The 144,179-nt window shown below is 38.1% G+C and overlaps 8 protein-coding genes and 1 long non-coding RNA gene across 16 annotated transcripts; 2 read left to right on the plus strand and 7 right to left on the minus strand.

Annotated features, from left to right (window-relative positions):
* Positions 1 to 25,772: 25,772 nt before the first annotated feature.
* On the minus strand, positions 25,773 to 28,978 carry LOC145091450 (Polynucleotidyl transferase, ribonuclease H-like superfamily protein). 3 transcript variants are annotated; one of them, XM_079029174.1, is made up of 9 exons: positions 28,852 to 28,978; positions 28,686 to 28,770; positions 28,015 to 28,163; positions 27,806 to 27,863; positions 27,571 to 27,639; positions 27,396 to 27,491; positions 27,171 to 27,260; positions 26,461 to 27,022; positions 25,773 to 26,369 (listed from the first exon to the last, which is right to left on the minus strand). In XM_079029174.1, the coding sequence occupies exons 2-8, from the start codon at positions 28,686 to 28,688 to the stop codon at positions 26,972 to 26,974; spliced, it is 516 nt and encodes a 171-aa protein (XP_078885300.1). In that variant the 5' UTR covers positions 28,689 to 28,770; positions 28,852 to 28,978; the 3' UTR covers positions 25,773 to 26,369; positions 26,461 to 26,971. The 3 variants fall into 3 exon arrangements, with proteins under 3 accessions (XP_078885300.1, XP_078885301.1, XP_078885299.1); XM_079029175.1 differs by having other exon boundaries at positions 28,423 to 28,783; positions 28,852 to 28,957; XM_079029173.1 differs by having other exon boundaries at positions 28,686 to 28,783; positions 28,852 to 28,954.
* LOC145095016 (uncharacterized) lies at positions 25,873 to 26,476 on the minus strand. The gene is made up of 2 exons (XM_079032959.1): positions 26,461 to 26,476; positions 25,873 to 26,369 (listed from the first exon to the last, which is right to left on the minus strand). The coding sequence occupies exons 1-2, from the start codon at positions 26,474 to 26,476 to the stop codon at positions 25,873 to 25,875; spliced, it is 513 nt and encodes a 170-aa protein (XP_078889085.1).
* Positions 28,979 to 29,639: 661 nt separating the features above from the next.
* On the minus strand, positions 29,640 to 39,403 carry LOC145091451 (transcription factor jumonji (jmjC) domain-containing protein). Its single transcript, XM_079029177.1, has 33 exons — positions 39,177 to 39,403; positions 37,706 to 39,059; positions 37,548 to 37,605; positions 37,313 to 37,435; positions 37,123 to 37,180; positions 36,902 to 37,038; positions 36,655 to 36,813; positions 36,462 to 36,548; positions 36,190 to 36,372; positions 35,948 to 36,100; positions 35,658 to 35,849; positions 35,514 to 35,585; positions 35,307 to 35,402; positions 35,146 to 35,232; positions 34,937 to 35,053; positions 34,628 to 34,835; positions 34,453 to 34,517; positions 34,290 to 34,348; positions 34,067 to 34,198; positions 33,836 to 33,995; positions 33,408 to 33,737; positions 33,097 to 33,279; positions 32,872 to 32,933; positions 32,296 to 32,374; positions 31,954 to 32,103; positions 31,674 to 31,807; positions 31,445 to 31,559; positions 31,306 to 31,379; positions 31,065 to 31,209; positions 30,787 to 30,948; positions 30,483 to 30,674; positions 30,124 to 30,347; positions 29,640 to 30,040 (listed from the first exon to the last, which is right to left on the minus strand). Exons 2-33 carry the CDS (start codon positions 39,031 to 39,033, stop codon positions 29,827 to 29,829), a joined length of 5,538 nt encoding a protein of 1,845 aa, XP_078885303.1. The 5' UTR covers positions 39,034 to 39,059; positions 39,177 to 39,403; the 3' UTR covers positions 29,640 to 29,826.
* A 38,595-nt stretch (positions 39,404 to 77,998) lies between these two features.
* Positions 77,999 to 79,063, minus strand: LOC145095017 (uncharacterized). Its single transcript, XM_079032961.1, has one exon. The coding sequence runs from the start codon at positions 79,061 to 79,063 to the stop codon at positions 77,999 to 78,001; it is 1,065 nt and encodes a 354-aa protein (XP_078889087.1).
* Positions 79,064 to 85,397: 6,334 nt separating this feature from the next.
* On the plus strand, positions 85,398 to 89,391 carry LOC145091453 (serine/threonine-protein kinase BSK7-like). 5 transcript variants are annotated; one of them, XM_079029179.1, is made up of 13 exons: positions 85,400 to 85,708; positions 85,784 to 85,865; positions 85,962 to 86,102; positions 86,209 to 86,348; positions 86,423 to 86,643; positions 86,770 to 86,905; positions 86,986 to 87,119; positions 87,216 to 87,321; positions 87,572 to 87,657; positions 87,784 to 87,972; positions 88,065 to 88,223; positions 88,296 to 88,409; positions 88,736 to 89,391. In XM_079029179.1, exons 4-13 carry the CDS (start codon positions 86,261 to 86,263, stop codon positions 88,976 to 88,978), a joined length of 1,476 nt encoding a protein of 491 aa, XP_078885305.1. In that variant the 5' UTR covers positions 85,400 to 85,708; positions 85,784 to 85,865; positions 85,962 to 86,102; positions 86,209 to 86,260; the 3' UTR covers positions 88,979 to 89,391. The 5 variants fall into 5 exon arrangements, with proteins under 5 accessions (XP_078885308.1, XP_078885305.1, XP_078885304.1 ...); XM_079029182.1 differs by lacking the exon at positions 85,962 to 86,102 and having other exon boundaries at positions 85,398 to 85,708; positions 85,784 to 85,909; positions 88,068 to 88,223; XM_079029178.1 differs by lacking the exon at positions 85,962 to 86,102 and having other exon boundaries at positions 85,784 to 85,909.
* A 162-nt stretch (positions 89,392 to 89,553) lies between these two features.
* Positions 89,554 to 91,338, minus strand: LOC145091454 (tubulin beta-7 chain). Its single transcript, XM_079029183.1, has 3 exons — positions 90,849 to 91,338; positions 90,496 to 90,765; positions 89,554 to 90,384 (listed from the first exon to the last, which is right to left on the minus strand). The coding sequence occupies exons 1-3, from the start codon at positions 91,240 to 91,242 to the stop codon at positions 89,711 to 89,713; spliced, it is 1,338 nt and encodes a 445-aa protein (XP_078885309.1). The 5' UTR covers positions 91,243 to 91,338; the 3' UTR covers positions 89,554 to 89,710.
* A 1,930-nt stretch (positions 91,339 to 93,268) lies between these two features.
* On the minus strand, positions 93,269 to 95,257 carry LOC145091452 (uncharacterized). The gene is made up of 2 exons (XR_013702183.1): positions 94,482 to 95,257; positions 93,269 to 93,724 (listed from the first exon to the last, which is right to left on the minus strand). It is a non-coding gene; the product is annotated as an uncharacterized LOC145091452 (long non-coding RNA).
* Positions 95,258 to 109,122: 13,865 nt separating this feature from the next.
* Positions 109,123 to 111,737, plus strand: LOC145091455 (Cytokine-induced anti-apoptosis inhibitor 1, Fe-S biogenesi). Of its 2 annotated transcripts, XM_079029186.1 has the most exons (9): positions 109,123 to 109,245; positions 109,324 to 109,356; positions 109,757 to 109,904; positions 110,255 to 110,418; positions 110,509 to 110,595; positions 110,727 to 110,886; positions 110,976 to 111,112; positions 111,290 to 111,364; positions 111,497 to 111,737. In XM_079029186.1, the coding sequence occupies exons 1-9, from the start codon at positions 109,138 to 109,140 to the stop codon at positions 111,533 to 111,535; spliced, it is 951 nt and encodes a 316-aa protein (XP_078885312.1). In that variant the 5' UTR covers positions 109,123 to 109,137; the 3' UTR covers positions 111,536 to 111,737. The 2 variants fall into 2 exon arrangements, with proteins under 2 accessions (XP_078885312.1, XP_078885310.1); XM_079029184.1 differs by having other exon boundaries at positions 109,123 to 109,356.
* Positions 111,738 to 113,285: 1,548 nt separating this feature from the next.
* On the minus strand, positions 113,286 to 115,160 carry LOC145091456 (5-amino-6-(5-phospho-D-ribitylamino)uracil phosphatase, chloroplastic-like). Its single transcript, XM_079029187.1, has one exon. The coding sequence runs from the start codon at positions 114,562 to 114,564 to the stop codon at positions 113,503 to 113,505; it is 1,062 nt and encodes a 353-aa protein (XP_078885313.1). The 5' UTR covers positions 114,565 to 115,160; the 3' UTR covers positions 113,286 to 113,502.
* Between the last annotated feature and the right edge of the window lie 29,019 nt (positions 115,161 to 144,179).

A 144,179-nucleotide genomic window follows, 5' to 3' on the forward strand; every position in this document is an offset into this window, starting at 1 on the left:
GCTCAGCGTACTCAAGCATGCACAAATCTTGTAACACCCATAAAATTTACGCCAAATTTAAACATTTAATACTAACAAAAGAGTCATATAGTAATTGTTTTTACAAAACATTTCCAATTCATTTATCATCAGAGTGTCCCAAAAATAGATCACGAGGATGAGGAGCGGTACGGTCACGCCTTCGCCTTCCCTCGCTCTCCTGAAGTATCTGAAACAATAAACTGAAAACTGTAAGGGCTTAGTGAGCTACCCCCAAAATACCAATACCACACTGGCAGAAACCATAGCCATAACAATCAATCAAACAACACACATACTAGGCCATTAGCCGGACTGGTCCGCCCTACTGGGCCTACAGTCTATCTGAATCTATCCCGAGCCTTCGGCATGACTGGTCCGCCGTGTGGGCCTACAGTCTCCCCGGAACGCTCAGAGGGTGTGTTGGCCTTCAGCACAAAGCAGGACCGCCTCAACCCAACCAACAAGCAACTAACCATGTACGCATACTATCATATACTGGTTATACACATAGCAATCATATCTATCTCATTGACCATCAATCATAGAGTTTCACTCGTAACTGCAGTATCGACCTAACAGGTCATTAACATACCAATCCTCACGGGTCATAAAAACATAACATATTATCTATCCTGATTCCGATCTAATAGATCATAATCATATGTAGCATACCATAACAACCGATCTAACCGATCTCTAGTATGACAACCATCCTAAACAGGATAAATTCTAACAAAGCAATAACATAACACCCTCCTAAACCAGGATGAACTCTAACATGGCAATAACAAGCGACCATCCTAAATCAGGATGCAAATCATAAAGGGCCGGCCTTGGTGCCGTAGACCCTAACGATATAGTGAGGATAACTCACCTCGCATATGTCGATTGGAAAGCAAACTCCAACTATCGGATCACTTGACACCGGCTCCACCACCTATAACCATAGCACAATATACTCATGAGTTATTACCCTTATGAGACACCCCATAACCTCTTAGTAATTCCTGATCAAGGTCAAAGTCCTCAGTCAAGGTCAACAGTCCATGTTGCACTCTTAGCTCCCTTCCTCCAAAATCCTCTCTTCCAAGCTTCAAACCCACACCAAGGCACACACACACACGAATTCGGGTTTATAAGGGCTCTCAAAGACTGTAAGGAAGCCCAAAGGAGGCTAAGGCTCTTTAAATAGGGGTGCAAACCTCGTGATTTAGGGTTTCATCTGCCAGCTCCTACTCGCCGAGTCCTAATAGTGGACTCGCCGAGTAGGTCACTAAACACGCGTTCTCACCCCGCTGCTACTCGACGAGTAGGTCGGCCAACTCGTCGAGTAGAGCTTTATCTAGAAATTCTTAATAAATAAATACCTGAGGATCGGGGCGTTACAATTCTCCCCCACTTGAACTAGACTTCGTCCTCGAAGTCCGCTGAAGAAAACAATGTCGGGTAATGCTCGCGCATTTCTGTTTCCGGCTCCCACGTCCACTCGAATCCCCTCTGATGCTCCCACTACACCTTTACTAAAGGTATTTCCTTATTCCGCAGAATCTTCTTCTTCTTTTCCAAGATAGCTACAGGCCTCTCCACATAGTTCAGGAGCTAATCGACCTGAATGTCATCTAACGATACCACTGCCTCCTGGTCCATGATGCACTTTCGCAATTGCGAAACATGAAATGTGTTGTGGATCCGGCTAAGTTCCTCTGAAAGCTCTAGCCTATAAGCCACCTTGCCAACCCTGGCAACAATCCTGAACGGCCCAATGAATCGGAACCTAATTTTCCCCTCTTCCTGAAACGGATCACACCCTTCCAGGGTGAGACCTTTAGGAGAACCATGTCACCCACCTGAAATTCCAACTCAGATCGGCGTCGGTCGGCATAACTCTTCTGTTGACTCTGAGCGGCCTGTAGCCGTTGTCTAATCTGTTGTATCATCTCGGTAGTTTGCAGAACTACCTCTGTCCGACCCATCACCCTGTGCCCAACCTCGCCCCAACAGACTGGAGTCCTACACTTCCGCCCATACAACAGCTCGAAAGGCGGAGCACCAATACTGGAATGATAGTTGTTGTTGTAGGCGAACTCTACAAGCGGTAGATGGGAATCCCAACTCCCACCGAAATCAATGACGCACGCCCTCAACATATCTTTGAGGGTCTGAATGGTCCGCTCACTCTGCCCATCAGTCTGCGGATGGAACGCTGTACTGAAATGCAGTCTCATACCAAGTTCCTCGTGGAACTTCTGCCAAAAACGGGAAGTAAATCGGACATCCCAATCAGAAACTATGGAAACTGGAACCCCATCGCGAGAGACAATCTCGTGGACGTATAGGTCGGCCAATTTCTCTGCCGACGAGCTCTCCCAAATAGCTAGGAAATGGGCACTCTTGGTCAATCGATCCACGATGACCCATATAGTGTCAAATCCCTTTGCCGTCTTCGGCAACTTTGTGACGAAATCCATCGTAATCCATTCCCATTTCCACATGGGAATCTCCAAGGGCTACAACTTACCATGAGGCCTCTGGTGCTCGGCCTTGACCATTCTGCAGGTCAAGCACCTCTCAACATACCAAGCGACATCTTGCTTCATACCAGGCCACCAATAACTCAAACTCAAATCTCGGTACATCTTGGTAGCGCCCAGGTGAATAGAAAAACGAGACTTATGAGCCTCCTCCATCACTGTCTGCCTAACTCCTCCGGTCATCCGAACCCAAACCCGACCATATCGGGTCAGTAGCCCGCGTTTATCCCGAACAAACCAGGCGCTTTCGCCCTTAATCCTTTCCAATTTCCCGTTCTCCGATTTCAAACCCTCGATCTGAGCATCTCTGACCAAACCCACCAGCGGGGAATCCACCGCTATCCTCATACATCTGGCTAGGGTAGATGACCCAGCTGACTTGCGGCTCAGGGCGTCCGCAACCAGATTCGCTTTACCAGGATGGTAAAGGATCTCACAATCATAGTCCTTGACTACATCCAGCCACCTGCGCTGCCTCATATTCAAGTTCGGCTGATCCATAATGTGCCTCAAACTCTTGTGATCCGTGTATATGGTACAACGGACCCTGTACAGATAGTGCCTCCAAATCTTGAGAGCGAAGACCACCGCTCCCAACTTAAGATCATGTGTGGGGTATCTCGTCTCATGCGGCTTCAACTGCCGCGATGCATAAGCTATCACCCGCCGCATCTGCATGAGGACTGCCCCTAAGCCTGCGATGGACACATCACAATATACCACGAAAACCTCCACTCCCTCGAGGAGTGTCAACACTGGCACCTCGCATAACTGCTGCCGGAGGGTCTCAAACGCCCTCTGCTGCACCGGGCCCCACCGAAAGTTCACTCCCTTTCTCATTAGACGAGTGAGGGGTACAGTGTAGCACCTGGTTCCTGGTATGTATGATTTATCTGAGTATTTTACCTTTTTAGCCTTGGACTCGGCGAGTCGTAGGCTAGACTCGCCGAGTAGGGACGTGTGACCACCCATGTTGTTCCGTTACATTTCCCCGTTACCGTTAACGGAATATTCCAGTTTATAAAGTTCCGTTAATTAGAGGTCGTCAAATTTAATAAACATTCCATTTGTTTACATTTAATATGTCGTTAAGCCGTGATAAAAAGAAATAAAAACACATAACACCCATTTCCATTTATTTGGAAAATGTTAAGTTTTATTGTTACGACCACTAAATCGGGTGCGATCAAAAGCCCCGTTTAACGGCAGTATTGGGTAGAATTCCATTGAGCTCCAACTCCCACCCATATATAAAGGGGAGTAAACTCCATTTGGAGCTTTTCCACCCTCTCTCTCTAGACTCGTTTTCGCCCCGAATCCGCAACCAAACGCTTCCAAATTGTAAGTCCGCTTACCCTAGCTTATTCTAAACATATTGATTCTTGTTTATAGCCCAAAAATTGAACTTAGAAGCTGATGAAAAGGAGTTCACGGACTAAGATCCTCCTTAGGCCGTAAACACCCTATTTAAGGCCAAAATAACCCAAACTTGTCCCTAATGGCTTGGAAATAAATAGAGGAATTAGCCTAGGAGTGTTTGCACATTTAAAACAATCATTTTGGTGCATAAAAGAGAGTTTACGTCCCAAACACTTGCTTAGGCCGTAAACACCTCTAAACTATGTCAAAATGCCTCCAAAACACTCCCAAAACACCCTTAGGCTTCATACATAATTTAGGGACTTAGTATGTGGGGTTTTGATCACTTAAACACATCAAAATGAAGGGGAAAAAGGAGTTTACGGCCTAGGTTTATACCAAGGCCGTAAACACCCCAAAACATGCCCAAAGTGTGGTTTTTGCCCCCAAATGACCTTAGACTATTTCTATAAAATGCTAGTAAGGATTTAAGGGCTTAAACCCAAAGATTGGTGGGTGTATGAGAGTTGACGGCCAAGCCATAGAGCTTACGGCCATAAACTCTCAAGGGTTGGTCATTTGGACCATAAACTCTAAAGGAGACCCCTTTTGGAACCCCAAACACCCCTAGAGCCTTGAATAAATTACTAGAAGTGAGTTAAGGGCTTAAAACTTCATTAAATCCATGATATGAGAGTTTACGGCCGTAAACTCCCTTGGGAGTTGTCCCTAGGCCGTAAACTCCAATATGATGCCCTTAGAAGCCTTAAACCCACTCATGCCTTTTTGGAAAAGTACTTAGAACATGAACAAGCTAGAAGCCTTAAACACCCTAGAACCCTTCACCATGATTTTACGGCCGTAAACTCATGGTGAGTAGTCCCTGGGCCGTAAACATGGTGTTAGGGGTTTACTATTGGAGAGTAAACTCCATTCCCTAGCCATGCACACCTTTAGACGCTACCCGGGACACCCAAACACTTAACCAAAGTGTTTTCCGCTCCTTTGAGCATGTATATTTGTTTAATTAGTATTAAATATACTAATTGTATGTGAACATATGTTATCATATGTTAAATAGGTCATTGTGTGTGTTCGAGTCCTTACGTGACACCGAACGCCCAAACGGCACCTTCGTCGGACCTACTTACACCAGGTGAATTCATACCCCTAAATGAACCTTTCAATGTTTTTACATGTTTTATAGGGGGGGGAATACAAGTTAAACATTCCAGTTATCATATCAATCACATGTGATTGATAACCCGCATGCACAAGATTTTACCACACTTTACACTATTTTACCGAGTAGGATACTATGATGACTTTCAATAAGGTTTTCAAACTGTTTCAAAATCTTACTTATACTGTTTTATTTAAAATCATTTCAACCTGGTTTATAAAGGTTCCAAAGATTTCTAAAGGTTTTCCCACTTATTTTACCAAAGAATACAAATGCGATTTTCCTGAGTATAACGGTTTTTCCAAGGTTTTCATGTATACTTTTACTTGTTAGTTACTGCTTCTTCACTTATACTTATTTTTAAACTCCTACTCGATAACGCTTTCACTTCGTGATGCGTTTATACTTGTTATTGTCTCTATTTCGCTTATACTTGTAGTTGCTTATAGTTGATAGACGCTCTTACTTCACTTGTCGTCGTTTCCACTTCGTGATACACTTACACTTGGTACACTTATACTTCACGATTCGATTATCCCACTCTGTACGCTTATACTTTACGACTCAGATGTTCCACTGTACGCTTAAACTTTACGACTCGGATGTTCCACTGTACGCTTATACTTCACGACTCGGATATTTCACTGTACGCTTATACTTCACAAGTCGGTTATTCCACACTGCACACTTATACTTCACTGTATGATTTCACTTGATACACACTCAAGCGTAGTTAGATGTATGTTTGTGCTTGTATAGATGCATATAAATAATGATTGAAGGACTTAGGAAGGCTTGTCCGCCCTATTTCCTTTTCTTCGTTGAGATGTGGTCTGGTGGGATCGGATGTCCATCCGAAGGTCGTTTGATTCATTAGTTATATATTATGTACACAAGCATAGACATACGGGTTTTCTTCAGTCAATTCAATTAAGAGTCTCTACCTCTAGGTCAGCACTTACATTAGAAACCCACTAGTTAGAAGTCTCTACCCACTATTTGGGATGCATCTTCAGGACACGGCCTTCTTCATCGTCTAGTTGGTAACCAGAGTCTCCTATAGGGAGAGCGGACATTGTGTGTATAGATCTATACGGGATTGACAACCCCGCACCCAGACTGCTAGCTACAGTCCCGGCCTACCAAGCCAACGGGTGACAAATGTCACATTTTAGACGCTTGTAGGGCGTCTGGTACTCTAGTCAGTATGGTTACGAGTATCCCGGGTTACCTTATAATTCATTGGCTTTAAGGTAACGGTATTTCGCCAGCAATTTACACTGTATGCTGGTAATTCAATTTCAGAGTCACACTGTTTTGACCTTACAAGACGTATCTTTCATTTGATACTGTCTGGGGTCTGTCTCCTCTGTTTTGACCTTACAAGACGTATCTCTCATTTGATGTTGTATGGGGTCTGTATCCACTATATTCACAGTATCCACTGTATTCACTGTTTTAGACCTTGCTAGACATATCTTTCATTTGATATTGTTTGTGGTCTGTATTCACTGTGTTCACTGTTTTAGACCTGACTAGACGTATCTTTCATTTGATATTGTCTGCGGTCTGTATTCACTGTTTTAGACCTTAGCAGCTGTACCTTTCATTTGGTACCTTCTGGGGTCTGAGTCTCTATTTGTTAGACTGAACCAGGCATGTCGTTTGTTCGATACTCTCCTGGAGTCTATGATTCCTTGCCTTAGACAGCAGTCCTCACTGCTGAGGCATATGTTATTTCCCTGACGTCTCTTGCTTTCTCTAATAATCAAATTCAGTATTTTGATAATGATAGCAATTAAGGGAAAACCACTTTTTACCACATAACACTGACCAGTCTTGGTAGAAGGCTGCTTTGATTAAAGAAAATATAGGATTTTCTGGAAAGAACTCTAATACACTGTAAACACTTAAACTATTACTTTATAAAGTTATTTGAATGAAATGTCACTAAATACTTATGAACTCACCAACATTTGTAAAAATGCTGATACTCGCTTTTCAAATAACTTGTATTCTCAGGTTAGCATTAGACAGGTACATCTCGGAGCTGTTGATGAAGATAGCTTAGTATTATGTTGTATCTATTCTATTACTTGTATTACGTTGGTGTTTTGTAATGTAACCATGTAAAATTATTACTATTAATGCAATGTTTTGTTGTACTTTGATTACTATAATGCATGTGTTGTGATACTTGACATGACGTCATCCACCCCAGAACGTTTCCGCCGTTTCGGTTTTGGGGTGTGACAGGACGGGATTTTGAGCACGTTTAAGTTGGAGACTCGGCGAGTCCATCAGTCTAGAAGAAACCCTAATTTCAGGGGTTTGCACCCTATTTAAACCCCCTTTATGCGCCCCAAGTTAGCCTCCATCACCCTCAGAGCATCATATACCAAACCCTAACCCTCTCCTTGTGATTTGAAGGGATCTTGTGCTTGTTCCTTGGACTTTGAAGAAGAGAAGGAAGGAAAGACCAAAAGAGAAGGTGAAGAGCAAGAATCTAGGACTTAATCCAGATTTCATTGAGGTACAATTCGGATCTATTCTGTTTTCTATGCTCAAATCACCATTAGAACACCATTAAGCCATCTTTGACCCATTTCCAAGCTTGTCAGTGGTATAAGGATCATAATGGGCTGAATAGCTGCGAGATCTGGCTATGTTCGAGTCCCAGGAGCCTAGATCTAATACCTTTATGGGGTCATATTGCATGAAAGCCCTAGATCTACCCCTTTTTGTGTGTTTTGAGCCTTAGAATCCCCATGGATGATTATATACACGTAAAGTTGGAAACTTTATGTGTTAACCAAGTCCTAGGACCCCGGATCTATGAATGGAATGCACTGGATTCAAGCAGAATCGAGTGTAGAGAGATTGCATGGATGCGACTCGGCGAGTTGTTCTTCGAACTCGGTGAGTCGAGTCGTGAGTCCCCGATTTTTCCCCTTTTCGAGTAAGCGAGTAGAGCAGTGAGCCATAGGTGGACTCAGTGAGTCGGAAGCCAGAATCATCAATGGAGGGACTCGGCGAGTCAATGCCCTGACTCGGCGGGTCTAAGGCAATCTTCATAAAACTCGGCGAGTTGTTCATCAACTCGGCGAGTCGAGGACAGATCGTGTTCATCAGATGAAGATTCACTCGACGAGTTGTTCATACAACTCGACGAGTTGGATGAAGGACCATTGTGTATTCAATTATGAAGAGAACTCGTCGAGTCAATGCCTAACTTGACGAGTAGAGATGGGAGTAAGGTCAATTGGCTGGATATGAACTCGACTAGTTGGCAAGCCAACTCAGTGAGTCGGGTCAACTGGAAGTTGACTTTGACATGACTTTGGTTTGGAATCGGTCAGGGGTAAAATAGTCATTTTACCCTGGGATTAGTATCAATGTCTGATTAAGTGTTCTATGGGAATACAGCCGGGGGATCACCGGAGCAGCTGTCAGACATTTACGGATCAACTTTTCAGCAGTCAGCCTTTTGAGGTGAGTTACCTTTTAATAAGGGTGGGTCTAAGGCCACAATGCCGGCCCACCAAGTAGGCGTATTTTAGAAGATGATTGTCTTCATGATAATTATCTTGGTATGTATACGTGGTTGGTTATGAGATATTTCTGTATGATATGTTATGTGTATGATAGGGATAGTTTTTCCCTAACAATAGTCTTTAGGACCAAAGAGTACGTCAGTACTCGGATATGCCTAATTGTATGCTTATACCTTGTTGTTGTATGCTAGTAGTAATAAGGGGGTGGAGTAGACCCCAGTTACCGGTTGAAAGATACCGATGATGATTACCGGTTGTAAGATACCGATGATGATTACCGGTTGAAAGATATCGAAGATGATTACCGGTTGAAAGATACCGATGGCATTGAATGGTATGCGGTATGATGGGGGAACTCACTAAGCTTCATGATTACAGTTTTAATTGTGGTTTCAGGTACCTCTTCGTCAAAGGGGAAAGAGTCGGCGGCATAGCGGCGCATCACACACATGATTTCCGCACTGGATTTTCTGGGATCGTACTCTGATTTTCCTGTTTCCAATGATATCGTTTTGAGACATGACCTTATGTTTTATAATTAATGTAACTTTGACAATGTTTTAGTAACACGCTTTATTTCATGCTAAATTCTAAAAATGAAATTTTTGGCCTCGAAATTTGGGATGTTACATACAGCAGCCTTGGAGAAATCACGAATGAATCTCCGATAATACCCTGCTAAGCCCAGAAGACTCCTGATGTCTGAGGGACATCTCGGAGTCTCCCACTGCATAACCGCCTCCACCTTGGCCGGATCGACCAAAATCCCATCCTGGTTAACGAGATGTCCAAGGAACTGAACCTCCCGCAACCAGAACTCACACTTCTAGAACTTGGCATAAAGTTTTTCTCATCGCAGCACCTCCAACAGCTCCCTGAGATACTCCTTATGCTGGTCTCGGGTCTTGGAATACAACAAGATATCATCTATAAGCACAATGACCGAGCGATCGAGCATCGGTCTGCAGACTCGGTTCATCAGATCCATGAACACTGTTGGCGCGTTGGTGAGTCCAAACGGCATCACCACAAACTCGTAATGACCATAACGAGTCCGGAACGGGGTCCTCTCCACATCTTTCTCCCTCACCCTGACCTGATGGTAACCTGATCTCAAATCAATCTTGGAAAACCAAGATGCACCCTGCAGCTGGTCGAAAAGATCATCTATCCTAGGGAGCGGATAACGGTTCTTTACCGTTAACTTATTCAACTCCCTATAGTCGATGCACATCATGTGCGAACCATCCTTCTTCCTGACGAAGAGGGTCGGTGCTCCCCAGGGTGAGCTACTCGGACGAATAAACTGCTTACCCAGCAGTTCCTGCAACTGAGATAACAGCTCCTGCATCTCTGGCGGTGCCAAATGGTACGGAGCCTTGGCGATAGGGGCTGCACCTGGCACTAGATAAATCCTAAACTCAACCTGCCTCACCGGAGGCACTCCGGGTAACTCCTCCGGAAATACATCAGCAAACTCTCTAACCACAGGGACCTCAGAAACTGAGAGCTACTCTCTAACCCGCGTATCTACCACATACGCCAAATAACCGGCACACTCGTGCTGAATATACTGTCGAGCCATGGCCGCCGAACAGAACCCTGATCCCGACCTGGTGCCCTCACCATATACCACTAGTTCTCCCCTACTTGGGGTTCGAACCACCACCCGCTGTCCCTCACAGTCGATCATGGCGCCAAAATAGCTAAGCCAATCCATTCCCACAATCACGCATACATCCCCCATGGGAATAGGGATCAAATCTATCGGAAAAGACACTCCGAAAATCTCCAACTTGCATCCTCAGTAGACCGAAGAAGCAGAAAGCCTGTGCTCGTTGGCGATCGAAACTCGCAACGGGCACTCAAAATCATCTAACAGCACATTGAACCCTCTAGGGAAGGTCTGAGATACAAATGAACGACTCGCCCCCGAGTCAAATAAAACCAAGGCAGGAAAAGAATTTACTAAAAACGTACCTGATCAAAGTACAACCAATAAGCATAGCACAAACACAATAACTGAGATAAAGAATAGAAACATACCAGCAACCACATCCAGTGCTGCCTTGGCCTCCTCGGCCGTGAGCTGGAAGGCGCGACCCTGAGCCTTCGGAGGCTCCATCTTGACTGGCCTCCCATCTCCAATCCTCACAGTAGCTGGCGCGGAACCCTACGTCGGTTTGGCGGCGAGTTGCGGATAGTTGGTCTTCACATGACCAACCTGATGACAATGGAAACAAATCCTCATATCTGCTGGAGGGGCGGACTGACGACAGTCCCTGGAATAGTGCCCCTCCTTGCCACACCTGTGGCACCCACCTCCAGCTCGACAAACCCTTGAATGAGCCTTGCCACACTTTCCACAAGTGCGGATCTGATGACCCCCGGACCGTGTATCAGCGGTTTTAGACCGCTTAGGTGCCGGCTGAGACTGTGTCGGTGCCTGACACTGCTCCTTCAGCTGCAGCTCTATCTCCAACTCACGCCGCCGCGCAGCTTTCTGTAGGTCCAGGAGGGTATCACATCACTGAGTAGACACAAACTGGAGAATATCCGTCTTGAGCATACTCAGATAACGATTCATCTGAGACTGCTCTGAAGCAAACTCCGGGCAAAACATAGCCCTCTCCGTGAGCATACGGGTAATCTCCATCACAGACTCCCCATCCTGTCTCAAGGTCAAAAACTTCTGAGCAAGCCGCTCCCATTCCACGCGCGGAACATAGCGGGTGCAAAACATATCCCAGAACTGCTCCCAGGTAATAGCAGCCCTCTGATCATCAGTATACAACCCAGTCGTCAGCCTCCACCAATCCTTCGCCCCAAGCCTCAGCAGGTTCAGGGTACACCTGACCTTCTGTTCAGCAGGGCATGAACACGTGAAGAAACATCCCTCCACGTTAGATAACCACCTCATAGCCCGAATAGCATCCTATGTACCATCGAATGTCGGGGGCTTCGTATTGTCGAAGTCCCGATACTGGAAAGCCCTTCTGGGTCTTCCTCCTCCAACCCCTGCAGCAGTTATAGTCGAAGTGGCTGCAGTGGCAGTAGTCTCTGCTAGAGCAGCATACCACTCATCAAAGTACTCGACCATCGCAGTCTTAATCGACCCAAACATCTCTGGCAGCTGCGCTCGGAACGCAGCAGCAATCTCATCGTCCATGATCTCCTGAATCTGGGCATCCAACTCCTCAGTCCCGATCTGAACCACGGGCTCAGGTGCTACCAGCACCTCCAATCCTCCATCTCTTGACCCTGATCCTGATCTGGATCCTGATCCGGGCCCCGAAGCAACACGTCTCATCACCACCATACTGCAAACACACTCAATGTCTCAGACAAATCATATAATGACGGAAAACCAATTACCCTCAATCCCTAGGGGTTGTGACTTCCTTGATACGCATATGGGTCCTGTGCTTTTAGTAGTATGGGCCCCTACTACCTTCCACACTTACCCATATTTGTCTCAAGTATCACCACAACGCCCTAAACTGTATTTAACATAATATGCGCTCAACCCTCACAAACAGGGGACATCGCCTAACTAGTAGCTGATCCTGTAGTTCCGCACCACTCACATATCCATGAAACTTCCATCATCCCCTGCAGCACTAGTGTACACTAGCTGCATATAGTGTTGGACCCGATAGACTTTCGAATATCCGATCCTACACTAAGTTCGAATCGGACATTCTTAGACTATAAGATCTCGACTATCCACAGCCGTGGTGCATACACTAAACATCTGCAGTTATGATGTCAATCCCATATACAAGAAACCCTAGGCTAATATGTATCATATAATCAGGCCAATCTATCATGCGATTCCAGAAAAATACCTAGCCTAGCACTAGCATTCGGTTCTAATCATATCAGAATATTAAATAACTGTATGGTATTTTGGGGCTTACTTACAGGCTCCGGATGATCGTACCCTCTACATCCTCCATCCTTTATTTTGAAAACCATGTTTAAAACTTATTTTCCAAAAATCTCCCTGGTTTGAGACTGGATTCACACAAGTGTTCATTCAATTCGCTCAAACCAAGGCTCTGATACCAACTTGTAACATCCATAAAATTTACGCCAAATTTAAAATTTTAATACTAACAAAAGAGTCATATAGTAATTTTTTACAAAACATTTCCAATTCATTTATCATCAGAGTGTCCCAAAAATAGATCACGAGGATGAGGAGCGGTACGGTCACACCTTCGCCTTCCCTCGCTCTCTTGAAGTATCTGAAACAATAAACTGAAAACTGTAAGCCTGAGGGATTAGTGAGCTACCCCCAAAATACCAATACCACACTGGCAGAAACCATAGCCATAACGATCAATCAAACAACACACATATTGGGCCATTAGCCGGACTGGTCCGCCCTACTAGGCTTACAGTCTATCTGAATCTATCCCGAGCCTTCGGCATGACTGGTCCGCCGTGTGGGCCTACAGTCTCCCTGGAACGCTCAGAGGGTGTGTTGGCCTTCAGCACAAAGCAGGACCGCCTCAACCCAACCAACAAGCAACTAACCATGTACGCATACTATCATATACTGGTTATATACATATCAATCATATCTATCTCATTGACCATCAATCATAGAGTTTCACTCGTAACTACAGTATCGACCTAACAGGTCACTAACATACCAATCCTCATGGATCATAAAAACATAACATACTATCTATCCTGATTCCGATCTAATAGATCATAATCATATATAGCATACCATAACAACCGATCTAACCGATCTCTAGTATGACAACCATCCTAAACAGGATAAATTCTAACAAAGCAATAACATAACACCCTCCTAAACCAGGATGAACTCTAACATGGCAATAACAAGCGACCATCCTAAATCAGGATGCAAATCATAAAGGGCCGGCCTTGGTGCCGTAGACCCTAATGATATAATGAGGATAACTCACCTCGCAGATGTCGATTGGAAAGCAAACTCCAACTATCGGATCACTTGACACCGGCTCCACCACCTATAACCATAGCACAATATACTCATAAGTTATTACCCTTATGAGACACCCCATAACCTCTTAGTAATTCCTGATCAAGGTCAAAGTCCTCAGTCAAGGTCAACAGTCCATGTTGACCTCTACTCGCCGAGTCCATGGAGCACATTCCAACTCGCCGAGTCATAGGAGTGACTCGTCGAGTTCCTTCGAATCTCGATCAATCCTTAAGGGCCACCCATCGAGTTTCCTCCTTGCAACTCGACGGGTACACATGCAAGCCTATCCAAAGGAAAAGCCATCCGACTCGCCAAGTTGTTCTTCAACTCGTTGAGTTTTATGGTGATCTTCATCGGACTCGCCGAGTTCAATGACCATCTTCATGTGACTCGCCGAGTCACTCTTGCGACTCGCCGAGTCCATCCAATCCTCTTTCCATACATACCACGTAAATTAGCAAACTTTACGTACATGCATGGTTATAAAGGCTCTAAATGTCTATTTTAATTTCTTAATGGAGCTTCTAGTCCAAGAGGGACTTCAACCACACCCAATACAGCAACTTTATGACTCTAGCACCCAAGGAGGGTCCAGATCTGAAGTTACAACTTCAGATCTAGCCTATAGCTCAACATCCCAACTTGAAAATCCATAAAAAGCCCTAGAACTCAACAAGAGGAAAGAAAAGGAAGTAAGAATGGCACTTTGATACCTTCAAAAGATGCTAGCTGAGGTAAAACCCGATTCCCCCTCCTTTCTTGCTTCAATTCCTTTGCACTCTTAGCTCCCTTCCTCCAAAATCCTCTCTTCCAAGCTTCAAACCCACACCAAGGCACACACACACACGAATTAGGGTTTATAAGGGCTCTCAAAGACTGTAAGGAAGCCCAAAGGAGGTTGAGGCTCCTTTAAATAGGGGTGCAAACCCCGGGATTTAGGGTTTCATCTGCCAGCTCCTACTCGCCGAGTCCCAATAGTAGACTCGCCGAGTAGGTCACTAAACACGTGTTCTCACCCCGCTGCTACTCGACGAGTAGGTCGGCCAACTCATCGAGTAGATCTTTATCCAGAAATTCTTAATAAATAAATACTTGAGGATCGGGGCGTTACAAATCTGATCGGGGACCTCAGCCCAGTACGCGGGGCGTACTAGAATTACGCTGGGTGTACTCTCAGTTTTGCTTAAATTAATTTCTGGCAGTTTTGCTTAAATTAATTTCTGGATCTTAACCCGTTAAGACCTTAACTCATCTCTTGGATATGGACTTCCTAACATCTCCTACTCCATAAAGCTAACGACTTTAAGCCTTTGCATGGCTGAAGAAGTCATAAGCACACAAAACACTTATTCTCTTTACCCATTAAGCTCTTATCTCATGCATACTTGGTTCCAACACCCAAGATCCTATTTTTGTGACATTACACCACTAATAAGCTCAAAAAGGGAGGGTCTTAGTCTCTGGAGTTCAGGATCTCATCAAGTCTCCACCTATTCGGGTCAAAACCCTAAAATACCCCATTAACATACTTAAAACAAAAGAGAGGTAAAGTTTGAAGCTTTATACCTCAAAAAGAAGCTCCCATCTCAGATATGCTCACATCTAGAAGCTTGGACTCCAGCTCCTTCTTCTTCAAGGCTTCCACTTCTCCTCAAGAGCACACAAAACTCTCAAAAGCTCTTAAATACACATACAAGCTCCAAGAATGAAGGACTAGGGTTTTGGTGGGTTTTCTCTTTGAGAAAGGTGGCCAGGAATGAGGCCATCTCATTCTTTATATAGGGTCCTGCTTAAGGAACATGCGCATTTGTACGCTAAGTGTATGCATACGTACGCCCAACATACTTCGCTGCCACACTTCTCCACTTTAGTGACTCATCTTGCCAGATCTTCAAACTTCCATAGCTTCTTTGATATAACTCTGATTCTAAAGATCCTCATACCTATAGGAAGGTGATGAGATGCCTTATGATTCCAGCAACTCGCCACAACCCGAGACTTCCTCATGCCCGGCATGTGGCCCACGAACCCTAATCATGGACATTCCGAATCAGGACGTTACAGACTTAAATAGGGATGTTTAGTTCAGTTAAGATTGGATTTTGGGTAGTCTCTTATTAAGAGTACGTGTGGGGTGAGATTGATGATCGGTGGCGTATGTCCTACGTACAAAAGTACATTTTATGTACGAAATCCTTTTCAAAGCTCTGTGTCTTGGGTGTTGCTTGTGCCAAGGTACTATTATGTTCTCGGGTATGAGTCTTTCGCATACCAGAGTACTATAATGTGCCAAAAGTACTATCATGTACAAAGTCTTTTTGACAATTTCGTGTGTCGGTTACAGGAGTACTCTAGTAGTATTTCCCATACTTTTATGTTGAGAGAGCTTTAGAGTCAGCGTTTCTTTTATGAAGTGATCGACCGAGCTTCATATGTCAGTGTTTTCTTTCACGAAGTAATTAAGGGGTCTTTATAGACTGCCAAATAAAGTGTGTCGGTAATAGACCACTGTTAGGTATGTCTGGTGTTATATTGCTGGATAGGGTGCGTCTGGGGGTGAAATACCTCATGTATTCAGGCCACTGCTAGGCAAAGTTCATTTCTGGGATAGGTAGATTCTGGGGGTATAATACCTCATGATAGTCGGACCACTCCTAGGCATTGTTATCTAGATAACTACCCCTGACTTAATTGTCTTGTGGTTATTTCTTTTACGAACGAAGGTTCATAGTGAAACTTATTCCATTCCCCTCAATTGATGTCTTTATTGATCCTCGATTGCTACCAGGGAATTTCCGAAGCAGCTTCGTCAGTTTGTGGTTCATATCGATTCCTTAGGCTAGATCTCATAGGATCATTGTATAGGGTCAGTATGTGGGGATCGACGGGATGGGATATATTGTTTTAGAAATGTAATTTATATGTGTTTATAATATTAGTGGTTTTGCAGGATCGAGATATACTTTATTATCATGTTTTTCGAACTAAGAGATTTCATACTCTATGTTCCTTAGGTGATTGGGTTCACCAGGGATATTCGAACTAAGTGTTCATTAGATATTTGAACTTAGTGTTCATCAGGGATATTTGAACTAAGTGTTTGTGAACTAGGTGTTCATTGGGTAATATTTGAACTAAGTGTTCATTAAGTGTTTGTGAACTAGGTGTTCATTGGGTAATATTTGAACTAAGTGTTCATTAGGTGTTCTTGAACTAGGTGTTCATTAATTATTGTGAATTGCGTGTTCACCAGAGGTAATCTAAGAACCTTGGCAGCACTAGACTTTGTGCCAGTTCCTTAAGGAAATCCTTAGGAATGAATGGGAGAAGGGTAATCGGTTCTTAGGATAAATCTTTAAGAAATAAATGGAGATAATGGAGGTGGGTATTTGAATTGATTGTTTGATAATCGAATATAATAATTATATTATTGTGGGTTGAAAACCATATATGCTCACCAGGCTCTCAAGCCTGACCCACTCAGTTATCTTTGTATCACAGGTATCGATACGAAGATATATTTCACGGAGAGATTAAAGGAGATGTAAAATCTTTAGTGTAAATAATGTAAGTTCTGTTTATGCTTATGCATCTGTATCGGAACATGACATCCCGAGATTTTGTTATATAATGAAAATACATTTCTTATGCTTTGATAAATCTTTATCATATTTTGGGAACAAATTTCGCAACTATTTTCTTTAAAAGATTACTCTGATTTTAAAAACAAAGCATAAACAAATCGGTCTTTTCTGGCCGTGAAATTTGGGATGTCATATTAGATCTTCTGGTACTTCACCCTTTGGATAAGGTTGTGGGTTTCCTTAAGGGTGTATTGTGGTAAATTCATTAAGTATTGTCGTGAGGGGTGTATGTGGGTTGGACAAGATAACAATGGAGCACTTGGTTTAAGTCATATGCATGGTTCTTATTTATGTTATAGCCTTTTAATAAGAACAAGAGTGTGACTACCTATCTTATTCTCTGTTTGAGAGTTGAGTGCGACCATGTTTTTGTCTGATTTTGCATTTATAGCAGCTTACACTGTGAAGGGAGTTGTGCGTGATAAAAGGGTATGGCATGGGTTGTGTTCGGTTGTAACAGCCCGGAATCTCAGGTATTGTTAAAATTATGTTTTTGGGGTGTTTTAAGAGGGGACTCGGCGAGTTGGAGCCTAGACTCGCCGAGTAGGATCGCAGACTTGGTCGCGGGTTCGCGACTGGACTCGACGAGTCCAGATATGGACTCGGCGAGTCTACGCTGTTTAGCGAAAACCCTAACCGTTCAGGTTTGGGACGTATAAAAGGGACTTATTGGCTGTCATTGTTCATTTTAGCCTTCTGAGAAGAACCCTAAATCGGTTGTGTGCATCTGGAGCAAGGATTATAGGCCATTGTTGATTATAGAAGAGTTGTTGTGCAAGGAAGAGAAGGGATTGGCTAAAGGAACAGCAAGGGAGTCACATTCTGAGGATTGGGGACACAGAGAATACATCATCCAGGTAAGAACTCGAGTATACTCTGCTATGTTGATGTGATTATGGAATTAGGGTTTATGGAACCCTTTTGTGAATAGATTGAATGTTACCCTAGTCCCCTAATCGATTGTAACCCTGTATTGGGACCTTTGGAGGTCCAGAATGTCCCATGTCTGTGCATTTCGGGAATTGGTGAAGGTTTTGGATTGGAATCCTTATGCCTTAGGTCAATATGTAAATTATAAGTCTTGGGGTGTATCATGAGCACCGAAATGAGGACCTTACGTGATGGATTAGTCTAGGAAGGCCAAACCTATGATTGGTCGGAGCAGTTCTGACCTTAGGATGCAGTTTGAGCGGTTGCATGGCATGGACTCGCCGAGTCCGATGAACAGACTCGGCGAGTAGCTTGAAGAATAACTGGGACTCGTCGAGTTGTTCTTCAGACTCGGCGAGTTGAGTCGGGGTGGCCCCGCGATTCTTCCAGGAGTAACTCGTCGGGTCAAGGAGAATACTCGACGAGTAGAAAGGGAATCTCAGAGAGTTGGAGGACGTCTAGACTCGTCGAGTCGCCATGGCACTCGCCGAGTCCGGTCGAGTTGACCGTTGACCGTTGACCAGAGTTGACCTAAGTCTGACTTCTTAGGGATAGTCACACTTAGAAGATATAAGTGTTAATGAGATATATGTGATGCTATAGGGAGGTTGTAGCTCGACGGATTGTGCACGAGTGATTTCAGGATTTGCTGGCTTTCAGCATTCACGAGGTGAGTCTTCTCACTATACTGTACCCGGAAGGGTTTGACTGTGTGACCGGAAGGTCATATATGATATGTGATATGTATGCTATATGTGGTAAGTTATTTGTTATATGTGCTATGTATGTCACGGGCCGGAAGGCGATTATATTATGGGCCGGAAGGCAATATGTTATGGGCCGGAAGGCGATATGTTATGGGCCGGAAGGCAATATGTTGTGTGATGGACCGGAAGGTCGGCGTGGGTAGGACCGGAAGGTTTACCCAGCAGGGACGGAAGTCCCCTAAGACACATGGACCGGAAGGTCAGGGCCTGGAAAGGCGTATGTGCGTAAGTTGTATATTGGGGAACTCACTAAGCATTTATGCTTACAGTTGTTATGTATGTGTTTCAGGTACTAGCGAGGACCGTGGGAAGGTGTCGGCGTGATCGGTACACACTGAAGGATGTTTTTATGATCTTGGGATTTAGACAATTTGTATTTGACATAACACTTGAATTATTTATGCCTTGTTTTGTATGGAAATACTTTATTTTTAAAATGAAAATTTGGTTTGAAAATTTGCGTTGTTACATCGGTCAGCGTCGAAAGGGATGTTGAATGGGTTTCATGCAAGACAGTGGGTTGATGGTTGAGTATCTTTAGACCTTGTGGCACTGGTCATGAGTCTTCAGTCTAGTAATGGAACGACGGCAAGATTGGCATAGTACCGTTAGCTTATCGTTTTAATGGTTAGAAGGTGTCACGATGTATCGTGAACCATTATTTGTATGATTCTTGTAGGCGAGACCCGATAATTTTTTGGTCGAGACTCTTAGGTCTCAGATCGTTAGTCTTATTGGCATGGTTGTATGTCAGTGCGTTGTATTTGGGATTCGGGAGACTTGGTGACCAATTGGTTTGGATCATGTGGTCATAAAAAGTTATTTAAGTTGATATATTATTTGTGCACCGGAAGTAGCTTAATGAATGTTTTCTATGGTGGACACGTTTTCTTGTGGGACTTTATTGGGATTTTGGTTACCAATGTTGGGTATCTGTGCTGGAATCTCAAGGCATGGAGTTCATTGTAGATATATCGAGTGTTTTTTCAGGTGGATGTACACCTGAGCTGATGAGGGATTTCGATGCAACGTGCGAATTCTTGGATTAACCATCCTTGTAACATCCAAGTTTTGGTAAGTTTCCCTTTTAGTCCTTTATGCAAATTCTTTTCAATTTGGTCCTTTGGTTAGTACGCGAGCCTGATGACTAACAGATTTGTATACCAAGCGGGGCTCGATGTTGGGTTGGGCCCAACAACAGCCGGGGGCCAGTATGTGGTTATTATGTATGGTATGTGGTATCTTAGGGAACTCACTAAGTTTTGTGCTTACGGTTTTCAACTTATGTTTCAGGTACTTCTGGTGCAAGGAGGAAGAGCTTATGGTGATTGCAGAGCACACACCATATTATTCCGAGTTTTGTGATTTACTCTGATTTATGATGACGTATTGATACACTTTGCTCCACCTTGGTTTCATGATGAAGATTTGAAATACAATTTTTATTAACTTAAAAATGAAAATTTTTGGTATATATTTTTAGGACGTTACAATCCTTATGCTCGTGAGGGCAGCGGGTGGGTGATGACTTGTCAGGAAGTCAAGAGTATATTTAAGGGTTTTGGGCAGAATTCTCGATCGATATATTTTGAGTATTCTTTCAGCATGTTTTGGTGGTGTTCCTAGTCAGGTACTAGGGGTAGGTGTGACAAAAGGATGATCATCAGTCTTAGGGTAAGGTTTCTGAAGAATAGACTAATGGGTTCCCGGTTTCGGGGAGTATAGCGACGAGGATGGTTTGTGCTTGTAGTTATGATAGTTCCCAGTTTGTGTGGTTTTCTCTCAAATTTGGGTCATACAGTTAGAGAGAGAAAGAAAATTTGTTGCAGTTGAGAATTTTCAGGTTATTAGGTTGTTTGTTGATGGTTGTGGGTTTTCGAGTGGTCTCTCGAGTTTTCTTTATAAGATACCTTGGTTTTGAAATGGTTAGATGGAGTTTATGGAATATGTTGGTGTTGTTTCAGAAATCGCAATCGAGACGGATTTCGAAGATGAAATCTAGTTTAAGTGGGGGAGAGTTGTAACATCCTGTTTCGAGAAGTTTCTTATTTCAGGATTGTGGACAATAAATGGATCAAGTAAAGGCCTTGGGCTTCAAGGGAATAGGGTTTAGATCTTATTGGATGTTGATAATACTGGTTAGGTGATCCAAGCACGTGGTTTGTGTTGGAGTCAACGGGTAAAACAGGAAAAGTGATATTTCAGACTTCTTTCATGAAATATGGATTTTTGTTCAGGAAGTTTTTAGTCCAATATATCTAGATAATATTGTCGGGCTCTTCAATACCTTTCCATGGATATAAAGATCGTCGAAAACTAAGTTGAAACAAAAAAGTTATGATTGTTTGAAGTTTGGAAGGTTTTGGGGTGAGTCGAGTACGCTGGGTGTATAGCGTGTACGTTGGACTAGGCAATGGAAGATCGTGGGGGATCAACTTGTTACGTTGGGTGTACCAGGAGTACGTTGGGCGTACGCAATCAGAACCCAAACCCTAATTTCGGGGTTTTGAGACCTATTTAAGCTCCTTAACTTCCCCAAACTCTTATTTCTTTCAGCCTCCATCCTCTATAACCCTAATATCAAAACCTTAGTCCCATTTGTGAGATCCTTGAGTTTTATAAGTGCTTTGGTGTGTTCTTGGAGCATCTTGGAGAAGGATAAGCTCATAGGAGAAGTGTCAGTTGCATTGGAACTTGTAGATCCAGACCTTGTTCACCTTGATTTTTCTTCTAGAGGTATAAAGCTTGAATCTTGATGATGTATTTGTTAGATCTAGCTAGTATTGGATGTTATGAGCTTTTGGTCACTTTAGTGCATACAGGTTCTGGTGAGTTTTCTTCACTGTACTTGTAGGTCGAAGGCACCAATTTCGACCCACTAGGTTATGTATCCTGGGATGTTGCTATATTGTGGTGATATGTTAGATCTGTGTCCTGGTATATAAGATGTTGCTATGCGGTAATGATCTATAGATTTGTTTGTTTGTCTGTTGACTGGTTATATGTTTATCTGTTGCATATGTCGACATGGTATGGTTTGGGGTTGAGGCTTTACAGTTGTGTGCATGAGCCAACAGACCATGGGTAATCTAGCCCGCTAGTTGTGGACCCGAGGGTATTCTAATTCGATGACTGATTGGACCCGTTGCATATTGGTATTCTAGTCCGATGACTGATTGGGCCGAGGCATTCCAGTCTGATAACTGATTAGGTCGGGGGTAATCTAGCCCGATGGTTGTGGACCCAAGGGTATTCTAGTCTGATGACTGATTGGACCCAGCATGCATGATTGTATATGTTATATGTTTGTATGGTGGTATTTTGGGGAAACTCACTAAGCTTCGTGCTTACAATTTGATTGTTATGGTTTCAGGTACTTCAGATGATTGGGGGAAAACAAATGTGTGATCATACACATCCTTCGTCAACATGTTTCTTGAAGATTTTGTGATACAATGATCTTGGGATATTTGTAGTTGATACTTGGTTTTGATATGGGTTTTGTTTGAAAACGACGATTTCTCTTAATTTAAAAAGTCAAAACTTCAAAAATGGTCCCTGTAGTTTTCGAAAATATCAAGTTTAGTCCCTTAGTTCAAAAAACCTCACAGATGGTCCCTGTGGTTTCAAAACTTTTAGCAAATGGTCCTTTTCACTAACGTCGTTAACTTTTGGCCGTTAAGTGAAGGGCATTTTTGTCTTTTCACTACCACAGGGAAAATTTATGACGTTTTGTCTTATTTTTTTTAAAAAAAAAAAAGAAAAATAATAATTGTTTAATATTAACTCTCTCTCTCTCTCACACACACACACAGAGATCATCACTAGGGTTAAGATCACAACAATGGCCGATAAAATCAATTCTGTGTTTCAATTGGGACGGAATCTCATGTTAGAACGACAATGTTACTGGAATCAAAATTTCAGGGTTTAGGCGAACACGAGCTGGAAGAAAAAACCCTCAATTTGCAGTCGATTCACTTGCAAATTTAACTAATTTGGTGTCCTTCAACACTTCTCGATTCACTCTACCTGGTTCAGTCCCTAATGGATCAAGTCTTCAGCTTCAAACGAAGTAGAATGACTTAATCACCGAAAAAACACAGCAACAACCGAGTTGCTGCCTCCCTCGACTTCACCTTCTTCTTTCTTCTATTTCAATGATAAGCCGACCCAACCACCCCCTGATCACCACCGTTCCCAGTTGAAGAAACCCACCATCGCAACAGGTCCTAGTAAGTTTTGTTCAACAAAGAAGAAAGGTAGTCGAGAACCTCCGACTTCCCTCCTGTTTCCTTCTGTTTTCGAATCCCAAGCAAATCCCTCTCTATATCCTTCTTCCTCCATCGAGCTTCAGGTAGAGATTTTCCTGCGAAATCACAGGGTAAAAACCCCTCTTGTTTTCTTTTTTTTCTTGTTGAACCTCCATGAGCATCATCATCATCATCATCGAACCCACCACCAAACACCATCCTCCCCCTTCTCTTCCCCTTCGGAACCTCCGTGTACGACGATTTAGACACAAAAGCAATCTCTGATAACAATTTTAGATCCAGATGCAAGTATGGAGTCGGGGAATTTTAAACCCATATGAAATAATGATCCTGGGTTCGCTTTTTTCTAATTAGATTCGAGCAAATTGCTTTAAATGTGGAGGAAGGTCATACGACGATCCATTGCTAGAAATTACATATAGTTGGGTGATGGAGTGGCAGTGATTTTCCATGGGAATACCAATCAAGGTATAAGCCATCTAAGCACCTCCAAATCTTGGGTTTTTGGTTTCCAAGTTTTGATTTTGGTTACCAGATGAAGTTGATGCTTTTCGTTATCTGGCATAAACGAGAGAGAGAGAGAGAGAGAGAGAGAGAATTATATATTAAAATAATTATTTTTTAGTTTTCTTTTTATTTAAAATAATAGAAAACCTTCATAAATGGTCCCTGGATATTGAAATGACGAAAATGCCCCTTACTTAACGGTAGAAAGCTGACGGAAGGACTAAACATTAAAAGTTTTGAAACCACATGGACCATCTATGAGGTTTTTTGAACTTAGGGACTAAACTTGATATTTTCGAAAACCACAAGGACAATTTTTGAAGTTTTGTCATTTAAAAATAAAAAATTTTACTGTGATGTTGGGTTGTTACAATTCAATTTGTCCCTTATAACACTAAACCACTACAAACAAGAATAACATAACACATTACATACATAGACCAAAATGCAAAACAAATGAATAATCCCCCTTGATAGCTTCTTCCTTCACCTTTTACTAACATAGAACAAAAAAAAAACCAACTCAAAAATTCAACACCATGCTTCCTTGTTTTTTTTAGGTTTCTTCAAGGAAATATTTTTACTGTAACAGACCTAGAATTCCAACAAGTACCCTACGACACATAGGGGGTCCAACCAGTGAATCTACAACTTGATTGAGGTGCGGTCGTGCGGTGCATGACCATAACCTCCTTTTCAGGATTTAGGTATGTCCACAACGTTACGACAATGACCAGCCTTCCACAAAAACATAAAACCATTTTCCATCCGCTAGAGAGAGATGGGGAAGAAAAGAAAGGTTGAAAGCGTTGGGAAGAAGAGAAATGATGAAATTGTTTGTCTTTTAGGGAGGAAGAGTTTAAACTAAGCTAGTGAACGTTGGCATAGTGAAATTATGGATATACCCTCGTGTAAGGGCCACATTGGCAAGACTAACGTCTAAAATCAGATAACATTGCAAAAAAAATAATAAATAAATAAAAATAAAAATAAAAAACCAAAGATAGAAATTTTGGAAACCACATGGACCAAACAATATTTTTTATAGTTCTCAAAGTATTAAATCTGGTAAACCACAAGGACCAACCGTGTGATTTCATTTTTAGATTATGACAAATATTATATTATATCTACTTAGCATCAAAATTTAAAAGTTAATTTATCTTTTATATAATTTTGATTTGATTTGTCATTTTATTTTATTAGAACTTCAAAACTAACATTTTACCTTTTGAATTTTTATTATTATTATTAAAATATCCTATTAGCTGAATATAACTACAGTAAATGCTACTTTATATATTGGAAATAAAGAAAACATTGTTGCATTTAATTTAATATTTCATTTTCCTTTTAATCCCTATACTAATAAAAAAAAGTAGCTATTTTGCCATGTGTCATCATATTAGACATTTTAATTAATGTGTTGCTACTTGTCAATTTATTAGTTTTTCATTTTAAATTTATTAGACCTCCTCATTAATGTGATTCTATTTTAAATTTTAAATTTTAAATTATTGTTTTCATTAATTCACTAATAAAAAATATCTAATATATATTAAAAATTAATTTTATATATTTATTTGAATCAATGATTATAATTTCACATAACTAATAAAAATGTCTCTTAAATTAATAATTTATTTAAAATAACTTATTAATAATTTTGAGTTTTTACTATAAAAGTTTTGATTATTTTTATAACCGAGGTTCTCACGGGTTATAAACTAGTAAATATATATACTAGTTGATTGTGGGTCTTTTCGACGGCAAGCAAAATACCATTAAGCAAAATAAAAAGGCACAAACAAGGAGGTCAAGCCAATTACAAAAAAACGTTTGAAATGGGAGACAACACTGACGATGCCAATCTATCAACTTAATATTAGTTCTATGCTTAATCCCATTAAAAGTGCACATACAACTTAAAAACATTACGATTAACAAAAAAAAAACATGGCTATGATCTTGAAACACATTTAATTCCTACGAAGCATGACCAAATGTGATTGAGACCAAGATGTAGAAAGGTCGAATCCAGATTTCATGAGAATCAAAACAACATTACACATAACATCTTCACAGAAAAAAAAATAGCATGTAACCAATGAATAACTAAGTCTAATCATTGGACAATTTGGGCTTATCAGCCATAATGAGACTTTCAATGCCTGGAGGAGGATCAAGTACATCTGCATAATCATCATCATCATCTTCTTCTTCTTCATCCATGGCAAGTTGTGCAAGAAACCTTGCACACTTGTTTTCTTCAGGAGTTATGGAACTGAGAGTAATTTCGTTTTTCTTGACCAGCTTTAGGCAATCTGAGATCTTTTCCATCCAAACTGAGCTTCTTGTATACATATCAGGTTTCTCAAGAGCTTTGAAAGCATCTAAAGAATCAGTTTCCAATGTGGTGTTTTGTAATCTTAAGCAATCAATTAACTCGACTCCTTTTAAAATGGCTAATAATTCAGCTTCAATGCACATTGAAGCAGTTCCAAGATGACCTGTAAACCCTCTGATCCAGCACCCATTTTCGTCCCTCAAGATTCCTCCATATCCGCTTGATCCCTGGTCACCACTGCTAACACCACGTGTATTTAGCTTGTATGAACCTGCAATTCATATAAAAAAAAAAAAAGTCTCAACTTTTAATTCACCCATTTAGTCTAAAGAAAACTAATCTCAATGAAGAATACCACATACCCATTGAAGAACCCATATTTGGAAGTAGGTTAGCATACCCGAGGGTGATCAATGCATGAGATACGTCTTATAAAACAAGAGAGAGGCTTTTCTTTTTCCAAGTTTTGTCCTTTCAGCTGCCTGGTAGGAGAGAGACGGAGAGACACTAGGACAATAATTACCCATGGTCATTTTGGTATTTTCCAGGAAGTTACTTACTTATTCATATGAAAATAATGCAATTAATAGTTCGTTTAGCTTTTATCAAAGTACAAAACAGACCCACAATAAACTTCATATGCTCAAATCAATTAAATAGTAAGACCTTCCATATGCCTTGAGATATCTATCTATCTATTACATACATAATTGTTGAAGATGAACTTCAATAATCAAACCATAAAGCTACTAGTATGATCTAAACTATAATTACATTTCAAAGTTGAAATGCAACCCACATTGTAGGATTTGTATTTAATATTAATATTAAAACATCATAGTGATCGTCCACAAGAGAGAGGGATAGGGATGTTTATTGGCTTTGCTCTGTCTCCACATTCCTGTTAACATAATCCAGATATCCCTGCCAAACACCCATAAATAACTAATGAATTCCCATTTTAGATTAGTATTCTTTAAGAATAACATCAACGTCATAATGTTTTATTCACCTGTTCAACAACTGTATTATATTATATTATGAGTTTTTTTTTTTTTTGTAATTTGAATACCTGCAGTATTCCAACAGCAGCAAATTTGTCGTTTATTGTTTTCGCTTCCACTGTGGAGAATTTCAATGGCTCCAACAATAGATCCACATTCTGTTACCCGACTCAATTTTCATTGTGACAACATTCAAATTTTCAAGAAGAAGCCGATATTTGTGACATAAATGTCAAAAAAGTAATAGATATATTGTTCAATAGAAAATAGGGGATGTGAATATATTATGAGACCTTTGATGTGAAGCACTCGTCCCAAAACGTATATTGAACACCTTCAAGTTTTCCCGTTTTACAAAGGCCGTCAATAAATACTTTCACTTGGGTAGCCTAACACAAATGAACAAATTCAGCCATATATTCCACATGTGAATAAATTTTCTAGATTGAAAACTAAAAATAAACTTACTTCTGGGCAGTTTCTTTGTCTATCATATGGGCACCCAACAATAAAAGCCGACAAAGACAGTTTTGATATCTGCACACAAAAACAAGAATAAAATAAACCCTCAGTTTAGTTTACTCGATGATCCAAAATAAAGTAAAACAGTAGTCTTTATAACAACAAAAAGCTTACTTCCTTGTGACTATAATAAGGAGCAAAATTACATAAAAGAGAGCATTTTGGTTGGGTTCAAACTAACCAGAAATTCAAAATCAATAGCCATCAAACCGATATTGCTTTTCTTCCTGACCAGGACACTGCAACATATGAAAACAACCTACTCTATTATCTCATGCTCATGCATATTACAAACAAGTATGAAACATAAACTGGAAGGTGGAGTGACTTTATAACCATAAAATCAATATAATAGAAGAAGCATTTATGAGAAAGATATTGATACCTTACCTTAAAGGTGAAGCAACTTTATTGTTAAAATCTGAAACTGCAAGGCCAACATACTTATCACCAACATCTAAACCAAGCAACCGCCCTCGTTCTACAGCAGGCGTTTTCAGCAACTTCTGGTACAGACTCAGTGGCTTCATGTGCTTCATCTGTCAATCCATTATTTATAAATTAGTTCTTTATATGCATGCATCCCCACCTCTGTGAAGGGAAAAAAAAAAAAAAAAAAAAAAAAAAAAAAAGGTATGCAATCTTTTCAAGCGGATTCTAAACTCTGACTACCCTGAGTTTAATCAATAACATTTGCAATCATAGAAGGGGCACCAGTAATACTCTCTTTGGTGAGAAATACAAGGAGGAAATATGAAATCATATAAGACCGACCCCCACCCCCAGAAAATAGTTTACTTTTATGCAGCAGCAGAACCGAGCGAGGCATGTAAATTGTAAAGAAAACCCAAGAGACCAGAACTACAAGAAGAAATTAAGCAAGCAAGCTAGACGGGAACTTGGTAACCAAGCTGAAATCAAATTAGCTGAGATCGAAACACCAAAATGTAGGTCAGGCATTTGTACAAACAGTTGGAGAGCATCAACATTCATCAAACACAGGAACAAGAAGCAGAGGAGGGGCAGCAAAACATCAACGTGTCTATGACTATACTCCTTACCATCGATCGTGCAAGCTAAAAGAACATGAACAATTCGGACAACAGATTCCCTTTCACGCCTCCCGACTCGAACTCGATTGCATACCTTTAAATTTTTCCTACAGGTGTTAGGTTTTTTTTAGAAAATAAATAAATTGTATATTACATATTTATAACGTTTGCATACCTTAAATCAATACGTATGAAATCTACTCTTTGCGATATGAGACTTTCAAATATGCTGAGTTTTCACTTTTCACCGAGAGAAAGATACGACGTGGATAGTAATTAACACCCGAAGAAAATGCCCTAATTAATTTGAGAATATAAAATATATATGTTGACCTTTTATTCAACTATGTATTAATAAATACTTTTATATCAATATATAATACTTTTTGAATGTTGTTTTATTACTCAAATTTTGAATAAAATGTAGGACTTTTTTCATTTTGAATCCTTTAAATTGGTATCAACGTTTTTATGTTGGCACAACAACAGTTTTGACTTTGTGGCTTGAAGTTTTGAAATTAGAGTACCCTTGAAATTATCATCTAAAAAAATATTTTATAACTGTATAAGATACAACGTATTCTTTGTTGGTAGCCAGGCATTGGAAAACTGTCTGATGGTTTTATTTGCGGTTTTAATCTTATATCTGTCTTGATTCTAACATGTTTATTTATTAGGCGTTTGGATGTTTATTTTTAATTTGTTGAAATACAATAAGCTAAGATAGTGCTTTTACGTTTATACAATTGTACAAGTTATTCAGGTGTTCATAGATAATATTATTAAAAGCAAAAAAATACATATTGGGAAATAAGATTAGATGTACTTTACTTTAGCCTTGATTAAACGGTTTTGTGCAAGTAATATAATAGTACTAATTATACAAAAGCAGAATTTATTTACACAAGCAAACATGAGAAACCGAGGAAATTAGAAATAAAAAGGGTAAATACGTTCGGCATGTTGGGAGTCGATGCAATCTGGAATTAGTTATTAGCAGTTGGTACCACAATACAAATAATTTAAAAAGGTCCAAACTAAAGACCATGAGATGAGATGACAAAACTGGGAATAAATTAAATGATCGACATTCCCAATTTAACTGGATCAACAACAAAACTATGGCTATGACTGACTTATTATATAATTATTAAGAATGTACATGAAAAAATGAAGAAAAAATGTCAAGCTGTATTCGCTTTTTAGCTGATCTTCTAAAAGGCTTTTTGTTTCTCCATAACAGGCGTTCGATTCCACTGCGTCGCCTGCTACTAATGTCCTTGCTCTCTGCCTCCCTTCTCAACTCCACTGGTCTTGGAGACGGGGTCTGAGGCTCTTCTTCACATTTCAGTTTAACATTTGACCTGTCAAAGTCAAAGTCAATGAAATGTTGCTTACTTTTTACAAATAAATGAAAGTAGGTTGCTAGAGAGAGAGAGAGAGTTGCCTGTCTTGTTGGATTATTGATGATGAGGTACATCTATTATCATCGATCTCAATCTCATCGAGTAGATCTATCTTGCATGCAGGGCAAATGTAATCCTTTGGCACCCATGATAACTTGATGCACTTGAAGTGATACCATTCTTCACATTTATCACAACAAATCATTGGTATCCGATCGTATGGCTTCCTACAGATGCAGTAGAGCATACTGCGTTCTCGTAATAACTGCACCACACCACCAATATTTTCATTTTAAATCCCAATTTTATTTTAGGAAAAATATATCTATGTTTTGGAAGGACAGAATTTTCAAGATATAAATGTAAATAATTATATCATTCTACTTTTACTCTTACTTACCTTAAGTTCGTTGTCAAAGTGCACAGCCAAATTCTCGCCTTTATCAATCAATTCAAAAACTTTATGCAATTCAAGTGCACCAGAATCAGCAGAAACCTCTTTCGCCTTCAACGCCCATTGCAAACCAATTTCCTTTATTTCCGTAAGTCTCTTCCACAAATTATCTTCCAAAGGAACCTTTATAGCCACACCCTGCAACAAACCATATCAAATCATATTTCTATATCCAAATTCCAAATAACCATATAATATATAGAAAAAATAACATGTGCGAAACAAAAAACAAGAAATGAGGGGTACTAGCCTCTTTTAGTAGGCGGCGGATCTGGTGGATTGAAGGCTTTTGTGAGGAGGAGGAGGAGGGTTGCAATAATTTAGATGCTCGAACTCTCCATGAATTTCTTGCTAATGCAAACTCAAATTTGCTGTTACTTTCACCATCATACACCCCAGCCACCTCTACTGCCTGCACCAAAATTAAAAAAAAAATAAAAAAAAAAACATTACACATAAAAACCTTACAAAGAAGTAAACAATTATACTAAACAATAACAGCTGAAACCCGGATTTTATACAAGTTACCTTTAAAGCAGTGGACAGTTTAGAAAAAACAAGACTTGGGTCATTGCCTAGAGAAGCCAAGGAAAATTCTACAATCTTAGTCAAGCAATCTTTGTATGCCACAGCTTTCTCAACGATTTGACCAATTAAAACCTTTTCCTCAATCCTGCAACATGCAAACACCAAGAAATGAATCTGCTGTTTAAGGAGGGAGGCAATATATTCATACTCAAGCTCATGCTCTGTTGTTGATTTTACTTACTCGACACATAGGTTATCAGCATCTGATAGAAGCTTCACAAACATATCCAACTCGGGACGTTTTGCATCAATTTTCTGAAAACCAAACAAAATATATAATAATTTCAAAACTTTCTTTAATCAAAGTAACTAAATCGTACCAGCTGAGAGATTTTGCCACTCTCGATGATGTGGCAATGGGGACACATGTGAGCTGATGCATGACTTTGAGTTGTGCCACCTCCTAAACTTGGTTTTATGCACTGCATATGGTAGCTGCATTGCATGCAACATAATAATTAATTAATAACAGCAACTATAAAATATATTTAATATTTTAGGAAAATGATGCTTTTTTTAATCGATGAAGCACAAAACATGAGAGCTTACCATTCCATGCACACTGAACAAGTTGAGAGTTCCTGATCCCCAGACTCACATGAGCAGAACATGCAAAACCTTCTTTGGTTGCAACCATCCTTCTTGTTATACACCTCTAAAGATCTGTCTAGACTATCTAATATCTGCATAAAAAAAAGGAAAAAAAATAAAATATATATACAGGATCATGGAGAAGGTTAATATGGTACTGTGTTAGGCTCATTATGATGTCCAAACCAAACATCTATAAGAGTTTATTTATCAATACAAGTATATAACATTAACATACCTGAGATAGAGCATTGAGTAGCAGATTATCATCTCCTGCTTTAACCCCAACAATGTCCCTGCCTCTCTGCTTCCACTCTTTCACCTTTTGTACTTGAGATGCAACCATCTCCATCTCCGTACAACTGAAAGCATCAGTGCTTCCAACTCCCTGCATTGGTTCAGTAAATGTAATATTACTATCAGCTACATATATTGTATACCAACCCTATAATGCTAAAGCAAACATATTTAGGCATTTTAGATGGATTGCTTTCAAGATATCAATAGTAAGAGACTACTACTGGTTCTCTATATGATAGCTTCATTCAAGAAAAAGAAAAAAAAAACACACACACATTACCTCAAGCTGCAGTAACAAAGACCATGATCGATCTCCACTGCTGCGGTTGAAAAAAGATTTCACTTCCTCCACCCATACACTGCACAGCACAAAGCCAAAATGTTGGTTGAAAAAAATAATTGCCACTGGATTAATAAGAACTTATAATTATAAATGTTACAAGATATCTTAAAAGCAGTATATGATAATTAGTATTTGAGGTAGCTATTCAAGGGGTTATGAATGTAAGTCATTAGATCACAAATTAATGACATATTAAAAAGATATGCAAAACATGAACTGTAGTTGAAAGTACCCATCATTATGGCATCATATGAAAATGTAGTACTAGGTTAATATGACATTTAAAATCAAGCAATCAGAACTATTGCAGTAACCAAAAAAGCAGAAGGACAAAAAGTACTTCTCTGATTTTATAAACTTTTTTCAATCATTTTATAGTTTTGCATATATTTACTACAAGAAATCTTCCACTTTAGGTATAGCCATCAACTTATATATCTAGATTAAAATCCAAACAATTAATAAAAAGAGAGCAAAAAACTGAAGGAGAATTGGATGATTGGTGAAACTCACTTGTGCCTCTTAACAGCATCAAGCAATCGGTCAAGGATCAACGAAAAGGAAATCTTAATCATCTGCCATCAAAAAATGTCATAAGTAAAATACATGGAAGAAAAAAGAAAAAGGATAAACCGCATCTTTCTTCTGCCCTCTTTTCTTTATTATAAACTTGAACAAAATAAATAATGTTTCTGCCACTAACCGCATATTAACACTGGAGAGAATAATAACTAATACCTTATATTGTCTCAAAGTTTCTTTAACGTCACTCAAATCAAACCTTTTATTGTCATTGCATGGACCAAGGATCTCTAAGGCTTTCTTAAGCCAATTCATACCATCGACCAATGACCTCCAAAAAGGACGAGATGCATATGCAACATGATGTTTTTCTGCATCCTCCAATAACATTAAAACTTCCTGCAACATGTTTAAAAAAAAGATTAGATAATATCATCAGGAAACATGGTACCTACAGGTTAACAAAAACATGACACCAATTAGGAGAAAAAAGAAGCAATCACATTGCATGTGGAAATTTAACTCGCCTTGAGAGTTGGATCAACAGCATGGAAATTAAGGGCTATAAAGCACCACTGGAGAATTGCACAAGTTTCCTGTAGTTTTGGAATGACAACGGAGTCAAAACGAAGTGAATATTCAGCCTTCATTATAGACTCCATCTTAGTAATCTGATCTCCAATTTTGAAGACAATATCATAGGATAGATTGACATCAAGAATATTCAACAATGACTCGGCATCATGCAGTGCAGAACACGCATGGTGCTCCCACTTTATATAATTCCGTAAAACATCTTCAAGCAAAGATCGCTCTTCCAGACACATCTTCAGTAACTTTGATTTCAAAACCAACTCCTGCAGAATTGTATCATATGTTCAAAGAATTGACTCAGAAACCACTCATGCATGATGCTTCAAACAACCATAATGACAAGATAAGATATAGTGCAAACCTTCAGGTCATCAACTTTAAGCAAAGAATCTGCGTCCGACATCACAGAGAGATCAGAAACCAAATATGGTTTAGACTTGATTAACCAAGACTTTGCCACTAACAAAGCTCCCTTGACACCATCAATAGAAGGTACAAGTGCACAAAGATTTTCCGACATCCTGAAAATATATATTTGGTTATGAGTCTTGCATTTGTACCACAGCACATTCAGATTGCAGTTGTAACAAACCTTAAAACATCCTCGTATTCAGACATGTGAACCTCACAAGCAAGAACATGTTTTGCTTTTTCTTCCAAGCACACAGCTCGAGCAAGTACATCAGAAACTTCCTTGAACACCTTCTCATTCCCAATTTGCAGTCTGAATGACATCAACATATATATTTACTAATAATCATAGATATCTAACAGCTAAAAAAGATATCTAAAAGCATTAATCCAGGAATTCGTACTCGGTGGCAACATCCATTACTTGCTGAATAGATTCCAAAGGCATTTTACTACGGAGCACCTGCACAAGTGTAAAAAGAAGAAGCTTACACCAAGCAGATTCATTAAGAACAGAGTGAGAGTTAACACAAAAATATAAGATAATAATCGTAGTATGAAGTTTACCTTCCAAGCTTTTACCCTGCAACAAGCCTTCTTTAACTCCACATCAACAAGAAGCAACTCATCGACTACATCCGAAAGAAGCAAACAAAATGAAAATATATTTAAAAAAAATACATAACAGCTACATGTTTAATGTGATTGAAGTAAAAAGCATGTGAATAGGCATGATGCAGACCTTGAACTTTCAACAATGATCCATCTTTCTCAAGGCAAATCAACTCATCAAAAACATTTTCTTGATCCTCCCGCTCATGAGCATTCTTCAAAATGTTATTAAACCGTGAAATCCAGTAAAGGGCGTCGCTCTGATACTGCCTCAAAAGTTTTAACTCCGGTACATTTACAGTAAAACCATCATATTCTTGGACAAGCACTTCTAGATTCTGCACATCATGTATGATGTATTATTATGTTCCATATTATTATTATACAAGGTACCATTCATTCATACTTATCTATTAACATAAATCACTAAATTACCAACCTTTAGTGTTATAGAACCTTTCAACATCTCAGTACATCGAGATTGACATAATTCAACTCGCTTTGCAAAATCCAAAAACATGGAGACTTCGGGAACTTGGAGTTTAAGTTCTACAATCTGATCAAAAGAAATAACATACAACAATGAATGTCTGCGACAAGATATAGAGACAATATAACAACAGGTGGAAAGCACTATATCTTAGTAACCTCTGACTTCAAGTTATTGAGGACATCAACCTCGATCACATCAGGAGTTTTCTCTGAGATGCAGTTTCTTACAGTTTGTAGACACAGCTAAAGTTAAAAATTAAGAATATGTCAGAAAGTGATAAAACATCTATGGTTAGATGTTAAGGAACAAAGTTAACCTTCACAGCTGACAGCTTGGTTGATAGATCCTCGCTCTCTTTTACATATATAGCCGACTTGGAAGCTTTGGAGTACAAGGTTTCCAAATCAACAATCTGAAAATACGACCAAGGATGAGTAACCGAAGAAAACATAACAAAGTAAAGGGATCACCAAATTTTAATTTGTAAAAAGAGCTGGAGTGAAGTAGTTGAGAGGTCTTATACAGAAACATTGGAGGATGTTGAAAGAGCAGCATAGATTTCTTGAATCAGCACTCTCGCTTCTTCTTCATGACCCTATGAAGGAAAACACACTTAATTAGTAAATAAACAAGACATTTTATTATAATGGATTGAAATAACATTCACCTTTAACTTCAGATGTCCAGGTTCATTACAAGGCACAGGGCTGACATCAAGCAAAGAGCTCACATATTCCATCTTTACTCTCTCCACTTTACAGTCATCACGACGTGTCCACAGCTCGATTTTTGAAAGACAATCTCTTACGCCTTCTGCCCAATTCTGAGCTTCAGCCAAGTTTTTTGCCAGTTCTCGCACCTATTTTTCATTCACATTGTGACATAAATGCAGACTCTTTTTAACCAAAGAATAAATAGAAAACTGGAAAAACAATGAGAGAGAGACTTCAATCTTACCGGATCCATTTCAGAACCAGCCCAAAGAAACTGTTCTGCTTCTTTCAAGGCACTGGCATAAGCATCACTTGAATATGGCATCTGAAGAATTTTACAAGATCTTACGAGCCATTCTTCAGCAAGCTGTGCCAGTGTAACATGGCCACCTTTAACCTAAATATTTATATAACCAACAATAAAACAGTTATAAAAAATATATCTTCATGATTTAAAAGGCAGAGAATTTCGGTTTGTTTTCATACCTTCTTTGATAAAGAGGGTGAGTCCTTGGTACAAGTGGAAAGCTTTCGTGTGTTTCTCTTTTGGGTTGTTTCCTCAGAAGTATCCTTCTCCATCATAATGACCAAATCATTTAGTTCTGAAAGTGTGTGGCGATAAAGAAGATGGCGTTTGCGGGGCTTGCATTCGCATAGGTTTTCCCAGTGCTGCACATGGAAATTTGTTGATTATAATTAACAATTACAGGGAAAAAATTTATTATATGGTCTGAATGGGAACAGTTAATATCCCTTACCTCCAGACAAACAAGAGCAGAAGGCCTGCAGCTGCAACCTACAGCTGACAGATACAAGAACTGCTGACATATGACACACGTCGCATCCTACAACATCATACATAGTTCACAAATTTCATAGAATTTACTACCATTATGTTAATGTTTAAGAACATTAGAGAAGAAAAAAAATGACTCTGAAACCTCGAGTTACCTCTTCGACTCCAACAAAATTTGGCTGCTCATGAGGAGCCATGAATGAAGAGCTAATAATGCCATTCTTCCAAAGCCGTTCTCTCCAACTCTTTTCTTTATTGTATACCCGAAGCAACTCCTTCTTCAAGTAAGGTATCGCATTGCAATCAAAATCATTCTGTAAATACAAGGCAATGTCTACGTATAAAAAAGATTTTCAATCACAAGAGAAACAGAGCAAGTAGAATAAGTAACAAACTGCTGACCTTTGCTACCACACAAAGCAACTCTTCATGGGATAACACAGCAGGTTTGCGATAATGCTGATAAAGCTCTGCCCCAAAACCACCATAAGGCAACCAATCAGCCGGAGCAAAATTCACAGCTTCTGCACAATTTAAGCCTGACAAGACCAAGGGGTAATTGATAAAACAAGAAAGAAAGATGAAATCAAGAAAACTCAACTTCTAAACGAATAAAAGCTCACCAAAGTTGAAACCTCCATGATAAGATCTAGGAAAGGTAATAACAAAATTCCCAGGTTCCTAGCCGAAGCATAAGAAAGAAGAAAGTTAGATACACCATAAAATATCAAAAAATAATAGTAATTGAAAGAGTCATTTATAATGACTCATCACAATGGATTAGTAGTAAGCTATTGATTTTGCTAATCAAACCTGTAATACACTGTAAACTGGAACATTATTTTCTTGCAGGACAGATGGATTCAGCATGGTAACCAGCTGAAAGAGCAAGTCAGGCTGTGCATCGAACAAATCAGGAAGGCTATTCCTCATTACCTGCAGTAAAATGGAAATTCCAGATCAGCAACAGTAATTAGGCAATTAAGGCATTACATTTTACTTAAAAAGGAAATGCTTATGCCATGATATACAACAAAAAATGACATACCTTCTCAAAAGCACTGGCTTCACTACCAGGGACACTGTACCAACATTTGGGCTCTCCCCTAAAAGTATATGAAAGACACATTTCAAGATAATATGAAACTGAAATAATATGATTAAGCCATAGATATAGATGCACTCAACAAGTTACATAATACATACCAGTGGTGATAATTCATGGAGTAGAAGCAATGGTCTTCAAAGTGCCAACAAAAAGATGAAAACAGCATCCCAATATAAAGCCAGGGCACCATCACACCAGCAATGTTATGATGGACAGCACGAAGCATGGAGCCTTGTAACTTGGGCAAGTTGTTAAGATTCCATGGACTATCACTGTATTCATCCCATTCATTCAGCTCTATAGATGATGGTCTTTCATCAGCTGCACGTGGAAACCCACTACCATAAACAGAAGTATCAAGATCACTACCATAAATAACTTCAACTTCACCAACAGATCCTTCCACTATTTCCCAAAACTTCTTTTCCAATTGAACCCTAGAAGCAGATGTTGAACCAAACCACTTCTTCTTTGCCCGATCAGCCACACGCCTAAAAGCTTCCAAGGTCAACTGTTTACCAGGGACAAATCCAAAGCTATCCTTCTCAGAGTTGAAGCACTCTGAGCAATACCAGTTACCAGGTGGAACCCGTGCCAAAGGTGGTGACAAACAGTGTATATGCCATCCCTTGTTACACCTATCACACAAAAGCATTACTTCTGCATGCAACCCACTTCTGCATTGTTCACATATCTGATCGTATTCTTCATCCTTTCCCTTATGTTGTAGTTTAATGTTATCGCCTGCTTCATTGATTCGACTTCTCTTACAACTTTGCTGTCCGCTTTTCTTCTCACCTTGTACTCCTCTCTTGCAACTCTTCTCTTTCACCCGATCCAACTTGCTATAATAGTTTTCATAATCGTATAAATGCTCTTTGTATAACTGACATAGTACATACTTTGAACATGCGGATATCTTCCCGCCTGACCTCACAAACCTAAATACTTCTCCCCATTTCTTTTCCTTCACAACATTATCATAACCCCCAAACCGCTTCACCCCATTGAACAGCTTGCACAAATCCAGCTCCTTTCCTTCAAAAACCACTTTCTTCTTCACAGCCTTTTTTCCGCATTGCTCCTCCAAGAATCTGTTGTACTCCAATTCAAATGTCTTGGAGTTACAAGCCGGAGGCCTTGCTTGGAGCTGATGGATGGCCTGGGTTTTTGTGGGAAATGAAAATTTATCCAAATCTAGGGCAAAAGGGGGCTTCCAATTCTTTGGAGGAATTATTTTACAAATCCCATATGACTCGGCTTCTGGTCTGATTTTATAAATATATGCCAATGGGTCCTTAAACTCCTCTTCCGTAGGGGTGTAAACAGGTGCAGGTGGTATAGCTAACGAGGAGCCTGATGTTAACACAATTGACCCTTGCCCTAAAACCCTCTTTTCTGCAGCCCTAGGTCTACTTTTCCCCATTTAATTAATCTTCAAACCATAAGATTCTAGATAAACAACCGCATCAAGTTCAATCAATCCATACACAGAAAATCATATATCACTGTCAAAATTCAACAACAGCCTTTAACCTACGAAGCAATTTCAGTAAATTATAGACTCACCTTTAATTTGTTCAATGCCGAAGACACTTTCTTTCTCTATGCATGCTTCAAATTGAGCGACTTTAGAGTAAGAAGATGGTTGAGAACAGGAATTTAGGTGCGGGTCGAAGAGTGTTGTGTGGTTTTTCGCTTCGTTTTCTTTGTGTCGTGATCGGCAGTTTGCTCGTTTGGTTCTAGGTTTGCGGTAAACGAAGATATTTGACTTCAAGACCTAAACTTGAAACAATTTACAAAACAGCCATTACTCTTCAATCTTCATGTTGTTATGTTTTGTACTTTTCGTGAGTTCGTGTTGTTAACTGGTAAGTACTCCTCGTGTTAACTTGTCAAATAAACTATGTGCGGGGCAACCTTAAATTATGTAGATAACTACGTAATTTTCAAAAAAAAAAACTTTATTATACTTTTGGATTTTTTTTATATTTAAATTTTATATAAAAAAAAAAGTCCATTCTAATATTTAAGTAGGTTTAGCAGTAATTGACAATAAAAAATGGAACGACTATTCATTTTACCTCATAATTCTTTTATTATTGTGGTTGCGTATGACCTTTTTTTATGAAGAAGATGAAAGTTCAATTGTAGTTTGTGGTTGATAATTTGGAAACCGAATGTTATGTGTTTGTTAACTTTTAATTTGAAGACTAAATGTTTTGTATATGTTAAGTTAGAAACAATCATATCACAAACAGTTAAAATAGTTAATTTGAAAACATAAATTTTTGTATATATTCATGGCCGGTCCTGAGGATTCAAATGCTCAGGACGAGGTGGAAAAAAAAAGGCCCTTAAGCATTAACGTGTAACGAATTAAATTACATAAACTATTTTTTTTAAACATTGATAAACATTATAACAATAAACGTAGCAAAATCTTAGTATTTTAATGAGTAATTCAAAATCTGGGACAATATAGAACCAGGGGTATTTTGGAAAAACATTTCAATTTTAAGTTTTTTGAGTTTGTTTAGGATTCCAACTAGTAATTTTCCAGAATCAAGAGAATTGATTCTCAAGTTTTTTGTCCTGTTAAGCCCTGTTTAGATTTCCTTCTTTGGTTGTGACATTCTATTAGAATCAAATTATTCCATTCCGACAATGACAACATTCATTCATGAATCATGATTCAACATTCAAGATTTCAAGTATTCAAGAATCAAAATTTCAAGGAAAAATGTTAAACTGATAATGATAAAACATTAAAACTAATAAAACTAAATCTAATAAAATTATGAATTTGTGATAATGATAATTGTCTAAAACTCTAATTAATAAACTGTAAAACTAATTATGTAATTCATAAATCTGATCATAATCGTTTATTCCTTTACCTGATTCTGTGATTCCAAGCATTTGACTGATTGAGTCATGATTACTGTTTCTCACTTCCTGTGGCTGAGTGCATCAGTTGTTAAATTGTTACCCTTGAATGTTGTTGTCGTTGTTTGCCTGTTTCGCTGCCTAAGTTGTTGACTTGTTGTCGATGTGATGCTCAATTGCTCATGTCGTCTTATGCCTACGTACGTGAACTAATACTTGACTTTTTTGCATTGACTTTGGGCCTGCCCAAAACTGAATATAGTAGTATTAAAAAAAAATAGGCCCCTAAAAAATAAAGGCCATGTGCATGTGCACAGGTTGCACAGCCTCATCACCGGGCCTGCATATATTAATTTGAAAACTTATAAGTGATTGTATTGTTATATGATTGTTAAACTTTTTTGAATTAACTAAATAAAGTTCAATACATATCGATAGAAGACAAACCGGCAACAAGTTGCGCCGCTAGCCCTTTCTGGATGGCAAAACTAATTCTTTTGAAAACAACATTTGTGGATCTAGGAGATATGACATTAGAATGAATGACCCGTTGGACTCTGTTGAGGAGCTTCACGGCCTCTGGTGCGAGAAAACCAAATGTATCAAATGCAAAAGATAGAAGCACATGTTGATTTTCTATACATGCATTCTCGTGCTTTGCCACTTTGCACGCAGCGGCTTTCAAAGCGGTGTCCCCTGCTGTGAAACCCCCACTCCTCAAACTGACAAGAGGAGAGACCTCCGTAAGATCCACACACATATGCTTCCCTCCTACCCATCCAAATACCAAAATGTCAGCCGGCCTGATGGTAGATCTTCTATCCTGCGGGTCCATCAAAAAGTTCACGGGCGCTTCTTTCTTCACAGAGATACCAGCACGCCAACAAACATCAAAGAGAACATCTCTAACCACATCATATTGGTACTTGAAACCAGGGAGCTCTCTACAATGAACCGCATGTTCCCCAAAAGTGTCCAAACATGCCTTATGTCAAACTGGGCATATCACGTCAGTTGGGAATAGAGGAATCATGAGGCGGTAACGGAGGATAGTTCGATACTCTACAGGAGACATATGTTGGCCAAGGCCCTCAATAAGGATAGTTAGCAGAAAATCCTGAGCATGAGGTGCCCGAAGACACTCAAAAATTACTTTATGTCTAACAGTCATGTCGAAGTCAACTTCCATATCTTTGACGATTTTGCTAAAAAGGGCACACGTCAATGCTTTTTGGGATTTAAGGGGCGGTGTCCTTATTAGTGAAACCGCTACAGTCGAATCTGGGAATCGTATCATGAAGACGAGTCATATCACATAGGTAATCAAAGTCCATACCACATATGTCGTTGTCACGTAAGATGTGGTCTTGTAATGCCCACGATTAGGCCCTCGAGGCTACAAATGCGTAGGAGGAAACCTCGTATGCCGAGTACAAACCCAAACCACCGAAATGAATAGGTAATGAATTAAGCCAGACACCATTGGATGTCTCCGAAGAAGGGGCCTCCACATACCACCATATCCTTGATAGACCTACGCAATCCTTTGTCAAAGAACAAAGTTGCCTCTTCTATGTGCACCGACCGACATGTCCTTAAACCAAAGAAAAGTTTTGCAATACTCATACATGATCGAATCAAAAGGAGCTCACTATGCAGGTCACATAGTTGTGGAAGAAGACCCATCAAATCAACAACATTGACCGCTCTCTTCATGGCAAGCCCGCTAATAAACCCCACGTCTCTGTTAACAGCCCCCCCCCCAAGGAGCTTCACCCCCAAAGAATGTCTCCCTATATCCGTTGGGAATAAATAGTCACGAAGCTTCCTACCATCATAGGAGGACCAAAAAAATCTTCGTTTTCTTGATGTTCAACTCAAGACCCAAGCCTGGACCATTCACCCGGATAACGTCCAACACTCTAGCCACCCCCCTCTGAATCCCCAACGACAGTCCCATCATCTAGATACCAAGCATGGAGAACGAGCTTACAACTGTCTCTAATCTTGTGCACAAGTGGGTGCAAAACGAGGGCAAAAAGAAGAGGGCCCAAGGGGTGGCCTTGCTGCACCCCAATGGCAGACTATATATGTTGGTCTCCTATATAAAGTCTCGTTGCTTTCTCGTCCAAGAAATTCACCCACAAAGAAATAGAAGGGCACGTCCTCTTAACCTCGTGAAGCAAAGTTGATCTATCCACTAGGTTAAAGGCATTCAAGAAATCCATTGTCAGTATTGCAAGAGACCTATCAGCGTGGTGTTCACTCAACACCCTATTGGCACTGTGTAACACAGCCTCAGCACCCCCGGACACACCAACCCCGAACTGAAAATCATTAAGGTACTTGGCCATTTTTTTACCCACACCTTTCATGGCAACCTTGGAAACTAGATGTCTCCATATAGTGCCTACTGCAATTGGTCGGATGTGACATCCACATTTTCACGGCCAGAAAAGACCAATTTTGTTTATGCTTTATAAAAATCAGAGTACCTCTTTTAATAAAAATATTGTGGAATTTGTTCCCAAAACAAAATATGATAAGAATTTATCAAAGTATTTCTTAAAGAAATATATTTTCATTATATAACAAAATCTCGGGATGTCATGTTCCAATACAGACCAAAAGCATAAACAGAACGAAATAGACCTTACAACAGTTATTTATAACTACTGGCCTAAAATCTAAAATCTCTCGTGATGTCAGCCAACTTATGCTCTTGTCTCACAACCTGTAATACAAAGAAAACTGAGTGGATCAGGCTTGGGAGCCTGGTGAGCATGTAGGGTTTTCAACCCACAATAATACAATTATTATATTCAATCATCAAACAAACAACCTAATTACCCATCCCCATATCTCCTTTATTTCTTAAGGTTTTATCCTAAGAATCAATTATCCTTCATCCATTCATTCCTAAGAATTGACCTAAGGAATTTATCCAAAGTCCATTGCTACCAAGATTCATACAACAGGCACTACGTCACATAGTTGCCAGTGTTCATACAATAGGCACTATGTCTCATAGTCACCAGGGTTCATACAATAGGCACTACGTCTCATAGTCGTCAGGGTTCATACAATAGGCACTACGTCTCATAGTCGTTGGGGTTCAAACAATAGGCACTATGTCTGTTAGGTGCATTTTGTGCACCTTTTTGCACACCTTTTAGTCCCATTTCATGCATCTATTTAGCATAATTGTCCTTCATTTGTCTTGCATTTCATCATATTTCATGTTAGTCTCTAGAACAACCTTATCTGCACATTTTCATGTCTTTTTCAGGTAAACCGGAGGTTGGAACGCGCTTTGGGAAGTGTCGGGAAGCATTGGTGAAGATTTTGGGATGATCAGGCGAAGAACGAAAAAGTTGGAAAAATCAAGTTTGGATTCGGAGTCAGAGGGGTACACGGCCATGTTGGATTTACACTGCAAAACCAACACGGGCCGTGTTGACCAAAAAAAGGAGCTGTTGACCATGCTGAACATGGGCCGTGTCAGATTTACTCTATGTTCAACACGGGCCGTGTTCGACCCATAAGCCAACTTTTGGCTGTTTTTCCTATCTTTCATATTACGGGTTAAGGGCCATTTTTTCACACACACAACATATCAGAGCACCATTGGAGAGGAGAATTCAAAGGTTTTTGCAAGGGTTTGTCCGTTAATCATTTGGAAACATTAATTCTCGTTTTTGTAAGTTGTAATTACACTTAATTTCATCTTCTAGACTTGTGATCTTGTTCTAGCCATGTGTGGCTAGAACCCTAACTTCTCCAATTTCATGTTTTGACTTTTTGGTTGTGAATCAAATCATATGACCTGATGTTTGTGTTTAAGTTCTATCTAGTGAAATTGGTTTTACTTCAATCGAATGTTTGGTTCTAATAATGATTCTTATTGGCCATTTGAATTAGGGTTAGATCATTCGAGTTATTCATTTTGCAAAATCCGTAATAGTTTTGTGAATTGAACCAAGTAACAAGCATTAAATTGATTTCTTATGAATGAATTTAGTGTAAATCTTTTCACACATTCTTACGCTCCCGAGCTTGTGAGGAGTATTGGGTGTTGTTGGGAACATTCACAATAAGCTTAATGCAATCTTTTAATCTACTTCTAAGAGCTTGTTTAGATTAGGTTAGTAAGGTTAGGATTAATCAAAGAGCTTGTTTTGGTTGATTAATGTGGTGAATGGAAAGTGTTAGAGCTTGTTAACATTTTCAAGTACCAACTTAAATAGAATGAAACAAATGTCTAGTCATCTTTGATTCACATTGTTGGATTGTCATACATGGAATTGGAGTCCTTACAAAATCTGAACTTAATTCATTAGTTTAGTTGTTTACTCGTGTTTTATATTGGTTTGCTACATCATTACACTCAACCCCCCCCCCCCTATTTAATCTTTTGTGAACAAATACCTTACGCAAAGAGGTATATACTAATTATCCCGTGTCTCTGTGGATCGACCCTACTTGCCTTGTACTATGCCTTGTACTGCCTTTCTAGTGCAATAGAGTAGCGTACTTGGAGTCATTTGTACCCCTTTATTTGTTGGGTTTGACACGCCTAACAACGTCTCATAGTCGTCAGGGTTTACTCGTACCGTATTTCTTCACACACCAACTATTTCATCTACCCTGTTCTACCCAACATTTTCGTAGATATAAAATACGTATACAATTTAAATCATTTAAACCATGTATAAAACATCAAATCCACACCCATCTCAAATAAACAAACAATATATAACACATAGCACGTATTTCATGGCAAATACTTCATATTTATGTGTTAGAAGAAAGTGACTACACACTTACTTGATAAGACGATGATCGGACAACACCTCGTCTCTTAAAATAATAGTATTCGCTGAAACCAGGATGTTTTCTCCAAAACCGGGCTTCACGCGGGCAGATTTTCGGCTCGAAAACTATTTTTTCTCGGGATCTTCGGGGCTTCGGGACTTGCTTCGGGTGTCGGGATTAATACTAGGGCTTCAGGGATATTTCTTGCCAAGTAAAAGAAAAATAAAGGGGAGAGAAGTGAAAAATGGTGCAAGGAAGTCGACAGCCCTCGCCCTCTATTTATAGCAGCGAAGCTCGGATGTACGCTTGGCGTACCGAGCCTACGCTGGGCGTAGTTCGGATAAGGGCACCAGCTGTCTTCGCACGTGGCAGAGTTTCGGTGGGGCTACGTGGCCGTCTCTCGGACCACACAAGACCGAAGTACGTTGGGTGTACCCGGTTTCGGACGCGGGACGTAATGCGAAGGCGACGTGTCACTCATTCAGAGCGAGCTCGTCGTACGACTGTGGTTTGTCCATGTCATCGGTCTTGCAACAGATTTCACAATTTCACCTTCCGACTTGTAAAAATCATAACTCTCGCATACGAGCTCCGTTTTCGGTATTCTTTATATCCACGCATAGGCGGGAATGTACTCCACAACTTTCGCTTAGATTCCGTAGGCTAGATTTGACTTTATTTTAAAAGTTTTATTTTTAATAGGTCGGGACACGACTGGTCCGTTAAAAATTCATAACGTCTTCATCTGACATCTGTTTTCGTCTGTCTTTTTATCGTTACGCTGCTATTAATGTGATCTTTGATCCTCGTTTAGGTTGTGTTGACTAAAAACCACTCGATCTAATATTCGAATTCTGGGTTGTACACTGTTAAGCCGAAACTTCGAAAAATCATAAATTCCTCATACGAAGTCAGATTTGGGCATTTTTTTATGTATGCTCTTGGTTTAACGAACAATACGACTTTCGTTTAGATCATCAAGGCTAATATCGCTCTATCGTAAATTCACTATTTACGCTTCCCAGTGTCGTGCCGGTTCCGTCGCGAAACTTCGACAAGTCATAACTTCTTCGTTATAACTCGGATTTCGGCGTTCTTTATATGTACGGAACCCTTGTAACATATACTAAAACATAGTTAAGATTAATCCTTCTAAATAATATTCCATCAAAAAGTCATTTTTGACGCTCATGGTCTCTAAATTGACTAGCCCTGATCTACGGACGTTACAACGGATCTCATTGTCAGGATAAATCAGAGGCGTGAGAGGAGCGGAATATGAATTTAGAGTTACAGGTAAATCGACTGAAATCAACCATTAGAAGGGCCTGAGAGGGTTTGTAATTTGTTACCAACATTTCTTGAAGTTTCCCGTTTAGTTTATTTCTGTTTAGTTTGAAATCACGATCAGTAAGTGGTGATTGTCTAATTTTAGAAATGAATATGAATTTAGAGTTACAGGTAAATCGAAATCGGCGTTATCTGTTCTTGTTCGGATCTTTAGGGTATGGAAATTGGAAGTATTAATTGTTTTCGAGTATTGAAATCAGAACAACACAACATCGCAACCCATATACAGAAATCAATATTTTAATCCACGGGTTTCAGAATTTCTCTTGACATCGGTATCGAAACTCTTAATCGGAATTTCATAATCGAAATTTTTTGAAAATTTAATGTTATATAATTTCATCATGTCATACCCCCAAACCAGAACGGCAGAAACATTCGGGGGTGGAGGACTTCATGTAGTATCACAACAATGCACGATAGTAATCAAAGTACAACAATAACCATTGTATTTACAAAGTTATGAGTTTTACAACTGTGTTCAAAACATAAAGTATATGAACTCAAAAGTACAAGTTTAAAAAACATGATTTTATAGATCTGCGTCTTCTCAAAAAGTTGTGGTTATACTTGTATCATTGTTTCCCTAAGAATACAAGTAGTTTTGGAAAATGTGTCAACAATTAAGTTGGTGAGTTCATAAATATGTTTGCAACTGACATCTGTTTTCTTGTATATTGATAAAGTGAACATGTTTTACCCACAAAATCCTATATTTTCTCTTATGTTATACTGTAAGTAAAATGTATAATGATTTTTGTAATAACAACTTGTAAAATGTAGTTTAGTTCTCAAAAACCTTGAAAAGTATGTTTTCTCTGAATTAAAGTAGTATTCTATGTTTATACTTGTAAGATACTGTATTATAGTTTTATAATTAAATAAAACTATGTGAAGTGTTGCTTATTCATACAATAATCATTTTGTTCAATACCAAATTGTGAGTTATCATAATCATGCTTGATGACCTAGGATCGCCTAAAACACGACGTTCTTCAGGCATTGAAATATGGTACAACAGTTGTCACCACAAGTCTGCCGACCTAGTTGTTGCAAGCAGCTCTGGTGCGGGATTGTCAGTCCCGTATAGATCTATACACAAATGTCACGCTCTCCCTCAAGGAGACTTTGGTTATAATTTCCAGGACTTTGTTTTATACTTAAATAAGTACTTGAAATGTGTCTCACAAGTGTTATATTGATGATTACATGCAGAATAATAAAAAGTTACTTTGTAATAACTATACTGAAAGTAAGATTCATAAACTATATAAAATATAGTTTTATATGTTTGTTTCTTAGTAAAGTATTATGTTTGTTTTCTGATAACGTTCTCTGCTTGTTTTCCATCATGTATTATATTTGTATTATGTTATCTACTATGTTAGTTTTCCTGTTGTGTACTATGAAACTTGAAACCAATGAATGAGTCCTCTAAACTATACCTATTATAGTTTAGCTGTTTGTTTTACTGTAAAAATTTGTAATACTGTTATTTTCCATCATGTATTATATTTGTATTATGTTATCTACTATGTTAGTTTTCCTGTTGTGTACTATGAAACTTGAAACCAATGAATGAGTCCTCTAAACTATACCTATTATAGTTTAGCTGTTTGTTTTACTGTAAAAATTTGTAATACTGTTATTCCATGAAATTATCTGTTTGTACACATGTATTATCAAATAGTTTGAAAACCATTTTTATATAAATGTAATATTTATATAATTGTGGTTAAGTAGATCTTTGATTAAATAACTTTACCCCAATCTCACAACCAAACAAGGAACATGAAACGGGGTCAAATTACATATTCTAAATCTTCTGAATCCAAATTATATAATTTACATAGATATAAATATGTAATTTTTAACAATTTTAACAATTTGAAATATACTAAAACATTTAAAAATCTTTTGAGATATTAACACAATTTTGTTGTGCGTCACTTGTATTCCCCCCCCCCCTCCCCTAAAATAGTTAAAAATCATAAAATGTAGGAGTATGAACTTACTTGATAGGTATTGAATTGGGTAGTAATTCGTTGTTTAGAAAAAAGGCTTTATTGTTGAAAACCGGGATTTGCGAGGGTCTGGTTTAGAAACCGAAAGACTCTTTTCTTGCGGACGTCTGGCGCCTCTAGGTGTTCTTCGGGTGTTGATATGATATCGGGGCTTCAGGGGGTTTTAAGGAAGTTTAAAGGAGTGAAAAATGTGAGAAAATGGAGTAAAAACGGTGAAGGAACCGAAAAACCTCGCACCCTTTATATAGGTGTGAGGGTTCGGACCGAAGGGATAAGAAGGACACGCGACAGCGGGGGGAGGGCCAGGCATCGGACGGAGGGGCTGAACACGCGTCGCATCTCGAACGCTTCCACAAACGCAACACGTGTCGGATCTTCACTGGCCCGCGCATTCGGACGGATCAGCAGGCGAACACGGGGCAGGCTCGCATGCGAGGGTGACTTGGTCGGTTCCTAGCCATGTGAAAATTCCCGGTTTTCATGATTTTTCGGTTTTTGTGCCCAAAACTTCCAAAATTCATAACTTTCGCATACGAGCTCCGTTTTCGACATTCTTTATATGCACACGTAGGCAAGATTATATTCTACAACTTTCATTTGGACCTTATCGGCTAACTTTTTACTTTATTTTTAACAGATCGGGACAAAAAAGTCCGTTAAAAATTCATAACTTCTTCATCTGACGTCCGTTTTTATCTGTCATTTTACTGTTGTACTACAATTCATGAGACCTTCAATTCTCGTTTAGGTTGTGTCGGTTAAAAATCACTTGATCTTTATTTCGAGTTTTGAGTTGTATACTTCTATACCGAAACTTAGAAAAATCATAACTTACTCATACGAAGTCAAATTTGGGCATTTTTTTTATGTACACTCTCGGTTTAACGAATACTACAACTTTCATTTAGATACCTAAGGCTAAAAAACATTTTATTGGAAACTCACTTTTTACGCTGAACAGTGTTTTGCCGGTTTTGTCGCGGATCTTCGATAGGTCATAACTTCTTCGTTATAACTCTGATTTTGGGTTTCTTTATATTTTTGGAATCCTTGTTACAGTCTCTACCACTTTATTCATCCCAAACGAGTTTATTTAACATTTCATTTTTGAGGGTTGATTCTGTAGTTGCACATAGTATACAAAAATTTCACTTTATTATTTTAAAAAGAAATACAAATTGATCTATACTATTACATTGATTCGAAATAACGGGTTGTTACACATCAAGGATAACAAACAATTCTATGTCTGCTAATTTGAAAACATAAATTTTGCATATGCTAATTTGAAGACTTAAAACCAAGGTTGAAAAAATCGTTTGACATTAGCTAATCGGTGGACTGGGGTTAAGGGATTAATCGACTATGCTGAGATGAATCGGGGGATTAATCGGAGACCATTAATTGCTAATTTGTTGAGTTTTTAAAAATTAAATATGACTAATATCATATAAAAGTTCACAAATACCAATAATATTATAATAAAATAGGCTAATATGATTAGTAAAAGACTAATCATACCTTAAATAGTTTATATTAAGATATAACTTCTTCAAAGTGTTAAAATTTCATCGGGTTCCACTGCTTCACTCATTGTGTATGCATGAATTAATCGCTAAGCGCCTTCTAATCAATCGAATAGCGCATAGAGATTAATCGGGACCTAGTCATGATCTTTAAAACACTGCTTAAAACCATATGGTTCAAGGTATTTCATAGGATTTTATTGAAATTTAATTCATATAAATTAGTGTGTAGTTCAAAATCCGTAAAATAATTTACTCAATGGATATCATGAATGCTCCCCAACATCAACAAGAAATTTTAGTTTTTATCATTTACTCTTTTAACCATAAAATACTTCACTCAATGGAATTAAAGAATGCTCCCAAACATCAATAAGAAAATTTAATTAGTATCATTTACTCATTTGTTAAAAGTTAATTCCTATCAAGAAATACCCATAAATTTTATTAAAAAATACAAACAAACATTAACCTTATAATTTCTTGAAATTCATATCAAGGTTGTTGGCATCATTATGTAACATCCCAAAATTTTATAGTAAAATTTTCATTATAAAAACAATCAACCATACAAACGAGTTCTTCCAAAATCGATCAAATTGAATATATCATTTAAACATCAGAGTAAACATCATAAATAGCCTATGCGGAAAACTCTAAGAATGTTGTGCAGTCACGTCGAACCCTTCTCTTTGGAACCGGAAGTACCTGAAACCATAAACATGAAACTGTAAGCATAAAGCTTAGTGAATTCCCCAAAATATCACATACCATACATAAAATAGAGAATGTTACGTACCAACCATAGTCTTACAATCACTATCATGTCATGAATCATGGTTTGTATCATAGCCTTTCATTGCCAAGCTAGGGGCCAAAACTCGGGTCTTACAAACAAGTGCCAAGATCCACCTCCTGGTCTTCCATGCAAGCATCGCAAAGACAACTAACATTCTACATAGAACTGTCAGGGTCAAGACCCTGGTCTTGCATACAATTTGTCGGGAACCATATATAGGTCTTTCATGCACTTTACAAACATCTTGTTCTTCAAGATTCAACCTTCCAATGGAGAAATAAGCTCATAAGAGATGCCAATGCTCAAAACAAGCAAGAGGAGTTTAGGGTTTTATCGACGAGCCCTACGATCCTATCTAGTTATCTTTAACTTAACAAATGTCGAACTAAAACCACAATCCATGCAAGAAGCCATATATATAACTTTTTTCCCATATTACCCTTTTCTTCGAAACACAATTTGAGGGATTTAAACACTTAATCAAACACTGTCATCATCCGATAGGGTCTAAGCTCTAATCCCTTGAAGTCCAAGACCTTTACTCGATCCATTTACGACCCACTATCCTGATAAAAGAAACATCCAAAACTAGGTGTTACACCTTTATTCGTTTAAATTTATTACTTTTTTTCTCAAAAATTTTATAAAAAAGTATAAGATCCTTAGTTTGAGTTTAGAAAGATCCTTAGTTTAAGTTTAGAATCGAGTGTTCATCCAAATCCCTCAAACCATGTATTTGATATCAACTTGTAATGTCCCAAATTACAAAATAATTTTTTATTTTTAAAAGAGAATAAACACCCGCTTTGATTAATTTATTTTCAAGTCAAACCATTTGTTACTAAATCATAATTCAAAATCAGAGTTATAAGGAAAACATTGTGGAATCTCGAATCATAAAACGATTGATGTGTGTATACAATCTCGCATTCGCCATCCGATAAGTACATGAAAAACATTTAAATACACAACTATAAGCCAAAGCTTAGTGAGTTTTCCAAAATACCCCACACAATAATACATATACAATGCATGCATACAAGAGCCTACAATCTGATTGGACTGCCTCGTAAGGCCTATAATACACATGGATCGCTCTCCAAAGCCTACGCCATATAGTTGGTCCGCTCCCTTATGCCTACAGACTAACTAGACCACCTCGTAAGGAATACAGTACACCTGGACCGCTAGGGTATATTGGCCTACAACACAAAGCAAGACCGCCTTAACCCAACTACAATATATCGATATATGCAAACGGGATACATACTGCAGTACAAAGTATTGTGAGAAAACTCACACGAGCTAACCGACAGAGGCCTAACAGAAAAACTCAACAACAAAACAACTAACGCAAGATACCTAAAACCAAATCAGAACTAGTACTTATCTAAACACTCAAGTCTATCATAGTCTGACCAAAAGTCAAACTGGTCAAAAAGTCAACAACATGACACGTCGTGGCCAAGTCAGGACAAAACACAATCAAGATGCAGAGCACCACCACGCCGTGTGCCCTCATTAGTCACACCGTGGTATCTAGCAGAATGCCTTATTTTTCATTAAGATCTTAATCCCTAAAGTGAAAGGCTCATAACATCAGATCTGATACTTAATAGCTTCATAATGGATAAAGTTTTCAACATTATCAATTAGAATGGTCCAAACAACCAAGATCTAAACTTTAAGTCTCAAAGGGACCAAGAATGCATCTTTCTAAACTTAATCCATTAAGTCCAAGTCTCTAACCTTCAAAATTGAATTAACATGATGTTTACATGGATCAAGTGTAATGTCCTAATTTTCAAGACTAAAAATTTCTTTTATAAAACATTACGTAAAACAAATTTATCAATCCGTAACATAATCAGAGTATTAATTCCCAAACATATTTTCATTATCAGAGTAAAACATTCCCAGGTTGTCTAATCTATGGTGTGTGCTATGCGATCACCTCGAGCTCTTCCCTCCGCTACCGGAAGCACCTGAAACCAAAACTGAAAACCGTAAGCACGAAGCTTAGTGAGTTCCCCAACCTACCACATACAAAACACATAATTGCAAACCGCAAGTACTGGGCCACGCCCTCTACCTCGGGAAGATATAGCCTAGGAAGCCCTATGTTTCCTACTAATCATATCCTTCTACCAAGGCATCTAGTGTCTGTGTGTGTCTCTTGTAAGAGTGTGTATTTTCCCAAATCTGACTATCATTAACCAAAACTATAGTTTTTACATTACCGTGCAACGTGTGAAAGTTCACGAAGTGAATGTAATGGGATAAATATTATAGTACTGTAGTGTTGTATTAAGTAACTATTGTTGTACTAACTACCTTAAACCAATTGTTATTTAAAGTACAATGTGATCGGCCTGTACCCTGCTACCGACTCAATAGTAAAACGACGATGTAAGACGCCGTAAGAAATGACATTTGGCACCCCTAGACTTGCAAGTCCCACTGTAGCGAGCAACAAGGTGTAGGATAGTCAATCCGGTATAGATCTATACGCAAACTCATACGCTCCCCAATTAAGGAGATTCTGGATACAAAAACGGTCATGGCAGGTAGTGTCATGACCCGTTTAATAGCTCACATAACTTAATGTAATGTATATGTAATGTATGTGCTAGCTGTATTGTGTGTTCTTCCTCTGTCTAGCCTGTATGTTTGTTTCTCATCACTATATGTTATGTTTGTTTCTCATCATTATGTATTATGTTTGTTTCTCATTACTATGTATTATGTTTGTTTCTCATCACTATGTATTATGTTTGTTTCTCATCACTATGTATTATGTTTGTTTCTCATTACTATGTATTATGTTTGTTTCTCATCACTATGTATTATGTTTGTTTCTCATCACTATGTATTATGTTTGTTTCTCATTACTATGTATTATGTTTGTTTCTCATCACTATGTATTATATTTTTTTTCTCATCACTATGTATTATGACTCATGTATGAACTGACTCTTTGTGTGATTTATTGTTCTAGTATTAGCATTAGTAATACCCTAAACTACGCCTATTATAGTTTACTAGTATTATAACCGGTACGTATGAACATGGAAGTATACCCTTGCTACCCACGGGTATTGAATGAACTGGGAGAACCTTTATGACTATATATGTACACATGATGTATAACTAATATTTAAACGACCTTCGGACGAGTACCCGATATCCCACCAGACCACATCTCAAGCGCGAAAAGGAAATAGGGTGGATAGCCTTCCTAAGTCTTTTAAACATTTCTTATATAACTATACATATATAGCCATGCAATTGATAATATAAAAGCATAAAATGAGTTTTGTAAAACCTTTTAACATAGTTATTAATTATCTAAGAAAAGATTGACTTGATGTCAATCTATAAAACGGGTTGAAAGCATGTGTTTGATAAAACAGTTTAAGTATAAATAAACATTTGGTGGAAACACAATTGTAAATGAGTTTGAAATGAAACATACAGTGTAAAATGAACAGTTTAATAAGGAGTTTTAAACATCTAAAACGTTTATGAAAATCATGTGAAGAAAACTGTTTGGTAAAACAGTTAATGAGTAGTAAATCATTTGAATGCCGCTTATTAATCACATGTGATTGATATAATAACTAGAATGATTCTACTTGTATCGCCCCCATAAAACATTTAAAACATTGATTAAGGGGTATGAACTCACTTGTTGTGAGTGGTACGGATGAACTGAAGAGGTAGGATGGCTAGGTGTCAAGTGAAGTCTTGAACACACTCTATGATCCTAGTTAACATATAATATCACATATATGTATCAAATTAGTCTATAAACAACTAATAAATAATTCAAGACACCCTAGGACATGCTAAACACCTTTATCAAGTGTTATTAGCCTCTAGGATTGCATCTAAGTGTTTGTAGGGAAAAGCTATTATGTGAATGGTTCAAGGAATACTCCATCATGAAGTTCACGACCCTAATGACACTACCAAATGAGTTTACGGCCGTAAGCTCATACTTATATGACCATTTGATGTTTGATGCTCTATAAGGCCCTAAGAAGCATTCCTACTTTATGGCTTGGTCTATGAAAGAGTTTAGGGCATTATATAACTCCTTTTAGGAGTTTACTGCCCTGGGACCAAATCCCATGGAGATTACGGCCGTAATCTCCCTTGGAAGGGTGTTTGTGGTGTTTTCAAGTCCCTAATTTAACTAGGAACTAAACTAGGCTAGTGTACAAGGCTTTAGAAGAGTTTATAGCACCATTTGGCCCTATTGTTTGGAGTTCACGGCCCTAGAACTTCTTGGGCCGTGAACACCTTACTCTTGGTGTTCTAATGGTGTTTGCTAGTCCTAAACACACTAGGGTACAAGTCCAAACTAGTTTCACTGCTTAAGGAAGGGACTAGGCACCATTTGACCCTTATAAAAGAGTTTACTCCCCAAGGTGTTTTTGGGCGGTAAACTCTCAAATCTTACTGTTTTGATATGATTTCTATGTTATTAAGCACTTAACAAGCTATATAATACAACTAGAGAGAGGTACTCACGATTTGGGACGAAAACCCGAAGATCCGTGAGAGAGAAATTGGCTTTTCTCTAGTTGGAATTGGAAATAATGAAATAATATTTCTAAGATTCATATATATATAGTCCTGGGATTTTTGGCAGAAAATATTTTATTCACGAAATGAACTCTAATATCATAGAGTTTTGAATAACAGTGTTGCACAAAACCCTAGTGCATCCACTCTCCTGATATCTCCTTAAGTGTAAATCCTGAAGTACTCAAACTTATACCCAAAAGTCTAGAAATTCACTGTAACTGTTCTAATCTTCTACTGAATTGATATGGTTTGTACAGAATGGAAATTTCGGGTTGTCACATCATCCCCCTGTTAAAGGGAATTTCATCCCGAAATTAGAATTTAGGTAAGGAAGTAGGTATGAATGATCGAGTCGTGAGGTGGGAAAACTTCATAATCGATTGGTTCTCGCACTAATAAGTTAATTCGGGTCCTTTGTTGGTATCCCAACGAACCTTCACTAACGGGCGACGACGTTGCTTAGTCCGCTTGACCTCTCGATTGAGGGTCACTACGGTTCTAATACGAAGGCGTGGATCTCATTGAGTGGACTTAGAAGAGTACTAACGGAAAGGTACGGTTTCAAGATTGAGACGCGAAGAGTAAATGTACGTTACTGAGTTCGCGGAGTAGGTCTAGTTTGTGCGATATAGGACCGATTCTGGTAAGAATTTCGGAGGTCCTATCTATCTTGGATTTAGCTTTCCACGCTTTACGAAGCATATTAAGCCATTCCCAGAGTGAGTTTTCCTAAAGAACTTGGTCTCTCACTTGGAATTCCAAAGGTTCTTTCTCTTGCTTATCTTCCCAGTCAAAGGCCACTCTCTGTTGGGTCAAAGTCGTACGGGTTTCTGTGTTTTGTGAGGAGTTCTGGATGAACTATGACAGTAGGTCTGTAAGACCTAGAATTTGGCGAATTCCTGTCGGCGTCTCTGGTGTCGACAAATTCTCAACGGTTTTGACAAATTGAAAGAGTACTCAAAATTTCCCACATCACTAACAGTGGGTCATAGGAATCTGACTCTTCAATTTCAAAATTCGTGCTTAGAGAACTTCGCGTAAGTTCCTCCGAGGGTAATGTTTCCACGGGTTCCTTCTTACTACGAGGGTAGATAAGTAAGTCATTACATGGAGAAATGACGAACTGATCCAAGTAAGAAAGACGTACCCTACTCATTTAGCTCATGAATACTATGGGCGTATTGGTCTTATCCGGAGGGTATCACTACGGACTCGAAGTGTCCGCATCGAGTTCGGAAGGCAGTCTTCCGGACATCCTTCCCTAACACTCGAACTGGTGATATTCGGATCTCAGATCCATTTATGAAAGTAATTATTTCCTTGCGTTTGCTCAACCAATTCATCTATGCGAGGCAGAGATAACGATTTCTAATGGAAAATCTTGATGGAGTCCTCGATAGTTGAGGTACATACGATGCAATCCGTCGACCTCTGGAAGAATAAGACCTGAGCTCTCCAAGGTGAGAAGCCTAGTCTTCCAATTCTATTTTTGTGCAGTTCGCTAAGTTGTCCGGACTGTTCTTGTATCTCCGTAGTTGTTTAGACTATAGGGCGATCTGTTTACAGGAGTCGTACTGGGTTCTAAGTTTGTTCACATGACGATGCGATTACTCGTAGTCTTGGGCAGTCTCCATCCTGAAGTTCATATTTAGGATTCATACATGGTTTCACAACCACAATCTCGTGTATACGAGTCGTATATAATTAAGATTGAAAAGGTAGTCGAATAACTGATTCCTCTTTAAGCTCACATCCTATCGAGGAAGAAGAAGTTCAAGTGGAATCATCAATTCTAAACCTGTAGAACCTTGATTATATATCACCCCTATGTATACATTCTTCAGTGATAGATCAATCGTATGAATCCTTGGATTGAACTTGACATACTGCACGAGTGGTACTTCGGGGATTTCTTCAGAAAGGAAAAGAACTATGAGGTACTCCATGCATGAGTACTTCGGTGTTCTGATATGACAGCTTCGTTATAACGACGTTTACTGAGAAAGAGATGTACTTATGAAGCTGGTATGGTGCTGATCAAATTGAACCTAGTTGCATGATAATGTCGGAATCATAAGAAAAATTAAAGACATTAGATTTGAACATAAGGCGTTACAGACAAACACAACCGTGCAACCATCAACAGAGTTACCATACTTCAGACTTACTACAAGACCATTGTTGCGAATGAGGTATACTACAAAAGACAAGTATACGTAGCACGAGCATCCCTATACTGACAAGATCTCGCAAAAGGTAAGACTCTAGTTGCACTAGTTTTGGATAGTTTATAATTTTGTTACAACGAAACGCCTAAATTACATTAACGCGGTTCCGGAGCAGGTTCTCCTGCAGCTGTGATCCTGAGAATCTTCCCATATGCGCCAGAGTTCTTTGCTATAGGGCATCCTTCTTGAAGTGCCCTTTCTCACCGCATTGGTGGCATGACTGGCTAGTACTAGCATTGGTGGTGGGAGTGCGGTGTTTCTCCAGTGTTATGTGGACACGAGTGCCTTCCTCATTACTCCACCTTGGAAATTGCTTCCTAAAGTGTTCTGCAGGAGTTGCCACTTGTGGTTGTGGCATGGCAAGTCTTTGGGCTCTCTTGCACTCCTTTTGGGCTTGACGATATCGTCTCTTCTTTTCAATCTTACGTCTTTGCAAGTCCATGACTGTGGCCATTTGTTGGTTTCCCGGTTTGCTACCACTATCAGAATTTTCGACTCCTTTGCCAGTCTTGCTTGTGTTGCCGGAGTTGATGTGTGTAGGGAAAGTTGTCACCTCAGCTGCTACTGCAGCTTGTAATGTTGCAGCGTCGATATGAAGGATAGGGGTTTCGTGGCTCGGCTGATTGTTTCCGGATGACGACATGATTTTGTAACACGAAAGATAAGGATTTTGTGAGCGATTCTGGTTGACTCTAGATGTACTTCGATTGCTCAAGTAAAGAGTAAGACTATGTTCTTGAAAGTTTGACCTACCTCCTCATGATGCAGTCCTAGTACTGAGTGGAAGTGTGTTTATGAAGGGTTGACCTACATCCCTATGATGCGGTCCTAGTACTAAGTAGAAGTAAGTTCGTAGAATGGTCTCAAGACGTTTTTCGTTCAAGCCGAGGTATCGTTGGTTGGTGAATAACATGATCTAACCACTGAAAGAGACTTGGAAATGTCTCTGGAGCTAACTTGCTATAGTCCAATGACTTGACTAAAGCATGTTTCAGATAAACTCTAATGAAAGTATGATAAGAGTACTTGAATAAAGAATGACACAAAAGTTAGCCGACTGTCAATATCTTTGATATTCATGATGTAAAAGTTCGGGAAAATGACCTTGTAAAAGGTCTTACATCATATCCAGAGAAGATAGTTCTTGACAACATAAGGACCTAACCAAAAGTACTTACAGTACAAGATAGTTTCATAGAAAATGCCACATAGATCATAGACAGAAAAACGATTCCTTTTAACAAGGCAAATAAAGTAAAGCATCTACTACTGGCGACGGTCATCCCTCTGGTGAACTCTCAGTTCAGCCAGTTGACGTTCCATATCAAGTAAGTGTCTTTCGTACACCCTCTGGCGTACTCGGAGCTCTATGACTTCGGCTCATGATTCAGCCAGTGCTTGAAGCAGGGTTTCATGGTTTCTCTCAGATCTCTCACGAGCATCTTCTAGACGAATGGTGTGGAGGGTATGTATTCTCTCATCGGCGACAACTTCTGTGATCTGATGTAGGGCTGTCCTGCCTTGAATCTCGTTTTGGGCTACTCTGCGGACCAAGATTGGCAAGATTCTGTCTGCTGAGCCCCCATTGCTCAGGTCGTAAAAGCTTCGGTCACCATTAAATGACATGGGCTGGTCTTGTCCTTGGCTCCATGTTTCCAAGCATTCCATCCACTCGGGCGTCAGGCCATGAAAAGCCGGACGAGGGTTAGGAGTTAGAAAGGCAGCTGCCTGGGGTAGGTTCTCAACCTCGGGTTCGGAGTTAGCATCGTTCGAAAGGTATTCATCATGGTGATCATTCAATGGGATATGATGATCAATCTCTGGTTCTTCTCCAAACCATCCAGCAATGACTTCGTTCGGAAGGTACTGGTTGTCGTGGGGATGGAGTCCAACCATGTTATCTACGCGAGAATTGGGGTAAGAAAATAATTATTAGACGAACTATCTAAATAATTATTTAGAAAATCTTCATTAGTTACATCGCTATTTGTGAAGTGCATACCAGTTATATGTAATCGAAATAGGATAGGACTTCGAATAAGTGATCTTAACTCCAAATTCACACAGAATAGGGGTAAAGCAAAATTTTCACATATTCTAAGTCTATAACATCCTAGTTACATATAGCCTTAGTGTATCCACTTAGCAACTATCAACTTAGTAATGAAGATCCCGTTTTAGTTCTCAAGTATGAAGTACTTATAGTAACAACAAATACCCCTATAGTATTTTAAGTTTAATGTTATGTTCTACTTTTCTCCTTGTGGTATTGTTGGTAAGATTTTAGACTTGTTGCAACCACACAACTACACTTAGGCACATGCTAGTCAACCCTCGGATAATATAGTTGATCAGGCTATATCTTCCCAGTTTTGACCATATGTCTCTAAGTCCACCTGTGTTGCCCAACAATCGTAATTATTTTGTACTGTCCTAGTGACACTGATTTTAGTATGAATGCAGACACGTATACTTAATTAAATATTTTATTATTTAAAGTATAAACTCTTGGTCAGAGTATTTTTAATCCCATTGTATTTATAGTCTGTATATCTTTTATGGGTTGATATACTTAATTCACTATAAACAATGCTCTGATACCAATCTGTCACACCCCAAAACCATGAACGACATAAACGTTCTGGGGCGGAGGACGTCGTGTACAGTATCACAACAATGAAAAGTAGTAAGCAAGCAACAACATCATCCATTGCATTAATAATATAATTTTAATACAAGTGTGCTCTGTCAATATATAATAGACACTAAAGTATAAATCAAAATGAAAGATGAGTCTTAAACGAGCACCATCTTCTCTGAACCTTGCATCAGTACCTGTCTATGGTTGACCTGAGGATACAAGTTATTTTGAAAGAGAGTATCAGCTTTAAAGCTGGTGAGATCATAAGTATTTTAGTGTCTTAATTTGTATGTAAGTATTTGTATGTATATGAACTGTAAGCATTGAAAATGTATATGAACTGTAAGTATGAAAATGTTTTGAATGATCCTAGGAAGCCCTATGTTTCCTACTAATCGTATCCTTCTACCAAGGCATCTAGTGTCTGTGTGTGTGTCTCTTGTAAGAGTGTGTATTTTCCTAAATCTGACTATCATTAACCAAAAATATAGTTTTAACATTACCGTGCATCGTGTGAAAGTTCACGAAGTGAATGTAATGGGATAAATATTATAGTACTGTAGTGTTGTATTAAGTAACTATTGTTGTACTAACTACCTTAAACCAATTGTTATTTAAAGTACAATGTGATCGGCCTGTACCCTGCTACCGACTCAATAGTAAAACGACGATGTAAGACGCCGTAAGAAATGACATTTGGCACCCCTAGACTTGCAAGTCCCACTGTAGCGAGCAACAAGGTGTAGGATAGTCAATCCGGTATAGATCTATACGCAAACTCATACGCTCCCCAATTAAGGAGATTCTGGATACAAAAACGGTCATGGCAGGTAGTGCCATGACCCGTTTAATAGCTCACATAACTTAATGTAATGTATATGTAATGTATGTGCTAGCTGTATTGTGTGTTCTTCCTCTGTCTAGCCTGTATGTTTGTTTCTCATCACTATGTGTTATGTTTGTTTCTCATCACTATGTATTATGTTTGTTTCTCATCACTATGTATTATGTTTGTTTCTCATCACTATGTATTATGTTAGTTTCTCATTACTATGTATTATGTTTGTTTCTCATTACTATGTATTATGTTTGTTTCTCATCACTATGTATTATGTTTGTTTCTCATTACTATGTATTATGTTTGTTTCTCATCACTATGTATTATGTTTTTTTCTCATCACTATGTATTATGACTCATGTATGAACTGACTCTTTGTGTGATTTATTGTTCTAGTATTAGCATTAGTAAAACCCTAAACTATGCCTATTGTAGTTTACTAGTAATATAACCGGTACGTATGAACATGGAAGTATACCCTTGCTACCCACGGGTATTGAATGAACTGGGAGAACCTTTGTGACTATATATGTACACATGATGTATAACTAATATTTAAACGACCTTCGGACGGGTACCCGATATCCCACCAGACCACATCTCAAGCGCGAAAAGGAAATAGGGTGGATAGCCTTCCTAGGTCTTTTAAACATTTCTTATATAACTATACATATATAGGCATGCAATTGATAATATAAAAAGCATAAAATGAGTTTTGTAAAACTATAAAAACAGGTTGAAAGCATGTGTTTGATAAGATAGTTTAAGTATAAATAAACATTTGGTGGAAACACAATTGTAAATGAGTTTGAAATGAAACATACAGTGTAAAATGAACAGTTTAATAAGGAGTTTTAAACATCTAAAACGTTTATGAAAATCACGTGAAGAAAACTGTTTGGTAAAACAGTTAATGAGTAGTAAATCATTTGAATGCCGCTTATTAATCACATGTGATTGATATAATAACTAGAATGATTCTACTTGTATCGCCCCCATAAAACATTTAAAACATTGATTAAGGGGTATGAACTCACTTGTTGTGAGTGGTACGGATGAACTGAAGAGGTGGATGGCTAGGTGTCAAGTGAAGTCTTGAACACACTCTATGATCCTAGTTAACATATAATATCACATATATGTATCAAATTAGTCTATAAACAGCTAATAAATAATTCAAGACACCCTAGGACATGCTAAACACCTTTATCAAGTGTTATTAGCCTCTAGGATTGCATCTAAGTGTTTGTAGGGAAAAGCTATTATGTGAAGGGTTCAAGGAATACTCCATCATGAAGTTCACGACCCTAATGACACTACCAAATGAGTTTACGGCCGTAAGCTCATACTTATATGACCATTTGATTTTTGATGCTCTATAAGGCCCTAAGAAGCATTCCTACTTTATGGCTTGGTCTATGAAAGAGTTTAGGGCATTATATAACTCCTTTTAGGAGTTTACGGCCCTGGGACCAAATCTCATGGAGATTACAGCCGTAATCTCCCTTGGAAGGGTGTTTGTGGTGTTTTCAAGTCCCTAATTTAACTAGGAACTAAACTAGGCTAGTGTACAAGGCTTTAGAAGAGTTTATAGCACCATTTGGCCCTATTGTTTGGAGTTCACGGCCCTGGAACTTCTTGGGCCGTGAACACCTTACTCTTGGTGTTCTAATGGTGTTTGCTAGTCCTAAAAACACTAGGGTACAAGTCCAAACTAGTTTCACTGCTTAAGGAAGGGACTAGGCACCATTTGACCCTTATAAAAGAGTTTACTCGCCAAGGTGTTCTTGGGCGGTAAACTCTCAAATCTTACTGTTTTGATATGATTTCTATGTTATTAAGCACTTAACAAGCTATATAATACAACTAGAGAGAGGTACTCACGATTTGGGATGAAAACCCGAAGATCCGTGAGAGAGAAATTGGCTTTTCTCTAGTTGGAATTGGAAATAATGAAATAATATTTCTAAGATTCATATATATATATATATATATATATATATATATATATATATATATATATATATATATATAGTCCTGGGATTTTTGGCAGAAAATATTTTATTCACGAAATGAACTCTAATATCATAGAGTTTTGAAATAACAGTGTTGCACAAAACCCTAGTGCATCCACTCTCCTGATATCTCCTTAAGTGTAAATCCTGAAATACTCAAACTTATACCTAAAAGTATGGAAATTCATTGTAACTGTTCTAATCTTCTACTGACTTGATATGGTTTGTACATAATGGAAATTTTGGGTTGTCACAACATATTGCATGGATTAATGGAAATGCAAAAGATCAAAACTTTCATAGTCCATACGGTCGAAGAAGCATTCCAAATTGATCAAAAGATGTTGGAGTCCACTCAACTCGAATATCACCCATGAAATGGACCAAAAGTGTCAAAAACCCTAAATGAAGATATCTAAAGAACTAAAGAGCAAGATAGGAACTTTATACACACAACAATCCACAAATGGTGTGACTTTGATGGATCCAAACTTAAACGACATTTATTGCAAACAAAATAACTTTCTTGATCTTCAAGCTTCATCAAAACACCTAAAAGAGGAGAGAGGAAAGGGGAGAAGCTCAAATCATGAATAGGGAGGCTAATTTTGTTGGATTAGGTGTCTAAACTCATAACTATAATTTGTATGTACTTAACCCGATAGTTGCATGGTCCTTTTGGGCTGCCTTCATCATAGCAACTTGACATGATGAATTATGAGAAAGATGTTGATAAATAATTTATTAATATATTATAAGAATAATATATTAATTGAGAAATCATATTATTTAATTAGTACTGATCAGAAATTGATTTGAAATTAATTTGGTGATCAAAAGAGACTGATTAGATGTATGGGGACTGGTATTGTAGTTTACTGTTAGCTGAAAGTTGGGTTGTAGACTCCTGATAGAAGGGGTGGGCGAATTATATGGGAAGCCCATAAGAGAACTCGTCCAAGGGGCCTTCTAGAAGAGTTCCATAGATTGCTTAAGGCCTAAGCAGAGAATTAGGGTTTCAGTCAAAAACCCTAGCAGCACAACTATATAAGGACCCCTTGGCTAGTTAAAATCGACCCCTATACTTTTATAGAGAACCCTAGTTGATTTTAGTAGCCTTCATCCTCTCTCTTGTTCATCTTTTGCTTGTGGTGTTTGTGACTCTATTAGAGGTGCAACAATTGAGGCACTAAGCTCTTGAATGCCAATATCAACCAATCAACAAGGAAAAGGTATTCTTCTAACTTTGGTCTAGTTATTGATTTCGAAAATATGTATGCTAGATTAGGGTTTTGCTTTGGAAAATTATTATGCATGTATAACTTGAGAAAAACCTAGATCCAAAACAATTAGGGTTGCATGTGCACCATAGGAATGTTGTAATGTTCAAAACTCATCAAATGTTGCTCCCATTGAGTTATAAATGAGACGGAGGTTGAGAAAAATGCCCTAACGATCCGATCTCGAGTAGCCTGCGAGTAGCTTGACTCGTTTGCACCCCTAATTGACGAGCCCCATAATTATATCTAGTTACTCTTGACTAAAAATATACTGCACTAAAATCATTATTACATGCAAGATGCCCGAATGATCACCTTTTCGAATTTACCCTTCGGTCCAAGGTATAATTCGAGGACTTTAATCACTTTACCAACATTATCAATATCCGATAGGGTCTAAACTCTATTCCTTTGAAACCCAATACCTTTATTTGATCAAATTACAGTCTATGATCCAGAAATTAGAAACATCATGAAAACTAGGTGTTACAATGTACCAAAAACATCAACATAATCAACATGTCAAACAAAATAATAACAAATTAACATATAAAGATGTATGAAGAGTGATTTTAATAAAAAAAAATCAACAAATAATAGCAAATGTGAAAAAAATGGGGATAAAATAGAATAATGACAAATAAATAATGGCTTTTATGACATCAACATGTCATGTCAACCAAACCCATTAAATGTCTTATAGTTCAGCGGTATCAAGTGTTGTCCTCCCCATTGATGTCAAAGGTTCAAGTTCCGTCATTGACATAAATGGAATTAATAAGTAGTTTATGAGTAAATTAGATTTGTCGTTAAAAAAATATCAACCAAACTCACTCCCTATATGAACAATCCACTAATGACAAAAAAAAAAGTTTTTCAAAACATAATAGAAAACAAAAATAAAGATTATGATCAAAATATCACCGTATATATAATAGTTTTTATAACATTAACTATGCAATGACTCTCATATCATTGTCTTTTTCAAACTAATAAATGATATATGTTTAAATACCGGTAATATCTTGTATACTTGATCAATTAAATTGTCTTTATTTTGTCATATAATACATGACGTATTTAGTATGAACATAGATGTCAACGGGGGCAAACGGGATGAGGTTGCATCCCCCGTCCTCGAATTTCTGGATTACCCCCGCTCCCGATTGATTTTGAGCTAAATGAACTATGCTTGGGGCTAAAAGAAACTTTTTTTGTGTGCTAAAAAACTCAAATATTCTTATTCGTAAGCGGGTATTATTTAATTCAATAAAAATTATAATAATTTGTCTGACTAAAATTTTAAATACCACTATATATTAACTTTATATTTTGTTTATATAATGTAATTCTTTAACGTAGTGTAATTAAAGTAGAAAGTAAAAGGTCATTTATGCAATAATCTTTCATATTTTCTAACTAAAAAAAGCAACAGTTATTGAATGAAACTAAGAGATATTCCCTTGCTTCGCCACATGACGAAGGTTTTTTTTTTTTTTTTTTTTTTTTTTTTTTTTTTAATTTATTATTATTTTTTTATCTCTAAATATTATTAAAAAAGAACATTTAATTCTAACTTGAAGAAATCAGGGTCATTGATTGCATTTCAATCATATATTTTCCACCATTGGATTATTTGTTGACATCATCTCTGTCAACCATTTTACTTTTGTCAACAAATTTTATAAAACATATATTACGTTTTAAATTAGGAAGTCTATTAATCACAATTAAATCTCACCAAAAATAAAATGAATTAAATTAGGAATTCTATGAATAATAGTTTAATCTCACCAAAAATAAAATGAATTAAATTATGAATTCTATTAATAACAATTAAATCTCACCAAAAATAAAATGAAAAAAATGTCCCGTCCCATCCCTCATTACCTGGACCCTTACCCTCTTTCCCTTTTTTTCTTTATATAATTTATCTAACGTAAATTTTGTAGAGGGGAAGAAAATGGGGAAAGAAGAAATAGAATATATATATGTCGGCTTCGATCTGTGTAGACTAGTCTTGTGTTTGATCATCATTAAAGAAGGAGGAATGATATAGAGATAATTTTTTTGGATTCTAATTTAATTTGGTCGTAGTTTAGATCAATTTTGGGTACCTTTTAGATTATGTTTCTTTTATTCTGTTTCAACTATGAAGTTCCAATCTATAAAACTTTTCGATTTAAGTTTAAATCCATAATGGTTACATTTTCTAAATTTGCTCCGATTTTTGTTCTTATGATCTGTATTGTTGATTTTGATTTTTTAAGTTATAGATATCTAGAGAGCAAAATGATAAACACAGCAGCACCGCTACCTCTCATCCATTGTTTCAATTTGAAAGATATGTCCACTAGGTAGTGAATTTGTATATGTCATTTTTCTTTTTTATTTTTACATTTTTGTATATTCATTTAGTCAATGATTTTTTTGTGGCTTACCAGATCGTGAATGGAAGATATACTCGAGTCAATATCTATAATGTTTTACCCATTCGATCCCTTCCTGTATTTGGAGATGAAATTCAAACCCTTATATCATTGAGTGATCCACATATTCTACAACTCAACAAAACCTAGTAGTGATATGTGTTTTGAATTATTGTAAAAAAACATCTTTAAAAATACAAAGTGGGCTCTCAGAAATAAGTTATTACTTATCCTTTTTTAATATTATAAAAAAACATCTTTTAGACTCAATAGCAAAGAAAAGATAAAGTTTTGGTATACCATGTAAGCAGATTACATCAATAAATCTTATTGGAAAATGTTTGGGATCGATTAATTTTGGTTAATTAGCAGGTTTTTTTTGGTTAACTTGTGTTGTTTGGGCATGCCAAGAAGCATAGTAAGAACCTTGCACAACCTTATTCTTTCGTCTAACTGGTTTTGATCTTCTTATTGAGTTTCCTTTCTTAATGATAAATGGGTACACCCTACACTCTTGAAAATAGGGTTGGTAACATTGTGAGTATCAAGGTGTTGATATCTTTTTTGTTGGCAAGTTATTACCCTATCTAACACCCAAATAATCTATAATATTTGTATAAGATGGTGACAATTATTATTTTTTATTGCAACTTCTCTTCATATTGATTATCCATTGTGGTTTGAGTTATAGAATGCTGCCACTGAGAGGATTCCACATTGTGTTGCGTTGGAATTAATTACAGAATGAGGCATGATTTATATGCCTTTTTTGGGTATTGATGGAAATGTTTAATTCTTGCTCATATAGATCGATAAGTATTTTACAATATGCTATTTTAACCTTATATTAGGACATTTTCTGGAAAAAATTGTTTTTGGTATTGAACTTTGAAAAAAAAAGTTCATATATAGCATCATACTCTTAAAAAAAATGACTTTTTTTGAATTATTTTTAGTTGATATGGAAAATTACATTTTTTGTATATTGAAGATCATTTAAATGATTATCTTCTGGAAAACAAAATATTCATTAATAGCATTAAACTTTGCAAAAAAGTTCATTAATAGCATCATAGTTTCAAAAAATGACTTTTTCGTATTTTTCTTGGCTAATCTAGATAAGTTTTATTTTTATGTACATTAGAGCTCATTAATAGGATTTTTTTTAAAACATTTTGTTAATGGAAAACACATTTTCATTTTCTTTCGCATATAGACCATTTATGTAAAAAAAAACATTTCAGATATGGACCATTTATGTATTTTTGTTCACAAGTGAACCATTTATGTAATATATAAATTTAAATGTTAATTAGTAGGTAATTAATATGACAATTTTCTAGGGAAAATTGTTTTTAGTATTTAAATTTGCAAAGAACAAAAGTTTATTAATGACATTGTACTTTAAAAAAAATAATGAATATTTTTAGATGATATTGAAACGTTTCATGTTTTCCAACATTGAAGCTCATTTGTAGGACAGTGTTCTGGAAGCGAATTTCATTAATAGAGTTGAACTTTGTAAAAAAAATTCATTAATATATTCGTACTTTAAAAATATAACTTTTTTTGGAATTCTTTCACTGCAGGTAGACTCCTTGAATGCGTGCCTTGATGAACATATGTGGAGAAATCTTTTTGGAAAATGATAAAATCCTGATATGACAACCTGAACAAGAAAAAGAAAAACTCAGTTTTGACTAACCCAATTTATTCAAAATCTTTATTCATTTGAGTAGCTTACACACCATTTAGATGCTCTCAAAATAACATATGAAATAAATTCGAGATGTAATAAAGCTAAAATGTTATTTGACATGTTTTGTACTTTCTAATGATCGTTACCGGGAAACATTTGAAGGATTTTTTTACCAACAAGAATGTGATCAATATACAAAACAATGTTGCATATTCATAACCTAATGTTCTTAAGTTATCGTGATAAGGTCTTCCTGTAATAGTTGATTGGTCCTACCCAACTATCACATGCAAGTTAATGGATTTATGTTGTTCTAAATGTGTTAAAATGCTTCACTTAGGTGTTACTCAACACATGGTCTGCGGACTATCCACATTGATTTCATGATGGAGAAGAACACATCACATCGACCAAGATCAGACCATCAACCATATTAGTGACCCCCACTAAGATTAGCAATATAATTTGAGTAATCATCCAAAACAGAAAATGAAATTTGAACTGTAATAAATCTAAAATCAATTCCTAAATTGTACATCAAACTTCCAACGTTAAACCTTGAACATTTTCAATTAATGTTATCGAGTTGATATGCATTTGATTATTTAGGTATATTGTAAATTGTTTAGATTCCCCTGTTGAATTATGGCGTGAATGTATAGTTTTACGTTTAACCGTAAACATGAGGATTTAGTTTGGTTGTCTAACTAATGATTTGGATGAGACAAAAGTATTCGATGAATGGATTCTTAAAACTAGTTAAGGTAATAGTGGTGGCCCTAATGATGGTGAAGTTGAAGTTGAATTTCCAGAAGACGTTGTTGTTCGCTCTACAGGTGACCATATTCATTCAACTGTATCCACCATTTATCCATCATTTGAAAACCATCTTGATGATCCATCATAATTTCAATATAAAGCTATTTTGGTACCTACAAATGAAGAATTCTGTAACAGCCCGGATTCCCAGGTATTATTCATTCTTATATTTTTGGTGATTTGTGAGGAGACTCGGCGAGTTGGAGCCCAAACTCGCCGAGTATGATCGCGGCTATGGGCACGGGTTCGCGTCTGGACTCGGCAAGTCCACGCTGTTTAGTGAAACCCTAATTTGTAACACCGAAAATTTCAAAACAATTTTTCATTTAAAAATAATCGTTTAATTCTTAAAAACACTTTGCTTAAAATCTCATTCATAATCGAATTACAAAACATAATTGCATTTTCACTTGCATAATAAACCAGGATCCTCAAAACATGACTCTCTCTCTGGTGTGTACAATCGAGCCGGTGCCGTCCCGTGATCCTGAGAGAAACCTGAAACACATAACACAAAACACTGTAAGCACGAAGCTTAATGACTTCCCCAAAATACCACACATAACACATATTAGCCACTCGAGGCTATAACTCTGTGGGTCCGTGGACCCTACTCTGTGAACCTTCCGGTTCTAACTCTGGGAACCTTCCGGTTCTAACTCTGTAAACATGCACAACATAAATCACATAGAAATAATGCAGTACCACACGTAACATACACAACATACAAATACTCTGTCACATAACTCTGGTTACCTACTCAAGGTAAAGTATAGTGAGAAGACTCACCTGGAAATCAGAAAGCAATTATCTGCACATGCGAACCTCGGACTTGCCACCGCCTAACACATAAGGCAAATATCTCTAATTAGTACTCGAAGTCCCAAATCTAATTAACTGGCGAATACTCTTTCCCTCTCTAGTCAGGTAATGGGTAAAAGACCATTTTACCCCTCCCTGACCTCTATTACCTCTGTTGACCAAAACTCCCAAAGTCAACATAAGACAACTCAAGTCAACGGTCAACACTGGCCAGACTCGGTGAGTACACAAGAGTGACTCGGCGAGTCCATGCGGGTTCTTTAAATCCTTTTTAAACCTCTTAGACACGACAAGTTTCCTCTCCACTCGTCGAGTTACTCGGCAACGAAACACGGGGCAACCCCGACTCGACTCGTCGAGTTTGCCTATGGACTCGGCGAGTTGCTCCCATGACAACCCTCATCTGACCTTCTGAGGTCAGATCTGCTTCACCAAACCATAGATCTAACTCCCTCAAAGCCAATAACCACGAAAAGGTCGAACCTTGGGCACTCATGCAAGGTTCTACAAGCTCATTTGGGTGAAACCCTCCATTACATAACAACCCTAGCTCAAAACTCCAAATAGAACGCATAAAGCAGGATGGAAGGGACTCTCTGGACCTCTTTGGGTCCAGATCTATGGCTTCACACTCAATGGGACACTATACTCCACAAATCAAGCCATAAAAGAAACTAGAAAACCCTAAAATCACCAATCTTACCCAAAACAGAAAAGGGAGAACGATTTGATACCTCAATGGTGAAGATGCAAGCTCAGAAGCTCTGAATCGACACCCCCCTTGACATCCCTTTGCTGGAAATGACTACTCCATTGCACAACCACCTCAAGAATGCTCCAAAATGGCTCTTCTTCACTCTCTCAGCTCTCTGGTTCGATAGGAGTCTCTCAAAGGTGTAGGTGGCCGCCACTGAAGGGCATAAGGGCCTTTAAATAGGTCCCAAACCCGGACAATTAGGGTTTTCCTTGACAGCGCCGACTCGGCGAGTCCAAATACCCGACTCGTCGAGTCCCTTCATTAAACTGGTCCCCAAAACGCGATCCTACTCGACGAGTTGAGGCGTCAACTCGCCGAGTCTCCTCATTCCTCAATATAAAATACTCAAATTCCCATAGCTAGATATCCGGATGTTACATAATTCCCCGGGTTTGGAGCCTATTTAAGGGCACTTATAGCCTCCCATTGCGGCTACCAGTCCCTTGAGAGAACCCTAAGAGAACTAAATCGTTTTGGGAGAGAGGAAGTCACTTTTGGGCCTTTGTATTCCTTGTTTAGCAAGAAGAAGGTGGAAAGAGGAGGAGGTGAGATTCCAACAGATCCAGAGTCCAGAGGCTTCATTTTGAGCTAATAGTTCGAATCTCCTTCAGTTTTAGGGTTGATCTTTAGAGTTAGGGTTTTCTAACCCCTTTGGAGAGTGATTATGTGAAGCAAATGGTCCCTCTTCGAGTTTGTGCCTTGGATCTGGACTCAAAGAGGTCCAGAGACCTTAACCCTTGGAGCTTTTTGGGTTATTATGGAGTTATTGGACCTAGTTTTTCATTTTTGGGACCAAATCTCCTTTTGATGCCTTGTGGGAGTTATACAAGCATCAAGTTTTGAACTTTACGTGACATTCATGCTTAGGAAGGCCAGATCTATAGTTTGGGGAAGCAAATCTGACCTCAGAAGGTCAATAGAGTTTGTGCATGGCATGAACTCGCCGAGTTGTTCTTGAGACTCGGCGAGTAGGGTTGGGGTTTCATGTAAATTGTTCAGCGAGTATACTCGTCAGGTTGGGGGATGACCCAGTGAGTCAGGGAGAGTCAATAGGGGGCTGAGTCAAGCCGGAACTCGCCGAGTTGTTCTTGAGACTCGGCAAGTTGAGTCGTGGTGGCCCCGCGATTCATGCCAGGTGGAACTCGTCGAGTTAGGGAAGTACTCGACGTGTCAAAAGAGGATCCGAGGGAGTCAGTGAACACGTATAGACTCACCGAGTCCGGTCAAAGTTGACCGTTGACCATTCACCAGAGTTGACCAGTGTTGACTTGATAGGGTTAGTCAACCTTAGTTGTGAAAGTGTTAATTAGAGATATATTGTGTTATAGGAGGATTATAGCTCGGGGGATCGAGCGCGAGTGATTTCCGGGATTTGCGAGTTATCGAGATACGCGAGGTGAGTCTTCTCACTATACTTTACCTTGAGTAGGTAATCGGAGTTATGTGACAGAGTATTTGTATGCTATATGTATGTTATGTGTTGTATTGCATTATTTCTATGTGATTTATGATGTGCATGTTTATAGAGTTGGAACCGGAAGGTTCACAGAGATAGACCCAGAGGGTTCACAGAGTAGGGTCCACGGACCCACAGAGTTATAGCCTCGAGTGGCTAATATGTGTTATGTGTGGTATTTTGGGGAACTCACTAAGCTTTGTGCTTAAAGTGTTTGGTGTTATTTGTTTCAGGTACTAGTGATGACCGTGGGAAGGCGCCGACTTGATCAGTACACACACACACGAGATTTTTATGTTATGAGATCTTGGGATTTTTATATGGCATGGATTGAGTTTCAAACATGGATGTTTTTATGAATATTAAATGAATCATGTTTTTATAAAATGAGAAAAATTGTTTTGAAATTTACGGTGTTACAAATTCGATGCTACCAATGACTACATTTTAGGATTAACGAAAGATGAAGGGAAAACATATATGAGTTCAAACTCTTTATGTGAGTGATGTGTGTAAAACGAACTAGTTTTAATCCTAAAAAACTCAAATGTAAACAAACACACACAGGCAGTGTACCTATCGATAGTAGTTAAGTTTAAGCAAGTAGGGTATCGAACACAGGGAACGGTAACAATCAAATTAAGTACTAGTATTACCTAATTAAAAACAATTAATAAAAAAGGGGGTTTCTCTAGTTTTGCAAGACTAGAAACTTAATCAATCAATTAACTTTCAAACAAAGACAATTGACAACTAAGAAGAGCAAGAAAGGACAACTAGATTCAATGATAAAAGAGACTTCTGTTTAGATTCGATTCACTTATTCCTATGGTTGATTTCGTAGCAAGTGCAATGAATTAATACATCAATGGTTACCGATTCCTAATATGATTGGGTTCATGTTCATTATTACCAATCCTTTAGTAGACAAGTTAATTCAAATAGTGATCAAGTGATTAAATTAACAAGTTTCCTAGTGTTCAATTCGTATCAAGCAAGACTTATAATAATAGTTAATCAAATTTTTTCAATTCAATCAACTCATGTATAGATGTTCATCACACATGCTCACACATTGATTTACATATTTTATAGTTAACCCTAGTTTCATATTCACTATTCCTAGGCATACAATCTTATATTCATAAAACTATATGAATCAAGTAATCAAGAAGATGTTCATGCAACTCAATCACTTATTTGTTAACTAAAAACATTTATTATCAATACATCAGGATCTTTAATAAGCTTAACAAGATGAATAACTAAATTAATATCAATTCAACCACTCAATCAAACCATGTTCATAAGATTATCTCATCCAAACAGAAGTAAAAAGCTTTTAGCTCATATCTTCAGCAAGTAATAACCTAAAATCAAAATTCAATGATTCAAACATGGTTCAAAACAAAGATTAAGAAAGGAAGAATGATTATTTGCCTTTGATTATCTTTAAAATTGTTTCTTAGGTTGCAATCTCGAAAATAACAGCTCCAAGAACCTTTCTGATCTTCAAAAATCGCAACTAGCCTCCACTAAAAGTTAGGGTTCGGGCCTATAAGTTATCTATTTATAGTTTCCAAAAATCGACCCAACTCGTCGAGTTTTTGAGAATAACTCGACGAGTTTCTCTGAAAATCCGCGTGTTCAGCGTGTACGGCAAGGCATCCTTAAATCTAGAATATTCTAATAAACTCGTCGAGTTTATGGTAAAAACTCGTCGAGTTTCTTCTTTTATTTAGCTCCTTCTTTTAATCCTTGATCTCCAAGCTTCCAATCACTCAATCATCTTCCTTTTTCATCCAAGCATGTCTTTTATTGCTGAAATTGAAATATTAAGCTAATGAAGTACCTTTTGTTCATTAAATGATATAAAATCAACAATAATTACTAAAATAATGAATGGTTTCTATGACTAAATAACCTCATATCAAAATACCCCACACTTGACTTTTGCTTGCCCCCAAGCAAAACCGAATTTTAGCACGCTAATACCATATAAGACAATCCCAATCGTACCCAGCCATTATGCCAAGACCACAACGCATGCATTTGTGTCTAAATTTTTTCCTAAGGACCCCCCCTCAATTCTAAATACTTACAATCCACATAAACACTCGCCCACTTCTTTTGAACAACGCTCATTTTATGCATCCCTCCGAATCCATCCCCAGAAAACTTTCTTAACCTCAAGTCATTTTTGGTTAAATCCCCAAGCATACATACGATAAAATAACCTAGAAAAGAAAATTACAAATAAAAGAAAAATACAACTTTTGATTGAATCTTTTATACTTTGTAGCTTTTCTTTTGATATTCTTCTTTGTCTTCACAACTTTGTAGATTCTTTATTCAAACATTTCATCACTTTTTTTTTCAACTCTTTTTTTTTTTTTACCGGAAAAACTGAAAATCACGTTTTTTTTAAATTGGACTCGTCGAGTTTTTGGAGAAAACTCGACGAGTTTTTCTTTCTGTATGAAAAAAAAACTATTTCTAATTAAAATCACAAAACACCCCACACTCAACTTTGATGACCCTCCCAGCAATCATTTAAGCATAATCTGAAGATGAAGATTAAAAACACAACGAAAAACATAAAATAAATAAATAAATAAAATACTACGAGAAAAAGAAAACAAACTCAATTGTCGGGTTGCCTCCCATAAGCGCTTCGTTTTTGAGGAGTCTTTAGCTGGACTCCTTTCCGCCCTACGTTGCAGCGGTTGCCTCTAAATCAAGCCCTTCTTCAATTTCCACTTCCTTTGGCTTGCCCTCCTCATATCCTTTGATCCTATGCCCATTTACCTTGAAACTTATTCCATCTTTATTCCACAGCTCAACTACCCCATATGGAAAAACATGTTTAATTGTGAAGGGTCCGGTCCAACGAGTGCGTAATTTTCCTGGAAAAAGTTTGAGTCTTGAGTTATATAAAAGTACTTTTTGCCCTTCTTCAAACTCCTTATTTCCTTTCAATCTTGCATCATGCCATTTCTTTGTCTTATCCTTATAAATCAATGAGTTAGTGTAAGACTCGTTCCTTAATTCCTCCAAGGCATTCAATTACAAGAGTCAATTGGTACGCAACTCATTGGGGGAAAAATTGCACGTTTTCAAAGCCCAATAGGCTTTGTGCTCCAATTCCACTGGTAGATGACAACTTTTTCCATAAACCAGTCTATAAGGTGTTGTTCCAATAGGTGTCTTGAATGCAGTTCTAAATGCCCACAATGCATCATCTAACTTATCTGCCCAATCTTTCCTGTGGTTGCCTACCGACCTTTCCAAAATTCTTTTGAGGGCTCTATTTGTTATTTCAGTTTGGTCATTCGTTTGCGGATGATAAGGTGTTGAAAATCTATGGCGTACACCATATTTTTTAAAAACCTTTGCTAATTGTTCATTGGCAAAATGGGTCCCTCTATCGCTTATCAACGCCTTCGGTACTCCAAACCTCGAGAATAAATTCTTTAAAAATTTCACCACCACCCTTGCGTCATTTGTTGGTAGCGCTCGTGCTTCAGCCCACTTTGATACATAGTCCACTACCACAAGTATGTATTTGTGCCCTTTTGATGATGGAAATGGCCCCATGAAATCTATACCCCACACATCGAAGACTTCACACACTTGGATGCTTCATTGAGGCATTTCATTCTTTGCATAAATATTTCCCGATCGCTGGCACGCGTCACATTCTCTCACATAGGTGGCAGCATCCTTAAAGATTGTGGGCCAATAGAATCTTGCATCAAACACCTTTTTGGCAGTGTATTGAACTCCATGATGTCCTCCTACAGGCTCACTGTGGCAATGCTCTAGAATGTCGCGAATCTCCTTTCCAAACACACATCTTCTGATGATCCCATCTGCACAGCTCCTAAAAAGATATGGCTCATCCCAGAAATAATATTTAATTTCTGACATGAGTTTCTTTTTCTGCTGATGAGTGAGCCCTTTTGGAAGAAAGTTCCCAGCTAAAAAGTTCGCAATATCTGCATACCATGGTTCTTCTCCCATTATCACCATCAAATACTCTTCTGGAAAAATATCCCCAATACCCTTGTGGTCAGATGCATCCCTTTCTGGATTTTCTAATCTTGAGAGATGGTCAGCCGCTACATTTTCCATTCCTTTCTTGTCCTTGATCTCAATGTCAAATTCTTGAAGTAGAAACACCCACTGGATCAACCTTGGTTTTGCGTCCTGCTTAGAAAATAAAAATTTAATTGTAGAATGGTCAGTAAAAACAGTGGTTTTGGACAATATAAGATAAGGACGGAATTTATCAAAAGCATAGACCACGACCAATAATTCCTTTTCAGTTGTGGTGTAATTTTCTTTAGCCGGATTCAAGGTCTTGCTAGCATAATAAATTGGTTGAAAATGTTTATCGACTCTTTGACCAAGCACAACACCTAAGGCAAAATCACTTGCATCGCACATAATTTCAAACGGTAAATTCCAATTCGGGGCGATAATGATCGGGGGCGTTAGTTAATTTTGTTTTCAATATTTCAAAAGCATTTAAACATTCTGTTGAAAAATTGAAAGGTGCATCTTTTAAAAGTAGCTGAGTTAAAGGTCGAGTTATTTTAGAAAAGTCTTTGATAAAACGACGGTAAAAACCCGCGTGACCCAAAAAACTTCTAACGCCCTTCACATTGGTTGGTGGTGGTAGTTTAGCAATGGTGTCAATTTTCGCTCGATCTACCTCAATCCCCGCTTTGGACACTTTATGACCTAACACAATGCCTTCTTTAACCATGAAATGGCATTTTTCCCAATTCAAAACTAAATTGGTCTTTTCACACCTGGCAAACATTAAGTCAAGGTTAGTAAGACAATTATCAAAAGAAGAACCAAACATGGAAAAATCATCCATGAATACTTCCATATACTTCTCCACCATATCGTGAAATATTGCCGTCATGCATCGTTGAAAAGTGGCAGGCGCATTGCATAACCCAAAAGGCATTCGTCGGTATGCAAACGTTCCACTAGGGCAAGTGAAGGTAGTTTTTTTCTTGATCATTCAGATCGATTGGTATTTGGAAATATCCTGAAAACCCATCTAAAAAACAATAATAACAATGACCGGATAATCTTTCAAGCATTTGATCAATAAAGGGTAAAGGGAAATGGTCTTTGCAAGTAGCATTGTTTAGCTTTCGATAATCGATGCATACCCGCCAACCGGTTACCGTTCGCGTAGGAATAAGCTCGTTCTTTTCATTCGCCACGACTGTCATTCCTCTTTTCTTCGGGACTACTTGAACGGGACTTACCCACGGGCTATCGGAAATTGAATAAATGATCCCCGCATCCAATAGCTTTACCACCTCCTTCTTAACTACCTCTTGCATTTTTGGGTTCAAACGCCTTTGATGTTGCACCACTGGCGTTGCTCATTCTTCAAGAATTATTTTATGAGAACAATAAGAGGGGCTTATCCCCTTTATGTCGGTGATTTTCCATGCAATGGTGTTCTTTCTTTTCTTCAAAACCTTCACTAATTGATCTTTTTCAATTGGGGTGAGGTCGGATGTAATGATCACAGGCTTCTGTTCACCTTCTTCGAGAAATGCGTATTCTAAGTGTTCTGGTAACGTTTTCAGCTCCAACTGTATGCTCTGAACACCAAACACGTCGAGTTCTGGAATTAAACTCGACGAGTTTAGAACAAAAGTTTCCTCATAGCCTGATTTTTCGTAGAAACTCGTCGAGTTATTGTTATTAACTCGTCGAGTTTTTTGCTCTGTTGACTTTATCAGTTCTTCGTATTCTGACTCTTCAAGAAGACTTTCTAATTCTTTCAAATCTCTCTCAGCATCAAAATCATCTTCTGAAGTCGAAATGTGTTTGCTTGCTTCGTCTTCTTTCCATTCTTCTAATAATTCTTCCAAGACATCTACTGAAAAGGCAGTATCATCACTATACTTTGAATGTTTCATGGCCTGATCCATTCCAAAAATAACCGAGTCTTCCCCCACTCGAAGGGTAAGCCTTGAGTCTCGTATGTCTACTATGGCACCCGCGGTATTCAAGAATGGTCTTCCAAGGATTATTGGCACTTGATGGTCCTCCTCTATATCTAGCACAATGAAATCTGCCGGAAAGACGAACTTATCGACTTTTACCAATAAATCTTCACGTATACCCCTCGGGAATGTCACCGTCTTGTTTGCTAAGTGGATCGCCATTCGGATTGGTCTCGGTTCCGGAAGGTTTAGCTTTTTAAAGAAAGAGTATGGCATGAGGTTCACACTTGTCCCCGAATCGGCCAATGCATAGCTAGTGGCTAAATTCCCGAATTGGCAAGGAATGGTTAGGCTACCCGGATCACCTTTTTTCTTTGGTAGTTTGTTTAACATTACGGCTGAACAATTCTCATTTAAGACTACCTTGGATGCTTCCTCCATCTTCTTTCTATTTGTGAGAAGTTCTTTTAGGAACTTTGCATACTTTGGCATTTGCGCGACTGCTTTGATGAACGAAATGTTGATTTGTAGGGCCTTTATGTGCTCCAGGAACTTCTGGTAGTCTTCATTTTGCTTCTCCTGTCGAGCTCGGCCCGGGAATGGTAATGGTGGCTTAAATGGCTCAGCTTTCGAATTGTTTTGCTCATCAGGTGCGGAACTCGTCGAGTTTTTGTCAAGAACTCGACGAGTTTTGTCTACTGTTGGCAAATTCGGATTTTCTTGATCTTTTTCTTTTGCCTCTTTTTGATCTGTACTTGGGATTGGAGTGAGGGGTGTGACTATCTTCCCACTCCTTGTTGTCACTATGTTAATATGCGCGCCTTTTGGATTTTTTTTCCGTGTCACTAGGAAGCCCGCCTGGTGTTCTTTCGTTAAATTGCTTGGCAAGTTGCCTAAGCTGTTTTTCAATATTCAAGATTGAAGCTTGCTGATTCCGGAGCAGAGCTTGTTGATCCACCATCATGGTTTGGTGCTCCTTCATCATCTTTTGTTGATCTCTAATGTGCATCAGATTCGTCATGCCTTTTCTCGGAAGCACTAACGAATCGAGTTAACATGGCTTCAAGATCCGTCTTCTTCTCTTGCGCCGATTCTTCTTTTTGATAAAATCTGCGTGCTTTTTGCTTGTACTTTTCCTCCTTTGCCTTCTTGTACTCGTCATAGGGGAGCCATTCCTTCTTGGGCTTTCGCCAATCATCATCAAACCTATCGCCACTCGAATAACAAACTTGTGCCTTCCGGTTGCCGTTCTCATCAAGATCGCAATCCTTAGTAAGATGGGGACCGCTACAATTGTCACAACCCACCCTTATGGCATGGATGGATTGATCCATCTTTGTCATCCTGCGATCCATAATTTCTAGTTTGGCCATCATTGCCGCCATGTCATCGAAAACTGAGTTAACCATGCCTCTAGCTGTATCGTTCCTTGGATTATGATATTCTCTTGAATGTTTGGAGAATTCTTCCACCAATGTTTTAATGACAGCTGGTGCTTTCTTCGTGAGGGGTCCTTGGGAGTCTAATAATTGCCTGGTTGTGACGTTCACGCCATCATAAAAGATAGAAACCTCTTGTTGCACGTTTAGGTCGTTTTGATGGCAATTTCTTATTAACCCCTTATATATTTCCCACGCCTCATAGAGTGATTCTCCCGGTAATTGCTCAAAGTTATCAATTGCTTTCTTCAATTTTGCAATCTTAGAAGGTGGGCAAAACTGGTCAATGAACTCCTCGCGCATCTTTTTCCATGTTGTAATGGATCCGGGGGGTAAAGATTTCAACCATTCCTTCGCGGCTCCTTTGAATGTAACCGGTAACATCCGTAGTAAGACAGTATCGCGAGGTACATTTGACATATGGAAATAGTCAGCAATGTACATAACTTCTTCAATATGCTTGTAGGCATCTTCGTGCTCCTTTCCATGGAATGGAATGTCTTTTAGTTGTGCGAGGATGTGACCTTTCAACTCAAAATTGGCTGTAGCTGGAATTGCAGGTTGCACGAGTCCCGGCCCGATACCATCTCTTATGCGCTTCTTGTAATCTCCCATCGGTATGTCGGCGATGTCAGCCATATTACTTCTTTGATCGGGATTGCTTTCTTCACCAAACGTGAATGTCGGATTCGATCCCTTTTCCTCTTTGTTTGCGAATAATCAACTCCGGATTGTCTACGGGTGGTGTTGGTGTAGAACTGGAGCCTCGGGTCATAAAAACCTGAAATAAAACAGACAAACAAGCGTAAAACGAACAAAAACGAAGAATTTACGAAACTATTACAGAAGAATAAACTCGACGAGTTTAGTGCAAAATTATAGAAAATCAATAAGAACTGAAAACAGGTAACTTTATGCAAGAAAGATCTAACACAAAGGATCGATAATACCAGCAAACAATATAATTATTAGAACCGTTCCCCGGCAACGGCGCCAAAAACTTGATGTGTGTAAAACGAACTAGTTTTAATCCTAACAAACTCAAATGTAAACAAACACACGCAGGCAGTGTACCTATCGATAGTAGTTAAGTTTAAGCAAGTAGGGTATCGAACACAGGGAACGGTAACAATCAAATTAAGTACTAGTATTACCTAATTAAAAACAATTAATAAAAAAAGGGGTTTCTCTAGTTTTGCAAGACTAGAAACTTAATCAATCAATTAACTTTCAAACAAAGACAATTAACAACTAAGAAGAGCAAGAAAGGACAACTAGATTCAATGATAAAAGAGATTTCTATTTAGATTCGATTCACTTATTCCTATGGTTGATTTCGTGGCAAGTGCAATGAATTAATACATCAATGGTTACCGATTCCTAATATGATTGGGTTCATGTTCATTATTACCAATCATTTAGTAGACAAGTTAATTCAAATAGTGATCAAGTGATTAAATTAACAAGTTTCCTAGTGTTCAATTCGTATCAAGCAAGACTTATAATAATAGTTAATCAAATTTGCTCAATTCAATCAACTCATGTATAGATGTTCATCACACATGCTCACACATTGATTTACATATTTTATAGTTAACCCTAGTTTCATATTCACTATTCCTAAGCATACAATCTTATATTCATAAAACTAGGTGTAAGACCCGTGTAATACACGGGTTTATTAAAAATAAAAATTTAATATCAATAGTTAAACATTAAATTTAATATCAATATCAATTTTAGAGCTCTCATTAATTATGACATTTATTACATTATAAATATATCAATTCTTTTTCAAGAAAGCATTTATTTCTCTCAATATTATAACCGAAATAAGTTATGATATGTGAACAAATCAGAAAATTACATGTGGAAATAAATAAATTCTAAAAATCTATTAAAATGCCATGTGTCCAAATCAATGAGGACATGACATGTGACAAAAAATGGGTTTTATTTATTAGTATAGACTATACGAATCAAGTAATCAAGAAGATGTTCATGCAACTCAATCACTTATTTGTTAACTAAAAACATTTATTATCAATACATAAGGATCTTTAATAAGCTTAACAAGATGAATAACCAAATTAATATCAATTCAACCACTCAATCAAACCATGTTCATAAGATTATCTCATCCAAACAGAAATAAAAAGCTTTTAGCTCATATCTTCAACAAGTAATAACCTAAAATCAAAATTCAATGATTTAAACATGGTTCAAAACAAAGATTAAGAAAAGAAGAATGATTATTTGCCTTTGATTCTCTTTAAAATTGTTTCTTAGGTTGCAATCTCGAAAATAACAGCTCCAAGAACCTTTCTGATCTTCAAAAATCGCAGCTAGCCTCCACTAAAAGTTAGGGTTCGGGCCTATAAGTTATCTATTTATAGTTTCCAAAAATCGACCCAACTCGTCGAGTTTTTGAGAATAACTCGACGAGTTTCTCTAAAAATTCGCGTGTTCAGCGTGTACAGCAAGGCATCCTTAAATCTATAATATTCTAATAAACTCGTCGAGTTTATGGTAAAAACTCGTCGAGTTTCTTCTTTTATTTAGCTCTGTCTTTTAATCCTTGATCTCCAAGCTTCCAATCACTCAATCCTCTTCCTTTTTCAACCAAGCATGTCTTTTATTGCTGAAATTGAAATATTAAGCTAATGAAGTACCTTTTGTTCATTAAATGATATAAAATCAACAATAATTACTAAAATAATGAATGATCTCTATGACTAAATAAGCTCATATCAGTGAGATAGAGTTACCAGATTTTTTTGAGGAATCAATCTACTCTTCAGTTGTGTTGAATGGTTTTAAGGCGTCTAGAATTTCCAACCATAAACTTACACTAAAAATAGGTGTTCCAGTCATGTTACTTCGTAATATCGAACAAACCAAAGGACTATGCATTGGTACTAGGTTACATATTGTTAGGATTGGAAGACACGTCATTGAAGCCTGAATCATATATGCTAGATTTTTCAACGAGTCTACTTATATACCTTGCATGAATTTAACTTCGTCTAATAAAAGAATCTCATTCCGTTTTTAGCGGAGGCAATTCCCCATAGTTGTTTATTTTGTTATGGCCATCAACAAAAGTCAATGACAATAATTATCAAATGTTGGATTATACTTGCGTAGGCCCGTCTTCACTCATTGTCAGTTATATGTTTTTTGTTTTTCGTGTCACAAGTGAAAAATGATTGAAAGTACTCATATATGACGAGGGCGGTCCAACTAATAAAACAAAAAGTCATGTCTACAAAGAGATCCTTCAACGATTATAGATATTCAAGTGTTTCATTGTTTTTCTTTTTTCAGACATTTCAATATTACCAATAATACTAAATCTGTTTTTGTTACTTTATTTTTTTTATAATGCCAACTTTTTTATACATTTATATGTATATTTTTATATGTTCTCCGCGTTTTACGCGGGTCATAATCTAGTTTTTAACTATAATTAAAGCAATTACCAAAATAGGAAGGTTTCAGAACATCTCATGTACTTTGTTTTATTGTTGTTCATCAATACTAGTACACATATAAATGTTAATAGAAAGGTTTCAGAACATATCAAGTACTTTGTTTTACCGTTGTTCATCAATACTAGTACAAGTGTAAATATTTAATCTATTAAGTCACAAAGTTGGTCCAAAAAACATAAAATTTCCATTTTACTAGTTTGACAAAAAAATGCATCTTCCCATGCATTCTTTCTCTTGAACTTACTCATCTAACATCTTTCAAGTGACTTAAACTCTTTTTGGCAATTTTCATGAAGTCGCAACTTCATAATCTCATATGTTTCTCATAATTGACCATTTTGTCATTTTGGTTGATATATGACTAAAAGTCAACTTTCTTTAAATTCTAGGTTCTTACACTAGGGTTCATCTCTGTCGTCTTATACTTACAAACCCAAATCTCATATTTCTCTTTCTCCCATTGGTAAATTCATTTCCAACACACAACCACAACCTCCCTCAATCCTATTGGAACCCTCTCTTCTCCATCGATTCTCTTTATCCTGCTGTCGTGGAACTCTTGGAATACCCAACAACTCGAGTGAACTTTACTGATCAATATCAATCACCACCAAAAATCTATGATCTACCTATAATCCTCTATCAGTAAATCCCCACAGTTACAATCGCCGATGATAAAAACCCATTCAAACTGCATTCTCTTTTGGCTTTTCTTCATGTCGCACAATAGAAACATAAGTTGGAACGCCAATTAGTCGTGGTGGTGTTGGCGGAAACCCTAAATTAATGGTTTGGGGGAAGCCATATTGGTGGATCTGTTCATCTCCACCGCACACCTACAAACCCTAATGTTAGTGGAAACCTAAGCTTAAGTTTTTATAAATGAGAAAGAGGGGGTTGGTCTTGTTTCCAGGTGTGTGATAAGAACGGCGGTGTTCCGGTGAGGATGTAATGTTTCAGTTAGGAGGGTAGCGACGATGGTGGCGGTGGTGTCCAAAATGAGAAAGAAGGTAGGGTGGGGTGTGACTTATGAAGGTTAGGGTGGTTGAGATTTTTTTGTTTATTATTTAAAATAATAAGAAAATATTTAAAGTAATAATCATCGAATGACATATTCGTCATTTGTTGGGTGTGGACCAAAATCACACAAAAATGTCAACCATAAAGACCAAAACTACACAAATTATCCAAAATTAAACCACTGAAATACCACAAAAAAATCAATATATTTTTTTATAGCCATAGAGACCACTTTTACAATTTTGTCTTAGTAATATTATAAAACTACCTAATTAAGGCATCTACTACTAATTAACATAATATATATATATATATTTTTTTAGGCAAGTTCTTCGTATTTCAGACTAATGTTTTTAAATTTATAATAAGAAAATTAAACAAGAACAAGTAAATGAGTCAAGAACCTACATGTAAAACCACACATTCATTGAAATCAGATGTCATTTATTATTTGTCCACTGAGTCTGATATTCCGATATGTATTCTAGAATGAATTATGTAGTGTCATTTTTTCGAAACCTAATACAAAAATGGACGGGCGGTGCTGGATAACCTCACTCCGGAATGGTCCATTCCGAACTAGATGGTTATTTTTCAATTTTTTTGAAAAAAAATTGTTATCTTTTAAAAAAACAATACAAACATAGTTAGATCACTCAATTCCCCTAAATTTTATAACACAAACTTCACTTTTGATTTTAATTAACAAAGATCATAATATGTTTTTTATTAGATTATTTTGGAGTATTTCACGGCAAAAAGCCAAAAACTGCCAAACAACATGATAAAAAGCACTTCCATTATTTTAAAATATAACAAGTACCTCTCATGGTCATGGGTTGTTTTTGTAAGCTAATGCTTAGACAGGACAATTACAAATTAAAAAGATCAAGTCGGTGGAAAATGAAAAATTAAAGAGAGTAATTGAGTGCAAACTTGAAATCAAGTGGCAAGAGATCTGCAAATCTTAATGGTCGTACGCATCTCATTTCATCTACAACACTGCTTAACTTATTAATATTCTGAAACACCCCAAATTTCTTCTCCAATCATCTTTTTGATTCGTTCAACACGCATATAATTTTAGTGAGAGGAGAGAGAAACCAAGACCCAGTTTGTCCTTTTGAGACTTTTACCCTACTGGGTCCATGAGCTGCAGCGGCTCATGTAAATTGAATCAAAAGGTTTGAAAAAGTCCGTATTTTTCTCCCTTTCTTGAATTTCTTGATAGTTACCCATACGTGGTTAATCTTATTCAGCTTAAAGGAGCTCATTTTTGCCTGTTTCTTTGGAAGACGAAGCTCTGCTGATCTGGGTTTTGGACTTTAATACCCTAATTTGGTACTTCTGCAGTTCCACTTCATATTTCTTGATTGCTGATATAGGTACTTGATATACGTGTACGCTCTATTATCTGATATTAATGCAAATTTCCAGATATTATGATGGGGACGTGTCATGTGAATGTGAAATGGATTTTAATTTGGAAAATTGAAGTGTGAAATGCTTTGATTTTTGACAATCATAATCAACTTGATCAGTCTGTGCGTGTTATTGGTCATTTTCTGAATTTAAAAGGTGTTTTTTAAGAACTGGTACATAAAGTTGGGTTACGCCCAAGCGAGCTGTATACATACGTAAAGTGTCTTTCTTTTACAACTGAATAAACCATCCAATTCACCAGGAGTTTTGATGTTCAACTCGATCAATTTGGAAGTTTAAAAGATTAGTCGGCAATGGGCTGTGAGTTTTCAAGACTCTGCTCGTGTTGCTGCTGCTGTATTATAGAACCGAATGGAGTGATTGCCAAATCCCATGATGTCGGTATGCAAATCTTCCGAATTTGCCTCCTTTTGTCGCCTAAAAGACTTTTTTGACCATTTTTTATTTTGTTTCAGAAAAAGAAGAGGCAGACGAGGCAAGTGATTTGCCATCATTTCATGAATTCTCCATTGAACAACTTAAAATGGCGACATCTGGATTTGCTGTTGAGAATATAGTCTCTGAACATGGTGAAAAAGCCCCTAACGTTGTTTATAAAGGAAAGCTGCAAAACCAAAGACAGGTTGCCATCAAACGTTTCAATAGATCTGCATGGCCTGATTCCAGGCAATTCTTGGTATGTACATCTTTGGTACCATTATACCATACAAGATTCTATTTTGTATGTTTTTGGAAATATAAATGCCCCCCCCAAAAAAAAAACTTTTTGTTCAAAATCATTCATTCTTGCAAAATATAACAGGATGAAGCAAGAGCAGTCGGTCAACTCAGAAACCCTAGATTGGCGAATCTACTTGGATGTTGTTGTGAAGGAGATGAAAGACTACTTGTTGCTGAGTTTATGCCACATGAAACACTTGCAAAGCACTTGTTTCATTGTAAGTGCTGTGGATTTTTTATATTTCTAGTTATTTTGATCCAATTTTTTATTATATTTGCATCTTGATTCTTGAATTAGGGGAAACACAACCAATGAAATGGGCAATGCGATTAAGGGTGGCGTTATATCTTGCAGAAGCTTTAGAATATTGTACAAGTAAAGGGCGTGCTCTTTACCATGATCTCAATGCGTATAGAATAGTCTTTGATGATGTATGTTATGTTATTAGTTATTACCCTTTCATTGTTGCTTTTTTATAACCCATACGATTCATGGTTATTTTATGTGACCCGTGTATTTTGTTACAGGATGCAAACCCTAGACTCTCTTGCTTTGGATTGATGAAGAACAGTAGAGATGGAAAGAGTTACAGTACAAATTTGGCTTTCACCCCTCCCGAGTATTTAAGGACTGGTACTTACTCTTACTTATGTATGGCACAAATAAATGGGATCAAATTTGTAACAAGTTAGGACTTAATGGGGAAAGCCTCGTTTTCTTGGCTCTCTTTATTTATTAAGTCGTTCTTTCTGCATTAAATAAAACACACACACACACACACATATATAGCTTATCAGATAAGTCTTGCCTCTTCACGTCTATAAGAAACTTATTTATTTATTATTTCTTGATCTTGTAACACTTGTTTTCCTTGAATTTGTAGGGAGGGTAACACCGGAAAGTGTGATGTATAGTTTTGGCACCCTTTTGCTTGACCTACTAAGTGGAAAACATATTCCGCCTAGCCATGTATGTATTCTAGATGTCCAAATTTTTTGTATATTTGGGTGATTTTATTTTTGTACTTTTTGAAAAATGTTGCAATCTATTTATAATCTTATAATGAATGAATGGCATGTGGATTTGATTTATCAGGCTCTTGACCTAATAAGGGACAGGAACCTTGAAATGCTTACCGACTCTTGCTTAGAAGGGCAATTTTCTAATGATGAGGGAACCGAATTGGTTCGGTTAGCTTCAAGATGCTTACAATATGAGCCACGTGAGCGCCCAAATCCAAAGTCATTGGTTTCTGCTTTGGTTCCTCTCCAAAAGGAAACAGAGGTATCTTTTAAATTTAAACACCATCTATATTTATTTTATCCGGACAACACTTTATCCATACACCACTTATTATGTTAAATGTCACTTCACAGCAGCCTTCTCATGTATTAATGGGCATAACACAAGGTGGTGGTGGTGCTGCTATGCCTCTAACCCCGCTCGGTGAAGCCTGCTTGAGAATGGATTTGACAGCCATACATGAAATCTTGGAAAATTTAGCCTACAAAGATGATGAGGGAGCAACAGCCGAGGTTTGACCTTTTCTTTTCAAAGTCAACTTTCATGGCACTCATGAGTCATGATTTTTTGAAATTGGTTTGCAGCTGTCATTCCATATGTGGACAAATCAGATGCAGGACACATTGAACTCCAAGAAGAAAGGGGATGTGGCTTTTCGCCATAAAGAATTCAAAACTGCAATAGACTACTATACACAGGTTAATGATAGTGCAAATCTCTTAAAATTCCCTCCAATAGTGCAAAAAAGAAACCATCTTACTTGGCTTTTTATTATGAGCAAATCACCATTCTTGCAAAAAAAGAACACTAACAAATGCCTTAAATACCCCTTAATGGTGTTTTATTTCATAAAACAATGGTTAAGAGGCTAAATGCAAGAATAGCAACATAGTTTAATCTATTGGTGTATTATGGCATGATCCTACTTTCAGTTAATTTCATATTAGGCGATTATACTTTGAAAAAAGTAGCCAATTACAATTGCTTAGTATTGGATTTAATCTGCGAGTGTTTTCCTCTTCAGTTCATCGATGTAGGAACTATGATTTCACCAACGGTGTATGCACGCCGAAGCTTGTCATATCTTATGAATGATATGCCAGATGAAGCACTGAATGATGCTATACAAATACAAGTCATATCCCCAATTTGGCATATAGCATCCTACTTACAAGCTGCTGCGCTTTTCTCTTTGAAAAGGGAAAATGAAGCACAAATTGCACTCAAAGAAGGCTCAGTCCTTGAAGAGAAAAACAACATCACTTGATTTGATGGTTTTTAATTGGAAAACTTTGCCCTTTACAGCATCTAAGAAAACATCAAAAGGGGATTGATAGAAAGCTGATTCTTGACAGAAAAGGCGTCACTTTTAAGTAAAAAAGAAAGCTTGATGAAAGAAAAGGGTGTGATTATAATGTTTGAGTTTGAGTTTGAGTTTGAGCTTGATTTGCTTGTATCTTCTTTTTGCTATCTTAGCATTGTGTTATCAAGGTGCTGAATGACACATCTTTACCCTTGATGCCAGGTGAGTGATCTCTGAGTTCATACAGAAAATTGTCGATTCAAATCCATGCTGATTGTAGATGTTTAATTTGCAATGCTGTAATCTACCAACAGTGGATAATATTGGCTTGTTCATACTCTTATGAAACTGCACCATTAACTTTTTTTTTCGCCCTATATGTATGATTTATCGAATTTTGATTTGTTTGTATAGAGCAAGTTGGTCAACATGGTGATGTCGGCTCGCTCGGGTTAAAACTAATAACTTTTTAGTATGGGTCGTAATGTTACCCATATAGACTTTGGTCAACTATATTGCATCCCAAAAAGTCAAACTAGTTGAAGATAAAAGTGGAACACTTTATTGGGGATAAAAGAAAGGAATCATACAAGAATAACAACATTGGAGAATGCCCAAAAGGCCAAAATACACAAACAAATCAACCCCTTTAAAATATTACATACCTTTGAATTTGAATTTCACAAAATTTGACTTTTAATTCTCCTCAACCTCTTCATCATATTCATCTTCTTCAACTTCATCGGTCACAGCATCTTGATACTGTTGGTATTCAGACACCAAATCATTCATGTTACTTTCAGCCTCTGTGAATTCCATCTCATCCATTCCTTCCCCTGTATACCAATGCAAGAAAGCCTTCCTCCTAAACATCACCGTAAACTGCTCAGAAACCCTCCGGAACATTTCCTGAATGGAGGTCGAATTCCCCATGAACGTCGACGACATTGAGAGTCCGGTAGGAGGGATATCACAGACGCTCGATTTCACGTTGTTTGGGATCCATTCCACGAAATACGAAGAGTTTTTGTTTTGCACATTGATCATCTGCTCGTCGACTTCTTTAGTTGACATTTTTCCACGGAACATAGCCGAGGCAGTGAGGTAACGGCCGTGGCGGGGGTCGGCAGCGCACATCATGTTCTTAGCGTCCCACATTTGTTGAGTGAGCTCAGGGATAGTTAGGGCACGGTACTGCTGTGATCCTCGGGAGGTCAACGGTGCGAATCCGACCATGAAGAAGTGGAGGCGAGGGAAGGGGATGAGATTCACGGCGAGCTTGCGAAGGTCGGAGTTCAGTTGACCGGGAAACCGGAGGCAGCAGGTGACGCCGCTCATCGTAGTTGAAATCAAGTGGTTCAGGTCTCCAACTGTCACCGACAATTATACAATAAATATAATTAATTGTCTTTTAATAGAAACACATGTATTGAAATACCATTTAAAAATAATTTTCTTAAAAAACAATTTAGTTGACTTACAGCTTGGGTTTGTGAGCTTGAGAGTACGGAAACATATATCATACAGTGCTTCATTATCAAGAACCATGCACTCATCAGCATTCTCGACAAGCTGGTGAACAGAAAGGGTGGCATTGTATGGCTCAACAACTGTATCCGACACCTTCGGTGAAGGGAAAACCGAAAAAGTCAACATCATCCGATCCGGATACTCTTCCCGGATCTTGGATATCAGTAGGGTACCCATACCGGATCCGGTCCCCCCTCCAAGCGAATGGCATACCTGAAAACCTGTAAACGAAAATCAATGTCTTTCTGATCTTTTTCAAATATAAGATTTTACGGTTTAAAAACAATTTGATAATAAATTATACCTTGCAAACAATCACAATTCTCGGCTTCCTTACGAACAACATCAAGAACCGAGTCAATTAGCTCGGCACCTTCGGTGTAATGCCCTTTAGCCCAATTGTTTCCAGCACCATTTTGGCCGAAGATAAAGTTATCAGGCCTAAAAATATTACCATATGGCCCGGTACGCAGACTGTCCATCGTACCAGGCTCTAGGTCCACCAACACAGCTCTAGGTACATACCTACCGCCACTAGCCTCATTATAGTACACATTCACTCTTTCTAGTTGAACATGACTGTTACCGACATATTTCCCGGTGGCATCGATGCCGTGTTCGTCACACACGACCTCCCAAAACTTCCCTCCGATCTGGTTTCCACATTGTCCGGCTTGTACATGAAGAATTTCTCTCATTTTCTTGAAAATTGGATTAGAAATTAATTCTTGAAAGTAGGACTGGGAAATTAGAGAAAGGGAGGGAGAGTTTGAAGGAGCAATGGATGATGAATGGGAATGGGTTTTTGTAGCAAAGTCTGAGATGGAGACACTGATATTTTTATCGTGTTGTAAAATAAAATATGGAGAATAATTTCAAGGAAGAAATTAAAATAATAATTTCCATGTGGTTGTGTTTTTGTTTTGTGGGCCATATCCAAAGCCCATCAGGATTTAATGAGCTGGACATGAGAGGAGACAGCAAGGTGCACTGGTGCAGTGGCCTTTGTCATGGTGAATTTCCAAGTTTGCCCTTTCAATTAAAAAAAATTGTTTATCAGAAGAAACAAAAAGCCAAAACCCAACAACAGTGTAAAATAAGAATACCTTTAATTATTAGATTCGAGATCTGAGCGTAAGAGTGATTGAATTTGCAAGTTACTGATCTTTCTTTTATGGGATCGCATATATGAAAATAAAAAATAGGGTATATGATCGTATGGATATGTAGAATTTATATAAAAATAAAAGCAAAAGGGTATAAATGACATTTGAGAAACGAATGAGTGTGTGTGTATAGAGTAGAATATACTACACTACATTGTGATTGTGGATCAAGAAATTATTGAGGTCAATGCGAGGATTCAACGGTCATTTACATCCTTTCAAGGCATCCAATGTGGTATATTGTAATTAAAGCTTAGTTCTTAATTTTAGTATAAGAGGGTTAATCACTAGAAATCGGAAATGGTTTTCTTGTTAACTAACAAAATTTTGTCAATTAATTTGATAATCCTTTATCGGAAAAATAACTTATAAGGAAGGCATTATAGACCTTTACCATTTGTATTTTGTGGTGCCATCACCATCACCTAAAACGGACATAAGTAAGCCATGTTTAACTAGAGTCGAGTGAGTCTAATAATAACTATTGATGAAGGATTAGTAATAAAAGATTCATAATTTATACGCTTATTCAGTATGTATAAAGACACTTAACATACTCTCTTTAATTTGCAAAAAGGCAACATCGACATTTGATTGATGGTCCAAACGAGATGAGAAGTTTAACCAAAGAAGTACTTTAATCATATTTTCATGTACAAGTAGTACATAAATGATTCTTAGACTATTGCAACTCAACCTAACAGAAAGAAAAAAATAATAAACAAAAATAGGGACATTACTTAATGTAGTCATATCATTTGTTAACAAGTTGGGTAATATGCATATGCATCTCAAAGTAGGTGTGGTTGCAATGGCCTTGTCAAGTAATTGTAATTAATTAAGTAATCAATCGGGTTTATCAACATCTAAAGCAATGTGATAATATAATTGTAATTAATTAAGTAATCAATCGGGGTTATCAACATCTAAAGCAATGTGATTATAAGGGTAAGTTGTCTTTGTCTTTGATTATATAGAATAATAGCATCTTAAATTTCTTCTTAAAAGGTCAGCCTTCACTTCATTCCCATCAGTATCACTTTAATTCTCAAAACGAATATATACATTTCTTTAAACCAAACCAAGTAAGGGATCAAATAAATAATCACAACCAAAAAGAAACTTTTTGAATTTCTATAATTAAACCAAGAGACCAATTATGAGCATAACATAAAAACTTACAACTTTATATTCATATGTAAATATAGCTTAAGCTACTTTCACTGTGTCCACCATACATGAACCTGGGTTGGGTGCAGATAATCACAAATATAATAATAATAATAATAATAATAGTAACCAAACAAGTATATTGGTAAACAAGTAACATGGTAGGTCAACTGAGAGCATGAGTTGAGAGCATGAAAGGCACATGCACATGGGTACATGTCAGATTACACATGACATGGACATATGCAGAATGGCTTCTCCCCTATATGTTTGTGAATTGTGAATTGTGGTGCACACTAAATAATTGCTTGCATGCATACGGATGATGGATTGATGGATGCCATACTAGTCTCATATGCATGATATCTACACGGGGAAGAAACAAACGTGCCATAAAGATAACAATGCTTCAAATTCATAATTCAATACAATACAACATGAAAAATAGTTCACTTACAAAAAACAAAAGTACACACAGATCATTGATTCGTAAGTTATTCTGCAGACTGCAGGTAGGTGTACAAACAACCCTACACTGTTGCAGTTGCTGGATGGATCAAAGTAAATTAAATGGTACAACTCACCCACTCACTGATTGCTGCAATAATAATTATCACACCTCACATGTTTTGCATGATCATCACTGCTTATTCCTACAAACAAACACATAGTATATGATGTGGTGTACTATTGCATACAGTATAGAAAGAAACCAAAAGGAGCTTCTCACAAGTGGATCATCTTCTTCTTAGTACACAGCAGTTCCTCAAATACAGGATCCACATTTAGTCCCAATTTCACATGATACAACTCCAGGAGCTTCTCATCTCACCTGGTGTTAAACCTTGCACCATACAGATAGATATCACATGAGGCCAAATTTAATAAAAAAAAATGTTTGATTTTGGTAAAATGATAGCCTTCAATGAGTGTGCATTGTCGTTTGACTCTTTAAACAATTGTACAAAATCAAAATCTTGACAAATAATGAGTCAGCTACATGATTCATACATTAAAACACTAATTGCGATAAAATTGATAAGAATATATCTAAGACACACCAAAATATGTCAAGCAAACGTACACCCAAAGTGGCCAGGAGAAACCATGATTCATACACACACACACACATGTTGTAATGCATAACTCACATTAGACATGAAACTCTGTGCATATATAATGTTTGGATGTTGAAATTCATCCTAGTAGCTCATGAAATCAAAATGAGCTCAAAAAATCACTAGTCACCTTTTTTGATGCTTGAACAGACACAATTCGCTTTTTAATTTAAGCTTTAAGAAAGTAAAAGCAACTCTTTTCACAATCACTCGACAACTCTTGGATTATTTCTTGGGTACGTGGGTAACAAACACCATCAATTCATGCCAAGAAACAAACCCATTCAGTGTAATTAAGCACACAAAAACGAAGTACCCAATCAAGTTTAAGTGAATACAATTCACAAATTCAATGAAGTGTCGAACACCGCTTTAAAAATCCCCAGAAAATAAATACGACCCTAAAATCAATATCAACATAGATGAAATAGAATTGTGTAATTATATAAAATAGTAAGATAGAGAAAAGTAGTTGGAACTAACGGAGGCGGTAGGCAGCAGCACTGACAGTGGACAGTGAATTGCGGTAGGCGAGATGAGGCAACATTGATACGCTCTCTCTCCTGGTAATACTCGTAATCACGCTTTCTCTCACTTGGTCACTCTCAAATTATGACAGTGGACAGTGAATGACGAAAAATTAGGGTTCTTTATTGATTCCAATGGGTCATGAGGCGAGACCCGGCTGAATAAAAGATCTGGGATAAGATGATGAATAGAGGATAACAAGGGTACAGGGAGTTCGTCGGTGGCTGATGACCTCAACTCTCGTCCTCCCCTTCTCTGATGAGCTATGGCTCTTTTGTTGTTGAAACCAAAAGTGTCACACAAGCTGGACTTCACATCAGATTTTGTGGTAATCTTGATGTTAAACAAAAAATGGGGGGAATTTTAATCATAAGATATATCCTTCTGATTCACCCCGTCACAACCTATAACCACATTCACCAAATTGTATCAGATATATTACTATGGTCGTATTTGGTTTCCTCTACGGCTCTATCACCAGATAATGAAGAAATCAGTTTCTTTTCATATGATGATGATGATGATGGAATCGGACCCACAAGTGTTGTTTTCTCAATCTAGTGATACAATTCAAAATGGCCAAAGTCGGAGAACAAGAAGCCATAGGAGACTGTACTTCAAGGGCATTTCAGGGGTCTTGTTTCACAACTGTTACAATCGGAGTTCATGAAAGCAGATAATGTATCATAATAATAATAGGTTGTTCTGTTCGTATAAAACCGAATTACGCAGGTGACAATAAGTTTGGTTTGCATATTTGGATTTTTGGATTGAATTTTACCAAAATCAAATTATTATTTCGGATTTTGGATTTTTTTTTTTTAATTCACATTCAATTCCATTAAACTAAAAGTTCAATTGTCATCATACAATAAGTGAAATGGCAAACGGGCAACAAGCTGTGCCGCTAAGCCTTTTTGAATGGTAAAACTAATTCTTTTAAAGACTACATCCGGAGATCTACACCCCGCTCCCGAGTTTAAATTAAAGAGAGAAAAGAAAGTAAATGGGAGGAAATGAGAGGAAAGTAAGAGAGAATGGTGCTCCCGAGTTTCATTAAAGGAAGGAAATGGAAGGAAATGGAAGGAAAACTTTCCCTCCTAACTTTCCTCCCAATTTGGGAGGATTTGAAAAGAAAGAACAAAATGTTTAACTTTCCTTCCATTTCTCTCCAACTCGGGAGCACAAATGATAATTTCTTTTTCCTTTTTTTTTTTTTTTTTTTCCCTTACTTTCTTTTCTCTTCTCTTCTTTTCTTTGCTACGACTCGGGAGCGGGGTGCTAGGAGATATAACATTACTATGCATGATTCATTGTACTCTTTTAAGAAGCTCTATCGCATCCGGTGCGAGGAAACCAAACGTATCAAATGCAAATGGTATGAACACATGTTGATTTTCCATGCACGATCTCTCATGTTTGGTGACTTTGCTTGTGACTGCTTTTAAAGCAGCATGTCCCGCTGTAAAACCCCCAGCCCTCAGGCCCACGAGAGGGGATACTCCTGTAAGATCGACACATGCGTGTTTTAGTTTATAAAATACGAACCGAATAGTCCAAAAAAACCGAATAACAATTTATTATTTATTTATTTTTAATATATTTATAACTATTTATTAGTTTTATAAATTATTTTTTCAAAAAAGTTCAAAAGGTTTCACCAAATAAAAAAATTAATATGCATTTTCTCTCAAAAATGTTTTATCTGTTAATATTAAATTATAATATATCTTCTTAGTAGTTGTTTATAAATTATAAATTACAGCTAAATAATTTGTTTTTGCTTTCTCTATAAAAATTGGATAATATTATAGTTATATATCGCTTTTAAATGTTACGCCTTTTGAAAAAACCGAATTATAAAAACCGATCCAACCGAATTGTAATTGAATTGGATCAGATCGGATTTGAATTTAGTTTGGACAATTCGGATCCATATTTTGAAAACCGAAATCAGTTTGGATTTACTTAATTGGATCGGATCAAACCGATCCATCCAAACGAACACTCCTAATAATAACATCATTAGTATGGCAAGTTGGCAACAAACAAACTTTATAGATTAACTAGACGAATGTCAACGCATGTTGCGCAGGAAGACCTAACTAATTGAAATCACTACAAATATATATATATATATATATATATATATATATATATATATATATATATTAAATATAATAATAACATTGTTATTAAATTTGATATAATAATTTATACACAAAACTGCACAAATGGTCCCTATGGTTTGTCAAAAATTGCCACTTTGGTCCAAAAAAGTTTGGGCTAGCACCAGAGGTCCAAAGTTTTCATTTTGTTGCTTGTTTGGTCCAATCTGTTATGATTTTTTTTCAAAATGACGGATTTGCCCCTGTGAATATGATTTTTTCTTTTTTTCTTAATTGTTTCTCTGATTTTCAGATTAAAAAAAATAAAATTAAAATTAATTCTCTCTCTCTCTCCTCTCTCCCTCTCTCTCTCCCATCTCTCTCTCTCTCTCTCTCTCTCTCTCTCTTTCTCTCTTTCTCTCTCTCGATTTTATAAAATCAAAATCAATTTTATCTTAAATCTAGGGTTCTAAAGCACCCAGCTATCGACGGAGACGGAGACGGAGATGGGTGGTGGTGCTGGTTGGAATATGAAGAGAGGAAGAAGATGATGATGTTCATGAGGAAGAAGACGGGTGCACTCTAGGTGCTCGACCTTATGTCTAGCTTAGTCTTCAGTCCAATTCCTCCATTAATTGGCTCTATAAATCAACTCAATCTTCTACAGCAGCACATAGCCGGAGTATACAGTTAGCTGTAGATAGTTGGTGAACCTAGTACCCAGCATAGTAGGTGAAGATCCGTTCAAGTTGTAGGGCTGGTTCCGAATCAAAACAGCACATAGCCGGAGAATCATGTGTCGGGGCACAGTGACAGTCTGATTTCCAGACCGCAGGGTTGAACGGAGCCAAGGTGTCCGGCCGTCGGTTTGTGACTGATATAGGAATCGGTGGTTCAGTTTGTATTTGGGAGTCGAAGAAAAAAGGAGTGACGAGAAGGAAGATCGAAGAGAGAGGAGAGAGAGAAAGAGAGAGAGAGAGAGAGAGAGAGAGAGAGAGAGAGAAAGAGAGAGAGAGAGAGAGAGAGAGAGAGAGAGAGAGAGAGAGGGAGGGGAGAGAGAGAGAGAGAGAGATTTAATTTTAATTTAATTCTTTTTAATCTGAAAATCAGAAAAACAATTAAGAAAAAAAGAAAAAATCATATTAACATGGGCAAATCCGTCATTTTGAAAAAATCATAATAGATTGGACCAAACAAGCAACAAAATGAAAACTTTGGACCTCTGGTGCTAGTCCAAACTTTTTTGGACCAAAGTGACAATTTTTGACAAACCACAGGGACCATTTGTACAGTTTTGTCTAATTTATATACTAAATTGATATAATATATTGACTATTTTGAATTATCCCCTATTCTAATAAATAAGAGCAAATTTGTCACATGACATTTTATTAGCCCGCCCCTAGCAATTTATCCCGCCTAAAATACTTAAGTGATTTTCCGAAACAACCCTTTGTGCCTCTTATTCATTCGTTATCATCGAGAGACAGCAACTCATCAATTTGAAACCATAATCTAGCCGCTCATCAGTCGTTAGCCTCTCTCTCTCTCTATCTATCTCTGGTCAAAACCACCATTGCTACATGTTTCTTTGCTCAAGAAAACGGTAGCATCTCAACGAAATAACACAATTTATGACGATTAAAGACTTACACACACAATATGTCTCTCTCTTGCTGGTTTACGATCATAAACCACCACATATGGAAAAGTATTTTAGGAACGCATACAGAGGGGACTCAGGGGTTCGACACTCCGGTCAAGAGAAATTCCTCAGCATATGGAAAGGTCATCTTCTTAGGCTACCATTTTTGCTTTTACCGCTCAAATTCTAGATGTCGTTCAGGAATCGCACAAAAGTTTCCTAATTTTTCATTTCATACAGTTTGTTATTGTGTTCTTTGCTACCAAAAATCTAGCCTCCAAAATCATGAACCGATGATATTTTGTAGAGCCGAAGCCAAAAAAACGTGAATAATGAATAATGAATAATGAAAGCATTGATATCAGGTTAAATTCATCTCCAAAACCCATCTCAGCATTGTCGAATTAGGTTGTTGAACATAATTTTTGGATTTCATTTTTTGGGTTTTTTAGTATCCATAAACACCAACTGTTTGACAAAATACCTCAATGACTAACATTTTTCTACATATATTGTTTTTGATGGCTATCTTTCAACGATTTTGTTGTTGGTATTCTTTTTTTCTAATATTGTATGTTCGTGTTTTCTAAAAAAAATGCTTTATTTTACTCTGTTATAGGGACTTGGGTGTTATCTCTTGCATACGCCATTGCTCAATTGGCTTGGATAGTAGGTAAAAAAGCCAATCGAGAAATAAATCAATAAACAAGGATTCGGTTAGGATATTGCATTTGCACTTTGTCTTGGGATCTATTGGGAGGATTTAGAAATCTCTAATTCCATTTTGCTAACCACAATTTATAGGGATTTAACATCTGAAAGTCTGTTAAAATTTTCACAGATATGGTGGTTTGGTTTGCTGGTCGGAGAGAGCATGACATGCGGTTATTGTATTCCGAAGATTCATATACACTCTACATTTTGATTTCACTAAATTGCTTTGGTCACCAAGTCAGTTTTATCGATTATAGTATACTTTTATTTCAACTAATTTGTGTTTCTACAAAACTCATCCAATCAAGTTATCAACATAATACTTCGTGCCTCTGTGAAATCTATTTTGCTTTTTTTTAGTATGTATGTAACGCCCGCAGATTTGGGCTAGTCAATTTAGAGACAATGAACGTTAAAAATGACATTTTTGATATAATATAACTTAGAATAAATAATCTTTACCAAGTTATAGTATATGTCACAAGGGTTCCGTACATATAAAGAACGTTGAAATCCGAGTTATAACGAAGAAGTTATGGTCCGTCGAAGTTTTACGGCAAAACCGACACGACACCGGGAGACGTAAACAGTGAATTTACGATGGATGAATTTTTAGCCTTAGAAACCTAAACGAAAGTTGTAGTATACGTTAAACCGAGAATATACAAAAAAAGAACGTCCAAATCTGACTTCGTATGAGGAAGTTATGAATTTCCTAAGATTTGGCTTAACAGTGCACAACCCGAAACTCGAATTTTAGGATCGAGCAGTTTTTGGCCTACGCGACTTAAATGAGAATTGAAGATCTCATTAATAGGAACTCAACGGTAAAAATACGGGCGAAAACAGAGTCCGTATGTAGAAGTTATGAATTTTACACGGACATTTAACAGTATAATCTCCTCGCACTGTTAAATTTAAGATCGGTCGAGAATTAGCCGATGGAGTCAAAATGAAAGTTGTAGATCTTATTTTTACCTACGCGTGGATATAAAGAACGTCAAAAACGGAGGTCGTATGTGAAAATTACGGATTTTAGAAGTCGGAAGTGTGTTGTGCGAAAATGGGTGATGTGGCACAATCTTGGCCATTGCTTTCTCCCTAAGTCTTGCCACTAGATGGTAACATGTGGCACCAAGTTCAGTCATTTTCACCCTATAGATAGAACCTCTCCCACCCTTATTTTCTTCACACCTTTCCCATTCTTTCTTCTCTTTACTCTCTCACTAGAACCTCTCTCTAGCCCCGAAACCCCCCGAAAAGGCTAGGGAACCTCCCTAGCACGAGGCGGAAGCCCCGGAGTGCTCGACGGCTCCGTGAAGAAGAAATTTTCAGCTCGGGAACGCTGCTCCAAGAAAAGTCTGGTTTTCTATAAAACACGCTGTAAGTGAGCTACGCCTACGCTATTTTTAATATAGCTTTTATTTAATTATAGTAACGTTATTAGGAACTTATAATAAGTACTTGGGCTATTATTATGGGTTATATAAGTATTGTTTAACGCTTATATAATAGTAATAATAGCTAGACTATTAATTAGTCTCGACGAATAATAGACTAAACTCTAGTGGTAATAATACTAGGTTTCGTCGAAGAAAATTATTTTTAAGAAGCGAAGCGCTGTTTGAGTTCGGAATCACCACCTTTTCAAGCGAGTGCATGGTCCCTTTCATCTTACACATAGATATGAAGTATTTTATATAAACTACGTGTTATGTGTGCATATTATATATATACTTGCTATCTATGCTGGATGAACAATTTTATACAAGTTTTATATGATTTTAACTTTTTATGTATTTATATCTACGTAATATGTTGGGTAAAACATGGGTAGATGAAATATGAGTTGGATGATGAGTTGAGAGGTGATATAGACCATGAGGTAAGGGTGAGAGGTGGAAGATGTGAGAGTCCTTGTTCCCAAATGTTGGCCCCATCATCTAACAGAGTATGGATGACAACCACGAACTATTCTAGACAGTCCAGTGGAACACTAGCAGACTCGCAACTTGTAGGTGTTGTGAACGATGTGTTCACCGGTGTACTCTAAAAACCCATTGACATGTATTGCGAGTGGACTCTCGAAAACGATATTGTCAATAAACGAGATAACCCTAGCAGCTGTGCTCGAAGGACAATACTGGCAGCTGCGCCTCATATAGAATGTCACAATTATGGCAGCTGCGCCTAAGTGATAGAACTAGCAGTTGTGCTTGACAGCTGTGTCATTGACAACGATGGACTTCGTACCTGTTCCTTAGGATAATTCTTAGGAATGAATGAATGAGAAATAGCTGATTCTTAGGGTAGATCCTTAAGAGTAAAGAAGATAACGGGGATGGCTAATTGGGTTAATTGTTTGATGATTAAACATAATAATTATATTATTGTGAGTTGAAAACCCTATGTACTCACCAGGTTTCCCAACCTGACCCACTCAGTTTAATTTAATTGTATCACAGGTGTCGATACAAAGCTACACTACACTGAGAGATTAAGGAGATGTAAATCACTAGTGATAATGAATGTAAGTTATGTTTATGCTTATGTTTATGTATTGACGATGACATCCCAAATGTTTTAAAATGAATAAAAATACTTTTCTTCGGAAATACTTTGATAACGTATTTATCATGTTTTACTGGGAACAAATTCTGCAACTTTTTTATTAAAGGAGGTACTCTGATTTTTTTATAAAACATAAACAAAATCGGTATTTTTTGGCCGTAAAAATAGGAATGTCACAATGTATGTCAGCATGTTCAGATTTGACTTTACCACTTGGTCTATTTTTGAGTAAACTATTGGTTTTCACTCTCATATAGTTTCTTTATGTTATAGTAAAATGGAAGTATAATGTTATATGGTAAGAAAAGTGATCATGCTAATATTAACCTGTTGGTTGTTTGTGTGATAGGTGATAACTTAAACTCATCTTTGGTAGATATCAATTGAACCAAATGTAATGAAAGATTGGGCTGTATTTTAAGTCTCAAAAGGAATTTTTAGCCTCAAAGGTATTTTCAGCCCTTATTTTTAAGAGTATCACTTCTAAACAAAAAGGTACTTTCATCAATAAGCTTTAGTCCAAATATCAAATTGAAGAAAGTGAACATAAAGCCAATGTCGCATTCCCTATTTGTAGTTTCTAATGGTTTTGGCCTCATAGATCAACCCCTAAGTTGTTTCCTCATAATTAGGTTGTAGCCGATCTTTTGAAAAGTATACAGGTCGCCCCTGAGGACTATTCCGAAGCGTTGCTCGCTGGTGTGGGAATGAGCCCCTTCTGGAGGCGACGGGGGGAAGATGGTGGTATTTTTCCTCTATTGTTGAGGGTAATGTATGGTTTTGAGCACTATAACACTCCTATGGTGCACATGCAACCCTAAATGCTTTGGATCTATGTTTTCTCTAATTATACATGCATTTTCAATTTTTCCAAAGCATTATCCCTAGCTAGCATACAATTGAAGCTATACAATATAAACTTAGTTTGGATGCTTACCTCTTGACTAGGGTAGAGTTCTTAACCTTTGAAAGCTTGAGCACCTCAAGTGTGATGCCTCTATTGGTTCACAAACACCAAAATGCAAGAGGAGGCTTGAGAGAATAGGTTACTATCACAAAATCAATTTCACCCTCTTAGAAAGTAAGTGGCAACCGATTTTGGCTCTAAGAAGGGCTTATTTATAGTGTTGCACATGTTAGGGTAACACTTTGTAAACCCTAATGACCCACGACTTTCCGCATTCTCATGCTCCATGGATTTAACCTCCATGTACTATCCATGGATTAGTTTAGCCCATCTACATAATCATAGATCATTGGCCCACAATATAAGAATCATTAATTTACATAATCAATCCCCATATATTTAATTAGTCTCTTTTGACCATAAAATTAACTCCAAATTAATTCTTGATCAATACTAATTAAATAATATGATTTCATATTAATACATGATACTTGTAATATATTAATAAACCATAAATAACCTTATTCTCAAAATCCATCCTATCAAATTGCACTGGTGAAGGCAACCCAAAAAGGACCATGCTACAATCGGGTCAAGTACATCCCAATTATAGTTATGGGCTTAGACACTAATCCAACAGTCTCCCACTTGGATAAGTCTAATAACTATAGTTGCCAATGTAACTTTAGGATCCGACTTAGCAATCGTAAGCTTTCAAAAGTCGCAGTAAACTCTGAACCAGTTAGTGACGCATCCTTTAGATAAGGGACATATAATCCCTTGTTCTCAAGATATTAGTTGGACAAATACATGGAACAATATCATACTTATTGTCCAACAGTTTGTTTCCCAATTTCCGATTCGTCTGACATAGAACATAACCAAACACATCAATTTAGTTCTAATCGGGCCCGATACACAAGTCAAAACAGAATAATTGAGGGGCCCAAGATATCGTTTTAATCCTCTTAGGATAAAAGGGAACAAATAAACTTCGACATTATATGCTTGTACTAACTACTCATTAAATCATGCATAACGATACGTTTTATAACATCATGTTACTGATGCGTTGTCGTATCATCAATGCACAACTAATTCATAGTCAACAACTCATATATCTAGGTTTGAAGACTTATATGATATTATCGTCTCACGATCACTCGTGATAAATTCCATGAAGTGATTTAAGTGGGTGCGGGTTGATCTAATACTCAAATCTAATTTCAGAAGTACTCATGAATGGTATAGCAAACTGTTGCTATGCCTAACGCCTTAGACAATCTACAATCCAACTCATGACATTCTTCTTTCATAGTTACTCATGACAGTCTTCTTTCATACTTACTTCCAACGTATGATCGACGGTAGAGATAACTTTTATAGCTCATACGATATGTGTTATGTGGATTGTGTGTGGGGTATGTGTCGGGGGCTCACTAAGCTTTGTGCTTACGGTTTATATTTTTGGTTTCAGGTTTTATCGATTTGGAAATGAAGGGCTCAGATTGATCGCAATGCACACACCTATGATTTCCGCTATGAATGATTTTGGGACGAACTCTGATAAATGTTACTAATTAAAAATGTTTGGAATAAATAGTAATTATGGTTGGGTGATATTAAAAATGAAATTTTTGCCCCTGATTTTTGGGTCGTTACATTTGGAATGACGGGTTTCTTGAAAATCAAGAACATGAACTCAAAGATGAACACATATTTCTACAAAAATCACCTCATATCTTTGATTCTTAGGTCGAAGAGCACACACAAAAAATCTTTTCCAGATAGAACAATAAAAGAGGGGTAAAAGGTCTTTTCATATTAAACTTATCAGAAAATAACGGTGTCATTGAAAAGGAACGGTGACGTCACAATGTAACACCAGTCAAATTTAGGTCAAAAATAAATTATTCAATAACCTTAATTGGGGTAAATAAAGTGGTAGATATCGTAATCGGGTTTCCGAAAATATATAGAACACTAAAATCCGAGTTATAACGAAGAAGTTATGACCAATCGAAGATCCGCAGCAAAACCGGTAAAACACTATTAAACCTAAAAGGCGAAGTTTTAATAAAATACATTTTAACATTAGATATCTAAATGAAATTCGTAGATATCATTAAACCGTAAACAAACATAAAAAGAACGTTCAAATCTGACTTCGTATGAGAAAGTTATGATTTTTCGAAGTTTCGGATATAGTAGTAGACGGCTAAAAACTCGAAGTAGAGATCGAGCGACTTTTAGCCGATGCAACCTAAACGAGAATTGAAGATCTCGTCAATAGTAGTCCAACGGTGAAAAGACATACGAAAATGGACGTCAGACGAAGGAGTTATGATTTTCTAACGGAGTTTTCCTATCTCGACTTACTAAAAATAATATAATAAAAATATAATAAAATAAATTCAAAATTAACCAACGAAGTCTAAATGAAACTTGTAGAGCATAATCTCACCTACGCGTCGTTATAAAGAACGTCGAAAACGGATTTTGTATGCGAAAGTTATGAATTTTTGAAGTTCGGGGCGCGAAACCCCAAAACTGTCAGAAACCACGACGTGAAAATAGTGTTCACGACGTGAAATGTCTTTTGACACCTCCTGGAGTCTGCCAGACCCAACTTGTGATGACGCATGCAGTGACGATCAAGCCCACGACGTGAAAATACTGTTCACGACGTGAAAATCGAGAAATCAGCCCTATATATAGATTTAAAGGGGCAGCCGGCCAAGGTTGCTAATTCACCCTTCTCTCACCCATATTACCTCGATTTATGTGCAAAGAAGTACCCCCGAAGCCCCGGTATCATCCCAAGACTACCTCGACGCCCCGGTTACGCGTTTAAGCCCTGACGGAAGCCCAAAGTCCCGAAGTTCCCGAGAAATTTTCTTCTTTCCAGTCGAAGTGCTGCCCGAGTTAAACATCCTTTTTATCAAATCGTCATTTCTACCAAGTGAGTTCATACCCCTACACCTTTTCTAAACTTTTTATATGTTTTATAGGGGGGAATACAATTATAACATAAGGAAACTTGTGTTTCAAACTATTGATTACGTTTTCTTATACTTTACGTATGTATTACACAAAAATATCGACTTCGAATCACAAACATTATTATAAAACTTATAAACTTCTAAATGTTGTTAATAACAAAGTTCCATTATATAAATAATATACATGGAAACTATGATAAGTATAGTTTTATGGAAATTACAAGTTAAAAGGACCAACGATAGGAAAACACGTATATAAATTGTGATAAGTACAATTTATAAGTCAATCCACTCTTTCTATCGTACAAAGTTATAAATGAAAATTGCTATTTTTATTTACTAAAAGGTTTTTCAACATATTACTCGTGAACTTATTGTTAGCGAATCATCTGTGAGACAACGACTTTGTTTAGTATCAAACGAAAGTCCACCACTTACAGCCAGAGTCTCCTGGAGGGAGAGCGTGACTTTGTGTATAGATCTATACGGGACAGACAATCCCATGCCCTGACTGTTAGCTATAGTTGGAACGACAGATCAAGGGTGACAAATATCATTAACAATATGGATATCCGTCATATTAGCATGGTTATAGGAACTCGCACGCGGAAACAATGACTCATACACGTAGTGATACTCAACTCAATCAAGCTCGGGGGATAATAACTATATGATCACTTAGTATTTACATCAGGGTTATATATGGTTTTCATTTGATAGACAGTTGGATGTGTGATTTCAGTTTCATTTCCTGTTCCTTGTTTGGTTGTGGACTTAGGGTAGAATCACCCAATCGACTGTCGGTTCAAGTCTTAGTCATATATAACTTGTAGGGACTGAGTAATCATGATAGGGTATTATCATCACATTCATAATTCAGTAAAGATACAACTACAACTAGTTTTAGTTAATAATAAAACTACAAGTTATCAAACTAAGTATGACATATTTACTTACATTCATGGTCTTAGTTCATATAAGACTACACCTCACTTTTAGGAAAATATAGGATTTTCCTGGTTCAAATACATTCATTTTGTACAATAACGATTTACAACATCATTTTTAAGAAAATATAGGGTTTTCTAAAAACAAACGTGAACCTTTCAAATGACATTCATTTACACAAATAAAGCTTATGATTTATGAACTCACCAACTTAAATGTTGACACTTTTTATTTGAAATAACTTATATTCTCAGGGAATCGCTAAACCAGGTTAACAACTGATTTTGATGACTTACGCTCAGGCGTTAGTTTAATCTTTTGGACATCATATTGTAATTGACTTTTGCAAACATGTAATACTACAATCATGTAAACTTTTCAATTATGTATATGATGGTTGTGTGTACTTTCTTTACTATTCAACTGTTATGATACTGTACATGACGTCCTCCGCCCCTGAATGTTTCCGTCGTTCTGGTTTTGGGGTGTGACACACAAAATCTATAATTATGGACCATTCACGCAAAAAAATAAGACAAAATTGCAAAAATGGTCCCTATGGTTGTCAAAATTATGTGGTTATGGTCCAAAAAAGTTTGACGGTGCACTAACGGTCCATTTTTGGAAACATTGTGTGGTTTTGGTCCCTATAATTGACATTTTTGTGTGTTTTTGGTCAAAATCCAACATGAAATGACTAATATGCCCTTTGAATAATTATTTTTTTTAACCTTTATATTATTTTCTTATCTTATAATTTAAAAAAAAACCATAAAGAAAATCAAACCCATCACACCCCACCCCTCCTTCTTATCTTATAATTTAAGAAAATCTCTCTCTCTCTCTCTCTCTCTCTCTTATAGATGCCATCCTCCCAACCGGAACCTCCACCACCAAAATAAAATCAAACCCACATCACCACCACCACATCTTCTGCTAGAACACTAGCTTCATCGGTGTGACTTCATCGGAACACCCTTTTATGATGGAGGACATTTTCCGGTTCTTACATCTGTGAGACTTCCATCTCATATGTATTCAAGATGGTAGCTGCCCCAAACGAACTTAAATCCCAAACCAAATCCAAAAACCGAAGTCCCCATTTCAAATTCTCCTCTAAAATCGAATCCAAAAATCGTTTCCAATCTTGTTTCAGGAACCAAAATTAAAATTCGGTAATGGTGTAGAGAATGAGGGGAGAGAGAGAGAGAGAGAGAGAGATAGCAAGGGGGTTCAATAGATTTTAGAGGATTGACCTTGCAATGGTAGGGTACGTAGTGGAGTAGAGAACGACTGAGATTAAGACTTGAATCGATTTCTCGTTGTTGGAGATGGAGTTGGGAAGCTGTGATGGTCTTCGGTTTAATCGTGGCGGCTGGCGGAATCAGAGGACAACGATTTGGTGGTCAGATACAATAGATGACAACGACATAAAGTTAAGGTTCTAACTCCGACGATGGCTTCAATGTGAACATGATGCTCGACTAGAAGATGTGAGCTAGTTTTTTTTTTTAAAGTGCAACTCTAGTGCTTTCTGGTGAAGGACAAGAAGGAAGCATATGTGGACCAAGTTGGGCAAGGTGAAATCAAGCTTGGCGGTGATGGTGGTCTAGTGAAGCTTGGTGGAGGTTGTTTGGTTATGGCAGTCGGCTGGTGGTGGGTAAAGAAAAGGTCTTAACCCAATTTTTTATCATCTTTTACAACCGATCTACCATTGCCGAAGGCTCCATGTATGGTGGGTGATTCACATTGGGTTTAAATTCCTCGTTGTTTATGTTGACCCAATTCATCGATCCTTCCCCAATGTACGAATAAATCGGTGGGGTCGTGAAGGTTTTTGGGCGGTATCGGTGCTTGGCGAATGGTGGTGGTAGTAGGGATGTTCTTGAGTGTGTGTTTTCCTAAGATAGTGAAAGAGATGAATGATACCACTAGATATATATATATATATATATATATATATATATATATATATATATATATATATATATATATAGAGAGAGAGAGAGAGAAAGAGAGAGAGAGAGAGAGAGAGAGCCATTCTCTAACTTTTAATTATATAAAATCATTAAAATTATATATAAAAAATAAAAAACAAATATAAGGGTATAACAGTCTTTTTAAGTGGTTAGAGACCAAAACCAATAAAAAGATCCAATTTTGGACCATTAGTATACCACCAAAACTTTTTGGACAAAAATCATAAAATTCTATCAACCACAAAGACCATTTTTGCAATTTTGTTAAAAAATAATGACTATTTTAGGAACTAACTTTAAAACATACCATATGTAAAATTTTGTTTAAAATTTATATAGGTTTGTCAATAAATAAATATATATTCCAATTTAATAAGTGAAACCTCTTTTGTCCACGTGTCATTTTCACCAAATATTTTACATCAAAGTGAATTTCCAATTATACCCCTCCTTCATTCCATATTCAATTCAATTCGGATTTTTTTTGGAATCTAAATTCATTTGTGTATACATTATTATTTACAAAATAATTTTTTACTATCATATTTTTAATAAACTACTTTAATAAAATTTTATAATTCTTTAATTTTCTATTATCATTTTTTATCATTAATATTCTTTTTCTTTCTTATCCGTTATTTTTACGGGTTGTAATCTAATAAATAAATAAAAATAAAATCCTATGAAAAAGTCTAAACCTATCCGGGTCGGGCCGTATCCATATTTGTTTAACGTACATGTATCGAAGTACTAAACGGCTCCACGCAACCAAGATTTTCATTCTCTTTTTCCTATCAAAGTCGCTATTCTCCATCTCTTCCCGTCGCCGCCTCCGTCGATTTGTGGTAATATTGTATCCGCGCATTCATATCCGTATACGTGCAGGCCCTAATTCGCCTTTTGTTTGGTTTCTTATTGATCAGTCGTACAGAAGCTATACTGGTTGTGCTAAAATGGTGAGATTCCATCCTAAAAAACCCTTTATTTAGAATTTCTATAATATTGATTGTTTTCATCTCGGTATTTCCTATTCGTGTGGGTTTATGCGTTAGTTTCGACTGCTTTTGATATTTAAATCAAGGATCAATGATGAATTCACTAGTTTATCAATTACCTGTTTTGAATAAATCATACCCATGGATGTGCCGTTTGATGCGCTGACAACTCCCTCCATGGGTTATCCTTGAGGCGGGGTCAGTTGACAGCTGATAGTAATTACCGTATTCCCCTTGCAGCATCTACACGTCAGGTTTGGATACTATATTGAAAGAGAATATAGTATCTAAACATAGAAACAGTTTTACACATATAATGATTTATGATTTTATTTATTAATTTTGCTTGCTGATTTTGTAGGATACAAAAGTGGTGCAAGGTAGTGTGTTGGCAATCACTGACAATGTCGTGGTGTCACTGGATGAAGTTTTGAATGCTGTAAGAATGGTCAAGAAGGAGGTGGTTCAGGATTTTAATCCTTTGATCATCAATCAAGCTGCATCACTAAGTACCTTTCTGTCTCTACCATTCTCTGAATCTGTAACTGTTAATATATATGCTTTCATCTTGAGTCCCATACCCTGTTTGTTTGTAACTTTGTATATCACCTTCACAATTCACATTTAATATATTGATGCTTGATGGTGCATCATTAGTTTATAATTGCAGTATGTGCTACTTGGACCTGAAACTACAAGGTCCCAGCTTTTTATTTTTTCAATGATGTAATTCAGTAACTGGCATTAACAAGTCTTTAACCTCTTTTAGGACCTTGTGTATTGATTGCAAACTATTGTGTTGCTTAAAAATGATTCAAGTTTCTTATTATTATTTTTTTTTTACATTGATATGTGGCAGGTTCTTTGGCAGTGGATTCATCATCCACTGATTTTGTGATATCCATGTGTAAGTCATCAGATTTTCCTGGTGATAAGCTGCTGGAGGAATTGTCACGGGTGTTGAAGCCTGGTGGAGAAATCTTTTTCCATCACACTTGTGCTGCTGCTGCTGCCAAGGAGACAGTAATGCATCTGATTAGTATCTTAAAGCAGAGTCATGATGGATGGAGTTGAGTTTGAGTATACTAATAATCTTGTTTGACCATTTTGCAGATGAAATCTTCTCTTAAGCGTAAACTATTGGTTGTAGGGTTTTCAGATATAGAGGTGGTTGAGATCGCAGAAGCACAATCTTTTGGGGTAAGTTCATTTGAATCTATATCCATCATGTCCAATGTCATATTGTTCTGTTTTAAGCCCATTATCCATGGCTGGATACAAGATAATATTGTGAGAATTATAAATTGGTTTAATAATCTTGTTATCCATAGATTAAGGCTAAGAAACCTACCTGGAAGATTGGTTCTTCGTTTTCTCTTAAGAAGCCAGTGAAAAGCTTACCTAAAGTCCAGATTGTTGATGACATGGATCTTATTGATGAGGACAGCCTGTTATCTGAAGAGGACTTGAAGAAACCTCAGCTTCCACCTGGTAACTGTTTAGGAGTTTTAGTTGTTTTTAGGATAAGGATGTGAACTGTTAAATTGGATGATAATTTTGTTTTTTTCTTATTTTTGCAGTTGGTGATTGTGAAGTTGGAAGCACAAGGAAAGCATGCAAAAATTGCTCATGTGGACGTGCTGAAGAAGAGGAGAAAGTGCAAAAGCTGGGAGTGACTATGGAACAGTTGGAGAACCCCAAGTCAGCCTGTGGCAGTGTAAGTCAAGTCCCTTTTGTTTATTGCATATTTGCATTACCACTTAATTTCCATGTTTACAACATATTATATTTGTTTATGCTTATACTCATAGAAGCTGAAGCTGAAGCTGGTGTTTATATTTTGTTATTCAGAATATTTAATAGTAATAGTTGAATCTTGAAATTGAAAATGCAGTGTGGACTAGGTGATGCATTCAGGTGTGGCACATGCCCTTACAAGGGTCTTCCTCCTTTCAAACTGGGCCAGAAGGTAAGTTTTCTTTTTCAACATTGTATTTACAAAGTAGCTGGTTTGTGTTTGTGGTTATGAAACATGAGTTAACATGGCGAGTTGTTGAAAGTAAATAATAGTTAATGTGTGTTATTTTGATGGTTTTTGCAGGTGACCTTGTCTGAGAACTTCCTTACTGCAGACTTCTAGGCTTTATCATATTTTATGTCTGTCTAAACAAAATACACCACTCAGAGAGAGAAAGAGAGAATGCATACAAGAGCAGTGTGAAGCAATATGGCATGTTATGTTGTGTCTGGATATTTTAAACTCGGTTTTCCAGTTCATACCCCATCCATCTATATGTACTTACTAACTTAACTGAATGGTATTCATGTGCATTTGCTCTGAATTCTGAATTCTGATTGATTCATGCCTTCTCCTCCTTTACCAAATGCTCGTTGGTTGTAGTGCCGATTCTCAAGCTATCTAATAATATATTAAATGCCCCGTTTTACAGAAGGAACGTATCTGTGGCTCTTATGTATGTATGTATTCAAACTTCAAGTTTAGAACAACTTAAAACAACACACTATTGTAAAGGGAAAGCAATCAAAGCATCACTCTGAATGATTTTCTGCTTCCCCCAACGTCAAGTTTAGAAAAATCAGATATGACCAATATCCATACAAGGAAACATTTTCTTGTAAGTTATATGTTTTGAACAACAAATACAAAATAAATATCCCCCTTACGTTTTTAATTGCAAAATCCATACTTTTTCGGATAAAGTTGATAGATTTATCATAAAAGATATGTGGAAATCTCTGATAAAGTTCAAATATTTTGGGTTAGTTTATGGTTTAATTTTTATTTTTATTTTAAAACATGAAAGTCTTGATTATATTATTTAGCCAAATCTAGCGAAACATTTCTTATTTTTTTTTTCAATAAAAAAATTACAAATTACCGTATAAAAATAGATAATCAAGACTTTTCTGTTAAAAAAATAAATGTTTGGATTAAACCGTAAACTGACAAAAAATATTGGGACTTTATCGGAGATTTACTATAAATAAATAAAGAGGTTGGAAAGTATTATTTTTAGGGCTGTTCACTATTCGGATAAAACCGAACTATCCAATTGGATAATTTGGATTTGACTATTTGGTTTGGATATTCGGATTTTTGGATTGGTTTTCAACAAAACCGAATTAATATTTTGGATTTCGGATTTGTTTTGGTTTATAAAATAAGAACCGAAAAGTCCAAAAAAACCGAATAAACATTTCTTATATATATATATATATATATATATATATATATATATATATATATATATATATATTAATTTTGTAATTTATTTTTTCAAATAGGTTCAAAAAGTTTCACCCGATAAAAAAAACATTAATATTAATTTTCTCTCGAAAGTTTTGTATCTATAAAATATTTAACTATAATATATATTCTTATTAGTTGTTTATAAATTTCAAATCACAACTAAATGATTTGTTTTTGCTTATTGTGTAAAGTTGTGTAATATTATAATTATATGTCGTTTTAAAATGTTTCGGTTTTTGAAAACCGAATTATAAAAATCAATCCAACCGAATTGTAATTGGATCGGATCGGATCGGATTTGAATTTAGTTTGGACAATTCGGATCCAGGTTTTGAAAATCGAAATCAATTTGGATTTACTTGATTGGATCGGATCAAACCAATCCATCCAAACGAACACCCCTAATTATTCTGCCTTTTTTTTTTTTTTCTTTGAGTAATATATCTTCAAAATAGATGGATGCTAGTTAGACGGTCTATTGGCTATTTTTTAATTTTTTAACTTTTTTTTTCCCAGAATATAGAAAGAAGATGGTTCAATTTTTCAGTTAATTTCTGTTTTGTTGTCGGTTTTTCCATTACTTGCGCACTCCTATGAAATACAAAGAGTAAAAACACCATAAACAAGAGAACATAAGTACCTTTCTATACATAACACAAACCCATGTAACAATTGATACATACATACAATCATGACACACCATCGCACAATTGGTAATCTATATATCAAAGATAACCCTTTGACCTTTCCAACTTCAGGCTTCCCATTTACATTTTTACAAAGGGCACCCAATCACCAGCCAACCACCATAAACCACTGTACAAACTCCCATAAAACTACCAGAAACCATCATCAACCGCTACGGATGAAGGCGGGTGCCCATCGTTTTCTTCCTCCAACTCCATTTCCAATTCCGGCGTTGACCCAAATTCAGTCAACTCAACATCAGCAAGATTCTTCAAATCAACCACCGAAAGCTCATCAAGCGACCTCACCACCAAATCAGCAGCAGAAAGCTCATAAACCGGATGTTTGCTAGCCACAGCAACACACTTCATTCTTGCCTCATGAGCAGCTTCTACAGTCAAATTCGAATTCCCAAACACAATACATCTTTCGGGTATAAACCGCAAAAGCTCAGCTGCATACAAAAACATCTCCGGATCCGGTTTCCCTCTGTAAACATCTTCAGCAGTCACCACAACACTGAAAACCCCTTCGATTCCGATCGCACAAATCGCTTCTTCAAGATTCCTACGTGGCCGGGTCGAGACCAATGCCATTGGAATCTTGTAACGGGTTAAGATATTCATGAATTCCTGAGACCCATCACGGAATCGGTAAATCCGGCCTTGTAAAGCTTGGTGGATCTCTTCTTTTCTTGAAGCCATTCGTTTCAACTGAGATGGATCTCTTGACCAACATAAGACTTCTGAGATTGCTTGCTCGTTCTTCATGCCTTGTATTCTTCGAAGAAGAAAAGCTGGAGGTGGGGATTTGCCTTCTTCTTGAGAAAGTGTGAGCCATGATTGCTTTTCCAGATCTGGGTTATCTTCGATTAAAACTCCTTCCCATTCGAATATAGCGCCTAACCAACCACAACCCATTCTTTCTTGTCGAGCCAATGGATTATGTAATGAAGGATTATCAGCCTTGTTTTTAGGTGGAAACAACTCTGGTTTTTCTTCCTTGAAACTCTGCGGAAATCTTGGGAATCGGTCTTTCTCTTTGTACAAATTCGCTTCCTTAGTCAACTCCATTGCTTGGGCTTTAATCACTGGAAATCTTGGAAATCGGGACGGCATAGCCACATATTGATTAACAGAAACATTTCTCAAGTAATGCCCTAAAATCGGTGTATGCCCTAAAAGGGATGTTGCAGCGACGGATTCAACCATGTCTACAACTATCAAACTCTGGTTCGACCAAATTTTGATAATCTAACCAAATTGGATAGTTTCCACTTTAGCTCACACAAACGACAATCGTGGAATCAACAAAAACCCTAACTTAAAGATTCGATTCCCACAAAGTTAAAGGAATTTTTTTTTTTGTGGGAAAACTGTATCAATTATTCTGGACAGTCGCAAAAAGGGGGAAACGCATAAAAAAGGGAAACAGGCTTCAGAAAGAAAGATTCGAACTTTAACGTCGAATAATATAAATTCGTAAATCTATTACAGCTCCAGAAACCCTAATCAATTAAATAAGCACAAGGAGCAGACACCGAAAGAGATAGAGCAATATGCAGAGAACTCGTCGTTAATTTTAAGAATTTGCAGCTCGATAAGAAGCTTAGAGATCGAAATTAGGTGTATGTAATATATATACGTTTATATTTACAGGAAAGGATAACGAGAGAACCTGAATTTGTTGGGAATCGGAAGCAGAGATAGGGAGGAAATCGAGGGAGAGTAGCGATTTTTTAGGAGGGAGGATTTATGTGGTTTACGGGAGTGCAAAGGAGAAGGTGGTCTCCTTTTGAATATTTTTCAATTGTGTAATTTTTATCCACTTATTATGTTATTTTAACATATTCAGTAGAAGAGATATTGATAATCAAATGAACCGAAATCACAAAAACATAACTTTACTATTTTTTTGAATTTAAATATAAAACAAAAAAACTAGTTGATATGCTTTTTTATGGTTGGTTATTCAGTTAATTCTTTTTGATATTTAGTAATTAATAAATATTTTTTTAAATTGTAAATTTATAAATAATTTATTTAAATGTTTACTTTAATATTTTTTTTTTCAAATTTATAAAATTATAATTAACTGGTTTTTAGTTAACTCTTTTTGTCTTAGACAATTATATTTTTTTTTAGTATTAGCTCCTTAATTAATAAAGTAAATTGAATACATAATGATATAAATGAACCGGTAAGAGAGCCTAGATCAAAAGTCCTCAGTCTATCCTACGTGACTATCTATAGTCCCTACGACATCCCTCTACCAACAGATAACCGAAAACTTGAGGGTATTTTGAGTATTTTGGGATTTTGATGAAATTGGTCATTAGTGGGATTAGGTCTTAATCCATTACGACTTTCTACAAGATGCATGAAGCAAAACTAACCATTGGGACTTCATTTTTATGGCTTAGGATCCATCTTTGGGTCTGAAAGGACAAATCAAATCGTCAAGAACATGTCATGCTCAAGATAAGACATTTAGGACCAAAAAGCATCACTAAAACACCCATTTCTAGATCTACATAATTGAAAGATAAAGCTGCAAGCTTTATACCTTTGAAGGGTTGCAAATGAAGAATAAGCCCCAAATCTAAAGTGCCTCCCTTTTCCAAGATGATCTTGGATTCCTTCCTTCTTCTTCTAAGCACACAAACACACACTTTTAGGCTAAAAATGGTTTCTCAAGGTGTAATAGGGTTACAAACACGAATGAGAGGGTGGAGACTGATGAGGTGAGGGAAATACGGTCATAAGGATGCTTAAATACTAACCAAACCCTAAAAATTAGGGTTTCCTCATCTGGCAAGTACGCCCAACGTAGACTGATGTACGCCCAATGTACTAGGGCGCGCCCTAGTATGCTTAGTGTACACCACGTACGCATGGCATACTCCGAAGGCAAAAAATTACAACAATGTCATTGAGGCCCTTTTTGCATACATTACTTGAACCTGGGACCAAAATGCAATATAATAAAATTATAGGGTTGAAATTTGAAGTACCTTATCATTGGGATGTTACAATTCTCCCCCACTTGTTCAAGAGTTCGTCCTCGAAGTCTGCTGCAGCGAATAACTCAAGATAATGCTCCCACATCTCAACCTCTGGCTCCCAGGTCCACTCGGAGCCCCTCCGATGCTGCACTGTACCTTTACCAAAGGTAACTCCTTGTTGCGAAGGACCTTCATCTTTCTTTCTAGAATAGCTATCAGTCTCTCAACATAGTTCAAGCGCTCATCAACCTAAATATCATCCAAGGAAACCACTACATCCTCATCCAATACGCACTTTCACAACTACGATACATGGAAAGTGTTGTGGATCTAACTGAGCTCCACAGGTAGATCCAACCTGTAAGCAACCTTACCAACCCTGGCAACCACTCGAAAAGGTCCAGTATACCGGGGACCCAACTTCCCCCTCTTCCTGAAGTGTATCACATCTTTCTAAGGTGAGACCTTAAGTAATACCATATCACCGACCTGAAACTCCAAATCGGATCGGCGGCGGTCGACATAGCTCTTTTGTCGACTCTGAGCGGTCTGCAGTCTCTGCATGATCTGTTGAATAAGCTCTGTGATCTGAACGACTACTTTGGTCCTTCCCATGAACCTATGACCAACCTCCCCGGAAAAAATCAAGGTACGACATCTACGACCATACAAGAGCTTAAAAGGCGGAGCACCAATGCTGGAGTGATAATTGTTGTTGTATGAGAACTCTTCAAGAGGTAGGTAGGAAACCCAACTCCCACCAAAATCAATAAAATAGGCCCGCAACATATCCTCAAGGGTCTGTATCGCCCGCTCACTCTGGCAACCGGTATGCAGACGATAAGCAGTGTTGAAATGCAACCTCGTGCCCAGTTCCTCGTGGAACTTCTGCTAGAAACGTGTAGCACCTGGTTCCCGGTACGTACTTCTTGTAATTTTAAATTCTTAATTCTTGCATTTTGCCTTGGACTCGGCGAGTTGAAGGACCAACTCGCCGAGTAGGAGCGAGATCGGACACGGGGTCCGAGCCGTGGACTCAGCGAGTCGGTCTCCCGACTCGGCGAGTAGGCCCTGTTTGGGAAAAAAACCTAACCCGAGCATTGTCACCCTATTTAAGCACATTAACTTGACCCCTTGTCCTTAACACTTCCAGAGAGCTGTAGTGAGAGTCCCTAATCCCGCATTTTGTGCTTGTGAGTGAGTCTTTGCTTGGTGAAGGGAATTGGAGCTTAGAAGAAGAAAAGAAGAGTTTGAAGAGTGCAAGAGAGGGAGTAGATCCGAAATCTACTTTGGGAGAAGCTTTCATTCAGGTAGTAAAGTCTCTACCTTGATCTATAGTTCTTTAGATCCCATTTTGTCCCAATTTGGTGGTTTGCAAGCCCTAAAACACCAAACTCCATGTGTTTGTGCTTGATAATCCGAAAGGACTTCAGATCTAGACTTTATGGACGTGTTAGAAGCATAAAGTTGCTGTGGTTGAAGTGATTAAGGACCCCATGGAGTGCATGACCTCTTAAAGAGCTTAGAATTCCATTTTTGAGCTTATAGGGCCATGCATGCACGTAAAGTTTGCAACTTTACGTGTTGAGGATGCCCTAGGATCATAGATCTGTGGTTTTGAAGAGTTGCATGTCTAAGATTTGGCTCATATGGGAAATGGGTCAAGGGAAGAGTCCCAAGGTGGAACTCGGTGAGTTCTATGAATACGGCCTTAGACTCGGCGAGTTGGATGAACAACTCGGCGAGTCCTATGAAGATTGCCTGGTACTCGACGAGTTGTTCTTCAAACTCGGCGAGTTGCGTGAACTGTTGTTGTGTACGAAGGGTTTAAGTGCCAGAAGTCCAACCCTTCGTGTTTTCACGTAGGATTAGCAATCTAACGTGTTCCGTTAGTCCCAGAAACCCCAGATCCTCATAAAGGATGTTCAGATAAGGATCTGGAAGCGAGTGGGGAGTCTGCTCGCATGGACTCGACGAGTTGTTCATGGACTCGGCGAGTTGTTCATAGACTCGGCTAGTTGCTTATGGACTCGGTGAGTCGGTTCAACTGGCAGTTGAGTTTGACTTTGACTCTTGGTTTGGTTAGGGGTAAATGGTCATTTTACCCTGAGGTCGGTTAGCAGTGTTTGACTGGGTGTTTTGTGGGGATTATAGCCGAAGGATTTCCGGGGCAGCAGCAGCAGGAGACAGTCCGTTCCCACGAAGATCAGCAACTACTTTGAGGTGAGTTACCTTCCAGTAGCGGTGGGTCTACGGCCACAATGTCGGCCCACTAGTAGGATTGTATGGTGTAGATGTTTGTCTCTGTGATATTCAACTAGGGTTGCTACTACCTGTGATATGTTATTGTGCTAGTATGATATGATGCTATGTGCTAGTGACAGTAGGGGGAGATAGTCCCTAGTATACCGGTCGATAGAGCCGAAGGGGTAGTCATGCCCAGCCATGCTAGATAGATTATGAGATATGTGTTATGTGGTAGTAGTAGGGGTGAAATACTCCCCAGTATCCGGTCGAGAGGACCGAAGGGGAAACCAGCACCCAGATATGCTAGTCAGTATCCGGTCGAGAGGACCGAAGGGGAGGCAAGCTCCCAGATATACTGGTCAGTATCCGGTCGAGAGGACCGAAGGGGAGGCCAGCTCCCTGATATACTAGACAGTAACCGGTCGAGAGGATCGAAGGGGTAGGTCGGGCACCCAGATATGCCTAACAATATATGTATGTTATGTGATTGTATGGTATGTGGTATGTTAGGGGAACTCACTAATCTTCGTGCTTACAGTTTTCAGTTTTGGTTTCAGGTACCTCTTCTTCGAATGTTTTATAAAAATGAGATCTTCCTGTGGATTTGTACTCTGACACTTTTATGTTTTATAAAAATGTTTTCCAGAAAAGCACTATCTTTTGTGAAATGATATGATCGTTAAACGTTTTATTCCTAATGTTTTGCTAAGTACATGTTTTAAAAAATGAAAATTTTGGCTCGTATTTTTGGGATGTTACAAAACGGGAAGTGAACCGAACATCCTGGTCCAAAATAATGGAGACCGGAACCCCATGACGAGCAACAATCTGTTGGACATAAACATCAACCAACTTTTTGGCCGAAGAGCTCTCCCAGATGGCCAAAAAGTGGGCACTGTGTAACGCCCGGGTTTCGGGGCTAAGCATTTTTGTCAATGTAATAGTCTAGGTCAACTCTTGTAACTCTTTTTGAAGTAATAAAGATGTAATATTTGAGTATTATGTGAATTATGTGTGTTTATGTGTTTATTATTTAATTATAAATGTATAATTAATAAAGAATACAACAGAGCGTCAAAATTAAATTGTGAGATAATCCCGATATCTCTACATAAAGTTGTATAATATGTCTCAAGGTTTCCGTACATATAAAGAACGCCTAAATCCGAGTTATAACGAAGAAGTTATGACTCGTCGAAGTTTCACGACAGAACCGGCACGATACCGGGAAGCGTGAATAGTGAATTTACGATAGAGCGAGATTTAGCCTTAGCGATCTAAACGAAATTCATAGAAAATGTTAAACTAAGAACATCAATAAAAAGAACGCCCAAATCTGACTTCGTATGAAGAAGTTATGATTTTTCGAAGTTTCGGAATAACAATGTAAAGCCCGAAATTCGAATATTAGATCGAGCGGTTTTTAGCCGACACGACCTAAACGAGAATCGAAGATCTCGTTGAGAGTAGCGTAACGAGAAAAAGATGGGCGAAAACGGATGTCGGATGAAGAAGTTATGAGGATTTAACGGACCAATCGTGTCCCGACCCGTTTATAATATAAAATTTAAAATCGAGCCAAAATCAGCCGACGAAGTCTAAACGAAAGTTGTAGAGTACGTTCCCACCTTCGCGTGGATATAAAGAACGTCAAAAACAGAGGTCGTACGCGAAAGTTACGAATTTTTAAGGTTGAAGTATGAAAATGCGAAACCTGGTGCGAGACTGATGACGTGGCGCGTTGTGGGCCGTCCGATGAAGGTCTCAGATCTCGCTTCGGATCATGCCACGAAGCCTCGCCCTACGCCCCGCGTATGAAATCCGGAACGCCCCGCGTAACCTCGGTCTTATCCGGTCCGAAGTGGCTAACAGCTGGAGTCGATCAGGCGCTCTTATCCGATGGCTACGCCCCGCGTAGGTCCGAGGTACGCCCAGCGTACCGAGGCCTCGCAGGGGTATAAAAGGAGGCCAATGGTTCTTCATTTTTCACACCAAAATCACTTCTCTCTCTACAACCCCAAACCACCCCTAAGCCCTAGTTAAGCCCCTTAGCACCCTAAGGAAGCCCCGAGGCTCCCAGAGTCCCGAGAAAAAGGAGTTTTTCGGTTTCAAAACGCTGCTCCAATTAAGTCCCGGTTTTTGATAAAATTCGCTGTAAGTATGCTACGCTTACGCAATTTTTAATATAGCTTTCAAATAATTATAGGAATGTTATTAGGTCCTTAAAATAATTATTTGGGCTATTATTATGAGTTATATCGAGTATTATTAACACTTAATAATACTCAGACTAATTAAATTGTCGCGGTTATCATTAAACTAAACCCTAGTGGTATCGATACTAGGTTTTATCGAAGGAATATCGTTTTGAGAGTATCGAAGCGCTGTCCGAGTGCTGAGTCACCACCTAATCAGGTGAGTGCATAGTTACTTTCAACTTACACATAGATATGAAGTATTTTATATAAATTACGTGCTATGTGTGCATATTATCTGAATACTTGCTATCTATGCCGGATGAACATTGTTATACATGTTTTCAATGATTTAAACTGTATATGTATTTTATATCTACGAAAATGTTGGGTTAAAACATGGGTAGATGTAATAGGTGATGTGTGATAAAATGATGAGAGGCCTCGATGTTGATGTTGTTGATTCTGTCATCTAGCGGAGTATGGATGACGACCACAGACTCTTCTAGACAGTCCAGTGGAACACCAGCAGGCTCGCAACCTGTAGGTGTTTGTGAACGATGTGTTCACCGGTGTACTCCATCCCCCACATGGTTGCCTTTAGGACATTTATTGCTGAGGAATCCCCTTAGCAGTAGTGTCCGTCCCGATGATGATCCTTAGGCTAGGTCCTTATGATAGGTGTTTAGGGACGTAAAGTGAGGATAACGGGAACGGGTAATCGGGTTATTGTTGGTTGATGAAATTAATAAACTTATTTATTGTGGGTTGAAAACCCTATGTGCTCACCAGGCTCCCAAGCCTGGCCCAATCAGTTTTATGTATTACAGGTAGTGGCGCTTGAGCATAGATATGATGTTTGGACGAGGGATTACGGATATAGGCCTGTAGATATGAAATAATGTAGTAAGTATTATATGGTACTGTTTATGCTTTTGATCTGTACGAACATGACATCCCGAGTCTTTTAATGAAATACATTTCTATGGAAATGCTTTTGATAAATCTTTATCATATTTTGTATTGGGACAAATTCCGCAACACTTTCATTTAAAAATGTTACTCTGATTTTTAAACAAAGCATAAACAAACCGGTCTTTTTTGGCCATGATTTTGGGGATGTCACACACACTGTTGGAAACTCCACACCGAAGATCTCAAGGACACATCCTTGAATCACATCTGAAACATACACTGCTCGCTCATCAGCTATGGAAACTCGCAGAGGCTGATCCAACGCCTCTCGACGGATACTAATATGCTGACTAAATGCTACGGAAACAAACGACTTACTCGCACCCGAGTCAAATAATACCAACGCAGGCACATAACTCACAAGAAAAGTACCTACGCATATCATCATATAAGCATAAAAACTCAACTCAAAAAAAGATGAAAAGAGAATACATACCAGCCACAACATCGGGCGCCGCACGGACCTCCTCCGCGGTCAACTGAAATGCCCTCCCACGAGCCTTCGGGGCCTCGGCCTTCACCGGCCGAACCTCGGTAGCCCTAGCAGCAGGCACATATCCCTGTGCTGATCCCTGAAGAAGCTGCGGGCACTTGGCCTTCCGATGGTCGGTCTGTTTGCAATGAAAGCAAACCGAAAATCCCTTGGGGCAATCCGTCGCGATATGGCCCTCCTTTCCACACATGTAGCACACCCCAGCCCTGCACGACCCCTCGTGACTCTTACCGCACTTCCCACAAGTGCGGCCCTTCGCGCCCCCAGATCTCGAATCAGCGGGTCTAGCCCGCTTGGCAGCCAGCTGAGACTGAGTCGGCCGCCGATCCACCCTCTGTCACTCGGCCTCCTCCCTGGCCTGAGTCTCCAACTCAATCTCCCTCTTCCAGGCATTTTTCTGAAGCTCAACAAATGTCCGGTAAGTCGAGTTCGCCACGAACTCCCGAATATCTCTCCTCAACACACTTAGATAACGGCTCATACGAGCCTGCTCAGACGACACCTGCTCAGGGCAAAACATCGCCCTCTTATGAAACTTCTTGGTGATCACTACCACAAAATCAGTACCCTGCTTGAGGGTCAAGAACTCCTGAATCAACCGTTCCCTCTCCACCGGGGGAACATAATCCTCTCTGAACATAGCGGCGAACCTCTCCCAGGTCACCTCATAAATCTCAGCCAAAGTGAAGTTCGCCGTCACGAACTTCCACCAATCCTTCGCTCCCAAGCGGAGCTGGTTCAAGGCGAACCGAACCCTCAAGTGCTCTGGACAAGAACACGTATAGAAACATCCCTCGATGTCAGAGGTCCACCTCATAGTGGCAATCAGGTCCTGCGTACCGTCGAACTCTGGTGGCTTCGTGTTGCTGAACTCCCGGAACAACAACGAGTCACCTTCCTGAGGTCTGGCAGCAGCAACAGCAGCAGTAGCTGTAGCTGCAGCAGCCTCAGCCAGCGATGCGTACCGCTCATCAAAAGTCTCAATCAACGTGGTCTTGATGTCCCCAAACATCTTAGGAATCTCAGCCCGAATGGCAGCGGCCACCTCCTCATGAATCAATCGACGGATCTCCTCGTCGCTGACACCACTGCTCTCAGGTGTGTGTCGAGTCCCAACCATGATGCCTCTGAAATACAACAAAAATTATCAGAGACTCGATCGAGCATACACATACTCGATGACGCAACCTTACTTGTCCTCCGTTGTCCAAAAGATTCTTACTTGGAATGCCCACTGATCCGGTGTCTTCAGTAGTACGGGCCCAATACTACTGACCACGGCGCATCAACATTCACTCCAAGTCCTCCTCCATGGATCTTGGATTACAAGTACTCTATTCTCATGAGCTCCTAACTGCTATCTACTCGCTCTCAAAGCATCTCAGCAATAGAAATCTCCTAGGCTAAGGCATCACAAATCAGGTCACTCTAGTCCTAATATGTATACCTAGCCTACTCTAGCATGCATAATGTAACATAACATATCTCGTAACACATAATGTAAGGGTACTTTGGGGATTCACCGTTCGGGCGCTGGCTGATCGTACACACGGCTCTGCTCTGTTTGTCTCAAAACTCTTTTTACTCTTTTCAAAAATTTTACTTCATTATCAAAATTTTCCTCAAATCCTCAGTTTGAGTTCAGATACGCCCGAAGATGCATCCGAATCCCTCAAACCAAGGCTCTGATACCAACTTGTAACAACGTAAATTTTCAAAACAATTTTTCATTTTAAAAACATTCATTCACTCATAAAATATTGTCAAAACACATTGTATCAACTTTTATCATCACAAAACATCTCCCCAGAATCTTAAACAAAATCTCCAAAGCGTGTGTGTACGAATCATGCTGGCGCCTTCCTGCGCTCATCACTAGTACCTGAAACACATAACACAACAACTATAAGCATAAATGCCTAGTGAGCTCCCCAAAATACCGCATACAACAAATACGCCACTCGAGGCTATAATACGACCTTCCGGTCGATGTGTCTCAGCGGGACCCTCCAGTCCCGTAGCTCGTTGGACCCTCTGGTCCGGTCATAGCTCGTTGGGCCCTCCGGACCGGTCTGTATCGTTGGACCCTTCGGTCCGGTCTATAACATCATACAACATACACATAACACATAGCACGTAATCTCATACATAGCACATAGACCCTCTGGTCCACACAATATACCACTCTAGGTAAAGTATAGTGAGAAGACTCACCTCGATGTCTCGGTAAGTATCTGACTCGGAAGAAATGTGATCTAGCCTCCGCCTAATCACATAAAGTAAATACTCCCATAATTACAACTGTACTCAACCCTAAAAGTCAACAAGGTCAACGATCAACTTTGACCCGACTCGGCGAGTGCACTAGGGCAACTCGGCGAGTCTACACGTGTCCACTGACTCTCTTAGTCCCCCTCTTGACACGTCGAGTTCTTCCCCTGACTCGACGAGTTCCACCTGGCATGAATCGTGGGGCCATCCTGACTCAACTCACCGAGTCTCAAGAACAACTCGGCGAGTTCCACTTGAACTCAGTCTCCCCTGACTCTCCCTGACTCACCGAGTTACTCCCCAACTCGACAAGTCCACTCACTGAGTGATTAACGGGCAACCTTCATACTACTCGCCGAGTCTGTCCTTCGGACTCGGCGAGTTCATGCCATGCACAAACTCTATACAGCTCCTGAGGTCAGATCTGTTCCATAGAATCATAGATCTGGCCTCCCCAACCCTGATAATCACGTAAAGTTCGGACCTTGGCACTCATATAACATCTAAATGATCCAAAATGGTGATTTAGCCCCAAGAATGACATCCCAAGCTCATGACTCCCAAAATGACTCATAAAGCTCCAATGGTTAAGGCCTCTGAACCTCTTTGGGTCCGGATCCAGAACACAAACTCGAGAAGGGACCAAATGCTCTACTTAATCAACCTCTAAAAGGGTTAGAAAACCCTAAGAACAAAAGATCAACACCAAAACTGAAGAAGGTCCGAGAATAATACCTCAATACAGTCTCTATGAGCTCAAAAACCACCAAAATCGCACCTCCTTCAGCCTCCTCTTGCCTTGGCCACTTCTTTCTTGCAAAAACACCCACAAAAGGATCAACAATGGCCTCTCCTTCCTCACAAACGCTCTAGATCTCTTAGGGTTTCTCTTTGGGGGTTGGTGGCCGCAAATGACGGCCCTAAAGGCCTTTAAATAGGTCTCAAACCCTGGAAATTAGGGTTTCATTAAACAGCATGGACTCGCTGAGTCCCTCGTGAACTCACCGAGTCCAGCTGTGAACTGGCATACGAATCCGCGACCATACTCGACGAGTTTGGGCGCCAACTCGCCGAGTCTCCCCATAAAACCCAAAAATAAAGGAACAAAATTTAATACCTGGGAATCCGGATGTTACAATTCTCCCCCACTAAAATCAGACTTCGCCCTCGAAGTCTCATTCTGCAAACAACTTTGGATGTTGCTCCCGCATCTCACGCTCCGGTTCCCAAGTCAACTCTGACCCTTTCCGATGCTGCCACTGGACCTGCACCAGAGACACCTCCTTGTTCCTCAGAACCTTGACCTTCCGATCCTTGATCGCCACCGGTCTCTCAGCATAATTCAGGCCCGCATCCACCTGAATATCTTCTAATGGAACCACTGCCGACTCGTCGGCTATACACTTTCGCAGCTGCGACACGTGGAAAGTGTCATGAATCTGACCCAACTCTGCCGACAACTCCAAACTATAGGCTACCCTGCCTACCCTCGCGATCACCCTGAAAGGACCAATATATCGGGGCCCCAACTTGCTCCTCTTCCTGAATCGGATCACTCCTTTCCAAGGAGAGACCTTCAGGAGCACGAAGTCGCCGACCTGAAACTCGAGCTCGGACCGGCGCCTGTCCGCATAAATCTTTTGACGACTCTGAGCGGTCAACAACCTCTGTCTGACCTGCTGGATCTGCTCTGTCATTTGAAGCACAATCTCAGTACTACCCATCACACGCTATCCTACCCCTCCCCATCAAATAGGGGTTCGACACCTCCTCCCATACAACAGCTCAAAGGGTGGCATGCCAATGCTCGAATTGTCACAACTAGAAATTTTTGGTTCCTTGTAACTACAACACTTATGTCAACTATGAATCAAAAACATGAAGCATGTTTGATGCTTACTCTATGACAACAAAATTTCAATCAAACACTTCATACAAGCACTACAAATAGTCAACAAACAATTGGAAACTTTAGAAGTCCTTGTTTAAGTCCATTTTGGACTAGGACTTCCTTATTGGGCCCAATGGACCAATAAGCTTCCAATTGGAATATCATGGGCTCTAATTGGACCCCCTTTCAATTATTTTAATATTTTGGGCCATATTGGGCCTATAATGAAATAAAATATTTAAAAGGACCATATTAGGCCATAACAAAACTAAATAGCCCTAATGGGCCATAAAAATTTATACTTTGATGTATATTAGACCTCTATCTTGGATTTAGTCACTCAAGGCCCAAAACTCTCTCCTCTCTTCTCCATTCTCGGCCCAAGCCCAACGGAAAAGAGGAGTTGACTTATTAGTACCACCTCATTTTTACATGGAAGTTATCCATGCAAATAACCCAAATCTCCATGCAACCATCTTGTCAATCCTCTCTCTTCTCTCCTCTCTTCTTGCTCTCGGCCGAATCCAAACAAACACACACACACACACACACACTTCACTCACAATTCTCTCAAGAAAACTCTCTCCACTCCTCTCCATATTTTCGAGATCTAAGTGGTGTTCAAGGAATTTCTTCCATAAAAATCATCATTCAAGGTAAGTTGGTGCTTAAATCTATAATCTAACTCACTTCTTTTCATCAAAAATCACCTCTTAATTCATTCAAACTCATGATCTTGCACCTTAGAATCATCCAAGTTCGAGATCCTCAAAGAAAGGTTGCTAGGATCGAATTCTTCTTCATCTTTCCTTCCAAAACCGAAACCACACCCAAGGTGAGTTTCATACCCCCTTATTTTTGGTTTTTATGAGTTTTATGGGGGAGAATACAAGAAAATGTGTAGATCTATGTGTAAATGTATGCTATGTGTGATTTGATGCATGTATGTGTATGATATCATGTGTTTTGTGATGTATTTGTTATCAAAAAGTGTGTAAAAACTAAGATCTAAGGCATGAGAAGAGATATAAACATAACTTAAGTTATTATACACTAATCAAGTCAAGAAAAATGGCTTATAAAGTCATGATGAACATAATCTAATATTAAACCCATTTTTGGGCTTAAAATGTCAAAAATACAAAACTTAGGGTATAAACCGACAATTTATAGTTTCTGGAGGGTCAAAAGGTTCCAAAAAGTTCCCATAATAATTTTTCTGAACAAAAACATTTTTGAGGGACTTAAAATGTAAGTTTTGAACCTAATGGGCTAGATTTGGGCTTTTCGGCCCAATAAGCCCCAAAATGCGATATTTATAAGTTTGAGGGGCTGAGAATGCAATTTTCTGTAAAACAGGGGATTTGAAGTGTATTAAAAACTATTTCAAAGGTCAAAAATGTTTTTCAAATTCAAAAAGGACCAAAAATGTAAAAATCTTCTATTTTGGGCCAAAACTGTAAAAGCTGTGAAATTGGGGGTTTTAACCGAGAAAACATCATTCTGGAAGGGCTAAAGCTGTTTACAAAATAAAATTGGGTTAAAAATCTCTTTTCAAGAAGTTTATGATACAAAAGTGTCAAAATAATGTTTTAAGGACTAAAATGAAATTCTTTTATATAAAGGACTAAAAGTGCTATTTTATAAAAGAAAGGTTGTGAAAAAGTAAAAATCTTACTTTTAAACAAATTAATTCACTAAGACAAAATACAAGATCCACGACTACCGACGAAACGGAAAAACAAATACACTCTCAACAACAAATATCGTTACAACACGAATTGATTCGGTCTCGAATCAATAACAAAACAAAAATCAATAAACCAAAGTATTTCAATAAACACGCGACAACTATGATGAGTCAACATACAAACTTTGGGCTTGAAAGTTTCAAAGCGTGCTTATTGGGCCTTGCTAGCCCAATAACATGATCTTTGGGCCCGAAGGGAATACGCTTACGTGTTAATGGGCCTTCTATGACCCAATTCCATGTAAAAGGACTTCAATAGCTCAAATGTGTTATTGGGCCCTAATGGTCCATTAGTACTGCTAGTGAGGTCGAGAAGTCAAATGCGAGTTGGGCCAAGTTCTTTTCGCATTCCCGATAGCCTTGAATAACTTATGGAAATAAAGGGAGCTTCGTACCCTCCTTTCTCCTCGGTTGACCGGCTTATGAGAATTCGAGTAAACAGATTTGTGGCGTTAAACAAGAGAAGTCAGGGTGGTTGGATTATGTGAGTAGTACGGACGACGCCTCACAGATCGTTCGTAACCTGTAGTTATAAACTAGTCATTTTCATTAATGCGTGATTGTAACAACTCACAAACCTTAATTAATCCAATGTCACCTGGGTAATCAAAAACATTCGTCGTATCGGTATAACAATGAACAAGTCATGTAATTTGCGTATTGGGAAAACGTCGGGTTTTCCCAAAAAGTTCAACATTTTCACCTATGTGATGTATACAAGGTTCAACAATTACACATGTTTTCAAAATCGACAAGCATATTTACGGATCTTCACACTTTTTATAAACAAATACTTTTTTTTTTCCAGAAAATATCGGATTTTCTGGGTTCTTCAAACTTCACAAAAATCATTTTTCCATAACATTACTTATGAACTCACCAACATTTCATATGTTGACGTTTTCCAAAATAACTTGTATTCTCAGGTAACAGGTAAGCCGAAGAATAAGTAGCAAGTTATGTCAGGGTGTTTTGCTTAGATTATCTATCGAACGGTTTATGTTATGAAATTGTAATGTTTAAAAAAATGTATTGAATGTAAACAATATCAGTTGTAATATTTCAATGCATGGTGATGAATGATGTTATGATTCATGTATAATCATTGTGATGATATTCAATTTAAGTCTCAAGAGCCCTCGGACGTTTCCGCCGTCCGGTTCGGGGGTGTGACAGGTTGGTATCAGAGCTCTGTTTATAGTGAACTAGCATATCTAACCACTCATTGATATGCAACTATAAACCAAAAAGAGGGACTAACACAACTCTGAACAAAACAAGTAAAACATAACAATAAAAACACCCTTGCTTGTATTAGGAAAAAAGAACGTAATACCGAACCAAACAAGATAATGCTAGTATCTCGGTTAAGCCAGGACTGTTCTTAGTCATATCAAGGAGTGGATGTAGCCTGATCAGCTAAATTTCCTCCAAGGTACAACTATCACATCTTCTGAGGAGATCGTGATAGCTAGGGAACCTAAAAACATACCCCTTTATCCCCAAGAAGAGAACACCAATTCAGTATATTTAACAACTAAAGCGGAATAGGTATGATATTAGCATAATTATACACTCTCGCAGCCGACATGGCTGGTTTCCACCACCCCGGGGATCCTTATTTCCCAGACCATGGGAATAACGGATGGTTGGACGAAGAGCCTGAAGAAGAGCCCGAGGAAGACCCCGAGGAAGAATCAAACGGGGAACCGGAGGCAGAAGTCGAGGGCGAACCTGCCGAACCAGTAGAAGAACAGGAGGAGGAAGAAGATGAAGGAAGCCTCGAGGAGGAACCCAGCGACAACGAAGGGGGCTATTCGGACGCGGAATCCGAAGTCATCAACCCCCCTTATCCGATTAGGGTGCCCGCTTACGTGGTGGGCCCCACTGGCCCTACACCCCCTTGGGGTATTGATCTTTGGAGATGGAGTAGGTAGTAGGGACAGCGACCCCTATTCAGCATGTCACGCGAGTTCTTTGACCTGAGGGATGGAGGACCGGCCGATCGAGCCCTTCCGGTCATGGTGAGACGATTACGGAACACCGGCGACCTAGCTCAGAGCATCGCCGACCAGGTACGCCAGATGTGGGCTAGGGTTGATCATGCAGAGCAGGAGACACGAGACATACTTCGAGAGTTCCACATGAGGCAGGTGAGGTGGGAGTCCCGACTCCGGGACACAGAACGACAGGTGGCTCGTCTTCAGGGAGCATCCACTTCCTCAGCCCCACCCCCGGGCACATCTCACCGCGACTAGGGATAGCAGTATCAGTCTTTAGTACCATGTCATTAGGATCCATGCTATGTACCCCGACTCTATGTTTAAGTGACTACACTACTCATAGAGCCGTTATGTTGTTGAACTAGTATCACTTATGTATGCTCTTTCGAGCAAAATTTTCATGTATCAAATGCGGATAATATTAGTAAAAATTTTATATGTTTTACTTTGATGTTATAATCTACTATGTGTTACATATCCATGATTGTGTGCCAAATTGTGAAAGTACCAAAGTTCTTGCCACACACCTAGCTCATAGGATCACACTCTCACAAAAAGCACAGATACTCAACATCTTTCTGTTCCATGGCAGAAAGATGCCTCGACGACCCACCCATAGAAACCCTAAGCCAAACCCTCTCGAGTTCAACTCTGTCGCTTTTCAGGCAGCGGTGTCGTCTACGGTCACCGCGGCTATGGTCCAAATTCACCAAGGGAACAATGGAGGAGTCAACGGACCAGGCGCCGGAAGTTCAAACAACGGGACAAATCAAGGACCTACCAAAACATGTTCCTACAAGGACTTCACCAACGCCAAACCACGAACCTTTAATGGCACTGGAGGAATGATCACCTTGAAACGATGGATCGAGAAGGTGGAATCGGTATTCGAGATATGCGATTGACCTGAGGAGATGAAGGTGAATTTTGCAGCATGCACTTTCATTGACCAAGCGCTCACTTGGTGGTGATGGGTTTTGATCATAAGAACATCCTATGTGCTCATACAAACCCTAATTCTTGGATCTAGGTTTCTCTATTGTACATGCAAGTTATCCAAGACTATAAACCCTAATTCTAGCATGCAAGTAATCATATTAACATAAGAATGGGTTTAAGATATTACCTTTGTTGGGATGAAAACCCTAATTGTGATTTGATGAACAAGATGCGGAAAATAAGAACAAAAACAAATATGAAGATTATGTCGAATGATCACTCGATTTATTCATAACAAGAGGAATAAATTACACTTTCAGCATAGACTAAAGAATCTAACACTACATAAGAAACCTCACGTGGCGGCTACATTTTTCCTCACTCTTAACCCTAATTGTGAACAATACATGACTATTTATAGGGAAAAGACAAGTCTTGGGCTTTTAACCTAGAATTCATCAAAGGGGCCCATTGCCATCATCCATGGAGTGCTTTGAAACCCTACAATTTCCCCCTCAAAGTATGGAATGGATGACAATGTTTTAACATCCAAAACAAGAATCTAGAAAATAAGAAAAGATCTTGCAACGAGGAATATTTGAAGCAATCCACGAATCTTGATTCTTTAATAGGAACAGATAAACTTTGATACAATGTTCGCTTGCACTCACTCACCGAATCACACACAACAATATGTTTTATGACACCAAGTTACTGGTGTGTTTACATATTATCAATGTGCAACCGATTTGCAAGATACAACTCACACATCTCGGTTTCAAGAATATAAGATGTCATCGACTCACCAATCACTCGTGATACAATTCATGGAGTGATCCAAGTGAGCGTGGGTTTAATCCAATGCTCAAATCATATTCATAAGCACTCATGAACATTGTAGCAAACATTTGCTTATGTCTAATACTCTTTAGACAATCCACACACCAATTCACGACAGTCTTTATTCATACCTACTTCCAACATATGAACGACTATGGCCCGTTCGAATATTTGACTGTTCTTAACCAATTAAATTATTCAGGAAGTCAAAACATGCAAAGTGAAACACAAGAATAATACTAATCCCATATGGCCTCAAACCTTTGAGCATAAATAAAACACCTTTTATTTATCACCATATCGATTACTCATTATTTGTTGTTTCGGGTAATCAACTTTTTACTTGAATTATTACAACACTTGTCCCATGCTCCTAGCATGCACACAATGTTTACCTATGGTTCTTACTTTGTGAAATAGATCAAATGAACACATTTCCAATCATACTCATTTCACAACTCCAAATCCTTTTTCATAAGTGAAAGAATATCAAATTCTTGCCACTTATAGAATATGCTAGATTCTAACATTTTATGCAAAGATCCTTTCGTAATATCACTGCACTAAAGTCACAATGACTATTGCCAATGAAATTACAAAGTCCTCTATCGGAGATTATTACAAGACAATTCCATAGATGTGATGTCTCTCACTCAAAGTACATTCCTTTGAACATCCTTTTGCATGAAAGTTTCTAATCTAGACATAGATTTTCAATATTCAATTCCCAATATGGAAAACTTTTCCATATTTTCCATATGACAACTCATTCTTAATAGAATTTTTTCTATTCATAATAATGTCGATATGGTCCATCCAATACTATACTTCCAACCAAGGTTGTCAAGATCGGGATCCTATCTAGGATCGTTTTTAGGTTTGCAAGATCGGGATCGGGATCTTAAGATCCCACAAAATAAAATATAATTTTAATTTTTAATTTTTAATCATGAAAAATATTTTAAACATTTAATTTTTCTTTCAAATGTTATAAAAACTTCAAAATATTAGTCATAAGCCACAATACAAAATGATAAATTATAAATTGGTTAAGGGTAAAAGACATAAAATGGTAAAAAAAATTGATTTGCAAAAAAAAATCAAGGAAAGGTAGGATCGGATCGGATCGGATCTCGATCCTACGATCCTACCTACGATCTTACGATCCTGCCTGCGATCCTACCACAAATACGATCCTTTTACAATCCGAATCGTTTTTGTTACCTAGGATCGTAGGATCGTACGATCCTACGATCAGGATCGCGATTTTGACAACCATACTTCCAACTACTCACAAGCGACCGATCCTCGACGAACTTTGGATTGTCTTTTGATAGTTGTTTAATTATCTTAGTCAAAACCGATTCTCGTCCTTTTTCCCTCTAAATGCGCTAGACGTTTGGAAAATTTTAGAATGGTCAAATATTATAGCATTTGCAATCGATCCTATACCCGAAGTGTATGGGACACGATGTATAATGTCTTACATAAAGATTTGATACTTTATCAATCTTCTGCCACAATATTTTATGTGCTACGTTCTCAAAATTCGAACTATGAAGAGGAATGCCGTAATCATAATCGATTTTTGAGAACACACTATGTATCCTTGAATAAATTTATTAACATTCCACAACCTAAGCCTTTAGATTTGAAATGAAGCATAATATTCTCTCCTTTAATTATAGCAAAACAACTATTCAACCCTTACAACTTTGCAAGGTATGACTCTTGTTTTCTATAATTAATATTGCTAACTTGCAATACTTGCCTTAATAATCATACAATCATAACATTTATGCTCCCACTATCAAGATGATTATTATAAACATAACACTTATGCTCCCACTAGCTTTGATATGTATTCAGAAACCAGCTTAACTTCCAGAAAAACAATACTTATTGAATTTCTTAAGTTCATGTTTCTAATACTTAATGCTTTGATAATCCTTTATCTAATCTTATACACCTTTCCCTTAGATAGCTCATATGTGTGTCTAAACAATTTAGACTAATTGCCAAATCTCACAATTCAAATTATGGAAAGGGATACCGTAACCATAATCGAATTCGAGAATACAATTTCACAATCACTATCTTTTTAAAATCTATCTTAGTGAAAGCATTTCCTCACAGTCTTTTTCATGAAGGAGGGAATCTTATGACACTTAGATTTTAATGGTGTATTTGTTCCTATCCGTGTGAATTTGTCAAAACCAAAGTTTATGACAAATTCAAACTTATATGGACCGAACTTTCTTGACTTCTTGCCTTATGGTAACACAGCTGCCCACCATGTCTTCCAAGTAGTTAAGTAGCTCACCTTTTCCTATCAATGTAGTTTTCATTGATCAAGGTCCTTGCCTTTTATGCATTCAAATGAGAACTCATAGAACTCACATGCATATTTAACTTAATTGAAACGGCACAGAAACAAAATAATGTCAACACGATGGGTTGTAAACCTCAACTCGTGTGCTAGTGATGATTGATAAGGTCAATTTTGATTTGTTCTTGAAACCTTTCAAGACCATTAAGACTCCTACTGACTCCTTGACATATAAGATTCTCTTGTCAATAAACATTTCTTGACAAACAAATATTCAAGAGTTAGTGTAGTTCTTATCAAAACACTTCATAAATTGGTCCTAGTTGGTCTTTGTCTTATCCAAGACATCACAACTTTCCACATTTGATGAATGCTATAAACCTTCTTAATACTTTTCACTCAATGTCACAATCTTAACTCTAAGACTTGTTTTGGAACGAAGTATGATTGACTTCTTGATTTAACCATTTCTTCAATTCTTGAATCCTCTTCTTAGATATACAATTGTACTGAGACTCACTTAGATGATCAATTGAGATATGGTTCTTAATCATTAAGACCTATCATAAAGCATAAAAGGTATTCTCGCTTCTTCTTAGAATGGAGAAACTTTTATCTTTCTGCCTACTTGATTCTTCTTATTCGTTCTGCTATTGATTTAAACTTTTTGCAATCAATTCAGAATTACACTTAATCTTATAAGTATAATTATATTTACTAAACCTTTAGTAAATCATGACGAATATCTTTGTTACTCTTATGGTGGACTTTGATCAACACACAACTTTGTGTAGTCGATCTCCTAGTCCTTCACTTGACACTTTGTCAATGAATTAGTCTAATTTCCAAATATGGAATTTCTCATTCATCGGGCAACCAAGTTGCATGATTGCAAGTTTCTGTCCATTTGAAACTTGGGCGATGAGAAACTCTCCCTATTTGGTAAATTCTCGACATTTCCATAATTAAGAATCAAATCCATTATTGCTAATAATAGAAACATTCAAACATCAATTTTTCATACACACTATTGCAAGGATAAATAAATAATATAAAATCAAAATTTATTTTATTGCGGAAAAATTTGTCTTTACAATGCAATTCATTGAAAAACTATGCTAATACATATTTCTTAGCAATCTAATTCTAACTCTAAGCAGCAGCTCGAGAATCTAATCTTCAAGAAATGTGATCGAAATCCATTTCTTCACGGTTAGATTCTGCTCACTTCTTCCCTTAAGATTCCTCTCTTTTCTTCGATCCTACAAAACATCAATTGTAATCTTATCACATTATGTATTAAGAATCTAGAATAGGAGCTTAAAAGAGTTAGTCAATGGATTTTACCTAAAGCAGAGCCATACGTTTTGACTCTCCCATCTCTTAGATCTCTTAGGTAAATAGGACAGCTTCGTCTCCAATGCCCCTTCTCTTGGCAATAAAAGCAAATTGACTCTTTTGGAACATGACATGGAACTACTTCAGACATTGCCTTTCTCTTATGATCAAACTTTTCGATCATAGCATGTCTTTCGTTGCCATTGTCTATATCCATAGAGGTCTTGAAGGCAGATTCACCAATCAACTTTGCTTTTCTATTGCGCCAAACCATTTCTGATTCAGCAGCAATAAGCATATAGGTGAGATCTATAAGGGTCACGTCGCAGTTCATCATATAGTACTCTCTTACGAACTCACTATATGAGTTAGGAAGTGACTGAAGAACCCAATCAACAGCCATCTCCTCACAGACAACGGATCCCAACATTCTTAACCTATCAATGTATGACTTCATCCCTAGGACGTGTGCACACACCAAATTTCCTTCTATATGTTTACTTGCCAAAAGGGCTTGAGTGAGCTTGAACTTTTCAAGTCTTCGAACTTGTGGGTTAGGGAGAATAATTGGAGGAGGTGGAGGAAGTGAAGCATGATCTCTTGTTCCTCGATCAAATCGTGGAATATCATCTTCACGTGGAATGCTTGTTCCACGGGATTTGGGAAGACCATAGTTGTCATACTTTGACATATACAAAACGGGAGAAAACGAATTCAAGTTAGTTGATTGATTGAGTCCTTAGTAATTCATCCAAATGAGATACTAAGGCTAGGACCCAACACAATATGCTACAACCTAGAAAAGGGATGCCGTAATCTAGTTGCAGAATATTTGAAGGTAAGTGAATGACGATTCACTAATTTCTACCATAAAAAACGAAAAGGAAATTTAAGTTTTAAATTTATGAAAACTCCTAGATCCTTTGAGATTCATTGAACATTTCAATGGCATGTTCAAATCTCGATATGCCCCTCTTGTTTGTGAATGGGATGCCGAGGATCACAAAGCGGGTGTGAATAACCATGCAAACTTACATGGTGCCCCCACATGTTACAGTCACCTATTCGATGTGCCGGTAAACCACACACGCTCCACCGAACTATGACAAACATTGAGTCACCCTTTGCTACCTTTGATTACAACCATTTAGTGTGCCGGTTAACCACACGCGCTCCACTAATGTCTTCGCAAGGGCACAAAGTGTAATTTCATGGAATTGCATCAATTCACTTTTGCCTAAAGTAACTAAGATTGGGAATTTGTAAAACATTTAGTTACTTATGTACTTCATTATACTTATAATGGAAGGTTTTGTTATATCCTACCCGTTCGGCTAACGACCCTCCACTAGTCAAGAGTACGGTGGGTAAGAGTGGATACCCATTCAATCGCCATTTTATAGGCAATTTCCTTAAACACCCCTTATAGACTAGCTTCGTGAATGAGGCTTACTAACGGTAAGACTGACTTTTACTCATACATATATATAATGTTAATGTTATATATAGTATAGGGTGTATTTTACACTTTTAAAATACAAGGAGGTCAAATTTAATAATTATACTTTTAATTCAATTAAATTGTAAACCTAAACTTTATGGATTTATTAAACCTCTTTTAATTATACACCTTAATTAATTAATAAAACCATAAGGGTGTGATTTGAACTTTTCAAAACAATACTAGGGTTTTAGAATTTAACATTCCTAAATTAAACTTTTAATCAACTTTTAAATTCCAAAACTTGAGGGCAATTTTTGAAACATTTCAAAACATTAGGGTTTAGAATTTAAATATACATCAAAATTAAACTTTTTAATCAAAATTTAAATTCCAAAACTTGAGGGCAAGTTTTGAAACCTTTTTCAAAACATTAGGGTTTCAACTATTTAAATTTCAAAAAACAAAACCTTTGAGTTTAAATTTAAACTATAAAACCTAAAGGGGAAAATATGAAACTTTTCATAACACAAGGATCAAATAACAAATAATCTAAATTAACATTTAATCACATAATTATCCATATTTGATTTATTTAATGATTTCTTGCAAAATAATTAATCAATTATCACATAAGGAAATAAATATTTTATTAATTGATAAATATCTTCAATTAGATCAAGAATATACTCATATATATCATAAAATCGGATTTATATTGATCTAATATGATAAAGACAAGTATCTCAAAGATAAACAGCAAGAAATCCCAAAAATAGCTCCTTCTGACGCTCGAACTCGCCGAGTACCCCCATGGACTCGCCGAGTAGGGGGCAACTCGCCGAGTCCACAGTGGGACTCGCCGAGTCCATCATGCAGAACCACAAAAATCGAATTTTTTCAACATACAAGGCATCAATACAATAGAAACCAATCTAGTCTCTGATACCACAGATGGGTTTTGATCATAAGAACATCATATGTGCTCATACAAACCCTAATGCTTTGATCTAGGTTTCTCTATTGTACATGCAAGTTATCCAAGACTATAAAACCTAATTCTAGCATACAAGTAATCATATTAACATAATAATGGGTTTAAGATATTACCTTGATTGTTATGTAGCAATAACAATCACAATTCTCTCTTGTATTGACTTTAGAAAGCTTAGAGTCACAAATGTCACTCCTCTAATGGTTCACAAACACCAAGAGCAAGAGGATGAAGAGGAGAAGAGAAGGAAGCTGCCCAAAACATGTGGAAACCCTAGAAGGAAGCTTGTCCACGTTTTTGGGGCATAAGGGCTCTATATATAGTGAGGCTATTAGGGTTATCTAACAAGGAAACCCTAATTTAGATGCTTAAGCCCTAAGCAACCCATGGACTCCTTTCCTTAAAGGCCTTGGACGATTTCTAATGGGTTTCCCTATAGAATTCGTCCACTCCTTAATATAAGGCAATCCATAGCCCAAATTGCAATTATCTTATAATTGCAATTATCTTATAATTACAATTCCAGTCCCTTAAGTTTAATTAATCTCTTTTAGTCACAAACTTAATTCCTATTAATTCTTGACTAATATTAATTAAACAATATGATTTCTCCTTTAATATATTATTCTCATAATATATTAATAAATCATATTTAATCCTTTCTCTCCATAATTCATCCTATCAAGTTGCTTTGGTGAAGGCAACCCAAAAGGACCATGCACCATCGGGTCAAGTACATACCAAAATAGTTATGGACTCAGACACTAATCCAACAGGTGGAACGGACATGTGGAAGCCATGACACTCCCCGTAGCCAATTCCATGCCATGGACAGAGATGAAAGAAATGTTGATGGCCGAGTATTGCCCTCGAGGTGAAATTCAGAAAAAATGGAACAAGAGTTGTGGAATCTCACTGTCCGAAACGCGGATATAGACACATACATATCAAGGTTTAGTGAACTGTCTCTGCTATGCCCTGGCATGATTACCTCAGAGGGTAAGAAGATCGAGCGATTCATCTGGGGACTAACCTCCCCGATCCAAGGAAACGTGATAGCTGCAAATCCCGAAACTTTCGACAGTGCCAAGAGATTGGCCAAGAAGCTGTATGACCACAACAAAAAGAAGGGTTAGAAGCCAGTGGAGACTGCAGTTAAGAAGGAAAATGATAGCAAGAAGGGGAAGAACAACAAGAGGAAGGGACGTCCAGGCTCCGAATCGTCCAAGAAGCAGCAAACAGTGGCAGTTAATGATGCAACCACTCAAGTTCCATCCACACCACATGCTCCAGCCTTAGTTGCTCCAAGTGCTCCTAGACCTTATTCCGGTAATCTTCCCAAGTGCAACAAGTGTGGTCTCCATCACAATGGAGAATGCAGAGAGATGCAGTGCACCAGTTGCAATCGGAAGGGACACACGGCAAGGTATTGCAGGACCTGCCCTCCTCAGAACCAACAACAGGGAAACAACACCAACAATAACCGCAACAACAACACCAACACTGGCGGCAACAATGCAGGACCTAGCCACACCTGCTATGGATGTGGAAGGACTGGGCATTTCCGTCGAAATTGCCCCAACAACAACAATCCCAGAAATGGAGGAACGGGAAGGGTGCTGACCATGGGTCAGGGAGAAGCGATTCAGGATCCCGCTGTTGTTACCAGTACGTTCCTCCTAAACCACACTTATGCATGCATCCTATTTGATACCGGAGCATAGCGAAGTTTTGTGAGCAATAAGTTTAAACAATTGTTAAAACAACAACCCCAGAAGCTCAATGAAACCTTTACGGTGGAAATGGCCAATGGGAAAACCGAATCCACTGGGGAAATCTAGATCGGATGTACCCTAACTCTAAATCAACACGTCTTCCGAATAGACTTAATGCCTTTTTCCATTAGGAGTTTTGATGTGATTATTGGCACAGACTGGTTAAGCCCCCACCATGCTGAAATTATGTGTCACGAGAAGGCCGTTCGCCTTCACCTTCCCGATCATGAAACCCTAGTTATTTACGGAGACAAACCTAGCACGAACCTTCACCTCATCTCGTACGTCCAGGCACAGAAGCATCTGCGGAAGAACGATTTGACGTTCCTGGCGCATATAGTGGATAAAACCAAGGAAGAGGTTAACGTTCGAGACATTCCAGTAGCACGTGAATTCCCAGACGTATTTCCTGAAGATCTTCCTGGAGTACCCCCAGAGAGACAAGTTGAATTCCAAATTGATCTTGTTCCAGGAGCAACTCCCCTCGCTAAATCGCCTTACCGACTAGCTCCTACTGAGATGCAGGAATTGTACAGCCAACTCAGTGAACTCCTGGGCAAAGGATTCATCCGACCCAACTACTCGCCATGGGGAGCTCCGATTCTCTTTGTCAAAAAGAAGGACGGATCTTTTAGGATGTGCATCGATTACAAGGAGCTAAACAAGCTCACTGTCAAAAATCGCTATCCACTCCCACGAATCGATGATCTATTTGACCAGCTCCAAGGAGCCAGTTACTTTTCTAAGATAGATCTACGATCTGGGTACCATCAACTCAAGATCCGAGAAGAGGATATTCCCAAAACCGCTTTCCGAACTCGTTACGGACATTATGAATTTGTCGTAATGCCCTTTGGTCTAACGAATGCCCCTGCCGCATTCATGGACCTAATGAATCGAATATGCCGACCATTCCTCGACAACTTTGTTATTGTCTTCATTGACGACATTCTAGTCTATTCCCGAAGCGAAGAAGAGCATGGCCAACATCTCCGACAAGTCCTGGAAACCCTGAGAGCGAAGAAGCTATACGTAAAACTCTCCAAGTGTGAGTTCTGGCTCCGTAGCGTGAACTTTTTGGGTCATGTTGTTAGTCAGGAAGGAATACATGTGGATCCTTCTAAGGTCAAAGTCGTCGAAGGATGGGCAGTTCCGACGACACCCACAGAAATTTGCCAATTCTTAGGCCTAGCAGGATACTACAGGAGGTTCATTCAGAACTTCTCTAAGATCGCCTAGCCACTTACCTCGCTTACACAAAAGGGCGTACCATTCAAATGGACGAAAAAACAAGAAGTTGCATTCCGAACTCTGAAGCAAGCACTCTGCAGTGCCCCGGTACTATCTCTACCAGAGGGAACGGAAGATTTCGTGGTCTAATGTGACGCGTCAAATCAGGGTTTAGGTTGCGTTCTCATGCAGCGTGGAAAAGTGATAGCTTACGTATCCCGCCAGCTAAAGACACACGAAGTGAATTATACGACCCACGATCTGGAATTGGGAGCAGTGGTCTTCGCTCTAAAGATTTGGAGGCATTACCTCTATGGTACGAGGTGCACCATCTTCACGGACCACAAGAGTCTCCAGCACATCTTGAATCAAAAAGAGCTGAATATGAGGCAGCGAAGATGGGTTGAACTATTAAACGATTACGAGTGTGAAATCAAGTACCACCCAGGCAAAGCCAACGTGGTAGCTGATGCCTTGAGCCGGAAAGAGTACTCTAATCGTCGTGTGAAAACTCTCTCAATAACCATCCAATCGCACCTAACCACTCAGGTCAGGGCAGCCCAGTCAGATGCCATGAAGGCCGAAAACAGTACAAGCGAAACATTACGCGGAATGGAGAAGAATCTCGAGGTGAAAGAGGACGGAGCATACTATTTCATGAACCGTATTTGGGTCCCTAAATTTGGAGGATTTAGGGAGGTAGTTATGAATGAAGCTCACAAGACGCGATACTCCATCCATCCAGGTTCGGACAAAATGTACTTGGATATTAAACAACATTATTGGTGGCCTAACATGAAGGCAGAAATTGCCACCTATGTCAGCAAATGCCTTACTTGCGCCAAAGTGAAGGTGGAATACTAGAAGCCCTCGGGGTTATTACAGCAACCAGTAATCCCCGAGTGGAAATGGGAAGGGATTTCTATGGACTTTGTGACCAAGCTACCCAAGACGTCAGATGGATTAGACACAATATGGGTAATAGTCGACCGACTGACGAAATCCGCCCATTTCCTGCCAATAAAAGAATCCTACAAGATGGAGAGGCTGACAAGAATATACATTCGAGAAATCGTGAGGCTTCACGGAGTGCCAGTATCTATCATCTTGGACAGAGATAGTAGGTTCACTTCACGTTTTTGGCAATCACTTCAGAAAGCACTTGGACCCATCTCGACATGAGCACCGCTTATCACCCACAAACAGACGGTCAAAGTGAACGAACCATCCAGACGCTTGAAGACATGCTTCGCGTATGTGTGATAGACTTTGGGAAGTCCTTGGATACCCGCTTACCCTTAGTTGAATTATCGTATAACAACAGTTACCATTCGAGCATCAAAGTCGCTCCTTCCGAAGCGCTATATGGACGTAAGTGCAGATCACCGTTGTGTTGGGCCGAGGTAGGCGACAATCAGCTAGTGAAGGAACTAGCATCAGACAAGACATTAACGGGACCGGAGATCATACGTGAAACCACGGAAAAGATAGTTCAAATCAGAGCTCGATTACAAGCATCGCGCGACCGACAAAAGAGTTATGCTGATAGACGGCGAAAGCCCTTAGAGTTTCAGGTTGGGGATCGAGTATTGTTAAAAGTTTCACCCTGGAAAGGGGTCATTCGTTTTTGAAAACGGGGAAAACTGAACCCACGATACATTGGAACTTTCGATATCCTTGCCCGAATTGGTCCGGTGGCGTACAGACTGCAGCTACCCACTGAGCTCAGCAGTGTACACCCCGTGTTCCATGTTTCCAATCTAAAGAAGTGCCTGTCCGATGTAACTCTCGTCATTCCCCTTGAAGAAATTGAAATCAATGAGAATCTCCTGTTTGTTGAAGAACTAGCCGAAATCATGGATAGGGAGGTGAAGCTTACTAAGCAAAGTCGCATCCCGATCGTGAAAGTACGGTGGAACGCGAAGCATGGACCAGAATTCACGTGGGAACGCGAAGACCAAATGAAGCAAAAGTACCTTCATCTATTCTAGCATTCTTAAATTTAGCTTTCAAAAGAATTTCGGGATGAAATTCCCTCTAACGGGGGGATGATGTCACAACTAGAAATTTTTGGTGCCTTGTAACTACAACACTATGTCAACTATGAATAAAAAACATAAAGTATGCTTGATGCTTACTCTATGACAACATAATTTCAATCAAACACTTTATACAAGCACTACAAATAGTCAACAAACAATTGGAAACTTTAGAAGTCCTTGTTTAAGTCCATTTTGGACTAGGACTTCCTTATTGGGCCCAATGGACCAATAAGCTTCCAATTGGAATATCATGGGCTCTAATTGAACCCACTTTCAATTATTTTAATATTTTGGGCCATATTGGGCCTAGAATGAAGTCAAATATTTAAAAGGAACATATTGGGCCATAACAAAACTAAATAGCCCTAATGGGCCATAAAAATTTATACTTTGATGTATATTGGACATATATCTTGGATTTAATCACTCAAGGCCCAAAACTCTCTCCTCTCTTCTCCATTCTCGGCCCAAGCCCAAAGGAAAAGAGGAGTTGACTTATTAGTGCCACCTCATTTTTACATGGAAGTTATCCATGCAAATAACCCAAATCTCCATGCAACCATCTTGTCAATCCTCTCTCTTCTCTCCTCTCTTCTTGCTCTCGGCCGAATCCAAACACACACACACACACACACTTCACTCACAATTCTCTCAAGGAAACTCTCTCCACTCCTCTCCATATTTTCGAGATCTAAGTGGTGTTCAAGGAATTTCTTCCATAAAAATCATCATTCAAGGTAAGTTGGTGCTTAAATCTATAATCTAACTCACTTCTTTTAATCAAAAATCACCTCTTAATTCATTCAAACTCATGATCTTGCACCTTAGAATCATCCAAGTTCGAGATCCTCAAAGAAAGGTTGCTAGGATCGAATTCTTCTTCATCTTTCCTTCCAAAACCGAAACCACACCCAAGGTGAGTTTCATACCCCCTTATTTTTGGTTTTTATGAGTTTTATGGGTGAGAATACAATAAAATGTGTAGATATATGTGTAAATGTATGCTATGTGTGATTTGATGCATGTATGTGTATGATATCATGTGTTTTGTGATGTATTTGTTATCAAA

Source organism: Lactuca serriola, chromosome 3 (genome assembly GCF_051521515.1).
Source record: "Lactuca serriola cultivar US96UC23 chromosome 3, Lser_US96UC23_V15, whole genome shotgun sequence".
NCBI lineage: Eukaryota > Viridiplantae > Streptophyta > Magnoliopsida > Asterales > Asteraceae > Lactuca > Lactuca serriola.

What these genes read in the sequence shown, in the direction of transcription:
- LOC145091455 (XM_079029184.1), top strand. Translation starts at nt 109,138, where the DNA reads ATGTATCGAAGTACTAAACGGCTCCACGCAACCAAGATTTTCATTCTC. An exon ending in CCAAGTCAGCCTGTGGCAGT is followed by an intron (nt 111,113 to 111,289) that starts GTAAGTCAAGTC and finishes TTGAAAATGCAG; the next exon opens with TGTGGACTAGGTGATGCATT. An exon ending in CTTTCAAACTGGGCCAGAAG is followed by an intron (nt 111,365 to 111,496) that starts GTAAGTTTTCTT and finishes TGGTTTTTGCAG; the next exon opens with GTGACCTTGTCTGAGAACTT.
- LOC145091451 (XM_079029177.1), bottom strand. Translation starts at nt 39,033, where the DNA reads ATGGGGAAAAGTAGACCTAGGGCTGCAGAAAAGAGGGTTTTAGGGCAA. An exon ending in CTGCTCTTGTTTGTCTGGAG is followed by an intron (nt 36,373 to 36,461) that starts GTAAGGGATATT and finishes TTCCATGTGCAG; the next exon opens with CACTGGGAAAACCTATGCGA. An exon ending in TTAAAGTTGATGACCTGAAG is followed by an intron (nt 33,738 to 33,835) that starts GTTTGCACTATA and finishes ACAATTCTGCAG; the next exon opens with GAGTTGGTTTTGAAATCAAA.
- LOC145091456 (XM_079029187.1), bottom strand. Translation starts at nt 114,564, where the DNA reads ATGGTTGAATCCGTCGCTGCAACATCCCTTTTAGGGCATACACCGATT.
- LOC145091453 (XM_079029178.1), top strand. Translation starts at nt 86,261, where the DNA reads ATGGGCTGTGAGTTTTCAAGACTCTGCTCGTGTTGCTGCTGCTGTATT. An exon ending in TGCAAAGCACTTGTTTCATT is followed by an intron (nt 86,906 to 86,985) that starts GTAAGTGCTGTG and finishes TTCTTGAATTAG; the next exon opens with GGGAAACACAACCAATGAAA. An exon ending in AACATATTCCGCCTAGCCAT is followed by an intron (nt 87,658 to 87,783) that starts GTATGTATTCTA and finishes TTGATTTATCAG; the next exon opens with GCTCTTGACCTAATAAGGGA.
- LOC145095017 (XM_079032961.1), bottom strand. Translation starts at nt 79,063, where the DNA reads ATGCCAAAGTATGCAAAGTTCCTAAAAGAACTTCTCACAAATAGAAAG.
- LOC145091450 (XM_079029174.1), bottom strand. An exon ending in AAAGTTGCTTCACCTTTAAG is followed by an intron (nt 27,864 to 28,014) that starts GTAAGGTATCAA and finishes CATATGTTGCAG; the next exon opens with TGTCCTGGTCAGGAAGAAAA. An exon ending in CTGCTGTTGGAATACTGCAG is followed by an intron (nt 27,023 to 27,170) that starts GTATTCAAATTA and finishes GGTGTTTGGCAG; the next exon opens with GGATATCTGGATTATGTTAA.
- LOC145091454 (XM_079029183.1), bottom strand. Translation starts at nt 91,242, where the DNA reads ATGAGAGAAATTCTTCATGTACAAGCCGGACAATGTGGAAACCAGATC. An exon ending in GAATTGTGATTGTTTGCAAG is followed by an intron (nt 90,766 to 90,848) that starts GTATAATTTATT and finishes TTTCGTTTACAG; the next exon opens with GTTTTCAGGTATGCCATTCG. An exon ending in CAAGCTCACAAACCCAAGCT is followed by an intron (nt 90,385 to 90,495) that starts GTAAGTCAACTA and finishes TGTCGGTGACAG; the next exon opens with TTGGAGACCTGAACCACTTG.